The sequence below is a fragment of the Rhinopithecus bieti genome, unplaced genomic scaffold, assembly GCF_001698545.2.
Source record: "Rhinopithecus bieti isolate Rb0 unplaced genomic scaffold, ASM169854v2 scaffold_757, whole genome shotgun sequence".
Lineage (NCBI taxonomy): Eukaryota > Metazoa > Chordata > Mammalia > Primates > Cercopithecidae > Rhinopithecus > Rhinopithecus bieti.
Genome location: NW_016803289.1, coordinates 871423 through 989765, shown reverse-complemented (window position 1 = coordinate 989765; position 118343 = coordinate 871423). Strand labels below are relative to the sequence as shown.

General features: G+C 38.6%; 3 protein-coding genes across 3 annotated transcripts; 2 read left to right on the top strand and 1 right to left on the bottom strand.

Moving 5' to 3' along the window:
• Positions 1 to 24294: 24294 nt before the first annotated feature.
• Positions 24295 to 25555, top strand: GPR151 (G protein-coupled receptor 151). Its single transcript, XM_017872190.1, is given in 2 exon segments — positions 24295 to 24321; positions 24323 to 25555. Coding segments are annotated over 2 exon segments (1260 nt in total).
• A 3346-nt stretch (positions 25556 to 28901) lies between these two features.
• Positions 28902 to 93728, bottom strand: TCERG1 (transcription elongation regulator 1). Its single transcript, XM_017872275.1, is given in 23 exon segments — positions 28902 to 29968; positions 31136 to 31236; positions 32401 to 32484; positions 33154 to 33333; positions 36355 to 36537; positions 36824 to 36988; positions 41651 to 41801; positions 47664 to 47782; positions 57229 to 57275; positions 57278 to 57312; positions 58123 to 58263; positions 60772 to 60838; positions 60955 to 61011; positions 62830 to 62990; positions 69570 to 69658; positions 70399 to 70511; positions 71382 to 71582; positions 72710 to 72772; positions 77314 to 77556; positions 81747 to 82182; positions 83751 to 83903; positions 85807 to 86032; positions 93628 to 93728. Coding segments are annotated over 23 exon segments (3276 nt in total). The 5' UTR covers positions 93687 to 93728; the 3' UTR covers positions 28902 to 29766.
• Positions 93729 to 108851: 15123 nt separating this feature from the next.
• LOC108529763 (60S ribosomal protein L9) lies at positions 108852 to 109586 on the top strand. Its single transcript, XM_017872262.1, has one exon. The coding sequence runs from the start codon at positions 108890 to 108892 to the stop codon at positions 109466 to 109468; it is 579 nt and encodes a 192-aa protein (XP_017727751.1). The 5' UTR covers positions 108852 to 108889; the 3' UTR covers positions 109469 to 109586.
• The last annotated feature ends 8757 nt before the right edge of the window (positions 109587 to 118343 follow it).

Below are 118343 nucleotides of genomic sequence, written 5' to 3'. Positions count from 1 at the left end.
TGGCACTATTCACAATAGCAAAGACTTGGAATCAACCCAAATGTCCATCAGTGACAGACTGGATTAAGAAAATGTGGACCATGGAATACTATGCAGCCATAAAAAAGGATGAGTTCATGTCCTTTGTAGGGACATGGATGCAACTGGAAACCATCATTCTCAGTAAACTATCGCAAGAACAGAAAACCAAACACCGCATGTTCTCACTTATAGGTGGGAATTGAACAATGAGATCACTTGGACTCTGAAAGGGGAACATCACACACTGGGGCCTATTATGAGGAGGGGGGAGGGGGGAGGGATGGCATTGGGAGTTATACCTGATGTAAATGATGAGTTGATGGGTGCTGACGAGTTGATGGGTGCAGCACACCAACATGGCACAAGTATACATATGTAACAAACCTGCACATTGTGCACATGTACCCTAGAACTTAAAGTATAATAAAAAAAAATGAATAAATAAATAAATAAAACTTCATAGTAATGTAATTAAGTACAGGCAAAGTTAGTAAGACAGACCTGTCATACGCTGATGGGGAGAGGGAGGGTGTAAAATGCTATAGTCAATTGAGAGGGTTTGGTTTGTTTGTTTGTTTGTTTTTTGAGAAGGAGTCTCTGTCGCCCAGGCTGGAGTGCAGTAGTGCAATCTTGGCTCACTGCAACCTCCATCACCTGGGTTCAAGCAACTCTCCTGTCTCAGCCTCCCAAGTAGCTAGGATCACAGGTACACACCACCATGCCCGACTAATTTTTGTATTGTTAGTAGAGATGGGATTTCACCATATTGGTCAGGCTGGTCTCGAACTCCTGACCTCAGGTGATCTACCTGCCTCAGCCTCCCAAAGTGCTGGGATTACAGGCATGAGCCACCTCACCCAGCCAAGAGGCATTTTTAATACATCTTTTAAACGTGCATCAACTTCAATCTACCAATTTCACTTCTTTCTTTTTATTTTATTTCATTTATTTATTTATTTGAGATGGAGCCTCACTCTGTCACCCAGTCTGGAGTACAGTGGCACAATCTCAGCTCACTGCAACCTCCACCTCCAGGTTCAAACGATTCTCCTGCCTCAGCCTCCTGAGTAGTTGGGACTACAGGTGCCCGCCACCATACACAGCTAATTTTTTGTATTTTTAGTAGAGATGGGGTTTTATCATGTTGGCCAGGATGGTCTCAATCTCCTGACCTCATGATCCACCCACCTTGGCCTCCCAAAGTGCTGGGATTACAGGCGTGAGTCATCATGCCCAGCCCAATTTCACTTAATATCTGTTCTGGAATATGACACCCATGTGTGCACAAGAAATAATATTTAAGGGTGTTCATTACAGTACCGTTTTTCTAACAGGGAAAAGATGGAAATAAATGATTAGCTCATGAGGAAATAGCTAAACAAATTATATTTTCATAATCGAAATACTATGCAGCACTGAATGAAATGTAGAACTATGTGTATTAATAGTCCAAGATCTCTAAAACACATTGTACTGGAAAGAACAAGCTACCAAATTATATGTGTGGTGTAAAATTAATGCTATTACTTTTGTGCACACGTTTGCATGGCAGAGATTGCTAGTTGCCTTCTCTCTGCTATTTAATGATAGAATTACAATTTTATTTGTTGTAGCAATGAATTCAGCTGAAAGACAACAGCTCCCAGCATCTCTTGCAGCCACTGCAGCTGTATGACTGAACCCTGGTCAGTGAGATGTAATTAGAAGTGAATGCAAACAAGGCTCCCTCCCTTCTTCTACATCTGGCCTGGGATGCAGACAGAATGACTGGAGCTTTCATCACCATTTTGAACCAGGAGGCAACCTTGAGGGTGGAGATCGTGAACAAAAGGTGGCAGAGTGATGCCCAGATCGCTGGAAATATCGTGGAGTCACCATATCAGCCCTGGACTGCCTGTCTCCAGACTTTATCTGAGAAAAAAACTTCTAAGTGGCTTCAGCTAGTGTTATTAGAGAGTTTCCTGTCATATGCAGCTGAAGGTAATCCTAAATCATACAGTAGGCAAATCCAACAGTTTGTAAATACGTGCACTAAACTAACATCAGTTGTTACCTTTCGGGACAAGAGGAGAGCACTGCAATTATACGGAGCAGTCCAAGGAAAATCGAGCTCTAGCTCCATCTTCATGTTTAAATTTTTAGGAGAATTCATTCATGCATTTGCACAACTAAAAACTGATTTTAAAATAAAAGGGAAATATTCATTTAAATTAAAGAGACAGCTGGCAAAGCAGCCACTGAAGGGGCTCAGGACCTCAGGGACTCCAGTACCGCTCCTCACCACACCTTGTAGAAGCCACAAACGACTGGATGGGCCATTTTAGCCACCACCTCCCCAGGGGACTCTTACCCCGACTGTCAGCTGGGTACTCCCATCAGAGACGCTTCACCTGTGGACTGACCGCCAAAACCATCCCACAAGCAATAAACTTGGTTCCTTCCTGATATAAAAGAACCTCAGCAGAGCTATGTGCAGGGCTTTGTAGTCATCGAATCATGAGGCCCCAGAGGGCAAAGGTGAGGTTCAATCACTTTCCCATCAGAGAACTATTCTCTCTTTCATGATCAGTATTTCTAAGTTGGGAGGGAGAGGCACGGAAGTGACTGAGGTGAGTAGGATGCTTGGTGGCCCTGTGTGTCACGAGGGATGTGGTCCAATTCCATCTTATGTCATCCACGAGCCCAGGAAGAAAGCACACTTCACATTCCGCTGCTCGGGGTATTTCCTCAAATAACAGTGACATGGGAAGTGAATGGAGCAGTGGTAGAAGGATGTGGGGTGTGTCACTAAAATTTTAACTCCACATTCAACTCATGTTCACCAACTTCAGATCTGGAAGAAGCCTCGGCTATATCGACAGTGAGATAAAAATGAGGAGGAAATTTTCCCGCTCTCAATATGTCTGTCCTCATTCGTTCCCAGATTTGGCAAAACCCCAACCCTAAATAGTTCAACTGTCACCTTGCTTTATGCCCACACCTATAAAGCCACACCTTGCCAGACGCCCTACGTGAGCAGGCAGGCTAGTGTCATTTTAAGTCAGCATCCTCACTCTCAAATGCCATTCTGCTATTTCAGAGCAACCAGGTCTTAATCTGTCCCAATTCCTCAAATCTTCCACCCTCAACCCCCTTTTTAATTGAGGGCCTGCCACCATCCCCCCACATCCCTATTCCCCAACTCAATCAAGGAAACGGGAGCCAGACAGCAACTCCCACAGTCGCCACCTCCAAATGCAAAACCCTCCCCTACACCTACACCTTCTGCTGCCCTGCCTCTGCTTTCTCATGACGAGAGGACCACCCTCCCCATTGAAGTCTTTTTCCCACCCACACGATCTGGATCCCCCGCCCTCTGTACCTCCCGACTCCACTGGGGGGCCAAGACCCTAGCATACATATCTGTCTTTCCTTCTCCATTGCGTCATTCCCTCCAACATATGAATTTGCTCTAGTGAAGGAGATAGGCATGGTGCTGTTAATAAGAAATTTGATCTTTTGTGAAGTATCAGGGAAAGTTTTCCAGAGGCATCAATGCCTGAACAAAGATCTGCAGGATGAGGAGGAGTTACTCTGAGGAAGAATGGAAAGAATCATATTCCAGGCTGTGAGGCCTGCATGTAAACACACCCTGTGATGAAATAAGGTGCTTTGAAACTAATCTGTTACAGTCTCCCCTGTATTTTGACTTGCAAACATAGATTCCAAAGAAGGAAAGTCTTTCAGATTTTTTTTTTTTTTTTTTTTTTTGAGATGGAATCTTGCTCTGTTGCCCAAGCTGGAGTGCAGTGGCACGATCTTGGCTCACTGCAATCCTCCGCCTCCCAGGTTCCAGTGATTCTCATGCCTCAGCCTCCCGGAGTAGCTGGGACTACAGGCGTGCACGGCCATACCTGGCTAATTTTTGTATTTTTAGTAGAGACGGGGTTTCACTGGCCAGGCTGGTCTCAAACTCCTGACCTCAGGTGATTTGCCCTCCTTGGCCTCCCAAAGTGCTGGGATTAGGTGTGAGCCACCATGTCTGGCCTCAGATACTTTCTTAACAACCAGGCAATCTGTACCTGTACTATTCGATAGGGTAGCCAATAGCTTTAAAACAAAACTAAATAAAATTAAATATTCAGTTCCTCAGTTGCACTAGCCACACTTCAAATCAGACAGTGGAAATACAGGACACTTCCATCATCACAGAAAGTAATCTAGGACAGTGTTCACCTAAACCACTAGGAGCAGGAAGGTGCATATGAGATTCATGAAAAGTTGGGGTTTTGTTCCCATTTATTTTTAAATTTATTATTTGGGTTATTACAGAAAGAATCAGTAAGCTAATATGTAAGATCTGTGATTATTATCACAACTTTAGCAATTTCCTTCAACAAACATGTTAACAAATGATGTTTTTCTTGTATATTAGTAGTTTCAAAGTTGTAGGTTCACAATCCTTGGAAGGTAACTATCAAAACCAACCACTGAATATACAGGAAAGTTTTTTTACTCTTTTTAAGACAGCACTTAGAAATTTGACTTTAGGTTGGGCATGGTGGCTCATCTTTGTAATCCCAACACTTTGAGAGGCCGAGGCATGATGACTGCTTGAGCCCAAGTGTTTGAGACTAGCCTGGGCAACATAGGGAGACCTCCATCTCTACAAAATATTAAAAAATTAGTCAGGCGTGGTGGTACATGCCTGTACTACCAGCTACTCAGAAGGCTGAAGTGGGAGGTTCACTTGAGCCCAGGAAGTCAAGGCTTCTGTGAGCCATGATTGCACCACTGCACTCCAGCTTGGGCAACAGAGCAAGAGCCTGTCTCAAAAAAAAAAAAAAAAAAAAAAAAAATTCAACTTTACATTGATAAGATAATCAGCACAGATTTAACTCTAATTTTATAGTGCCTGGTTTGTCAATATTCTCTACCTTTTTCCTTTTCCTCATGGCTCTAAATAAATGATAAAGAATAATCTTAACTCTAGAAACACCTTGTCAAAGCATCATTTGCACTCATTTTCTTTGTCATGTACCATTCAAACTTTTTGCCTGTATAACATTAATCAAAGCAGCTATTGGGAGGAAGGATCAGTACCTAAAACTAGTTTCTGCCTCGGCAAAGCTCCCAGGTGGAAGAAAACATCGGTAATACAGAAGTCAAGGTGGCTGGAGGAAAGATGAAAAAAATCAGGAGAAAAGGCATGCCAAGCTCTGCAATCTTTTTTTTTTTTTTTTTTTTTTTTGAGACAGAGTCCAGCTCTGTCGCCCAAGCTGGGGTGCAGTGGTGCGATCTCGGCTTACTGCAACCTCTGCCTCCTGGGTTCAAATGATCCTCCTGCCTCAGCCTACCGAGTAGCTGGGATTACAGGCACCCGCCACTGCACCCAACTAATTTTTGTATTTTTAGTAGAGACAGGGTTTCATTGTGTTGGCCAGGCTTGTCTCAAACTCCTGACCTCGTGATCCATCCATACAGCCTCCCAGGTACCTTCTTTTTTTTTTTTTTTTTTTGAGACGGAGTCTTACTCTGGTACCAGGCTGAAGTGCGGTGGCACGATCTCGGCTCACTGCAACCTGCGCCTCCCGGGTTCAAGCAATTCTCCTGCCACAGCCTCCCAAGTAGCTGGGACTACAGGCATGCCACCATGCCTGGCTAATTTTTGTATTTTTAGTAGAGATGGGGTTTCACCATGAATGCCAGGCTGGTCTTGATCTCTTGACCTCATGATCCACCCACCTAAACCTCCCAAAGTGCTGGGATTACAGGCATGAGCCACCGCGCCCAGCCCAAGCTATGTATCTTTAACCTAATGTGTGATAGGAAGTCACTGAAGGATTTTAAGAGTAAAAGAGAAGAACACTGAAGTAGGAAAGACTTGATCCGATCTGAGTCTTGAAAAGATGACTGTGGATTCTGTGTGGTGAGAGAGGACAATCCTGAGGGAGACCAGCATCCAGGCAGATAGGCCTATTAAGAGGCAGCTGCAGCAGGAATTGAAAGCAAACCCTGGGTATAGCCAGAGGGTCACTACAGTACCCAAATCAAAAGTCAAGAAACCATACTGACAAGTGTGGAAGTGGTTACAGGGAAACATGACAGAATATTTAAAAGTCAACCAATCCCCCAAAACCTGGAGTGTGTGATCCTGCCCACAGCAGTAGGCAAAGTGATGGATTTGTAATAAATGCTCAAAAAGTAATTTATTGCATGGAGGAAAATTCTTGTCTAACAGGTCAACTTCTATTATACTTCAGGATCCCAAACCGCACATTTCTTAACACCTTGAAATTTTCCTCCCAATGGAGACTGCATGAATTTCCCCTGAAATGTTAAAGCAGCTCTACCTTTGTTTTCTATAGTATTCCCCTCTCCTCCCTTTTAAAGAAATGCTATGGAAATGTCCTTTTATACAAAGAGACAAATAAGTCTGGACCAACGATAACATTCCTAGGATACTATAGGGCTTGGCAGACCATAGGTCAAATTCAGCCCACTAACAGCTTCTGTTTTTCTTTTCCCCAAGCAATGCTTTAAAAGAAATTGAGCGACATTTTAAAAATAATCTATCTTCTTTAATGCATATATTTCTTTTTTTTTTTTTTTTTTTCATTTTAAGTTCTGGGATACATGTGCAGAATGTGCAGGTTTGTTACATAGGTATACATGTGCCATGGTTGTTTGTTGTACCTATCAACCCGTCATCTACATTTTAGTCCCTGCATGCATTAGGTATTTGTCCTAATGTTCTCCCTCCCTGAGCAACATTTTTAAATCAGAAAATTTCACTAAGAACTCTGAAATGTTTTCATCTCTTGAAAAATCATAAGCCCCAACCCTGCAACACTAGAGTTTTCTCTCCACAGGCAACTATCAGCTAGAACCAAGTGCAAGCCAGTCCTCTCAAGACCTGGATCCCCTCTCCAGTTCACTAAGGTCTCCACCACCCACACCAGCTAAGCACGAAGTCATGCAGGTTACACAGCATTTGTGCTCTCAAGTTACTGGACTCTGCCGCCCTCTCTTGGCCAAATCTGTGCAACTGTAGAAAACTACCAAATTATTCAGGCCTGTTATCACTTGCAAATAGATCAGCCACTAAAAACCAAAGTTCTCAGTACCCATATTCCTGACCTTCCAGCATCAGGTGATATGTATTCAAGAAACGTAAACTAGGCCGGGTACGGTGGCTCATGCCTGTAATCCTAGCACTTTGGGAGGCAGAGGCAGGCGGACCACTTGAGGTCAGGAGTTGGAGACCAGCCTGGCCAACATGGCAAAACCCCGTCTCTACTAAAAATACAAAAATTAGTCAGGCATAGTGGTGGATGCCTGTAATTCTAAGTCATCAGGAGGCTGAGGCAGGAATCACGTGAACCCGGGAAGCAGAGGATGCAGTGAGCTGGGATCATGTCACTGTACTCTAGCCTGGGTGACAGAGCGAGACTGTCAGACAGAAAGAAAGAGAGAGAGAGAGAAAGGGAGAGAAAGGGGGAGAGAGAGAGAGAAAGAGAAAGTGAAAGAGAGAGAGAAAGGGAGACAGAGAGAAAGAAAGAGAGAGAGAAAGAAAGAAAGAAAGAGAGAAGAGAAGAGAAAGAAGAGAAGAGAAGAGAAGAGAAGAAAAAAGAAAGAAGACAAGACAAGACAAAATTTGACCTTAACAGGATACCACTTAAAAGTGAATGGGGAGGTCGGGTGCGGTGGCTCATGCCTGTAATTCCAGCACTTTGGGAGGCCAAGGCGGGCAGATCACGAGGTTAGGAGTTCAAGACCAGTGGGGCCAACATAGTGAAACCCCATCTCTACTAAAAATACAAAAAAAAAAAAAATTAGCTGGGTGTGGTGGTAAGTGCCTGTAATCCCAGACACTTGGGAGGCTGAGGCAAGGAGAATCACTTGAACCTGGGAGGTGGCGGTTGCAGTGAGCCAAGATCACACCATTGCACTCCAGCCCAGGCAACAGTGTGAGACTCTGTCTCAAAAAAAAAGAAAAAGAAAAAAAGTGAATGGGGATACCAAACATCAAATAAAAATTTCTCTTTTATTACACTTTGGATTTTCTGAGGGGGTTGGGGCAGAGGGGTCTCAATCTCTGTTGCCCAGGCTGGAATTCAGTGGCATGATCATAGTTCACTGCAGCCTGAAATTTCTGGGCTCCAGCAATCCTTCCACCTAGGCCTCCCAAGTAGCTGGGACTACAAGTGTGCGCCATCACGCCAAGCTAATTTATATCTATCTATATATAATAGACATAAATTTATTTATATATATCTCTATATATAAAAATAACTTTTTAAGGTAGGGTCTCACTATATTGCCCAGGCTAGTCTCAAACTCCTGGCTTTAAATAATTTTCCTGCTTTGGCCTCCAGAGTATCTGAGATTACAGGCACAAACTACCACCCCCAGGTTATACTTTAAATTTACGAGGAGAATTCAGGATGGCTGTATTTACATAATAATGCTTTAATCTTTCCCAAAAATATTTTATGTATTAAATAATTTCCCAATACATATTTTCCAAATTAAAGCATATTAATTTGGTCCCAGAGTTTTCATGAGCTGCACTGCATTTAGCTGTCCTAAAGACTGTGGCTTTAAACTTCTTGTTGCAGCATGGTGCTCACAATAGTCATTGCAGGAGCCAAAACAAAACAGGAGGCTCTTTGTCACTGAGTTACAGCGAAGTACAACTCTCCAAGCAGGGAGAAATCACCACCTCAGAGGGCATTCCCAATCTGCATGCAAATATTTTATAGTCCACTCCACCTTAATACTCTTTGAAAGCTGTATTTTGAGAGACAAATACTCAATTAGAGAGATTTCTGGTCTATTTTTCACTACCATTGTCTTCTGTCTAGAAGATAAAACATGACATGAAAGTTAATCAATGCTTTGATCCTACCCTGCAAGCTAATCACCACATTCCCAACCAGCAGCAGGAGTAGCCAAAGAAACCAAAGAGTCAAGCAAATTTTCTGCAGCTGAACTGAAAATCGAAAGGCAATTGTCAAGTGCACCCTAATCAAAGACTCCTGTGGTGGCATGGTAAACCCCACAGTGGATAAGAACAATCTGAATTCACAAAAACTGAGAATTACGCTTCTTACAGAAATTCTGTTTCACTCAAATACAAGTTGGAATCCCAGCAGAGGTCTGTCCTATCAAGCATTTAATTAATGTAAAAGAATAGATTGTTTGTCTTCAACTACACATGTTTTCTTACAATGAGGGTGCTTTAATCTTTTAAACTCCTAGTTTTCTGGGATCCCCTGAGACCATTTCAGAAGACCACAAAATCAAAACCATTTTCTTTTCTTTTCTTTTCTTTTTTTTTTGAGGCAGAGTCTCACTCTGTCTCCCAGCCTGGAGTGCAGTGGCCCAATCTCAGCTCACTGCAACATCCGCCTCCCGGGCTCAAGCGATTCTCCTGCCTCAGCCTCCTAAGTAGCTGGGATTACAGACACACACCACCATGCCCGGCTAATTTTTATATTTTTTAGTAGAGATGGGGTTTCACCATGTTGGCCAGGCTCATCTCAAACTCCTGACCTCAGGTGATCTGCCTGCCTCAGCCTCCCAAAGTGCTGGGATTATAGGCATGAGCCACTGCTCCTGGCCAAAACCATTTTCTAATAATACTAAAATGTTATTTGCCTTTTGCATTCTCATGAGAGTACAGTAAAGTTTTCTAGAGGCTACATGATATGTGATATTGCAACAGATTGAATGCAAAAGCAGGTAGGAGAATCCAGCTCCATTCTATCAAGCCAGATGTTAACGAGATCCGCAAAAACATAAAACAATATCACTCTTCTTACTAAATGTTTTTGTTTTAGGACGTGTGGTTGTTTTAATGAAAACATTACCTATATTAACACATAATGGATTCATTACTATTGTTTTAAAATCAATTAATATTTTAAATTTTCTCAACTTTAGGTTCTAATAAGGTAAATATTAATAGATGCAACCCACATAAACAAAAGTTCTTCGGGATCCTCAATAATTTTTAAGAGTGTAAAGGGGTCCAAAGGCCAAAATATGTGAGAACCACAACTTTAAACAGTTTTCTTGTTCTTTACTAGATTAATCAAGCTGAAAAACTGATTTCATTAGAAAGCATCCTTTCTGCAATAATCAGTAATCCAAAGAGTGGGTCCAGGGTTCAGAATTCAGCCCTCAAAACTACTACTCCCAACAGGCCTCAACATCCCACCTCCACTTGCCAAAGCCACAGTCTTTAGTTCCTCAGTTGAGATAGTCCATTCCAATTTACTTGCTCAAAGACCATGCTTTATAGCGATTATAATAACCAAAAGTGAAACAGGGGAGCTCCCCGACCCCTCTCACAGGACGTGTGACAGGGGTGTGGCTTGTGGGCTCAAACCCCTTACAGGAGGGGAAGCACACAGATATGCAGGTGCAGGAGCCAGAGTGAGTGCCCCTGGGCTCTGGCCCCTTGGTAGCATCTAAGGGTGAGTGACTGCAACTCCCAAAGCCCAAGTGGGCCTGGCATTTGTTACAGTTTAGCCTCGCCATCCATGGACGGCTTCAGTGTTAAACAGCTCAGTGCTCTCTTGGTAGGCAGGTCTTTGTCTGGCACCCAGGAAGAATCAGGTCACACAGGGACTTGCAGGATGAATGTGGGGGTTTTACTGAATGGTGGAGGTGGCTCTCAGTGGGATGGATGGGGAACTAGAAGGGGTATGGAGTGGGAAGATGATCTTCCCCTGGAGTTTGGCCATCCAGCGGCTGATCTCCTCTCTGACCATCCCCAGCCAAACTCCTCTCAGTGTTCAGACATTCCTTCTCTTCTCTCTGCCACGGTGTTCTGCCATTCTCCTGTTCCTCTCCTCATCTGCTTGTGGAGCCTGGGGTTTGGGGTTTATATGGGTACAGGACGGGGTGGGTCTTGGCAGTTCAAAAGGCAACTTTTGGGCAAAAAAGCAGGAATGCCTGTTCCCATTAAGGCTGCAGGTTTCTAGGCTTGAGAGTGGGGCATTTTCCGGAGAACCGCCCTCTTCTACCCAGTATTTCCCTATGTCCTGTCTGTTTCGAAAACATCCGTTTTTAACATTTGATGAGCACGTACCATCTGACAGGTGTTTATCCTTCACAATCTCACTAATGAATTCATGAAAGGTGCTTCAACATTGCCTGAAATGTGGTAAACCCTCATTAAACATTAGCGATGATGGTGACGGTAGTGGTGGTGGTGACCTTACAAGAATCCCATGAGAAATGTATTAATATCATTCCTCACTTCTAGTTGAGGAAACTGAGGCCCAAAAATGTAACTTCCCAAATTCACACTCTAGTTAGTGGCAGAGCTGGGATTCCAACCCAGTAAGTCTAAGGTCCATGTGCCAAGCACTTCTGCTATGCTGTACACCAGGGAATCTCACACTTCACCATGGAGATGAATCATTTGAAGTTTAATTCAGATTCTGATTCAGTAGGTCTCTGGTGGGGCCTGGGATTCTGCATTTCTAACAAGTGCCCAAGCTGTGCTGACGCCACTGGTACTGAAACCACAATTTAGTAGAGGGTTGTACACCTCCTCTCTCACAGGCATCGTGAACCATTTTTTATCTATGTGTTCATTTTCCTCTGCCTATAACACTCAAATATGCTTATGCTAATTAAAAATATTTTTCAGTATCTCCTTCCATGTCCTATTCAACAATAGTCCCTAGCTTTCTCTCAACCTCTACTTTTATATGCTACTCACTGAGACCACAAACTGCCCTCCAAACACCAAACTCAGCTTTTCTCCATCGCTGAACAATCAGCATTTTCAGTTACCACAAGGGGGCAGTGCCCACTACAACAGTTCAGACTTGGCAGCAGTATCTCAGTAGAGTTGTGGAATTGTACAATTACATAAACATATTCTTTTAAATGAACAGAAACGAGGAAAATAAAAATAAGAATGCAAAGTTATACATACTGTATGAGCACTGACAAGGATTTCGGGTTGAATGGACCCCTGGTTTCATTCATGGTATTTTTGTCATATTCCTTGCAAATACACAAACACATTGGCAGTCATTAATCGTGCATGTGTCTGACACTTGCAAGTTTGCAGACATCTTCAACTACACTACCTCATACAATCGATGGCTTCCTTTTACCTGTATAGATTATGTACTCTTTGTGAGCCATACCTCAGACTTCCATTGCTTCCACTATGTTAATAATAGAAAAATCTAAAACCTTGATTTACCTGATTTATCAAATATCTTCCCTCTCTCCCTGCCTTGACTTGCCTTTTACGAGAAACAGGGACATCACTAAGTGACTCAGCTTCATTCTAAAACACAGTGTTATAGATCAAATTACATTCCCCTAAACATTCCTATGTTGAAGTCCTAACTCCCAATATCTCAGAATGTGACCTTATTTGAAGATACGGTGTTTACAGAGGTGATCAAGTTAAAATGAGGTCACTAGGTGGATCCTAGTCCCATATAATTGGTATTCTTATAAAAATGGGAAATTTGGAAACAGTGAGAATGCCATGTAAAGTAAAATCTTGCTTTCATGTAAAGATGAAAGTGGAGATTGGGGTGATGCATCTACAAGCCAGGGAGCACCAAAGATTGCTGGCAACACCCAGAAGCTAGATGAGAGGCATGGAGCAGGCACACCCCCACAGCTCTCCGAGAGAACCGAACTTATGACACCTTCATCTTGAACTTTAGCCTCCAGAACTGTGAGATGATGTGTTTGTTTCCTAGCCACCCAATTTGTGTCACTTTGTTATGGTAGCCATAGCTACTGTACGCAAGTTACACAACTACTACACACAAGTTACAGGCATGAACTGGCATCGAAGCTCCCCTGCATAACCTGTAAGGTGACCGTCATCTTCAGAATGATGACCCTACAGCAGGGGGTATTCAATAGGTTAAAGAAAGATAACTAAGTAAAGTGAACTAGAGCATTTTGAAAATATTTTTTTTAGATCAAAAGAAGAAGCAAAATGCTTTTCATACTGCCTTATCTCTTTACATCTTAATTAAATTCAGATTTTGCTGTAATTCCACTATAAACAGTTGAAGAACTAAATATATAAAAATTTTACAAGCTTGAAAACCAAATTTTTTCACTGAATCGCTTAAAAGTTGATTAAAATTGCTTCCTTGGTCCATTTATTCCAAGCAAGGAAGGGTGGAACTTAATGAAAAGAGGCAAGGCTGCTTGTAAAAACAAATTTACAATGAAATTTAGTAGATTCTCATTCAAAAATTATATATGTATTATATACATTCAAAATGTATTATATACATTCAAAAATGTATATAATAATGTATTTATAAGCATGCAGAAAGGTATCTAGGCCAGGTGTGGTAGCTCACACTTGTAATCTCAGCACTTAGGGAAGCCAAAGAGGACAGTTGAGCCCAGGAGTTCCAGACCAGCCTGGCTAACATGCCAAAACCCTGCCTCTACTAAAAATACGAAAATTAGCTGTGTGGTGGCACATGCCTGTTATTCCTGCTACTTGGAAGCTGAGGCATGAGAATCACTTGAACCCAGAAGGTGGAGATTGCAGTGAGCCAAGATCATGCCACTGCACTCCAGCCTGGGCAACAGAGTGAGACTACATCTCAAAAAAAGTTTTCTTAAAAAGAGATCTATGGAAGATTATTTACCAAACTACTATTTTTGTTTTGTTTTTTGTTTTTGAGAGAGAGTCTCGCTCTGTCGCCAGGCTGGAGTGCAGTGGTATAATCTTGGCTTAGTGCAACCTCCGACTCCCAGGTTCAAGTGATTCTCCTGCCTCAGGCTCCCGAGTAGCTGGGATTACAGGCACATGCCACCATGCCCGACTAATTTTTGTATTTTTAGTAGAGACGGGGTTTCACCATGTTGGCCAGGATGGTCTTTATCTCCTGATCTCATGATCCACCTGCCTTGGCCTCCCAAAGTGCTGGGATTACAGGCGTGAGCCACAGCACCTGGCCCCAAACTACTATTTTTACAGTAAATAAGGCTGCGGATGAGAGAAGACTCAAATGAGTTGTCTGGGTTTGAGTCGGTACAACCAGTGAAATAACCACTCTGTATGAGAAATGCAGACAGCATCCTCTTATATACATTTCTACCACTCAGCAGCAGCTGATCTCGTACCTCCCTTGGATAATTCATTCGGTAGTATTACACTTATCAGGAAGAAATCCTATTTTAGAGACAAGTTAGTGCTTTAAATGCCAAAACTAGACTGCCTGGGATTAAATTCCAGGCCTATCACTTGCAGGCCTCATGACTTAGAATCAGTTACTGCATTTACTTCTTTTCATCTGGAAGATGGACACAGTGAAAGTGTTTAAATCCTAGAGTTTGTGTGAATGGTATACAAAGGACCTGGTACTTAGTAAGCCCTCCTTAAGGGCAGGTTATTTATGATCACTATTTGAACTACATTAATAATAATTTTTAAATCGTTGCTTTTAGTTCTATGAAGGTGTAATTGACAAAAATTGTATCTACTCAAAGTGTACAAAGTAATGTTTTAATATACATCCATCCCTAAGTGTCTGCTGGGGACTGGTTCCAGGACCTCCCTCAGATACCAAAATCCGAGGATGCTCAAGTCCCTGATATAAAATGGTATATATTAGGTTGGTGCAAAAGTGCCAACATAATAGTATTTATATACAACTTATGCACATCCTCCCATATACTTTAAAGCATCTATAGATTACTTGTAATAACCAATGCAATGTAAATACTATGTAAATAGTTGTTATGCTGTATTATTTAGGGAATACTGACAAAAAGTCTGTACATGTTCAGTACAGACAAGTTTTCTTTTTTATATTTTCAACCCGTGGTTAGTTGAATCTACATACAAGAAACCCATGGATACAGAAACCGGACTATACATATATTATACATTGTGAGATGGTTACCACTATCAAACTAATTAACATATCCATTCACATACTTTTCTTTTTTTTTTTTTTGGTATTCTCAACACAAAGAAAAAAAAGCCAGCAACAATGATTTTAAGAGACTGCTGAAGATCTACTGACAGTTCCTTGCCCAAAAGTAGATGCTGTCATATTTATCATTTGCTCAAGACTGGGTAAGAAAAGAGCTTGAACTAGATTATGCAAATAAAGCCTGAACATGTTTCAACTCTCCATGTAGCTCCTGTGTCCACATACGTAGAAAATGCAAAAGCTATAGCAAGTTTTAAAGCGAGTTGAATGATCTCCAGTGTCATTTGGTGTTTACGTGCAAGGATAGTTCTTCTGAAAAAATAATTGCTGAGGCTGGTTCTGAGCAGACATGAGATCCTAAAGCACGCCCCTTCTTCCCCAGCCTATACTCTGTCCCTCATAAAAAAAAATTCTCAACAGCCATTTGAAAGATGTAGATCTATATTGATAACACAGAAAGTTATTTATGACATAAGAAGAAAATCAAATTTTCAATGGCATCTAATAGGATCTTTTCAAAATTATGTTATATATATAAAATGTATTTGAAAATATGCAGAGAGATATCTGGGAGGTATCACATCTCACCTTTCCCATGTAGCCTTCCCTGACCAATTGATAAACTCCTGCTTCTGAGCTTTTAAACCTCTTTCTAGACTCTATCAGTGATTCATATATGTTAATATTAATTCATTTCAGGGAGGTTCCTCAAGGGCCACAACAGTAAGTGAGGAAGCTTTGGAAAATGGGATCATGATTCCACTCCAATGCTTGCTTCAAACTATATAGCTCTCCTTTTATATATTGCAGACACTGGACTTTTGCCTGAGATGTGATCTGAAAATATTTTTTTCACAATTAAAGAAAGAACACCTCTGGCCCATGACATGAATTTGGTACTTGCTTTACAACATTTCTAATCATATCCTCCTGTGCAACACGACAGATGACAATTTCACCAAAGCCCATCCTCTCTCCCCAGAGTGGCTTTGAAGTCTTGACAGGACCTTAGTCCCACATCTTTGATTTTCCCATAACTTCTAGAATGGCTTCATAGATTCTTGTTGAATGATCGAAGAGTTCTTCAGTTTGGACATTTATCTTTAGAGGAGACTGTCAGACTAACCAACACTCCAGATATTTCTACCAAAGACTAAGACTCACTGGTCTACCAATTCTCATCGGCTCCTCATATGACACCTAAAAGCCTGTTTTACTATTACTCCCCTTCACAGAGATGCTCTCTTTTCAGAAGCATTTTTGCACTTAAGGCAGGCAAATTTGGGGGCCCAAGGAAGGCAATGGATCTCCTTTCTTAACATGCGGCCAAGCTATGAAATTAGAGTTGGAACTGGAATACTGCGCATTCCTTCCCCAGCTCATCTGGCCCTAGGATATCTGAAATATGTATGAAGATGCCATTCCACCTGCTGGATTCTGTAGTCATGGAAACCGCTCTCGTTGGTGCTGAAGAGAGCATCCATCACAAGCACACCGGCCCCTCAAGGTGGGCAAGGTATGAAAAGAGTAATATACCAAAAACCTTGAATTGTACACTTTAAATGGGTAAATTGTGTGGTATGTGAATTATATCACAATAAAGCTGTTTTTTTTTTTCAAAAAAAGAACATGACAAAATTCAATGTACAAGGTTGTCATGACAATGGAATTTTGATTTTTTTTTAACAACTACGTTTTTCCCTAAATAATAGAACCCATCATTTAGTGAGAACTTAAAGCAGGCAATACTCTACAAAAACAAAACACCTGTAGCCGGGGATGGGCTTATTATGTCTAAAGTAGATTTTAGCCAGCCTGGGCCCCTATCTTAGTGCTTTACTTGCTGAAAAGTCTCTGTTCTTTTAAAACAATGTACTCCTTTTTAGGGAACCATGTCATCTTCATGGTGGAGGAAATCAATCCCCACTAGCTCTCTAGGGTCTTTTGGCTGACTAGGGCCCCTCATTGCATTGTAACAAAATCATAACTGCAATTATTATTTTATTACAACAACTTTAAAACTCTTGGGATGAAAAGGGGAGCTAAAAGAAAGCAGTGCATCAAAATATCAACCACAGTTGTGTTTGGATATGACTATGAAGGGTTTTTTCAAGAAAATAAAGTTCTACCTAAGCTGACACAATACAGTCATCTCCTTATGTTCTTACCATCCTTTTGCTTTCCAAAGAGCCATCTCATCTATGTCCAAATTTTGTTCTCCATAAAGTTTAAATGAGCAGTTATTAACATAGACTCCCCCCGTCCCCCCCCCCCAAAAAAAAAAACAAAACAAAACACCTGGCAGAAAAAAGTGCAAGACAGGGTAGAGAGGAAGATACATCCACCTGGCAGCTGAGATTCCTGGACACCAGCTTGTGCCTTGCTGACATAGGACAAGTTACTCTCACGTTCAGAGCATCTGTCTCCACATGTGGAATATAAAAGTTTGACCCAGATCATTCAAAAGAGACTCTTTCTGATTTAACAGTCTCATTGCTTGGAAATAGGGTTCAGATCTCCCAACTCCAAGTACCTGGCTCTCACAAACCCAGTTCTGTGGAATTTAGAATATACAGGGTAACCATCAAGTCTGAAAACATAAGCAAATCAATAATACACAGCTTATCAATTAAATAACATGATAAAATTATAATCTACATCTCCAGACTTGACCACCGTGTAACTAACAGCACAATCAATCTTCTTCCATCATCTTTGCTACAGCAGGGCTTCAGGGCTACGTAACCAACAGCAAAAGTAGGAAGGGGGTCTCTTGTAGGAGTAGCCACTCAGACCCAGCCATACCTATGCAGACACTTACCTTAGAGATGAATATCACTTGGCTTGCACCTGTATTCTGAAACAGCACTCCAGGACACCAGACACTAAATCCTGGACATGTCACTCAGGAAGGTCCCACAGCCAAAGATACTCCACAAAAACAAAGTAACTGTAGTCCGAAAAGGAGCACAACCTGGGGACTAGAGAAAGGAAGCCTCAGCAAAGCAAAGCAGTCTGAAAAGAAAGAAACACTAACTGTATATTATGGCCTTTTCAACATTGCGTGTAGGAGTAAAACTGGTGCAGAACTGCAAAGTTGAGGGCTCACTCGTGCAGCATCCACAGAGGGAACTGAGGTACGCTCTTCAAACACTTAGGCCTGCTAGCCAACTGCAGCTGGTTGGTAAAGCCCAGCTGAATCCACTCTATTTCACCAGGAGCTTCACCTGCCATGTTCAGAGCCTGAAAACTTATGGGTAGAAAAAGATGTTAACTCTCAAAGCCCTGAAATAAACAACACTAACTTCTCTGATAAGCAATAGCTGTTTTCTGGTGCGTCTAATACAGAGGTACTGAGTACACAACAATAAGCTTCAACAGGCTCTCGCAGAGATGAGTAAGTGGGTGCCTGACTAAGGTCTCAGCTTAGGTATCTTTTCTAACAGGGAGCCCTTGCCTGACCCCTCCACCAGACCCAGCTCCTGGTTTAGACCAGGCATCCCTCTTCCAGGCATCCACAGCAGCCAGTACTCTTCAATGACAATTCAACTGTCATTGAAATGTCTTATTTGTTTATTCATCTCTCCCACTAGATTGTAGCTCCTCAAATAAAGGGACCCTTTATGATTCTGGGCTCCCAGAGTCTGGCATCATGCCTGGCACAGAGAAAATAGCTCAGGAAGCATTCACATTAAGAAAGGAGATACATGTACTTTATATTCTCAGTGTCAAAGGCTCAATAAATGCTTGTTGAACTAAACTATACTAAATTGAGAACTGCACTCCTTAAAGAACAGTACTTCCCACAGCTGCTTTGGTGTGGCAGGATCATGGAAGAGATCACACAGGTAGTAAATGACAGAGTTGGGATGGAAACCCCTGGGAGAACAGCTCTGGGGTCAGACTTCCGGAAGTTTCCATCCCAACTCTATCATCTACTACCTGTGTGATCTACAGACCCACAGGCAAGATACTGCATTTCTCTATGCTTCCATGTCATCATCTGTAAATAAGGGTCGTCGTACCCATCTCCAGGAGTTGTCATGAAGGTCCAAGTGCCTGGAATGCTCAGCTCAGAAGGTGGAGCTTATGACTCACTCAGTAAATGACTGCCATCGTTATTACCCCTTCTCTGGAAATAAGCTACAGGGTAAACTTTGCCCAGCCCTAGTAAGAGGTCAGTCTTAGCCCTGTTTTGACCAGAAGCCACTTAAAAGTCTGGCCACAAACTTGCTTTTTCTGGGTTCTTTTGAAGATCAAGCTGGCTGAGGTCCCCTGTAACTTGCATATAAAGCAGAATTGTGTGTGTGTGTGTGTGTGTGTGTGTGTGTGTGTGTGTGTGTGTATGCCTACAGCTCAGATGTTCAGTTGTTTGATGACTGCTTCTCAATGTCCAGAGCCTACCTCCTGGCAACATCACTGAGTGGTATGTGTGTCAGGAAAGGGACACAGCTGGGGCATTTGGGGTTGGCAGCTGCTTTGTGGCTACAGCCTTAGCTTAAGTGTGGAATTAGAGAAGGCTCGTCTGAAAGACCATTTCAAGCCAGAGACACTAGGCATCAGAGGGACCCAGCAAATTTTATGTCTCAACGTTCTGAGTCTCCCTTTCTCCTGCTCCCCTTGTACCCTTTCTCACCCAGCACTGTCCTTTCACTTGGTCCCTCTAGACTACAGTCTCTTTCTTCATAAACTATTTTTTTCCATCAGTCAGAATAGGCTGCTGTGGCTCATGCCTGTAATCCCAGCACTTTGGGAGGCTGAGGTGGGCGGATTGCTTTTGGCCAGAGTTTGAGACCAGCCTGGTCAACATGGTGAAACCCCATCTCTGTTAAAAATACAAAAAAAAAATTAGCCAGGCATGGTGGTGGGCACCTGTAGACCCAGCTACTCAACAGGCTGAGGTTGCAGTGAGCTGAGATCGTGCCACTGCCCTCCAGCCTGGGCGACAGAGCCCTCAGAAAAAATAAAAATAAAAATAAATTAAAAAGTCTCAGAAAAGAATATCCATTCAGCTGGAGGCTACTCAGCATTTCAAGAGCAGAGAAATCTGCTCTTTACCTTTTCTCCATCCCAAATAACTCCTTTCTTGAAAATAGCTTTATTGAGGTATAATTTGCATACCATAAAATGCAATCACACATTTTCATCACCCCAAACATATCCTCTGTTCCAATTTGCAGTCACTCCCCTTTCCAACCTCGGGACCCAGGGAACCACTATTCTACTTCCTGTTTCTATAGATTTGCCTTTTATGGACATTTCCTGTTAATGGAATCTTACCGTATTTTTTTGTTTGTTTGTTTTTTGTTTTTTTGTTGTTGTTGTTGTTTTTGTCTGGGTGTTTTTATTTAGCATAGTGCTTTTGTTAATCCATATTGTAGAATTTATCATTCCTTTTTGTTGCTGAATAACATTCCATGGTATGAAGGTAGCCACTTGTTTATCCATTCACCAGCTGATAAACATTTGGGTTGTTTCCAGCATTTTGGGGGGATGAGGTTGTTTCCAGTTTCCATTTCAAATAACTCTCAATTGTTTTTAATTGTTCTGCTCTATCCACCCCATCCATATCATTTCTCCTCAGAATCCCTTCTGTCCAACAGGAGAGGTTTAGATACTAAGCCCTTCCCCAAAATAAATAAAAATAAGAAAACCTGACAAATGTTCACCACACCTACAACTGAATTCTATATTTTAAGTGAATATGCTATAAACAAAGATTCAAATAACTTCCACTTATAATGCAAATAAAGACTTCTTTTATGTTTGCTAATTACATTTATCCTTTATATGGAAATAATTTTAAAATGAAGAAAATGTAGATACAAGCCACATATAACATCCATCAGATACTCAGATGTACAAGTGCTAATATTCAGAGTAAAATGTGCAACTTGGATAGTATGGTCTGAATCTTTATGTGCCCTCCAAAATCACATGTTGAAATTTTCAGCCAAAGGGTGATGGTATCAGGAAGTGGGACCCTTGGTGGGTAATTAAGTCATAAGGACAGAGCCCTCATTAATTGGGACTAGTGCTCTTATAAAAGAAACGCAAGAGAACACCCCTCCACCCCTTCTACCCTGTAAAGACACAAGGAAAACATGGCAATCTATGAACCAGGAAGTAGCAGACAACAAATCTGCCAGTGCCTTGATCTTGGACTTCCCAGGCTCCAGAACTGTGAGAAATAAGCTTCTGTTGTTTAAGCCACCAGTTTATAGGATTTTGTTATAGCACCCTGCATGGACAAAGACAAGTGGAGTAATGCGGATTGTTGAGGGTGAGAATTCCTTTTTGCTACAAGCACATAATCTCACTTTGATTATTATGGTTAATCATAATCTAGGAAGAAAACGTATTTGTAATTCTCAAATCATTCAGAAAATTGTAATACATATTTATATATGTGTGTATGTACATTTATATGTGTATATACAAAGAGAGAGGGGAAAAAAAGCAAATGTGGCAAAATATTAATAATTGGTGAACCTGGGCTGGTGCAGTGGCTCATGCCTGTAATCCCAGCACTTTGGTAGTCTGAGGCAGGCAGATCACTTGAGGTCGGGAATTTGAGACCAGCCTGGCCAACATGATGAAACCCTGTCTCTACTAAAAATACAAAAAAAAAAAAAAAATAGCCAGGCATGGTGTGTTGCACACTTCTAGTCCCAGCTACTAAGGGGGCTGAGGCGGAGGATCGCTTGAACCCATGAGGCAAAGGCTGCAGTGAGCCAAGATGGCGTTACTGCACTCTAGCCTGGGCGACAAAGTAAGACTCTGTCTCAATAAATAATTAATCGGTGAACTCAGATGAAGTATATAGGGCAATTCTTTGTGCTCTTCTTGCATTTTTTTTCTATACATTTGCAATTATTATTTTTCTATTTTTTGAGACAGAGTCTCTGTCACCCAGGCTGGAATGCAATGGGACCATCTTGGCTCACTGGAACCTCCGCCTCCCAGGTTCAAGTGATTCTCCCACCTCAGCCTCCCAAGTAGCTGAGACTACAGGCATGTGCGCCACCACACCTGGCTAATTTTTGTACTTTTTAGTAGAGACGAGGTTTCACTATGTTGGCCAGGCTGGTCTCGAACTCCTGACCTCAGGTGATCCACCTGCCTTGGCCTCCCAAAGTGCTTGGATTACACGTGTGAGCCACCATGCCCAGCAGCAATTATTTTTAAATAAAAAGTTAAAATAAATTTCCCCCAAAAGAGTGGAGAAAGTTCATTCTCATTCAGTCTAAACAGTTTGTCTCTAGCTGGAGCACCAGGAGATGCTTCCCCGAGTCAGTACCAATAGATTTGGGAAGTACCACATGACAGTCTTTAGTTTCCCTCAATTGTCTATTAAAAATCAAATTTCCATGGTATTAAAGGTGGCTTGAACTCATTTAGCTTTGTGTCTTATATAGCTTCGGGAGCCTTGAATATTATCACCTTGAATATATAAGCCACAATGTGAAGTAGTATATTTGTTTCTTGGTTCTGAATGAATCTCTTCCACATACATCAAGTGGAACTACCTTCCTCATAGTCTTTAATCTGCAAAACGTTACTCTGCTCCCTCCCCCATTTTCTTCCCTGTGAGACAGTGTGGGCCTCTTCACACCCAAAAGTGATGCTTGTTGAGACTTAAGGACATTTCATCCTTAAGTAGTTATTGGGAGTTACTGTGCCTTGCTGGAATAAGGTGTTGCCCCAATTTACTGTTCTATAGGAACAACTACTTCCCAGAGATAAAAGGAAGGAAAGCAAAAGGAAATAGAAATTTAAAGAAAGAAATCCAGCACCACTGACCACTGTCCCAATAGCTATACTGATCAGCACTTATTTATTGAGTTCTAGGACACTGAAGAATTTTAAAACGTCAGACCCTTCCTTAGTTGGGAAAAACTGGTGATAGCACAGTACCAGAATCCAGAGGTCTGAATGCAGCAGCATACTCTCCTGTATACCATGCTTTAGCTTTTCTGACTAGCCACATCAATGTAGCATGTATCTTCATATCAACCCCCAAACACCGTTCTCTGAACATTTTGAGCTTCTCTAATCCCCCCCGAGTATCCATTGCTTATTTTAAATTTTCAGGGCTAGTTCTACCAAATCATCTTATCTGAGAATTTTTTATTTCTAGAGACAGAAGATTACTCTGTCTCTAGACAGAGTGTGTACGCCATCATGCCTGGCTTATTTGTTTGTTTGTTTGAGGTGGGGCGGGGGGGGGGGGTCTCACTTTGTTGCCCAGGCTGGTCTCGAACTTCTGGCCTTAAGCAATCCTCCCGCCTCCACCTCCCCAAAATCTGGGATTACAGGCATGAGCCAGTGTGCCCAGCCCAAAATTGTTTTTACCAACTTTAAAATATAATTTTTAAAAAATCTTAAATGCCTTCCACATAGATATTGTTGATTTTTCTTTCATTTCTCTTGTCATGGTAAATCCTCTAGGAATGCTCTCTGAAAAGCAGCCTAATTCATCATGCAGTTGCCTTCATCACCATCACTTGTTGAAAAGTCTTATTAGTATGTAAAGCAGTTCTAATTTGGAGCTCTAAAATTACCTCTAAAAAACTCATAAACTGAGAGTCATCCATAATTAGATTTTTTTTTAATAGGACTTCTAACTTGTTTTCATTCTCCAGCTGTGTTTGATCTCAGCCAGCTGTTGATGGGACTGAGGTGGTTGTAAGGGTTGGGGAAAAGAAGAGGAAGCGCATCTCTGCAGAGTGGGTGGGGGAAGCTTTAGTTCTCAGTTTAAAACAGTGGTTCTCAAAGTGTGGTCTCCCACCCTGCAGCATCAGAGTCTCATGGGAACTTGTTAGAAATGATTTCGTGGGTCCTACTCCAGACCCACTGGATCAGGCCATCAGGTGAAGTTCAAAGAACTTGGTTCAGATGTAGTGTTCACTAAATTACAGACTGTAGTCAAGATTTTAGGAACAGCTGGTTGAAAATAATTGCCTTGACTGGCTCTAGTGACCCCCAAGGAACATACACCACTTACATGTATGTTCTCTTCATTCATCATTTATGGGTATATTTGTATTACTCCACAGGGCTGACGATTTGGTATTAGACTTGCTAATAAGCAGCAGCCATGTGGTCCTGCTATCTGACAGTCAGTACAGTCACAAGTATATTGTATGCAGCAGAGAAGAGCTTAACAGCCAGCCTCCTTCCACATTCTGCTCTCAGGAAATAAGCAAGGGGAGGATCCAGAGGTGTCATTTGACACTGACGACGCAGTACTTATTTCCTATGCAAAAGAGCCCAGGCAGGAAGACAAACCTAAATAAGAAGCTAACTTCCGTAAGAAGCTGTAAAAAGAGTGATGCTGGCAGCTGCCTTTGCAGACTCTTAACTCCAGCAGCATGAATGTATCCTTTGCTCATCTCCACTTTGCTGGAGGGTACATGCCCTCTGATTCCCAGGACTGGAGAACCATCATCCCGGCTCTCTTGGTGGCTGTCTGTCTGGTGGGCTTCGTGGGAAACCTGTGTGTGATTGGCATCCTCCTTCACAATGCTTGGAAAGGAAAGCCATCCATGATCCACTCCCTGATTCTGAATCTCAGCCTGGCTGATCTCTCTCTCCTGCTGTTTTCTGCACCTGTCCGAGCTACAGCATACTCCAAAAGTGTTTGGGATCTAGGCTGGTTTGTCTGCAAGTCCTCTGACTGGTTTATCCACACATGCATGGCAGCCAAGAGCCTGACAATCGTTGTGGTGGCCAAAATATGCTTCATGTATGCAAGTGACCCGGCCAAGCAAGTGAGTATCCACAACTACACCATCTGGTCAGTGCTGGTGGCCATCTGGACTGTGGCCAGCCTGTTACCCCTGCCAGAATGGTTCTTTAGCACCATCAGGCATCACGAAGGTGTGGAAATGTGCCTCGTGGATGTACCAGCTGTGGCTGAAGAGTTTATGTCGATGTTTGGTAAGCTGTACCCACTCCTGGCATTTGGCCTTCCATTACTTTTTGCAAGCTTTTATTTCTGGAGAGCTTATGACCAATGTAAAAAACGAGGAACTAAGACTCAAAATCTTAGAAACCAGATACGCTCAAAGCAAGTCACAGTGATGCTGCTGAGCATCGCCATCACCTCTGCTCTCCTGTGGCTCCCCGAGTGGGTAGCTTGGCTGTGGGTATGGCATCTGAAGGCTGCAGGCCCGGCCCCACCACAAGGTTTCATAGCCCTGTCTCAAGTCCTGATGTTTTCCATCTCTTCAGCAAATCCTCTTATTTTTCTTGTGATGTCAGAGGAGTTCAGGGAAGGCTTGAAAGGTGTATGGAAATGGATGATAACCAAAAAACCTCCAACTATCTCAGAGTCTCAGGACACACCAGCTGGCAACTCAGAGGGTCTTCCTGACAAGGTTCCATCTCCAGAATCCCCAGCATCCATACCAGAAAAAGAGAAACCCAGCTCTCCCTCCTCTGGCAAAGGGAAAACTGAGAAGGCAGAGATTCCCATCCTTCCTGATGTAGAGCAGTTTTGGCATGAGAGGGACACAGTCCCTTCTGTACAGGACAATGACCCTATCCCCTGGGAACATGAAGATCAAGAGACAGGGGAAGGTGTTAAATAGATTTAGTTTCAAAGCAAAACAAATTGTGATTATTGTATTTACTTGTACTGCTGCTTATCAATATTGCTGACTTTACAAACTGTAATACAATTATTACCATTAGGAATTACAAAAATATTTCACAATCTACACTCTCCAAATGTGCAATGTGGTAAGTAGAGAACCATGTTAGAAGTAATAATTATGTTTCAGAATTAGAACCTGGCTTCCCAAACAATTTAAGTGTTGTGTAAAGACATTGCTGTCAGTGATTAGATAGCCCAGCTATTCTGTCATTTGTTCACAATGGTTTCACTGGGTACCCCCTAGGACTAGCCCTGTAGTGGACCGGCTGGAGCCTGGAGCAGAGGTTCTGTCAAAGTTGAGCCCCTCTACCTTCAGTTTCATCCTGGACCTGCTAGTCCTAATTTTACCTACCAAATTGTATTTCACATAACCAAAGCTCAAAATCTACTTTCACTTGAGATTTTTAACACATTAATGATAAATTTTAATGAGTTATCTTCATTTACTTAATAAATGTTAATTTACTTGATGAAAAGTCCGTATCATAATGTTCATGACTGAAGGTCAAAGAAAAAGAAACAGCACCTTATTCCAATTCTGGACTAATTTCAACCCATGGCTGGTTCTAGCTAAGTTTAAATAAATTCCAACTTATACTAAAGCCTGCTTCAGTGAACTTTTTAAAGCTACCTGAATGAGTCTTCAGTTTCTGAGAATTTTAGCAGCTTTCCAATGACTTTCAATAGTCTGATATGGGGAAAAAAGTACTTTAAAATGCCCTCTCTTCACTTCCAAAATGTGGGACAGTTATTTTTCTATAAGCAGAAATGTGTTCCTCTTAATATCTCCTTTCTCCCAAGATAAACCATGGTTAATGATATAGGTATAGATTACTCCTCAAATATAAATAGAAGATGGAGATGGTGATCTTTCTTGTTAATGGTACTAAACTTACCCTCACCCATAACGTTGAACTTCAACCCTACTCAACTTTTAAAATACTATAGGATTTCTAAGTTATAAAATAATCGAGCAACCTGAGAAAGAGATTGATGTCAAAAAGGGAAAATCCAACAAACACAAGACAGAATTTGGTTAAGAATACAAAATAAAAAGCATAAGGGCAATGCAGAAAGAAAAGCAGTAAAACTGTGTACCCAGACATATGGTAAAATTTGAGTCATAGGCAATAACCATTCATTTTATAGCAAGGTAAAACATACCCAGCAAAACATGGTTATGATACATTTCTTCCCCTTTTAAGTATAATGACATTTGTCCATGATGTTTGATTACTTTGTTATGGAACTCGGGTATTTTCACTGAAAGGCTCCCTCAGAACAGAAAAAATGCCTTTAGGGCAAACCAAGCAATGCAGAATCTGAAATATAAAGAATATGTTATGGAAAAAAAAAAGATGTTGTTTTTTATGTTGTGTATGGGTTTCCGGATTCTTTGCTTTTCATAAGTGGTCATAGTTTGCTTTTAACACAGGAGGTAGGGCTATATTCTTTTTACTTCCTTCAATACAAATTTCATGTAAAGCTCATGTATTCAAATATGGTAAAATTTAACCCAAGAATCCAAAATATTGTTTTGTGATATGGTAGTTACAGAAAGGATTATCATTGCCTGTGATTATTTGAATTAATAGTTTTTATGTTCATTATATGGAGGAAATTTAGGATGTAAGCTTCTAGGGTTTGACACTTTAAACTTGCAAAGAAATAAAAATAATTACGTTTTACTTCAGATAGTTTCTGGAGATTTAAAGCTGTCTTTGTCTTGAATTATCATTCCAAAATCATTATTAGGAACAATGGAGCTTTATGGAGCTGTTTGACCTTAACACTGGAACATGTCTCAGAATGAACTTATTTTCAGAGTTTGCAAACAAGCACCAAATCAAGATGCAGACACTGGAACAAAGAGTAATCACAACAAACCTTTCATTAAGAACCTGATACACAATTAAGTCCTGACTTGATCCCTTAAAAAATCTGCTTAGAGAAGTTTGATTTGTGTCTTATCTGCTCAAACCCGGATACTTTTAAGACAAAAGTAGGAAATTAGAAGAGATATCACCAAACTGTTTCCTTCTCACTTCTCTACTATGAGAAACAATGTAGTAAGTGGACAAACAATACTATGTGGAATTCAGAATAACAAAATAAGGCATTCTGGAAACTTTACCCTTGTGAGACAGTCATATTTCTACATACTGCATTACAGTTGTGCTCCTCTTGGCAAGCACTTCAGTTTCATTCCTCAGAGTACTTAAAAATCACTCAATGAACTTATAAAATGAACTTCAAAGAAAGAGAAAAAAGGAAACAAAAGAAGGCCAGGTGTGGTGGTTGATGCCTGTAATCCTAGCACTTTGGATGGCTGAGGTGGGAGAATGGCTTGAGGCCGGGAGTTTGAGACCAGCCTGGGCAACACAGTGAAACCATTTCTTTAAAAAAAAAAAAAAAAAAAAAAGCCAGACATGGTAATGCGGTAATGCATTCCTGCAGTCTCAGCTACTCAGAAAGATCACTGAAACCAGGAGTTCAAAGTTACAGTGAGCTATGATGGCACCACTGCACTCCAGCCTAGGAGAGAGTAAGATCCTTTGTACTAATTAAAAGAAAAAACATATCCTGTTTATCAACTTTATAGCTGAAGACCTTAGTCTGATCAATGCTAGGTTCCTACACACAGAGTTCACAAAATTTCTATGACACTTAATAGATTTAAGCTAAGAACTATATAACATGAATGTGAATGTGTGTGTCTGTGACTATACACACAACATACAAACACAGATCTGTTGGTATTCCTTCTTTCCAGGATTTGTTACAATCATAGTGGGTATGAGATAATGGAAAATAAATTATTCTATTAACATATATATTTTCTTAAACATTTTATTTATGTGGCACTCTGAAGTGAGCAATCTATGAGGGGATAAAATAAAAAGATTTGTTTTCAACTCGGGAGGTAAAACTAGATATATCAATTTGGAACCGATTCATGGTGTGATGCACACAACATGTTGAAAGAATGCCAAAAAGGCGCAAACCATCATACAGTACAAAGGACCAAAAACAAAAAAAACCCAGCATCTTCTTGCTGTGAGGCAATAAGGCACTGCTAAAAGACTTGAGCACCAAAATGATTCTCTACAAATTCTTTCCTTTTATACTGCAATACTGATTATATTCAAACCTTTAAAACTAGGCAATACTTAAGATTTAGAGTCAACTTACTTTGTGCGAAATTCTATTTGCTGCTTTTTTAAAATCAGGTTAAAATAAGCTCTTAAAAATTAAGTAACAATAATCATATACAATACAGATATATAAAAAGGGTTGGTTTATTGTAGTTCAAATACATAAACTGAACATTCAAACATCTTAAAATTAAACTTTAGCAACAAAGTTTAACATTCAAACAGGAGTATAGTTTACAAGAAACACCCAGAAAGGTAATTTGTTGTCTAATCCAGAATATTGATAAAGATCACTTAATGGTGAATAAAATATGTTTAACCAGTGGTTCTATTCTGGCCAACATGTTAGTTATGACCGTGGTTCCATACCTGAGAAGAAATTACTACATAAATCTTCTCTTAGGCTAAACAACAAGACTTGGTCTATAATTCAGAGGGGATAATCAAAGCACATAAGTGAACAAATAAAACTAATCTGATCTTTAGAGACAAAGGTAAAAGTATTGTCCATTATAATAATCGTAGCCTCTGGAAGATAAGAATTCAATTTTCAGTGTCTTCTCTTTTACCCGCTTTAAAAAAAAAAATCAAAACAAAACAAACCCCAACTCAGGTTTTCTTGGAGTCTGTGGTATTTGCATCTGGCAAGTTCAAGCCACAAATGCTCTTACTTCTTGCATGTATTAACACTGCTAGGAAGAACGTCACCAAGTCACTGACTTCCACACCTCATAAAAGGATGAATTTTAGCTTCAAGATTTTAAGATTTACTAGAGACAGCCTATATTTGAGTATGTATGTCAGTCATGCCACACAAAGAAAAGCATAAATATTTCCAAAGTGTTCTGTTCAGAAACTGTTCACAAATGCTTCTCCTTCTGTTTGTCAGATGGTTTTGCAATAGGTTGACTAATGCACATATATGTAAAAACCTGAAAATTGGCTCATGCAAGCATTTTGAATAGATACCCCTGTGGAAGAGTATTTAGAATTATTTTGTTGATCGTCTTGTGGGCTCTGATGCTGTGGGTGGTGGGGGTGGACCCCGGCGATCCAGGTCATCAACATATGCCACAATCAGTTTACGCCTCTCCTCTGGCACACAGTCCAGTACTAAATACCGTTTGTCATTCTGTAAAATTTTTTCTACATCTTTCAGGTGCTGATCAGATTCTTGGATTAATTTTTTGGATCTGAAATAAGAAAAAGAAGTCCAAGAATTACTGACTGCTGTTCACAGGTCTTTCAGAAATGAGCTGGAAATGTCCATCTAGTTCCTAATTGTGTTTCCACTTTTTTTTTTTAAGAAAAATTTCACTGCAGTGGTCACCTTTGTAAGTCGCCTCAGCAAAGACTCCAAGGAGTGAAAGGGCCTCAGAAGCTGAATTACCCTCCCACCCCTAGTGGTGGTCCCTCCAGATCAGGGCTGAGGGTGGGTGGGTAAATCTTGCCCGTGCTGTACCTGTTCTGTGGATGAACAGAGGACTTCAGTCTGCGGGGCTGCCAATCCCAGCATCTTTCACAAGCTTTCACTTTCACATCTTTCACTAAATTAACTATAAAAATGTAGAAAGAAGTCTTACTTCACATCTAATTTAAAAGCCCAAGCTGATGCAAAACATTAAGGATCCTGACCAAAAAATCCAAATGACAAAATATCTAAAAACCACACCCTCAGCACTATCTAGCCTCCCGTGCACATACCCTTTATTAAGATGTTTCAAATTTCTCTCTTAAAGAAGAAAAGCTGGAGCATGAAACAAAAATGGTTTCCTGCATACTGACTGGTAAGCAATGCAAAATTGTTTTCCTGATGATAAATTGTTAGGGGTGAAGAACTGTTGGGTTTGCTACAGAGAAATCTTGTTTATAGGCTCTAATTTCATAATTTACAATTTGTATTTAAATGTACCCAGCAAAATGCTTTCCTTTGAGGGGGGAAAAAAAGTTTATGCTGAGCTTACATAGATGATTTCATGCTTTAACCACACTGAATAGTCTTCAGAGGAGGCAAAGATAACTGATAGTGAAAGATTATTTTAAAAGACTTTTCATGAAATACAATTCTTACATAGTTGAGGGTATTCCTTAAAAAAGCAGTGAAGTAAAAAAAAAAAAAGGTATGTATTAAAACTGGATGGGTGGGTAACACAAAATAAGAATTGACATCTGGGCCCTTTCTTTAAAAAAAAAAAAAAAAAGTATGGTAGATATGGGCTGTATTTGACTTTGGACAGAAGTTGGCATCTTCTTATCCCTAAAAATTAATAATGTGTGTGAATGCAAAGAATGCTCTGACCATTAGAGTAAAGACTAGTAAAGAGAATGACTGCCAATATGAAACATTTCATTGCACACACCTATATGTTATAAATTTGGTCTCTTTCAAAAGTGTCCTGAAGTCAGCTTTGGCTGTGATATATTTGTCTCTGATATATTCTTCAAATTCTCTTTGCTTTTTCTGTTAAAAAAAAAAAAAAAAAGTTAAGATTATGGAAATAAAGCCCACTAATTCCAAAATAAACATCAATTATTTATTAAACAGTAATGTTTAAGTCACATAATAAAATTCAAATCTCAAAAGAAAAAGGCAACAGGGTACATTTTGTTCATATATAAATTTCATTAAAGCACATAATCTGCAATGCTCATTTTTGTGTCATACAGAAAGAATGAGGAATCATAAATTAGTAGTGGCTGAAACTTGAGCACTTCCTATGCGCTACACTGCTGAGCATTTTATGAGGATCATCTACTTCAATCTTCCTAACAACCTCATGAGGTGGACACTTAAAAATAAGGATATTAAGGATTAAGTGTTCACTTCCTGCACACTGTATTTTTAACTTCAAGAACAAAAACAGTAATTTGTGGATACAGCAACTGTAGGTTAACACTCAAAACTTAACTTACACAGTACTGAGCATTTAGCTTTCCAGCAAGCCAAAAGTTATAAGATGAATCAACTCTTTGGACTTAAAAAAGACTTTATTATCAATTCTAAACAGTCAGAAAAGTTGGAAACTGAGACTGGGTCTACCCCTCTTTCCCAGTCATGCATATTTTATGGTCCAAACATCTACAATCCAATAGACTTTGAGGGGGAAGAATATTAGATTTATGAGTTTTTATAAAAGATGCCCAGACCTAGAGAAACCTATCAGGAAAGGGGAATGATGTAAAAGAAAACAAATAAAAGGCCTAGGGATAAAATGAACTGTAGTAAACAACACTTTTCTTAACATCATTCACTGTTTCAGACCTTGAAGCATATGAGAACTAGCGATCTCGTCACAGGGTTCTATTAGTCAGGCTTAAGAGTCAAGTGCTTTGATAGTTTGGTACCAATTGCCAGCCTAAATATGTCTGTCTAGTGGTACCTGACTAAAATAAAACTGTAGCTTCATTAAACCTCTAAGATCCTAAAATACAGGCTTCACCCCAAGCATTAAAATGTTAAACTTTCTATTGTGCTCTCTTGCTAATTTATCATGCAAGAAACAAAACATGAACTTAAAAATCAGATTCACTTCTCATACACTTAAAAGTAATTCACTTAAAACAATCAACTTCATATTTAAGTATTTATAAATTGATAGTAAATCTTGACACAAAATCCCCTTACCCTGTCACTGGAGGAGAACTTAATACACCGAGGATCTTCCTTAATGATTTTTTTTACTTCTTTCCACGTGGATGTTAAGGTAATCTTTGAAAAGACATGTGAATAAAAAATATAAATACAACTCACTTTTACTTAGGGGGTCAAACTGCAGCACATATGGTACATAATATTACACACTGACCTGCGATCTCTTGTAATGCCCAAGCGTAACTGGACTAGTTAGGGACAGGGAAGCAGCGTTAATGCAATTTCTTTTTGTTGGCTTGCCACAAGAGTTATTTTCATGGCCATACTTTCAAGGTGGCCTAAGACAATCACCTGCAAACCCTGTATTTACATGGGCAAACATCGTAACTTCTGAAGAAACCATCACCAAAAAGAGAGCAGATAAAAAGGAACAAAACCTGGATAACAAAGCGTACAAACTGCCGAACAAGAGGCCACAGTACCAAATTGAAAATGGATCAAAAGAAGAAATTTGCTAAATCTATTATCAGGAGGGATCACTGACCATACAGCTAAGGACATTTTGAATTACTATAGGAGCAGTTATGAATGTGAAAACTAGAAAGAATAGGAATTTCTAAATAATTAAGAATACCATAATTTTTTTAAATCAGAGAATTGTCATATAATGAATTCCAGTAATGAATCTAAAGACCATGACACTAAAAATAATATCAATGCTTTGCTTTAAGAAATTACTAACAAAGATTCATCCAGATTAAAATGAGAAAAATAAGAGACTCTTACCGCAGAAGTTTCATCCAGAAGTTGCCTAAAGTGCTCCCTCTTTTTTTTGGTAAGTGCTTCAATGTGTTCATTAAAAAGTTTCTCTTTCTCCTCTCTTTCCAATAAGGATCCAGATTCCCAGCGGTGATCTTTTCGGAGGGTCCTACGAGTATCAGACCATGACACATCTGAAGAACGTACCTGAAGAAAAAAAATTATATATATATCACCAAAGAGACTTATCTGAATGTCTATTTGCACTCCATGTCCACTGCAGCATTATTCACAATAGCCAAGATATGGAATCAACCTAAGTGTCTATCAACAGATAAATGGATAAAGAAAATGTAATAAATATACACAATGGAGTACTACTCAGCCTTAAAAAAGAGGAAAATTCTATTCATTTGTGGCATGGATAAACCTAGAGGACAATATAAGTGAAATAAGCCAAGCACAGAAACACAAATACTGCATAGTCTCACATTTGTGGAATCCGAAAAAGTTGAACTCATAGAAATAGAGGGTAGATAGATGGTCACCAAAGTCTAGGGGGTAGGAGACAGGACAAGGGAGAGAATGAGGAGTTACTTGTGAAGTTTCAGAGAGACAGCAGGAATAAGTTTTGAGATCTACTGTACACCAGGGTTAACTAAAGTCAATAATGTATTCTATATTCAAATAACTGACAGCAAATTCCAAATGTTTCACCACAAAAAATTACAAGCAAACAAAGTGATGAATATGTTAAACAGCTTTGGTTTAATCATTCCACATTATCTACCTATATCAAAACAGCAACTGTACCCCATAAGTATATACAATTATGATTTCTCAAAACAATTTTTAAAAAGAAGACAGCATAATAGAAGGCATAACAGGTCAGGCTGGCTCACCAACCAGCAAAAAGATATGCTTCATTGGTGGTAATGGCATTAAAAGTTAAGCCACACTACTGCCAATGTGAAGAAACACAGACTAAAATGATAGGTAAGAAAAGAAAAATATAAAAACATTTATTTAACCAACACTTACCAAGCATCTAAATACAAGTCAGATAAATACCGTGCTTCACAGTAAGATTACAAAATAAGTAAGACGCTATCCCTTCCTTCAAAGAGTTCACTTAAAAAAGAAGAAAAAAAAGGATAAAAAGTGCAGGCGCGGTGACTCACGCCTGTAATCCCAGCACTTTGGGAGGCGGGTGGATCACCTGAGGTCAGGAGTTTGAGACCAGCCTGGCCAACATGGCTAAACCCCATTTCTACTAAAAATACAAAAATTAGCTGGGTGTGGTGGCACGTGCCTGTAGTCCCAGCTACTCAGGAGACTGTGGCAGGAGAATCACTTGAACCCAGGAGGCAGACGTTGCAGTGAGCCAAGATCATGCCACTGCACTCCAGCTAGGTGACAGAGACTCCATCTCAAAAAACAAACAAACAAAAAAACCAAAAAGGATAAACATGTAAGCAAATAACTGCAAGTACAGGTAGTAAGTGCTGCAGAGTCATATGCTGAGCACAAGGATGGTCTGAGGAACAGTGAGATCGAATCTGCCTAGATGGGTCAGGAGTAGCCTCACAGGAGAGATACTTGAGTGTACCCCTGAAGAACGAGAAAGTCTGTCACTGCAACAGGAACACTTCCAAATCATTTCAGGTAGAGGGACTGCCATGAGCAATGGAAGGATGGTATGGTTCATTAAGCATGTTCAGCAAGGTTACAGTTCAAGGAGCAAATGAAGGAAGCAAAGGTGTTTAGGAAATATGAAGGTGGGAGGTAAGAAATGAACCATCTTTTATATTATGCTAAGGAGGCTGAATGTGACCTGCAGGAAACTGCTGGGAGTACAGAGAACCTTCATCCCCTGCAAGTAACCAGGAGAGTGACAAAATTAGATTCGTTTTTTATGAAGATTTCTGTGACTGCAATAGAAGAGACAAATTTGAGGGAATGTTAGAGGTAGGGAGAGAAATTAGGAAACTACTGTAATTGTCCAGGGTGTAGGACAAGGTTGTCCAACCCGTGGCCCACAGGCCACATGCAGCCCAGGATGGCTCTGAATGTGCCCCAACACAAATATATAAACTTTCTTAAAACATTATGAGATGTTTTTGTCTTTTTTTTTTTTTTTTTTTTTTTAGCTCATCAGCTATCATTAGTGTTAATGTACATTTTTCTTTTTGAGACGGAGTCTCACTCTGTCACCAGGCTGGAGTACAGTCGCACAATCTCGGCTCACTGCAGCCTCCGCCTCCCAGGTTCAAGTGATGCTCCTGCCTCAGCCTCCCACGTAGCTGGGACTACAGGCACACACCACCACACCGGGCTAATTTTTGTATTTTTACTAGAGACGGGGTTTCACCATGTTGGCCAGCCTAGTCTTGAACTCCTGACCCCAAGTGATCTGCCCGCCTTAGCCTCCCAAAGTGCTGGGATTACAGGCGTGAGCCACCATGCTCAGCCATGTTAGTGAACTTTATGTGTGGCCCAAGACAATTCTCCTTCTTCCAATGTGGCCCAAGGAAGCCAAAAGATTGGATACCACTGGGTAGAGTAAGAAACAGATGCAAGAGAAGAAATCAGAAGTGACAAGAGTAAAAAGTTCCACTGAAAAAGAGAAAAGAAATAGCATAGGAGAGATGTGACAAAGAGAAGCCACCCCCAACACCAAAAAATATTAGCAAGTAGGACAGTAGTCTGGGGGCATTCACTGTAGGGACAAAAAAACCCTACATACCTCAACAACCATGAGGGGTAAGGGAGAAAGATTTACAACGAAGTTTCAGGGTATCTCCTGGGGTCAGTTACACTTCCAGTCCTCAATCTCATACCATCTACAAGTATAACTGATCATCACAATGATGGCCCTAAATCATCAACAAGAAAGTTAAATTGTGTTCAGCACATTTTATTTCTCACTATGGCAGGTAAGTGTGTGGTATGTCGACTTTCATCAAGAATGATAAATAACAAAGTTGTGAGACTAAATGATTATGACTTTCCATATATGCAAAATGCCTAACTTCTGAATTTGTTAAATAACTAGAGTTTTTTCCTATAGTAACAGTACCAATACCAAGTATTCAATTTTTAAATGCTTTATAATTTAGCAAATTATCTCCCTCAGAATTGAATAACATTAAAATATTCATAACAGTAATATAATAAATTTCCAATATCCAGTACGTTAGAGAAAAAAAGTAAAATATTAACATATACCATATCAGACAGAAGAGCTTTGAAATTCTGGATAGCTTCTTCTCGTTTGTGCTGCTCTCTCTCTCGATCTATTTCTTTTGTTTGTTCTGAACGAGCCTTTTGAACCTCCCTTTCTCGTTCTCGAAGGCTTGCCTCAATGCGGGCTTGCCTTTCAAGCTCCTTTTCTTTTTCTGAGTCTAAATTCTGTAAAAGTAAAATTACATTATCCTTCTTACCAACTCCATCAAAATATGTTTTACAGAATAATCAGCTTGCCAAATAAAAAATTCCAAATCTAGTTTTTGCCCAGAATATACCTAAACACTGTGTATCTCTCATCTCCAAATCAACTAGACTCTCATGTTAAGAATACTAACAAGCAAAATTCCAAACCCCCAATAGAAAAATCCCCAACAACAACATATACCCTTAAACACAAGTTAGAATTGTATTATTCAATGAAAGTAATACAAGTAAACACAACAGTTACCTTGGCTATTTTTTCAATGTACTGTTTGAAAAGATCTTCTCTCATTGATGAACTATCTACTGCTTTGTAACGTGGATCACTTTCTACTTTGTCTTTTACTTTGCTCCATCGAGACTGACTGTCCAAGTGATGATTAGATAACAGTTCAAAGAAATCCGATTTAATCTGTATTTTGAAACAGGTAGTGGGATGGGAGGGAAAATAATGTACTATGAGAAATTCATCATATCTTAAATATTTACAACTAGAAAAAAAATTCACTTACCTTAAATATGCGAATAACTTTTAAAATACAGGCATTTAGAGTAGAATGAATTACAGTAAAAGAAAAGATCAGAAGTGTTCTTTTACTAGAAATGTAAACATCAACAAGCATATAGGCTTTCATCTAAAATTTGCCAAATTCAAGATAAATAATACTTTATAAAGAAATTATTCAAATATAGAAAAGGCTTTTTCAGATTATTGATAACTTCAGATCTCAGAACTGCCACCTATTCTTAGGGAATATAAATTTACATCAAGCTGCATTTATTTTTAGCTAAGAGTCAGGCTTATGAGCTGACAATACTTTAATATCAACATGGTAAAATGATTTATTTAAAAAACTATATGGATAAAATTTTGGCCATTGAAATTAATAAGACATTTAAAAATCACTGCAAGTCATTACAAACTTATACTGTCAAATGTCTAAAATCAAAATGGGGTAAAAATTTGTATTTTGGTGAAAAAAAGGCAGTTGTACACCTTGATATGTGAGAAAGTAATAGAATTTCTATGTTCATAATTAACCATTACTAAAAAATGGTATTCGTATCTTCTATACTTTTTAGCATTAAACATGTATGCCTATACCATTACAAACTCAGAATGTAAGTGTTTATCCAGTATTATACTCAACTGAAATACCAAGTTAATAACATTATACCAAAGGTATTAAACATTAATCCTTCAGTATCAACATATACAACTACTTAAAACCCCTCTCCAAAACTGTATTTCTTATTTATTTAAATAGGTGAGGAAAGGAGTAAATGAGATAGTTATTTTTATGTATGCCTGAGGGCCTAATTGTTTTAAAATTTAATCCCACGTATACTACTTTGTACTTCTACCACAGAAGATACCCAAGATAACCAAGGTCATTTCAACAAAGGATTCTGACCATATTAAGAACCCCTTCCTTCCAGTAGGAACTGAATATGGACCTTCCCACCTGATCAGGGGAATCAGGATTTAAAATGTGTGTGCACAAAAATATATGAATCATTCCTTCTGCCTAGCCTAACACTATCATTTCCCCTTACAACTTCATTTCTCCTACTGGAGGATTAAAAGTGAGACTGAGGCCAGGCACAGTGGCTCATGCCTATAATCCCAGCACTTTGGGAGGGTGAGGTGGGTGGATCACCTGAGGTCACAAGTTGGAGACCAGCCTGAAAAACATGGTGAAACCCCATCTCTACTAAAATTACAAAAAGTTAGCTGGGTGTGGTGGCAGGTGCCTGTAATCACAGCTACTCGGGAGGCTGAGGCAGGAGAATCGTCTGAACCCGGGAGGCAGAGGTTGCAGTGAGCCGAGACTACACCACTGCACTCCAGCCTGGGCAACAAAAGCGAAACTTCATCTCAAAAAAAAAAAAAAAAGTGAGGTTGATGTCCTTTCTGGAAAATACTTTTAAGGTTATAAGAAACAGAATATCTGCATCTGAAATGTTTGTAAAGACAAGAGCTAATCAGCTGTGGATTTCTCCACTACTAAAGTTGGCCTTTCACTTTGAACTAGTAAGAAACACTCATAAACCCAGTATTTCCAGACAGTGATTAAGAAACCACCTGATGTAGTGATGTAACTTAAATTTTTCTGTTCATCTTGCCTACTTTTTATCTGACATGATGAACACCAAATTCCTAGATGTGTTTGACAACTGGAAGGCAAAATTTACAAAATTTATGTTAAATAAAACATGCAAGTTATATCAAATAGGAATCTTTCTAAGCCACAGGAATTTGTATTAGCTTAAAACAATTATCATATGTTAGACATGAAACCTATAAAGTAAGGATTATCATATAGGTTTTTAAATGTGTGATGTATAAACAAGTGAACTTTAAATAAAATTAAACTTTAACTTCCTTTCATTGTGGACATTACCATGACAGGTTATAAATGGCTTACTAAGGCTATCAGTATGAGAACAATTGCCTGACAGCTGCATAAATGTCAAAAAATGTCATTTACCATTAGCTGCAATTCAAGGCCTTATTATTCTCCCCATTCCTTACTATAATGAAAATAATTTATTCACAGGAAATTTAAAAGAGAGGGAAGAGAAAAATATGTCAATTTCGTAACAGTGGATTAACTCCAACTACGTACAACCTCAAATGTGCTGTACAAAAGGTAAAGTATTTGAACCATAATTTTATAAAAATTGGTTATAATATTACAATAAAATAGCTTAAGAATAGCTACTTTGGCAAACAAAATAAGTAGACTTTTTTTTTTTTTAAATCCCATTCTGTTGTCCAGGCTGGAGTGCAGTGGAACCATCAAAAGTCACTGCAGCCTTGACCGTTTGGGCTCAAGCGACTCCCCCACTTCAGATTCCAGAGTAACTGGAACTACAGAAGCACATCACTACAACCAGCTATTTTTTTGTTTTGTTGTAGAGATGGGGGTCTTGCTATATTGTCTAGGCTGGTCTCAAGCAATCCTCCTGCCTCAGCCTCCCAGAGTGCTGGGATTATAGGCATGAACCACCGCGCCTGGCTGATAAGTAGACTTTTAAAGGCATTTTTTAATAAAATGGAAAACTAGTAGTAAAAACTACATGAAAATGATGCTCTTACTGTGAGAATGACTCTACCTTGAAAATGTTACTTAAGAAAAACAAGAATTTCACCAGAAGTCAATGTTCTTCACAGGTTTTCAAAATTAGTTTTAAAATTAGTTTTAAACCTTTAGTATTCACAGCTATTGATTCAACTATCACAATGCTACAAAGACCAGCTGGAGAATCACAAGAACAAGGAAATAAATTCTAGTACCATGCTACTGGTACTGCTCTTGCTATCTAATTACACAGTTCCAATGTGATTTTTTTTTAAGTATACACAATATACTTAAGAACAGTATAAATAATACAGTGGAAGTCATGAAAGAAAAATGATAAAACCCCATAAACCAAATGTGCTCAAAATGTGAATATAAAATCCACTATATTTAAACCCTTACTTTAAAGATTTCTGCTTTGATGGCCTAGTTAGTCATTGATTTTGCATTCTGTAAATTGGCTGAGAAAGCTTCACTTTAGCAATTTCCTGCCTTTTTTTCTTTAATCTAGTAATGGTATAAAGCCAAACCTGTAATTTAGAGAATTAAGATTTTTATAGTCAAAATAAAATAAAGCTGAATATATTAAATATTAGATTTATTTAATTTAGATGTCATATCTATTTAATTTCTTTTTTTAAATTAACACATTCTGGGCACAATTCTCATCACTTCATAAGGAAAAAAGACTAAAAAAATGTAAAGTACCGGAACTGCGGGAGGCTAAAGTCACCACACAGAGATACCAATTCTTTCCTCACTAGGGAATCCCATAACACTTTGCGTGTCAGTGATTGACAGCTGTCACTGAACTGATTGACAGGCCGCACAGCACAAAACTGTAAAGTCTATCCACTTGTTATAAAACAGAATACATAAAATAGTTATAAAAAAAAGTGTTTAGAAAAAGAAAATCAGTTACAAATGCAAAGATAAACACATTTAATTTGTATAAAAGCAATCATACAAAATCAAACAATCACTTATTTACTTGATTTTCTTAAATAGGTTATTCTAAAAGTCAAAAGTAGCAAATAATTCATTAACATGATTCTAACTCAACATATAAAATTATGTAGTAGAATTTGATTTTACACATTTCCTCTGAGAAGCATAATCATTTTTTAAGTAAACAGTGAAACAATTCTGGAAAACTCACTTGGAAGCCAAATAAGTCGGATAATTAGGAAGTTTCAGACATTTCTGATAAAAGCTGTTTTAGCTAATACTGTTACTATTTTGAATGAAAGAGACTTCTTCCCAGGAGTAGCATTACTTTCAAACAACATTCCTTAATAGAACTTGTAATATTATAACTTTCTAGAATAAGAGGTAATTGTAAATGTCAAGAATATTAGGCTCCAGAGGTTATTTTTCTGCATTCACAAAGCATACCGGGACACTAAGGAGAGTGGCTGCATGTTTTGATGGTTCACACACCACTGGGGTCATCTCCCTACTATTTTGCCTCCCCAGTGGTAAGCTCCTCTCCACTCCTGACACTGCTATCAAATGACATTTGGAATTCATTCATCTTTAATAGCTGACCTTTAATTCTGATAAGCAGTAATTTATATGTAAGATATGTTTACTGAAAGATTAGAAAGTCACTAAAATGCTGTCTTTTAGAGGGCAAAAAAGATAAAGAAGCTCTTTGAAATTCAAATATTACCACCTATAAAGAATCCTGAAATCTTAGAAGGCACCACCGAGCAGGCAGTCCTAACAACCCGTTCTGAGTTTACCAGGCATCTTAATAATATAATTTAAAGCAAAAGTATATAGTTTAGTGAAGCTACTAAAATAAGCATTACTTAAGTAAAGTGATAGAATACATACATACATAAATAATTATAAAAGCTAAAGAACAGTCCATGTAGGTCCTATTATTTTACGCTGATGGATAAGGTTAGAAACATTAACACCAGCACAGTCCTTTCCCATTCACACTCCCATCAATCACACCACTGGAACTAAAACCATCTTACCTTCTCACCTCTGGTCTTCGAATCTTCTTTCTCTTTCTTCCTAGCAGCGGCCACAAACTCATTAAACAAGGCTTCTCGGTCTTTCATCTTTTCAATTGCTTTGAATCTTGAATCTTTAGCATGCTTGGCTGCAAATTCACTAAAAGTTGCTCTGTAACAAAATTACAAGTGTGCTAACTTTGGCAGTTACTTCTGCTTGTATAAAGGCATAGCAGAAGATACCATTTTTCCAACAACAGTATATGACAAAGAGACACGGGGACTCAACATCTACCTAACAGTGAACAGTAAGTTTCAGAAAGGAGTAAAAAGAGGTAATGAGCAAAAATGTGGTTAAGGGATTTGTATGCTATCAGCATAGAATTAGAATATTTATTATAAAAAAAAAAAGAGAGATCACAGAGTAAAGAATTTGTATGCCTCAAGAGACAAGAGCTCATCAATTTCTACTCTAAGATGAAGCTGAGTCCTGCCTTCAACCATAATAGAAAAATTCTTATTGGATTAGCTGTCTTTCCACACACGACTATAAAACTGGACAGAAGCATATGAGACAACTGATTTCAAGGAGTAGACAACAGAAAGAGTAAGACTGAAATGCCTGAAAGAAGGGAAATTTATGAGGTGCAGAGAGAGCTCAAGTCCAAATAGAGTACCGTAGGCTTAATGAACTGGAGGAAGCAAAGATTAGAGCTTGGGTGAAGAGGAATCTATAAAGAGAGGGTACCCAAGAAAAATCCGACTTAGCGATTACTCATGAGTCCACAGCTAGGCCAAGCTGTACAACAGCAGGGAAAGATCACTCTCTACATCAGGCTACTACAGGATTAAGAGCATAGAAGAGATAATAGACAGAGAATCAGTAGTATTAAAGGGAGGATAGGATCAGGCCAAAAAGGCCACAAAAGATCCACAAGGAAAATAGAGCTGGAAAGCTAAAAGAAACATACTACACTTTCAGAGATTCACACTAACAAAACATAAAGTCAAGCCTAAAGGTGGCAACCAGTAAATGCACTGCCTACTAAAACAAAAAATTTTTTTTTTCACTTTTCAATGAAAGGTAACAGACTCCAGGGTCTCTACACATTAGCCACAAAGTCCAATATTCAATCAAAAATCACTAAATATAAAAGAAACGTGATCCACAGAAAAATTTTTTTGGAGTCAATAGAAACTGAACCCAAGATGTCCAGATGTTGTTCTAAGTAGACAATAACTTTAAAACAACTATTACTGGCCAGGTGCAGTGGCTCATGCTTGCAATCCCAGCACTTCAGCGGGGGCAAGGTAGGAGGATCATTTGAGGCCAGGAGTTTCAGACAAGCCTAGGCAACACAGTGAGACTCCGGCCGGGCACGGTGGCTCATGCCTGTAATCCTGGCTACGTGAGAAGCTGAGGCAAAACAATCTTTTGAACCTGGCAGTCAAAGGCTGCAGTGAGCCGAGATCGTGGCACTGCACTCCAGCCTGGATGACACAGCAAGGCCTTTTATCAAAAAAACAAAAACAAAAAAACATAGCGTGGCCAGGCATGGTGGCTCATGGCTGTAATCTCATCACTTTGGGAGGCCAAGGCAGGTGGATCACTTGAGGTCAGGAGTCCCAATACCAGCATGGCCAACAAGGTGAAACCCTGTCTCTACCAAAAATACAAAAAAAATTAGCTGGGAGTAGTGGTGGGCGCCTGTAATCCCAGCTACTCAGGAGGCTGAAGCAGGAGAAAAACCTCGGAGGCAGAGGTTGCAGTGAGCTGAGATCACGGCACTACACTCCAGCCTGGGTGACAGAGCAAGACTCTGTCTCAAACAAAACAAAACAAAACAAAACAAAAAAACGCCATAGTGAGGCTCTGTCCCTACAAAAAATTTAAAAATTGGTTGGGCATGGTGGCACACGCATATAGTCTCAGCTACTCAGGATGACTGCTTAAGCCCAGGAGTCTGAGGCTACAGTGAGCTGTGACTGACGCACTGCACACCAGCCTGAACAACAGAGCAAGACTCTGCCTCTTAAAAAAAATAACTAAATAAACAAAACTGTTATTATTACACTGAAAGAATCAAAGAAAAACAGGTTCCCAAAGAACTGAAAACATGATCTAAAAAATGAATGAACAAATAAGGAGTTTTGGCAGAGACGCAGAAAATAATAAAAAGAACCTAAAACTAATGAAAAAAAATTAACTGGATAGGATTAACATGAGAGTTGACAATAGAATAAAGAGTCAATTATATGAAGTTAGATCACTAACAATCATCTAATCCAAAGAGGAGACAGAAAAAAGACTGAGGTAGAGGAAACAGTCTCAGGGACATGTGAGATAATATCAAACACTAATATATGTGTGATTATAATCCCAAAAGAGAAAAGAATGAAGGAGGGAAGAAAAAATACTAGCCAAAAACTTCCCAAATTTGATGGAAAACATCAATTTATAAATTCAAAAAGCTCAGCAAACTCCAAATAGGTTAAATGAAAGGATGAGGCTTATGAGGGCTAATGAGCCTACGTTTTAAAAAAGAAGTTTCTCCATAAATAAAAGGCATTATAAAGCTTTCATATATTTGGTATATATTTTAAATATTTGAAGCTTTCACCAGTGGTGCGATCTTGGCTCACTGCAACCTCTGCCTCCAGGTTCAAGCAATTCTTCTGCCTCAGCCCCCCAAGTAGCTGGGACTACAGGCACCCACCACCACGCCTGGCTAATTTTTGTATTTTTAGTAGAGATGGGGTTTCACCATACTGGCCAGGCTGGTCTCAAACTCCTGACCTTGTGATCCGCCCACCTCGGACTCCCAAAGTGCTGGGATTACAGGCATGAGCCACTGCGCCCAGTCAACAATTTACTCTTATAATTAACAAGCCTATACTTAGCATGGTTTTAGAAGAAAAAAATAAAGATTAGCCCATTCAAAAACTATTTAGCTATTTAAATGCAAAAATAAAACATTCTCTTATGTGTTACAACACAGATTATATTTTTAATTATAAACAAAAAACTGGCCAGTTAATCTCAATTTTGAACTTAAAACATCAACTGAAGGTTAAACGTATCACTCACAGCTAACATTTATTATTATTATTATTATTATTATTATATATTTTTTGAGTTTGAGATGGAGTCTAGCTCTGTCCCTCAGGCTGGAGTGCAGTGGCGTGATCTTGGCTCACTGCAAGCTCCGCCTCCCAGGTTCACGTCATTCTCCTGCCTCAGCCTCCTGAGTAGCTGGGACTACAGGCGCCACCATAGCCGGCTAATTTTTTTGTATTTTTTGTAGAGATTGGGTTTCACCATCTTAGTCAAGGTGGTCTCCATCTCCCGACCCCATGATCCACCCACCCTGGCCTCCCAAAGTGCTGGGATTACAGGCGTGAGCCACCATACCCAGCCAACATTTATTATTTTTAAGCTTTGCTGACCAAGGCTAGATTCTAATAATCTTTTGTATGTAACCAATACTAATCATAATATCTAACGTTAATTCAACATTTTTAACAAAGAATATACTGCATATCTGGTTTGAACAATAGATACATACCAATAATAAAATGGCATAGTAAAATAAAAATGTATATTCCAGAAAAGGGATCATATGTAGTCCATTAAATGTTTTATTTTCATGATAAATTAAGCACTTCACTTTATAATTTTAAGATAGAAAAAGCAAGTATAGGTTGGGCATCCCAAATTTGAAATCCAAATGCTCCGAAATCCAAAACTTACTTAGTGCCAACAAGACATTCAATTCAGATTTCTGAATTTGGGATGCTCAGCCAGTAAGCATAATACAAATATTCCAAAGTTTAAAAAAAAATAAAAAAAAAACTGAAATCCAAAAGACTTCTGGTCTCAAGCATTTGGGATAAGGGATAATCAACCTGCGTTGCTATGATTAAACAATAAATTATGATTAAAGAGAAAACCTTTCAAAAAGTGGAAAATCAATATGTAAAGTGATAACTGAATTATTTTAGACTTACTTCTATTACTTACAGGTAACAGGTAAAATATCTGACAGTTTTTATGAGAAAAGACTAAAGTGAACCTTTAGCATTAGATTCCCATGGAGATGTTTTCTTATGACTTGTTTCTTAACTGTGAAAAACTACTTTAAAACAAACAGGATAAAAAATATTTTGGAGGGAAGTGGGTAATGGTTAGTGGTGGGTGACAGGGAGATGGTAGTGACAAGAGACCGACCATGGGAGGTATGACTTAAATTTTCATTAAAAGAAAAAAGACATACAAGACACAGGCACAGTTCAGTAATTTCCCCCTTTCTTTCCCGCTGGAACAAACTCTGGTGCTCTATATTTACTAGCTCTACTAAAAAGTTCTGCAATATTTCTCCCACTTAAAAAAAAATTAGGCCAACAGACAATATTTTCTCATTTTAAAGTTTTTCCTCCTTGCATTCTTCTAGGACTAAAAATGGTCTTAATTTCTATGCCCGAGTTGGATGTATCAATATAACAATACAGGACAATGCCCTTAGTGCCTGATCATTTCATTTTATGAAGTAACCTGCACAGTACAGATCACTTCAACAATTCTGCCTGCCTGAAAAGAACACCAGTAGAGTACTATGATATGGTAAGACTTAGTCAGATCTACTAAAGGGAAACCTCTTTGGAGTTTCAATTATTCATAGACCCATATGGAGTTTTAATAAATATATTCTGCTGAATGATTTGGAAATAAGCGGCAGACATCTTAAGACTTCACTCAGAAATATTTCAACATGCAACTCCTGAGAGTAAAGTCTTTTTCCTCCATAATCACAATACCCAAGAACATTACTATTTCTCTAATAACATCTAATATCCCATTCTTACCAAGTGTCCTCAATTGCTGCCCTCCCCCGCCCCGCTGCCAAAAGTCTTTCATAACACAGACTCAACTATTTTGACCCATGATTTCACTCATTCTTTTGACTCAGAAATAACTCAGGACTCCCTGGAAAGTCTGAACCTCTATTACCCCTGAAGAATATTACATTCTTCGTATCACAAACACTCTATTAGCTTTATTTTCTAAAACTTAAATACCATATTTCAAATATAAAATTATAATACTAAACATACCTTCTTAAACAACATCACTCTTTCCTACCTCCACAGACAACATTAACTATTTATATAAGATGAACCTTTATAATAAGTGCCATTTAACCAGAGACTCCATGATTCTACCCGACAGTTTTAGAATACTGAAGTATTCACAGTAACTCTTACATCTAAGTCATAAATAAGAGTAATTCCCCCTGCCTATACAATTCTGTGCAACACTGAAATCTAGTTGAAATCCCAGCTTCACTTGGGCAAGCTACCTAATTTGCTTATCACATGTAAAAGAGGTATCACATAAGTACCTAAATCAAACTACCTGTGCTGACTGAATATCTGTATGCATATATAAAAAATTGTATGCTTTCAGTCATGTTTACATGTATGTATAAATGCAGACATATATGTTTTAAAGTGCAAATAAGCACATAAGATACCCAGTAAATATTATTATAAAGTTAGGCAAATAAATTTAAAATGTCTCACTGTCTTCAGCCCATTATATGTATTTAATACATATTATCAATCAACTGAAAATGTCAGACACAACCATTTCTAGACACTCAGAAAATTTTGAAACTGAAGTGGTAAAAGGTCCTTTACCACTTCAATTTAATCAAAATAATGTTCCTGCTCTGCAACTTATTATGTATAAATCTTTACAAAGATGGGGCACAGATTTTCTATCATATACTAGTTTCTAAAGAACTTATTCCCACAGGGAAGCACTGAAATCAAAGGTATCTTTCTTAGAGCATTTAGGATTCCTCTAAAGAAAACAAGTAAAAAATAAAGATTAGAAATTTTGGAAAAACTGATAATCAAATAAGGAGCTTTTAGTGCCCAAAGAGCCAAAAAACATATATTTTTTTAATTTTTAAAAACTGATCTTAGGAGAAAATAAATACACTTTGATATTTAAGAGAAACAAACCACATACCTTGGATTAAATTTTGCTTCTTCCATCATTTTTTTGAAATCTTCCTTGGCTTGCATTATTTTATTTTTCTTTTCCCTGCGTTCTTCCTCTGCCCTGGTCTTTACATACTGATCAAACACCTATTACAAAAATCAACAAATTTGACAAGTCAATCTTTCATATAGGTAATTTAACTACCAAATTATTGGACAATGTCTTTGTCCAAACTACACCAGGAAAAACATATTAAATGTAGATAATTATACACAGATAATCTATACCAAGTTTCACTTTAAAGCTTCATTGAAATATTACACAAGCATACAGCTCTCTACTTAAAGGGCTTCAAGAACAAAATAAAACAGCAAAACCCTCTTTAATATTTTCCAGATTATAAATTAAATACATGATTATTATAAACATTTCAAGAAATTCAGAAATGCGTAAGAGAAATCACAGTCTTCTCAAATCCCTTTTAGAAAGAAGTATCAATGGTATAGAATCTGTAGTATATTTTATTTCTGTGCTTCTCTTAAGACCTAAGTATTTTCACTACAATGTAATCATGCTTTTCCTCTATTCTATATTTCCCCCACTTAAAATAGTCAAGATAATGAAATGATCATCTATTTACCGCCTACTTCACACCCTATAAAATGACAGAAGAACTTCTTTTTTAAGTCATAAACCAACAATAAGGAATTGAGAAAGACAGAACCAGCAACTTGCAAAGCTGATGGGACAAGTGGAAAACGATGTGACAGATATGAGAGCACTCAACATAACCTAGCAGTCAAGAAAAACAAAAAGGCAACTCAAGTTTTTTTTTCTGAAACCAGAATCTCCTCAAACAACTCAAGAATAGATAGCATCAAATACCTATGGAGGTGAGGATGGGGCATAGCTAAAATAAGGAGTATTTTAAGGATGAAAAGCTATTTAATAAGTTGTTAAATTGCTAGATTCCCTCACCAACTTAATGTTTCTGGGCACTACCACTTCTGAATGTAAAAGGCAAGTGACTATTCTAAAGCAAACAATTAGCAAACTATGGCCTACGGGTTGTTTTTACACAGCTCAAGAATGGTTTTTACATTTTTTAAAGGGTTGAGGGGAAAAATAGAAAGTCTCATAACACATGAAAACTAAATAAAATTCAAACGACAGTATCCTGTAAATAAAGCTTTAACTGAACAGCCATTCTTAGACCCTTACATATGTCTACAGGTCCTTGACACTTAAACAGCAGTTACAAAGTTACAATAGAGACCATATGGCCCACAAAGCCTAAAATACAAATTATCTGACTCTTAAAAATTTGCTGACCACCTGCTCTAGAAAGTAAAAGAGAGTGTATTTGAACTGGGGGAACCTGAATTGGGAGCGAATAAGGCAAACCAAACCAAAAACATGGAGATTAACCAAACACATACCAAATACTAAGACACACATTTCTCAGATCCAAAGCAGAGAGATCTGTGCCCTCCAGCCAGGAGAGTAGGTCTTTATTGGGAATCTGACCAGCCTAAAACAATGGACTCCAGGGGTTCTCAACAAACCAGCCTAACTCACCCTACAGCATGTTTCTCAACCTTGGCACACTGATGTTTTCAGCAAGATGTATACCAGCATCCCTGGCCTCTAGCCACTAGATCCCAGCAACACTCCCTTCAATTGTGCCAAAAATGTCTCCTGGGGGCAAAACTGCTTGTGGTTGAGAACCACCACTCTGCAGTATAGCCCCAAAGCACGAGGGCCCACCTAGACGCTAAGAACACCCAAACAGGCCGGGCGGTGGCTCACACCTGTAAGTCCCAGCACTCTGGGAGGCCAAGGCAGGAGGATCGTTCATGCTCAGGAGTTCAAGACCAGCCTGGGCAACATGGCAAAATCCCATCTAAAGAGAACAAACTTAGTGGAATCAGAAACTATACAGAAAAATAAAAACTTTAAAGAAAAAAATGTTCCTAAACAACCTCACAGAGCTAAGATAATGCACCCATAAGGTAAGAAAAACCTCAAAAAACATAAAAGAACTCCTAGAAATTAAAAGACACAATAAATTTTAAAAATCTAAATAGTTGGTTGATAAAGGCGAGGAAATTATTTTAAAAGTTAAATAGGCCGGGCGCGGTGGCTCAAGCCTGTAATCCCAGCACTTTGGGAGGCCGAGACGGGCGGATCACGAAGTCAGGAGATCGAGACCATCCTGGCTAACACGATGAAACCCCGTCTCTACTAAAAATACAAAAACTAGCCGGGCGAGGTGGCGGGCGCCTGTAGTCCCAGCTACTCGGGAGGCTGAGGCAGGAGAATGGCGTAAACCCGGGAGGCGGAGCTTGCAGTGAGCTGAGATCCGGCCACTGCACTCCAGTCCGGGCGACAGATCGAGACTCCGCCTCAAAAAAAAAAAAAAAAAAAAAAAAAAAAAAAAAAAAAAAAAAAAAAAGAAAAAAAAAAAAAAAAAAAAAAAAAAAGTTAAATAAAAAGACAAAGGTAATTAACAGGAAAGAGAAAACACTTGAAGGACCAATCCACAGAGGCAAATTCAAATTCTGTCCCAGAATGAAAAGAGAAAAATTAACACGAGAATTTCCCGTAACTAAAAGAGTTGAGTTTCCCATTGAAAAGGTCAGCCAAGTGCCCAGCACAATAGACCCTTCCTCTAGGAAAAACACCACTATGACACTTCAGAATACTAAGGACTAAAAGAGCTACATACTTAGAGGAAAAAAAAAAAGAACAGATTCACATATAAAGGAACACGAATGGCTTCAAAAACAACGAACACTAGAAGCAGAGCAATGCCTTTAGCTGGCCAAACAATTCCAAATAAGGGTACAATAAAGGTTTTTCCAAGTACGTTAGGCCTCAAATGAATTTTCCTTGCACATTCTCTCAAGAAGCTACAAGAAGGAAGACAACGTAGGGAACAGGTCTATGAACATCTTCATAACAAGTACAACAAAATGTTCCAAAATACCTTCGACATCTTCCCAAGTCAATCCATGTATGTCTACCAATCTTCACCTACTGGGGGTCTTGGAACACATCCTCCACAGATGAGGGACTTGGAACATATCCTCCACAGATCACTGTATCTATGATTACCTGACCAGTCCCCTGCTAGATATGTAAGCCATCTTCAATTTCCTCTAAGTTTAGCATTGCAGAAAACCTTTTGAAAGTACTTGCATGCTGAAGAGAGGGAGAAAGTTGTTTCCAACTCTTTTCTCAGTATATACTTACTTTTAAATAAAAGTATTAAATGACACAAAAAATTCAAGGGAATTTGTATTAGAGAATCTAGAAAGAACTTCATATTCCCTCTGCTGGGCTACCTCAGACCAAGGTTAGGAATCACTCTCTAAGATAAATATCTCATAAAAAATTAGGGGTTGTGTTATGCTTCCAAGTTGCTCCTAATTATTTGTGTCATGCTTCCCAATACACTTGGCCTTATGTTTCCTATGTTAAGTGGTTATTTTCTCATAACCTCAACTCATGAACAAAATTTCATAATACAATGAAAATGAGTAAATTTTAAAAATAATTCTGTTAAGTTCACTTTTATAGGCATGAACAAAAATGTATATTAAAGGGCTATACCCTTTAAGCCTTCAAGGCAGCTCTGGAGCTCTGGAGTGCTTGCAATGTTCCATTTTTTTGAACAAGATATATTCATTTTGTGAAATTTCACTTATGATTTTATCTTTTCTATATGTTTCAAAATGCATTTACTAAAAATGTCTCCATTATTTGATTCTCGTATTTTTAATTTCACAATGATTCAATGACAAATTATTCAGTAACAGTGGCCTATATGGTTGACAATTCTGAGTAATCGTGTTGGTAACACATTACCATACTGTAATACTGTCAATATTAAAAAGCTCCGAATAACAAACGAGATATCAAAAAGTTTATTTTGGTGTTTTCTCTTGGAGTTCAAGGGCAGGGCTTTATTTTTTTTAACTGACAATAATTGTACATATTCATGGGGTTACTGTGTTTCAATACATGTGCAATCAAAACGTGTTTAAATACATATCATGTAGAGTGATGAGATCAAGATAATTAGCATATCCATCTCAAACATTTATCATTTGTGTTGGAAAAACATTCAATATCCTCCTTCTGGCTCTTCAAAACTACTTATTACTGTTAACCAGTCATCCTACAGTACTACAGAACTCCAGGACTTATTCTTCCTATCTAGTTTTAATTATATATGCTTTAACAAATCTCTTCCTATCCTCCCAGTTCTCCCTACCCTTCCCAGCCTCCAGTAGCCTCTGTTCTACTTTTTACTTCTACTACATCAACTTTCTTTTGCTTCCACATGAGTGAAAACATAGGATGTTTATTTTCCTGTTTTTGGCTTATTTCATTTAACATGACTTCCAGTTCCATCTATGTTGCTGCAAATGACAGGATTTCATTCTTTTTTGTGGCTGAAACCCCATTTTCTCTTTCCAGTCATCTGTTATTGGACACCCAGGTTGACTCTGTATCTTGGCTACTGTGAACAGTGCTGCAATAAACATGAGGGTACTGATATCTCTTCAATACAATGATTTCTTTTCCTTTCAATACATACCTGGTAGGGGGATTGCTGGATCATATCATTGTTCTGTTTGTAGTTTTTCGAGGAACCTCCAAACTGTTTTCCATAATGGATATACTAGTTTAAATTCTAACCAACAGTATATAAAGAGTTCCCTTTTCTGAGTATCCCTGCCAGTATTTGTTATTTTTTCCTCTTTTATATAAGCCTTCCTAACTGGAGTGAGACACCTCACTGCTGTTTTGATTTGCATTTCCCCGATGATTAGTGATGTTGAGCATTTTTCCATATATTTATTGGCCATTTGCATGTTTTGAGAAATGTCTGTTCAGATCATCTGCCCATTTGTTAAGATTTTTTTTTTCTGTTGAGATGACTGAGTTCCTTGTACATTTTGGACATTTAATTCCCTGTCAGATAAGTAGTTAGCAAATATTTTCTCCCATTCTGTAGGATGTCTTCACTGTTGTTTCCCTTGCTATGGAGAATTGTTTTGATATAACCCCATTTGATTATTCTTGCTTGTGCTTTTAAGGTCTTATTTGTAAAATCTTTTCCCAACCAATGTCTGGAATCATTTCCTCGATGGTTTTTTCTAGTAGTTTTATCATTTCAGTTCATATAATTAGGTCTTTGATCTATTTTGAGTTGATCTTTAAATACGGTAAGAGGTGGGGTTCTAATTTCATTTCTTCTGCATATAGATTTCCAGTTTTCCCAATATCACTTATTGAAGAGACGGTTTTTTCCACAGTGAGTGTTCTTGGCACCTTTGTCAAAATAAGTTGGTTATAAATATATGGATTAATTTCTGAGTTCTCTATTCTGTTCCTTTGGTCTGTGTGTTTTCATGACAGTACCATACTGTTTTAGTTACTACAGCTTTCTAGCACATTTTGAAGTCTGGTACTACGATACCTCCAGCTTTGTTCTTTTTGCTTGGGGTTGCTTTGGCTATTTTAAGTCTTTTTTGGTTTCACAAAAATTTTAGGATTTTTTTTTTTTTTGGAAACAGGGTCTCTCATTCTGTTGCCCTCACTGGAGTGCAGTAGCAGTCATAGCTCACTGTAACCTCAAATTCCTGGATCAAGTGATCCTCACACCTTAGCCTCCCAAGCAGCTTGGACTACAGGTGCACAATACCACACCCGGCTACTGCTTGTATTTTTTTGTAGAGAAATCTCGCTATGACAGTCTCAAACTCCTGGCCTCAAGTGATCTCCTGCCTTGGTTTTCTAAAGTGGTAGGATTACAGGCGTGAGCCACCTTGCCTAGCCAGATTTTTTTCTTCCGGTGACATTGTTTAGAAAGTCACTCGTATTTTGATAGAGACTGCACTGAATCTGTAGATTGCTTTGGGGAGTACTGCCACTTTAACAATATTAATTACTCTGATCCATGAGCTTGGGATGTCTTTCCCTTTGTATCCTGTTCAGTTACTTTCATCAGGGTCTTATAGTTTTCCTTATGGGGGTCTTTCACCTGTTTGGTTAAATTTATTCTTAGTTATCTTATTTATTTGGTACTACTGTAAATGGGATTGCTTTCCTGATTTCTTTTTTGGCTAGTTCACTGTGTACAGAAACACTATTGTATTGGATATTTAGTATCCTGTGATTTTATTGAATCCAGTTTAGCAATTTTTTTTGTTTTTTTTTTTTTTTTTGAGACTGTCTTGCTGTCACCCAGGGTGGAGTGCAATGGCACAATCTCGGTTCACTGCAACCTCCATTTCCTGAATTCAAGCTATTCTTGTGCCTCAGCCACCTAAGTAGCTGGGATGAAAGGCATGCGCCACCATGCCTGGCTAATTTTCTATTTTAGTATAGATATTTTAGTAGAGATGAGGTTTTGCCATGTTGGCCAGGCTGGTCTTGAACTCCTGACCTCAAGTGATCCACCTGCCTTGGCCTCCTAAAGTGCTGAGATTACATGAGCCTCCACGCCCAGACTGAATTTATCAGTTCTAAGAGATTTTTGGTAGCATCTTTAGGTTTTTCTATATGTAAGATCCTGTCATCTGCAAAAAGAAACAAGTTGACTTCTTCCTTTCCAATTTAGATACCCTCCATTTCTTTATCTTACCTAACTGCTCTAGCTAAGACTTCCAGTACTATGTTGAGTAAGAGTGGTGAGAGGGGGTATCCTGTCTTGTCTTCTTCCAGTTCTTAGAGGAAAAGCTTTTAAAATGTTTATTTTGAAATAAGAGAGAACTTATTTTAAAGTGTTATTAGCATAACTACTATCTATGTCAGAACCTAGTAGCACCTATATGGCAATGGTCTAGTTTTGTGGAAAATGTTTTCAATTAAAATTTGTCATAACAAATAAAAACATTTCAGACCCCTTAAGTGACCTTTCTTTATCAAAGGAAAATTCTAAGTTAAAATTTATGGTTACAATTATATAAAATACATCTTTTATAATGATATAGAACGTGCATAAATCTACAAATAGCTAGAAAAGGACAACTGAAATATAATTTTATATTACGAGGCATTTCCAGTGAAGTTACTAGTGTTTTCTAAATCAAAGCACAAACTGCAAACATGAAATTACAAAGTGCAAATGTGTAATGTGTAACTTAGCACCTTTCTGGTTGTTCACTTTATACTCTTATGCAAATAATAAAACCAAGTATTCAAAAAACGTGTTTATTTTTAAATGCCGAATGTTAACTACTACTACTTCTCAGTTCTTACATTCTGATTATTGAAAGAAGAATTCTATTTAAAAGGCATGTGAGCCCAGGCAGGTGGATTACTTGAGGTCAGGTGTTCGAGACCAGCCTGGCCAACATGGTGAAATTCTGTCTCTACTAAAGATACAAAAATTAGCCAGCCATGGTGGTGCACGCTTGTAATCCCAGCTACTTGGGAGGCTAAAGTGGGAGGATCACTTGAACCCCAAGAGGCAGAGGTTGCAGTAAGATGAGATGGCGCCACTGCACTCCAGTCTGGGCAACAGAGCAAGACTCCACCTCTAAATAAATAAATACATAAAATAAATAAACAAATAAATAAATGGCATGAGAACTTTTAACTACAGATTTTATTGAAAACAGAACACTAGAAGAATATTTTCTCTTCTCAAATGTACTTCTATTAAGGAGATAGCACCATCAGCTCATAGAATGCTTCAAAAATTGGGAAGAACTATAGCTCTCAATATGTTACTTATAATTTCACTATAACACTCAGTACCAGGAGGAATATGTCATAAAAGTTTTAAAGTCTTCAGAGATATTTAGATTAGGCATTGTTCCAGGCACCACAAATAAAGCAATGAAGACAAAGTTTCTATCCTCATACAATTTATATTTTGCAGGAGGAGACAGATAATAAAAACACAATTTTATATAATTAGAGCCATGAGCACAATAAAGAAATTAGAAAAAGCAAAAAGATAATACTTAGATTGATTAGAAGGCACTTGGACAAGTACCTTAATGAAATGAAGCTGGCTATGCTAACACCTGGAGGAAAAACATTTCAGGCAGAAGGAATAGCAAATACCAGAATGACTGGCTTGTTCAAGTAGTATCAGGGCCAGTGTGGCTATAATCAACAAACACTAAAAAAGACCTTCGAGAGGTATACAGGGATAAGTATATGTAGAATATTAGAGACCATGAAAAGAGCTTCAATTTTATCCTCAATGAAATGGAAAGCACTAGACAGTTTTAAGCAAGGGAGCAGTGACTTAATTTAATATCACTTAAACTTTAAAATTAGTACGGCTGCTGTGTGGAAAAAGAACTTGACTAAAGAGGAACAAGAACAGATGGAATGAAGGAGATCAACAATAGGCTACACAGATGATAAGAGCTGTTTATGGTGGCTTGGATTAGGGTGTTAATGGGGGAAATGATTAACAAAAGGTGAGATTTTGAAAATTTTTTGAAGGTAGATTATAGATTTGCTGATAAGACTGTAAAAGGGCAGTGGGAAAAGTAAGGAATCAAGGCTAATTATAAATTTTGATAGGGCCATAAACTGAAATGAGAATAAAAAACGCACAGAGTTTTTTTGTTTTTTAAAAAAGACACAAAGCTTAAAATGCAGATGCAAATACATTAAGGAAGTTATGTCTTTCTATTCCAAGTACTAAAATACTTATCTGGCACATTGTAAATTTTCTCCCTTCAATCAAGTCCACGATTAGACTTACATGCATAATGGCACACGCCGTGTGAAGAATTATTCCAATTGTTACAGTAAAAATATCAAAGATGGGCACTACTGTTACCAAATGAAATCTTACAGCTTAACAGCACTACAGCAAATGGTTCCACATACTCACCATTTTATGGAGATCAGTGTCAGGATAGTTCAGGTAATTCAGAAATTAAGTAAGTTGGAAGTGTGCAATGCTTTAGAAGAGGCAACCATGAAATGATATGTCACTGAATCATCATGGGAATAAAAAGCAACACTAATTCAACAGGGACCCTGTTTTTCTGAGTTTATGATGAAAACAGGTATTTTAACAGATGCTACTTAGATGTGGACTTTGTATGTGTAGTTGTGTATGAGACATAAACTTATGTTCAAGTACTATCTACAGGACACACACACACACACACACACATATATGTAAATCTGACACATAATGGTCAAGAAGGCTGTTCGGTATTCAATAAACCAGTGTTCAATGGTAGTCATATCTATTGGATGGGATTACAGTGGCATTTTTTCTCCTTTATATTCATCTGTATTTTGCTATTTTTCTACTCTAAATTTGCATCATTGGCCCAAAAAAGCAAATTAGTAAATGCATTTGAAATCAATTTTAAAACCATACTACACATAACCTCAGTGTTTGAGGCATAAGGACAAAAATGCCCAAGAATTTTCAGGTAGAAATGTCCACACATAGACACACAGTATGTTCTAAGATGCAAGACTATGTTTTTGAATGCTGTATCAGAAAAAAAAGGGATGGTACTTTATTCCTCATAATTTAAAAACTATGTTGGCAAGAGATATACATTCTTAGTTAATGCCATTTTCCTTTTACCTGTTTTCTCTCTTTAGGATTGAGAAGTAAGTACCGGGGATCAAAACTATCTTGTGCAACTCCTTCTCCCATGTTGAAAAGCAGACACCTTTAAAATAAAATGTATTGCCTCATAATTAAGTTTGCTCTATAAATATAAAGGTCATAATTTTGCTTGAAATCTACAGGATATCTGTTTATAAAGGAGACATAAAACCATACTGAAGTTTCCATCACTAATAAATGACAAGCAGTGGGAGGCTAGCAATAGCAAATTTCTACACTAATTGGCTCTGAACATTCCTATATTATATAGAAATAACACACACTTAATTGCTCATTAAAATAACCACTACTGTGTGACATTTTAAAAATCAGTACATCAGAAAAAGCCTTGAAGATTTGTATTTTGATTTCTCATGCTTGCTCCAATCTTGTGAACAATGTTCTGATTTAAAATTGAACAATTTTACTTATTCAAATGAATCTGTGAATATAATCAAATAGTTGAAATCCCTTCTCAATTAAATTGCAGATAATAATATCACAAAGTATCAGTTCTCCTTTAACAAAAGCCATTCTGAAGATATTAAAGGAAGAATAATCATATATACCTTACCTATCCCAAGCAGTCCGCCATTCTGTAATGTTAATACTCGTCTTATATTACTCACCACAATTTAATGACCCAAAAAATGTTAAGTGTTATTTGTACTTAAAAGGACAGTAAAATGGCATTTAGTTAAATATGATAAGATTAGCCAAGAAAAAGGCTGTTGCAAAAAATGTACAGTAATTTTAAAAATCCCCTTATCCCCCCCCATAACATGAGCACTAACCTTAGGTTTGACCTTTTAGCAAGACATATTTATATTACTTATACAAAACAGAAATATCTCCCCCAAAGATTGTTTTCTGACCCCTCTCTCTAGCAGCATGTCCTTGAACTGCTTCATTCGAGCCTCCAGAGGGACAATGGCCCTTTCTCGGGCAGCTTTAATTTCAGCTTCCATGGCCGCTTCTTTCTCTGAGTCAATGTCTTTATTATCATCTCTCCTATAAAAAATAAAATATAAGACATCAACTGACAAAATATTAATTCTCAGATCTTATTAGAAATCTTAAAATCAAAGGAATTTTCAAGACTCACTACTGAGCAGCATATTTTTGGCAAAAACAAATTATGTTGAAGATTTCAAATGAACTCTAAGGGATAAACAACTTTCATAACAAAATTAAAATGGGCTTCTAATGATTTACAACGGCTACATTATTAGGAAAAAAAATACACCTTTAATGTGCTGTCTCTCCCTGACACTGGTTAACAACATAAAAAGGGAACAACCTTACTTAAAAAAAAAAAAAAAAAAAAAAAAAATTTAACCCCGCAGCAAACCTCCATGTGTCAGAATCAAACAGCACAGAATATAATTTTTTTAGTTCTTGAAATATAGAAAAAACAGTATTTTCCAAAATGTTTTACATTATAAATACATATTTTGTAAAATCTAATAAAAATTGGTATTAAGTGGTATTATGTTTTAGTAATCTCAAACATTTATTTTAAAAATAAAACTAAAATATCTGCAATCTTGGCCAAGTGAATATGTAAGATATATACCTTACCTACCTGACTTTTTATTACTCACTTTCTGGGTGATAAGTTGAGATTTAAGTTGAAGGACAGGTCCCAGAGAGCAACATGGGCCCAGGAGTAGTTAGGTGGAATTAGAACTGTTCATCAATGACTAAACTACTTCTTGTTCCTCCAAAAATGCACCTCAGGGGTAAGGGCAACCTTGTTTCTGTGTGGTACTCAAGGGAAATTGTAAACATGGAATCATGGCACCTCTCAAACATATGCACTATGAAAAAGGCCCATTCATGTAAATAATCCAAAAAAGTATGTAATTCAATAATATCTGGGTGTATATTTCAGCAGATCTTCCTTCTTAAATATGATCTGCTAAGCATATTTTTAAAATTGGCTCTTATTCCCTATACAAACTTAATGGAATCAGGACAACAGAACATGTGGAAATTCAAAAGCATGCTATACAGGGAACTGTAGGTAGCCCCGGAGACTTAAATGGAATTAAGGCTAACCCACAAATGCAAGTGAGAGGTACTTAGCAACTTAGGGAATGAATCAAAAGAAATAGAAGACATAGTCCGTGACCTGCAGGAACTTAGCGAGATAGTCTGTGACCTAAGATATGCACAAAACAAACAGGTAAAAGCAATTTGCCAAACAATATACCCTCTTATAATAATAATTTTAAAACTATTTAAATAGTTAAAGAGTTAAAAGACATCCAAGAAATATAATAACTAATGAAAACAAATAACCTTTATAGAACTATACTAAATGAAAATGTCACAATACAAACTATCACTATCTATCTCAATAAAGGAAATAAAAGAAAAACTAAGCCAGGAAAAATAGGCTTTTAGCTTTGTACCTAAATAGAGAAGCTCGGGCAATCCACATAAAGGACTTCTTTGACATTCTCCTGATAAAAGCAGTTAAAAACCTTACAGAGTTGTCTATAAGAACAAACAATTAAAAACAACCTAAAAGTTTAACATCGTAGGAACATCCAAAATAATGGTACATAAACAGAATGAATACAGTCATTTATAATAATTAACCAAACAGATGTCTTATTCTAGGTATTTTTTGTTTTAAAAAAGCACAAAATCAGTTAATTACAACTAATAAAAATTACATTTGGTCAAGAACTAAAAGTCAATTGCAAAATCAGAATAGCTCTATGTTACGCTGATAAATTATGAGTGATTCTTTCATATCTTTTATGTTGTTTCCAATAAAGAAATGTTTTTAAAAAGAACTACCCTTTATAGGGTTGTCTTACTGATTTATTTGCCATAATTTGGCTGCATTCAATCTGTCCTTTTCAGATAAGGACTACGATTAACCAGTTCCTGTTAATGTCTTCAAACTTTCCTTTTTGCTGCTAAATAATGGTCCCATTCCCCATACATGCATACCCTCTACCCCATCCTTCCCCCCGCCATAACATTTACATTTTACCCAACTCTAGAGCACTGGCCAAGCTAATGCCTCTACTTCTTAGCAGTCTCTTTCTCGCAGAGCACTTCCTAAGCTTATGGGTTCACTCCTCACCAAGTAGTAATGACCCAGACTCAAGAACTAGGTAAGTCACAAGATAACCATATACAGAGGGAGAATTCTGTGTCTGTCTTTATGAGATCTCTGGAATGGTATCTACTGGGGTCTAAATGAGGGAGGAAACTAACTTTTTATAAAATTGAGAACTAATAAATTTCCAAAAGGATTAATTCCAAAACTATCATTTGGCTTCATAATACATATATGAATACCCAAATCTTTTACAAATCTAGCAAAAAAAGGGACACATTTTCTACAAGGAAAAACAAAGCTATTTACTATCAGGCCTGAGAGAGCAATCATGTCTCCTAACAACATTCACATTACCTGTCCCTTCCAATCACAAATTATTACCAAATCAACTTTTAAAAGATATAATCTACCTCAATCAAATTGTATGTATTACTTACTTCCGTTTTTTTGCTTTAACAGGCTCATCTTCATTAATTTCTTCCATTAATTCTTGTTCCTCTTTAACTATAAGACAAAATTTAATTAAAATATTTAGGCATGGATCCTTCTGCTAATCACTACCAGAACACTTGCTTTAATAGTATTAAAAAGAAGCTGCAATTTATAGTTAGTTCACTCACTTGCACTCATAGAGAATTGCCACTTTTGGATCGACAGCATTGTTGGAGTTGGGTGCCCTGGCAGAAATATTTCAAATATTGTTACAAAGTCATATGCATATATTCCACAAACTTTTCTTTTTAAAAATTACTGTTTATATAACACCTCTTAATCACCTCTTAATATTCATCCCTTTATAAACCATTAAAGCATAATTCTATACTTCCTCTATCCTCCCTTTACATTAAATTCAATTCATTTTGAAATGCTTCTTGCCTAAACCTTAAATTTACAAATATATAAAATAAAGCTTTCTTGATTCAGGATTTATAGTACCTTTTAACAATGCATGTTAATGTATTTATCAAATGAATGAATCAAATATTTAAAAACAAATTCATGAAAAACAAAAGCAAATCACATATTGTTCCAACATGATTCAATACCATAGCTATAAAGTATTATTATCATAGCTATAAAACAAGTATTGCTGAGGGTGAGCCTACTACCTTCAGCACTAGACAGGCAAAGTTGTACTGATTCAGAAATTACTTATAATTCAGCATACATATAATGCATGAAAATGTCTCAATGACTATAAAGGATACACATTAGGATTTATTTCATTAGAAGTAGTAAATAATTCATTTATCTTGCTTCTATACCACTTGGGGCCACAGTTCTATAAAACACAATCATATCAATACAAGGGCAAATTACCAATAAGAAATATACAACAAAAATTACGTACAAATAGTTGTACTCAATATATTGGAATGCCCTCTGAATATGAGGTAGATTAAAAGATAATCTCTGCCGGGCGCGGTGGCTCACGCCTGTAATCCCAGCACTTTGGGAGGCCGAGACGGGCAGATTACGAGGTCAGGAGATCAAGACCATCCTGGCTCACACTGTGAAACCCCATCTCTACTAAAAATACAAAAAATTAGCTGGGCGCGGTGGCGGGCGCCTGTAGTCCCAGCTACACAGGAGGCTGAGGCAGGAGAATGGCGTGAACCTGGGGGGTGGAGCTTGCAGTGAGTGGAGATCACGTCACTGCACTCCAGCCGGGCCGACAGAGCGAGACTCCGTCTCAAATAAAAAAAAAAAAAAAAATAAAATAAATAAAAAAATAAAATAAAATCAGCAGTAACACATTTCCTCACCTGTGCAGATCTATTTCATGCTAGCTGGCCTGATGGGCAATTTACTAGTCTGCTGAACCTGAGTCTTGGCTTTATTTCACATATTATTATGCTTTCTGTATACACTGTCTTTTTAATATTTCTTATAATGCAGCACCTTGATCCTTTTACTCTGTGTCTCCAAATCTTTCTCTGTGGCACAAAGAGAGATGTCCACTGTCGTTTACTTTCTGATCACACATGCNAAAAAAAAAAAAAAAAAAAAAAAAAAAAAAAAAAATAAAGATACTCTCTCAGTAAGGTTTAGGTGTCTAGTCTCAGGAATATAAGGGGCTTACCATCTAATTCAAAAGACTGAGATTTTGTATTTTTTTAAAATTTGTACTGTATTATTTCAAGAAATATATTACTAGTCACAAAAGGTGCTAAAAGGTCCACTGAGGAGCATTTTAGTAGTACTGATAAGCACTAAGCAAGCAGCAACACTACCAACCATATCTTGGACTAACTGAAAATCTTGAGTAGGACAATAAATTAAAGACACACATATTTTACAAAGCACAGTCTTATCCAAATTCTCTCCATATTTTTAATCTCTATTATTTCACTCAAACTAGGATAGCAGTCTATTTTTTCTAACACTCCTTATATTCTTTGAAAAATAAAGGGTTTCTAAATGACCTCCACATTTTCTATCAAAATATAAAAGAATGTTAAAATCAGTGGATAAATTCCTAATTTAAAACTTACTTAGTTTCTTCAATTCTTCCATTCCTTTTTTATGAGGGGGCTCCTGAATAATTTTGTCAACATCTGCTCTGCCAATCAGATCATCAGGCCGGTCCCACATAGAAAGACGAGTGGTGGGATTATAAAAGAAGACCCGCTCATCACCGGTCCAAACAACACACCTAAGAATTGATTCAAAATATCATTCTCTTATGTTACAGAACATATTTTATAGCTAGGACTTCTACTTTCAGCCTGTTACAAGTGGGGAGATGAGGGTACTGAAGAACGACATGTTCTTATTACCAATAGTTATTTACAGAGAACCAAACGTGGTTTTTACAAGATAACTGAACGACTCAAGTAAAAATAACAGATCAACATATTAAATGAGAAAATCAAGAAATGCAAAGCAATTTGTGATCAGGGATTAGAATGCTTAGGAATTTGGTTTTGCACACTCAATTTGAGAGTACTAAATTTTAAACTATCAAAAAGAATGAGTTTAATAGCAACAATAATACTATTAAGCAGTTCTAAAGCTAAAGAACAGACATAGCAGCCTACCTACTATAGTTCTTAATATTTCTTAACAAACCAAAACTACAAACTCAAATGCAACATTCTATGAAGACTTTAAGATCTAATTATATCTAAAATAAAAAGTAAAGGGAAGGCCCAGCACGGTGGCTCAGGCCTGTAATTCTAACACTTTGGGAGGCCAAAGCAGGAGGATCACTTGAGCTCGGGAGTTTGAGACCAGCCTAGGCAACATAGTGAAACCACATCTCTACAAAAAATATTAATTAAAAAAATTAGCTGGATGTGATTGCATGAGCTTGGATGTGGTTGCACCAGCTACTTAGGGCTGAGGAGGGAGGATCACCTGAGCCCGGGAGGTCAAGGCTGCAGTGAGCTGTGATCACACCACTGTGCTCCAGCCTGAGCAACAAAGTGAGACCCAGTTTCAGACAAAAAAAAAAAAAAAAAAAAAAAAAAGGAGTAAAGTACCAATTGCACTAGGGCATCGTACACTACAACCCACTACAACCCACTGGTCCTGTTAATTACAATTAGAAAACTCAAAGAAAAAAAGGAAAAAAAACAAAACACAACTACATTCAGACTCTGTATAGTCTTAATGAATAAACATAAAGCAATAGGGAGGACAGTCAAAATTTAGAGAAACAACTGCAAGGGAGTAAATCTCCCATTTCACGCACCTCGTAGCTCTGCCCTGAGCATAATCCCTGGTTGCAGAGTGGCATGGTTGCAGTAGCATGGCAGCTAAAACTCCAATAGAAACTAAGTCTATATGACCTGATTATCAAGTTATTCAACAATTGTCAAGTCCAAGGTGACTTACAAGTTGAAATGATCAGACTAAGCCTCCTATGTTAAGATAGTCAAAAACTCTAAAGCAACAATAACCAGACCTCCCTGAGATAAAGAAAAACACACTTAAAATAAATGAAAAGAGTTCAGTAATGAAACATAAACTACAAAAAAACAACCAAAAGGAAAATTTAGAAATTAAAAATAACTGAAATTAAATTTCACTGGATTGGCTCAAGAGCAGAATGGAGACATCAGGAAACAATCAGTGAATTACAAGATGGATCAGTTGGGCAAAGTGGCTCACGCCCATACTCCTTGCACCTGCACTTTGAGATGCTGAAGTGGGAGGATCACTTGAGGCCAGCAGTTTGAAACCTGCCTGGGTAACAAAGTGAGATCCTCCATCTCTACAAAAAATAAAAAATTTTAAATTATCCAGGTGTGATGGTGTGCACCTATAGTCCCACCTATTCAGGAGGCAGGAGGCTGAGGCAGTGAGCTATGATCGTGCCACTGTACTCCAGCCTGGGTGACAGAGCAAGACCCTGTCACTTAAAAAATAAAAATAAAAAATCAATAACTAACTATCTCATCTGAAGAACAGAGGAGGTGGGAACAGACCCCAAGTCTGAAAATTGGTGAGGACCACGAAGCTCCAAATTGAGGGTGTTTGGAGTTGGTTACCAGCTTTTCATGTACAATACTCAGAGAAACCACAACCCAGGAATATATTCTTGGAATACAGACTGTTTTCATAACTTCGAAACCAGGTAAATATTTTCCATAATTTTTTTTTAATGAGCCTGTGTAACAGTCAGTGGAATAATTATATAGAAATTATACAGAAAACAATTATTCCAAGTGCCTTTAAAACACAGTAATTTGATTATGCATTCCTACAGCGATATGCCCTAAACATAACAACAACAAAAACTATCTTCAGTAATCATATTGTTAGTGATAGTTTTGGTATTGTTACTCAGTGACATGTGTGAGAAAAGCAAACGAGTAATTAGGTCACTATCACTGAGAAACAGTATTTTCAGCAAGAAATGAGATACTGAAGATAGATGATGAGGTTCAATAAAAATCTTGAGGTAGATCTAAATGGGAAGTAATGCTATGAACTCATGCTGTATCTTTGAATGTGTGTACCTTCCAGCTGTGTCTACCAAAGAAGTCTAAAAATAATGACTAATTCAGTTGCAAACTATCCACTTCCCACAAAAATGCCAAGGGCCCCCTGGAGAAATGGCTGAATCTAGGTCTGAGATAGGAAATATACAAGATAAGCCTAGAATGTCTTGTCATAGCAGAAAGCAGGGAAGCTATAGAGGATTGTAACAAAAAAAACCTAAAGAGTCAGCTGCAAGAGGCTTCTCCTGACCAAAGAGGAGACAATTTTAAACATCAATAAGGATAAAAACTGTAATAGATTAAAAACATAGAAAATATATTTAAATCTATGAATTAATAACACTCAAACCAACTCATTATTCTGAAAACTACTAAGCCCTTCCCTTCCTGTACAATTTGTACCTCTAAGTGACCAACAGTGATAAGGGGAAGTACCTCTCTATACGCATCCCAGTTAATAAATGAAAAGGGAATAAAAGAAATACATTACCGTTACTTTCAACTCTTCATGCGGTTATGCCTAGTGTCCCATTATTGGAATGCTAAGCTTGTGGGATTTATATCCTACTGCTTTTTCACACAAAAAATTTGCACAACCTTCAGCATAAATGGGTTACTGATTTAACTGATCTTGGCCAGAGTTTTCAATCTCACACTGCTGACATATTGGGCTAGAGAAGTAATTCTTGTTGGGAGCAGTCCTGTGCATACAGGATGTTTAGAGCATCCCTGGCATCTATCTGCTAGATGTTACTAACACCCTCCAAGTCTTGACAACCAAAAATGTCTCCAGGCATTGCCAAATATCCACTAGGGGCAAAATTACTCCTAGTTGAAAACCTCTGATCTATGCAATAATCATCACTTATGAACTAGGCTTGCCAAAAAGATTAAATCCGAATCTGATCACACTTCTAGACCTGCTTGCCTGTCTGTAGGAAATTTAGGAATGGAGGATCCTGTATTAAACAGTACCATGGAGGACCCTATTAGACAGCACCATGGGGACAAATCTACATTTGAGAACGCTATAGGAAAAACATTTATTTCTTCAATAACAAAAACAAGGAAAAGAAGTTAGAAGGGAACCTATACATTACAAGACTTCTGAAACAAGCCAAATCATTGCAAAGTGTGGATTGCATATAGATTAAATAAGTTTGGAACAGGAACAGGAAAGGAAGCACTGATGTGGCAAAAGAAAGAAAAGGGAAAAATAAGGTAAGAGGAAAATAAGAAGTAGACAGGCATACCTCGGATATTGTGGGTCCGGCTCCAGACCACCGAAATACAGCAAATATTGCAATAAAGTAAATCTCAAAATTTGTGTATTTCACCATATACAAAAGTTATATTTACATCATGCTGTAGTCTACTTAGTGTGCAATAACATTATGTCCAAAAGAACCAATGTACATAATTTAAAAATATTGCTAAAAAAATGCTAACTAACAATCATCTGAGCTTTCAGCGCATCATAATGTTTTTGCTGGTGGAGGGTCTTGCCTCAATCTCTTGATGGCTGATGACTCATGAGGCTGGTGGTTGCTGGTGACTGGGGTAGCTGTGGCAATTTCTTAAAGTAAGACAAATATGAAGCTTTCTACATCAATTGACTCCCCCTTTCACAAAAGATTTCTCTGTAGCATGCAATGCTGTTTGATAGCATTTTACCCACAGTAGAGCTTCCTTCAAGTTTGGCATTAATCAGAATGGAAGCCCTGTTGTTGCTTTATCCACCAAGTTTATGTAATATTCTAAATCCCTTATTATTTTGACAATATTCGTGGCATCTTCACCAGTAGATTCTATCTCAAGAATCCACTTTCTTTGCTCATACATAAGAAGCAACTCCTGACCCATTACAGTTCTCTCATAAAGTTGTAGCAATTCTGGCTCATCTTCAGGCTCATTTCTAATACTAGTTCTCTTGCTATTTCTACCGTATCTGCAGTGACTTCCTTCACTGAAGTCTTCACTTCCTCAAAATCATCCATGAGAGTTGGTACCAACTTCTTCCAAACTCCTGTCAATGTTAATATCTGGACCTCCTCCCATGAATCACCAGTGTTATTAATGGCATCTACAATGGTGAATTGTTTCCAGAAGGTGTTCTATTGACTTTGCTGAGATCCACCACAGGAATCACAATCTATGGCAGCTATAGCCTAATGAAATGTATTTCTTCAGTAATAAGACTTGAAAGTCAAAATGACTCCTTGGTCCATGGGCTGCAAATTGGATGTTGTTAGCAGGCATGAAAACACCATTCATCTCCTTGTACATTTCCATCACAGCTCTTGGGTGAAGAGGTGCTTTGTCAATGAACAGTAATACTTTGAGGAAAAAAAAACAAAAAAAACAAACTTCTTTCTGAGCATTAAGTCTCAACAGTGGGCTTAACTCAGTAAACCACACTATAAACAGATATGCTGTTATCCAGGCTTTGCTGTTCCATTTATAAAGCACAAGCAGAGTAGATTTAGCATCATTCTTAAGGGCCCTAGGATTTTCAAAATGGTAAACGAGCAGTGGCTTCAACTTAAAGTCACCAGAGAGATGGTGAGAGTCAGTCCATCCTTTGAAGCCAGGGGGTGACTTCTCTCTAGCTATCAAAGTCCTAGGATGGCATGTTCTCCCAATAGAAGGCTGTTTCATCTACACTGAAAATCTGTTGTTTAGTGTAACTGCCGTCATCAATAACCTTAACTTGATCTTCTGGATAACTTGCTATAGCTTCTACACCAGCACGTGCTGCTTCCTCTTGCACTTTCATGTTACGGAGATGGCTTCTTACTTAAATCACATGAACCAACCTCTGCTAGCTTCCAACTCTTCTGCAGCTTTCTCACTCTCAGCCTTCATAGAATTGATGACAGATAGGGCATCTCTTGTGGATTAGGCTTTGGCTTAATGAAATGTTGTAGCTGGTTTGATAATCTATCCAGACCACTCAAACTTTCTCCATTATCAGGAATAAGGCTTTCTTATCAGTCTTATGTTCACTGGAACAGCATTTTTCATTTCCTTCTTTTGCATTCACAACTTGGCTATTTAGCCCAAGAGGCCTAGCTTTCAGGCTATCTTGGCTTTTGACATGCCTTCCTCACTAAGCTTAATCATGTTTAGTTTTTGATTTAAAGTGAGAGGTATGTGGCTGGGCATGGTGGCTCATGCCTGTAATCCCAGCACTTTGGGAGGCCGAGGCGGGCGGATCACGAGGTCAGGAGATCTAGACCATCCTGGCTAACACGGTGAAATCTCATCTCTACTAAAAATACAAAAAATTAGCTGGGCGTGGTGGCACATACCTAAAATCCCAGTTACTTGGGAAGCTGAGACAGGAGAATTGCTTGAACCCAGGAGGCAGAAGTTGCAGTGAGCTAAGATCACACCACTGCACTCCAGCCTGGGCAACAGAGCAACACTCGGTCTTTAAAAAAAAAAAAAGACACACACACACACACACACACACACACACACACACACACACACAAAGTGAGAGGTATGTGACTCTTCCTTTCACTTGAACACTTTGGGGGCATTACAGGGCTACTAATTCGTCTTATTTCAATATTGTTGTGTCTCGGGGAAAATGGACACCTGAGGAGAGTAAGAGAGATGGGGACCTGGTCGGTGGAACAGTTAGATCACACACATTTATCAACTAGGTTCACCATCTTACATGGGTGTGGTTTGTGGCACTCCAAAACAATTACAACAGTAACATAAAAGATCACTGATCACAGATCACTGTAACAGATATAATAATAATGAAAAAGTTTGAAATATCCCAAGAATTACCAAAATGTAACACCGAGACACAAAATGAGCATGTGGTGTTGAAAAAATGATGGAGTTGCCGCAAAACTTTAGATTTTTAAAAACACAGTATCTATGAAGCACAAGATAGTGGAGTACTATAAAATGAGGGATGCCATACTTAGATTGAAAGACATAATTTTACACAGTTCTATAAATGTAATTACATAGTGAGTAAACATGCAAAAACAAATTTAAAATATTTTAAACAAAAAGCAGATTCAGGATCTCACAGTGGTCATGTCTATAATTATGAAGAATACACATTAATGGATAGTACTAGGAAGACACTTGTAGTGATTAAACTTCAGTTTTGAATAACTCAAATACAACAAAGGCCGAAATATTCAGTAGATAAAAACATATTTGACATACACTTTTAAAGTACTTTTCCTTTCTACAAAAGAAACCATGTAACAATCAAGTATGATTTTTAAAAATTACTACTTGAGCCAAATACATACCACGGAGTACCAGGAATAGGAGCAGTAGCAACTGGCTTTGCCTTCTGGGCAGCCTTTTCTTCTTCAGTCATCTCCTCTTCTTTGGGCTCCTACAAGAAATGATATTACTCTAATTAGTATCACATTAACTATACCTGAATGTTCCACAAAAGTATGAAGGCAAACAGCTCAAAGTGCAATCAACACAAAATCTGCTGCTAGAATGAGGAAAGGAGACTCTGAGTAGGAATTTCTAAGAAAGTTCTAAATCTTCATCCCACAGAAAGAGCTGAATTTCACAATAGCAGAACCCAGCAGCAGCAGCTGGTTCTATCTTATAGACTCACTAACCATGTGCTTAGGAGCAGATATGGAGTACAGACCTCTTCATTTAAGGTTGTTTCTTATTTCTGCTAACTTTCCTACTACTAAAACCTGACTACCACTGGTCCTTCACTGAAGAAAAAACTCCTTTAGTGCTATACATGGATCTGGCTATGCAAGAACACAGAGCAGAAAGGACAGATAAAATATATCTAACATTCCCCAAATAAGAAGCTACACTTATAATTTTAACAAATACCAGTCAGTTTATAAGTCAGAAGGTTAGAGATCAGGTCCAAGCTCTGGTCCAAGGCCCTGTCTTTCTATGGGTCTCAGTTCAGTACAAGAAGTAATTTAATGACACTTTCAAAGAAAAAACTGAATTAAGAACTTGCAAGAATCCTAAAATTTCAGAGATCAAATTTATAACAATTATTTTTAAATCTATCAAATAGATACTCACATACAAGTAAGCTGTAGGAAACAATTAATGTGGCTCCCAGGTTAATGGGTCATGGCCCTTTACCTCCTTTATCTCCTTTATAGGCTCTTCTTTAGGATCCTCCTCCTCCGTCTCCATTGGCAGAGGCTCTTCAGAGGGTTCTTTAATTGGCTCTTTAATCTTCTCTTCTAACTTTTCTATTAAAAAATTAAGATAATGTCAAAGGTTTTGATGTAATTTTCTAAGAACTTTCAGAGAATAAGCAATTAAAATATTCCATTCCCAAGTATTAACCATAAACATAAAATGTCCTTCATTATAATATCTTTGATTTGAATCTTATGTAATGCTCAACTTCAAATACCTTGCTATACCAATCAGGTTAACTCTCTGATTTGAAGACGACCTACTGATTTCGAAGGGACATTAAATCTTTCAGGTCATTCATATATCATTTGTAGCAATCATTTATTTTGCTAAAAGGGATAAGATACTAAGATACTTAGGAATACAAAAAGGGGTTTGATGAGCTGGGCACACTGACACGTACCTATAATCCTCAGCTACCTGGGAAGCTGAGGCAGAAGGAATGCTTATGCCCAGGAGTTCAAGACCAGCCTGGGCAACACAGTGAGGCTCTGTCCCAAATTTTAAAAACAACAGTAATAACAGGAGCTTGTGATATAAAAAATTATGAATCTTCTACATCTAAGATTCTAAGGGCCTAAATTTTTTTCTTCAGAACACATAAAAAAACACATTCCTTCCTGATCTGTATTATCAATCTCAATGACTACAATAATTATGCAATATAATTAGAAAATTCCTAACAGTAAAAATATGTACATACATATGTGTAACAATTTCTCCAGATGGAAAAAATGATGACAAACATGTAAGTAGAACTAGTTTTAAAATAAATATTTATCAATTCAGTAAAATAATCCAACAACTGTGTAATTAGCAAATCCCTCAAATATGTTAAAAGAAATTAAGTCAGAATTTCAAATACCATTCTACTTATTGCAGTTTATACTATTTCCCAAGTCATTAAAACCACTATATACCTTTTTCCTTTAGTTCTTGGGGTTTTTCCCAGGTTGATTCTAATGTTCTATTATTATAATAATATGTCTTCCCATCTGCTGTTTTATATTCAGTCCATTCAGAAACTGCTGTTGCTCCAGCTAAGGTAGCAGGTGAAGCTGCAATAGCAACCTGGGGATGTATCATGGGTACGATAGGAGGGGCCATTCCTGGCAATACACCTAAAAAAAGAATAATAAAAAATTAGATCCAAGTATCAAACTGCAATACAAAATAAAACTCTAAAATATGAGCTAAATCTTTCTATTAAATATTAATAAATGAATGGACCAGTTGGAACAAAACAAAATCATATAAAAGGTGACATAAATAGCACTTAATTCTTATTTCCCTGGATTTTTAGTTCTAATGCCTAAATTCAATTAGACACAGAAATTCAACCCTTAAAAACTGTCAGAAATTTGGGTCTCGCCTATGAAAAAATCTTAACATAATAAGTATTTAAAACATGGTATATTCTCTACTTATGAATAGAAATATATTTTATAAAGATAACTTATCAAATTCTAATGAAGACAACAAACGTATTTACTACAGATATTTCCTGAGGCAAAATTATTTTTAATTTTAAGATAACTAAAAGGGTATGAATATTCTCAGTTTTATAGCAAATGACTGAGTTTATCAACTCTAAATGATTAACTCAAATATCCTTATACCCTTTGTTTACTCTTTTCCTAAAAGAAAGCACAGCTCGTCTCCTTTTAGAAGACAAGCCAAGATTTATATTTTTTACAAGACAGCTAAATAAGTTGGTAATATATAAGTAAAATACTATTAAAATAAGGGTATGTGAATCAAAACTGGAAAAAAAAAAAGTCCTCAAATCCTATACTAAAATTTAAGTTTCAGGTAGTTATCTTACTTCAGTAACTTTAAAACGTATACTATACACATGTATTCACACACATATACTCACTAGCATGCAAGCATAATCACATCACTTTACACATGGAAATGATTTTTTTATATTTAACTTAAAACACACATCAAAATAAAATTAAATGTTATGAATATGAGAATGAAGTTGTTTACACTTATTACATAAATTAAGATACAAAGTGATCTGACCTTATTTGTTTTTGTGAACCAAAGAAGCTAATACTACAGGCAATTGGGAAAATTAAGTGTTGGCCAAATATGACAACTGCATTTATACTGCTCATTAAAAAGAAAAATATAAAAAAATCCACTTACTTGGGCAAAAAATAAATAAAAGGATAAACAACAACATTCACTACCATGCCAACTTACAGACAAAACAAACTAAGATGGTTTTAAAAATTACCGGTCTTGGTGGTAGCGACTGTCTTTACATACGGGCAGCTGACTATTTGCATCATTGCTACACCTGTAAAATGGATAAGCAAGCATACGTTGGAAAGCTGCCATTGTATGTCGGCTACCACTGGGATTCAGGGAAATAATTTACCACTACAATTTAGAATGCTATTTCCAATGAAAAAGACCAAGAATGGAGTAAAATTTCTTTTTGTTTGACATTTTGTGAGAAGTGCTGCCAAATCCAATGACACTAATTCTAAATGATAGCATCAATTACCTTTTTTATCAAACCAGCTCTGAACATACTGAAGGAGTCTCGAGTTTAAATTCAACAAAAGAAAGCCCCTTCATTACACATACATAACAAATTCTCATGTGGGTCATTTTCCCACAGGACATTACCATGCTGCCATTGCTTAGACACCAGTAAAAGGCAGATGCAGCACGACACCGACAAGACACTTTCTCTATGCTACTGCTAAGTTGAAACTACATGCAGGAGCTGAGGCATGGAGTACAACCATGCAGAAGTAGAAAAGGAATAAGCTAGGGGTGGTGAGGAGAGGAAGAAAGTAAGGTATGAGATGGATCCAAATATTCCACTGCAAATAATACTTTAAATAAAAGAAAGGCAAAGATGAAGAGGAAGGTAGCATTTCACTAATGCCAAAATATCCATGTTTAGTGCCTGCTCTAAGGAACACCATGGGCTTGGAACACTGTGGAAGAAGGCTAAAACATTAAGAAACATTCAGCCCCTTTAATACCACTAATGACTATATGGGCTGATAGCTGCAAAAACTTCTATCATTTAAGCTGACTAAAGTAGTAGTAATTGTATTAAATAATGAAAATTATGTACAGTTCTTAGAAGAATGAAGACTCATCATGATGCATTACAATGATGACTTTTAAAAAAGGGAATGAAAAGAAAAGCTGGAAAACTAAGACTGATTAACTGAGGAAATTAAAAACTTTTAGAGGAAAAGGCCAAAGTCTGAAGAAAAGTATAGGGTCAATAATTGTTACTTTTTTATTTTTTTCTGCTGAAAAAACTAAGCCTAGTTTGGCACCCCGTAAAAATTAAAAACAGTAACAATAAACTATTTTCCCCACTAAAGGACAGGAAAAAAATTTTCCTACCTCTGAGACTAAAAGTAAAATTAAACTCCTGGGTTTGTATACAATTTAACTATGTTCACACACGCAAACAAAAATAGTGTCAATTATTGAAAAGTACCTTTGTTTCTTAATTACTATTTTATATAAAGAATATTTAAACTTTCTATTAACTTTTAAACTAAAATAAAAACACTGGATGATGAAAGCATGCTGAATAAAGTTATATGTATAATTTTATTTTCCCTAATCTTGAAAGAAAGCAATGGAAAATTCATTTGGTTAACGAAGTTACAGCATGTATTAAGTTTAATTAGTATAAATACTGCCATCTGCAGGAGCATTGAACCTACTAAACTCAGCACAGGAAATTCAATTCTTATGAATATACGAACTTTACTCTCAAAGGCTGTTTTCCAAAACCATCTTCCAATAAATAATTTTAACTATACAACTTATGCAGAAGGAAATCAAATCTATTCATACATAGGCTTAACCACTATTATTGAGAAAACCAGTTGGGCTAGCAGAACTCTTCTATTTGACTATCAACATACAGACCATATAGAAAGGTCCTGTGTTTCTTCTCATGCTAAAAAGATACACTGAAGTTTCTCTCAAGGTGATTACATGCAGATTGTGAATACTCACAAAATAAAATCTAAATTTTAATCTTTTTTTTAAAGGGAGCATTTGTTCAATTTTCCTACAACTCTGTCCTCAAATTAACATCTAAGAAATGAGAAAATTCCATTCAGCATTCTGGATGATTCCAATGTCACTGACAGTTAAGTTTCTTAAAATTCCAAATAAAATTTTATAGTTTTAGAAGTAGAACTCCTATAATCCTAGACCTATTTATGTCCAAACTCCACCCTCTACTCTTGTATTTTACCTAATTCTTCCACTCCTTCCCTTCATCTTGTTTGACTATCCCTTCCTCAATCATCCTGATTAGACCCAGACAATGCTATTTCAAAAAGAAATTAAGCCTCCAACACAAATTACATACAAATCCTTCCCGTTCACCTTACTGCTGAATTGAATTAAAAGGGAAAAACCAGGAGACACAGATCTCATTGTATAACCAAAGATTTGGGGAAGGGAAAAACAAGTCTTCCTTGTCCTTGTTTTTTCCTAAACACCTTGTAGGACTGAATTAAAAGGGAAAATGAGAAAAGTGAACAAATATTAATACCAAAAAGTCTTAATAAACAAACTAATATTTGATACTAATATATCACTTTTTTTTTTTTTTTTTTGCGATGGAGTTTCGCTTTTGTTGCCCAGGCTGGAGTGTAATGGCGTGATCTTGGTTCACAGCAACCTCTGCCTCCCAGGTTCAAGCAATTCTCTTGCCTCGGCCTCCCAAGTAGCTGGGATTACAGGCATGCACCACCACGCCCAGCTGATTTTGTATTTTTAGTAGAGACAGGGTTTCTCCATGTTGAGGCTGGTCTCGAACTCCTGACCTCAGGTGATCTGCCCGCCTCGGGCTCCCAAAGTCCTGGGATTACAGGCGTGAGCCACTGTGCCTGGCCTAATATATCACTTTATATGACACTCACTCTCTCCAAAGAAATATTAAGACTATCCAATTCAAGTTCTCTTCCAACCGACCCCCAAAATGTCACTAATGGCTGCTGTTTATTGAATGCCTTCTACTGCCAAACTTCACAGGTATTGCTTCATTAGGTGACTCAAATGGTCAGCACCACCTGTCCAAATTTTTTTAATGATGGAGCAAGCATCAGGGGAAAATATGACATCAAAATGAAGCTAGAGCCAGACGGATTTTATTATGACAAACTTCTACTTTCTATAGTAATAAATTTTGCTGTTGTGTACCTTTCATCCATTAGTCCTAATTAAGAACCTCTAAAGAAAAGCAAAAGTTGTTCAAATGACAGGCTTTCAGAATACTTAAACAACATTATCATGCTACCTCTCAATCTTCTCTCTACAAAATTAGCAACCCCAACTCCTTCAGATCACTCAGAATCCACGATCTGGTCTTAATACTGTCCTTAACCCTAAAGCAGACCAAAATTACAAAAAGAGGTTGTGACAAATATCAAGCTATTCTCCATCTATCATTTAGTTTTCCCAGAAAAATTACATATAGAGAAAAGTATCCAGCTGCTTGTCTTAAATTTAATCTAGAAAAGGGACAATCCCTAATAGTAGAAAAAACATCTTTTGTTTTCTTCTTTGTAAATGATTTGAATTTCTTAAACACCACATAATGGGCATTTAATTATCTAACACTACATCAACAATGTGTAAAAGGTTTTCCAAATCAAAAAAATACCTGAAATTTTTGGTTTGTTTCTTGACAAGGTATATCTGAAGGTGTCCTTTTCAGAGTGGTCACAAAGAAAAAGACAACCAGTGCAATAGTGATAATTAAGATGTTTGCAAATCTAAGAAATAGATGTATCACAACTCTATTCTTACACAGAAACAAGTATAAAAAAGTAGCAATAAGTGGGTGGAATGTGAACTTGAGAGACAAGGCGCCTAAGTTCTATTCGCCTTTGCCACAAACTAGCCCTGTGAACCTGACCTCTCTAAGGTACCAAAACTTTCAACTATAACACAAGGAGAATGAACCATGGATCAAGGATTAAATGTGTTTGACAAAAACTAATGCATTCAAATTTGGAATGCCCAACACTATCCTTTTTAAACCCTGTGGCAAGAGTTCCACTCCACAATATTTCTTAATTATTTCTCTAGTTTTAATGACTTCTCTTAAGACAATATAACACATCAATTCACCATAACAATTTAAACTTTTAAATTATGCACATTATGCTTTACTTCATAACTGTTACAAGGGAACCTTCTAGTTCCTGTTTTATATGAATTGTTTTATAGTTAAGTCACTCACATTTTCTTAAATTCTTAAAATTTCTTAGCTTTTTCTCAATAACTAAGCATAGTTATTAAGAGCTTACTCTCTGGATGTGGAGGGCACAGGCTCAAATCTCAGCATCATCACTTATTAGCCATGTGATGCTGGGCAAGTAATTTAACCTGTCTGTGTACCTATCTCATAAGATGGTTGTGAAAATTAAAGCAGTTAATGCATGTAACGTGCTTACAACAGTGCACTGTACATAAATCATCCAACTTATGTAAGCTACTGTGACATGATTTCTCAACTTCATAGACTCAACCCTTCAAAAATATTGCATTTAGAACGTTATTTACATGAAAAGATGATCATTTTTAACTCGTTGAGGGCATTATTCAAAATAAGTGTAGCTTTAAATGTGGCTCTAATTTTAGGACATGTAAACAACAACAAAAAAAGGACATTTACCAAAACTTAAGAGAAAATATTGCAGTTAGCCATGAATCTTTCAAAAACGTTTCAAACAGGTGAGATTCAAGGCAAATTTCAAACGCAACAGACACATGAGAACAAACTAACTGACAATATGAAAACATAGCTGGAAAGACCATTATAATCCGTTGGTTTACCTGGAAGTGGAATTGGCATGCCAGGAAGGGGAACACGAAACGGAGGTACCATTACTGGTGGAAAAGCAGGTATTGCTGTTGTTGGCTGAGGTACTGAATGAGGAACAGCAGGAGGTAACGTCTGAGGGTGCGGCTGGGGAACAGTTTGCACAGGTGTGGCTGTAGGAGCAGGAGTTGAAACACTAACTGTAGGCGTGGCAACTGAAACAGCAGAACTTGGGGTCTGATCTTGTGTTGTGGGTGCTGATAAAAGATAAAACAAAAACATGTATCACTCCTTCATAAATCATTTTACTATATTCATTCATTCACGCATTCAGTAATTTAAGTATTTAAGGGACCATTCTATGCACTGCAACAAATCTGTCAAAAGGTCTCATCTTCAAGAAGCTTGAAAATAGTTAAATGAAATATAAAAATACCAAGTAAAATGTGATAAACATATAGCAGTATAAATCAAGACCCAAAGAACATTTCTAACTGTGAGAGGGTATAGAAATTATATTGGGATGCTGAGCCTTGAAAAATTAAGATTTCAACAAGGAAAATAGCAGGAGGGGGGAAGAAGAAAAAAATAAACTAGTGAGAAAAGTATGAATAAAGGCAAAGAATAAAGAACAAAAAGGAATTGTTTAGAAAATTGAAGGCAACCAGTTAATGAGTGAAACAGTAGGCATACCAACAAAACCATATGTGGCTGGAAAGGTGGGCCAGAAACAGAAATTAGAAAGCCTTGAACAAAAGGCTAAGGTGTATGTCCTTAACTGGGTAGGAAAAGGGCAGAACTTAGGTAATATAGAGAAAATGATCTAGGAGAATACAAACCAAAATACATTAACAGTAGTTACCTTCTGTGTATGCCTCTTTCACATTTTACTATTAATATATATGCTTTGTTAGACTTTGAACTTTTTATAAGAATGCATTCACATTATTTGTGTGACTTCGTGAAGGTAAATGGGGTACATAGCAAACTAAAGGTTCCCGTATGGAAGAGTAATAAACAGGTTTCATTTGATGAATTAACCTCACAGATGCATAGGAAGAAAAGAATAGAAAAAGATAAGCAAATAACTAATGACTAACTGGATATGAATGAATGGAATCAAAAACAACTCAGGTTTCTCTCATTATTTTAAAAAAATGAAAATTTTTTAAACTGAGGTTTCCATTGTGAGAGACCAGGAAAATGTGAAATTCCAGATCATTTGGGTTCTGCTAACACATTATTTTAAATATCGAAAAATAAAACACTCCATCCCTAGCAATTGCATTTAAAATCAAACTAAAAACTAAAATCCTTATTTTATACTTTTCAAAAAGTTTCAACTCTCACATGTTACAAAACAATTTTGTTATTTATTCATAACCCGTCTAGTTCCAAAATAAAATTCATTTTAGTAATTCATTGGTAACAAATACTTCATCTTTTTTCAATGTAAAGAAAAAAATGTCTACCTGTATTGGACTAAGAATGAATTTGTCAAATGAAATAAAATGAAAACAGTGCTTTCCCAATCTTTACGCCAATTTTGTTCTAAACAAAAGCACACTGTTTAATACAAACCACCCAATAATCCAACTGACAACAAAATCTGTCAGTATCTTTTTCTAGCTTCTAATAATGAAAAACTCACTTAGGCTGGGAAGATGTGAGCAATTTCATACTTGTTAATGAGGGACTCACCTTGGCTAAATAGACAGCAGGGCCAAACAAGTATCTTCAGGGGCCCAGGAATGAATTGTTGGTCTAGCATAGACCTAGCCTTAGGGTACAGTATCATATTAATATAATTTTATAACAGTGTAAAAAATACAAAGTACATGCAACATTTGCCCAGTCCCATACATATACCATTCAGCATTTGTAATCTACTATAATGGCTGAAAACGTATCTAGTCATTGTTCCCAACTTCCCTGAGAAGTAGGATTTCTTCATCATTTTTCACAAATTTGCACAAACTGAGTTTATGCTCAACTGGGATTAAAATATATTCTTAATTTTTAGTCCCATTTACCCCATAGATCTATATTGTAGTTCAGAAAATTAAAATTTAAATATTATTATAGTATTCAGATAATTGCTAAAATTGTGTTCCAAACTACTGTAGTCAGCAAAATAAAGAAGGGCATCAAATTTCAAGTGGAAAAGAACACAAATGGAGATGACAAAAAATATTTCCTCAACCCATTCCTCTTACTTTCCAGCACAGCATTTTCTGAATTTGATTAGTAGCCATGAGTCATGACAGGAAAAGAACAAAAGCAATAAAATAATGGGAAACTGGGAGAATGTTATCTAAGACTTCAGTGGGTAAATTCCTACTAACTTCATTTGCTAAAGCAACTAGTGAAGCACTGGGCCTCAAAATATACTAACCCAGTCTCAGATCTTAACTAAAAAAGACAAGTGACTATATATAATAAATGGAGAAATATTAAGACTGCAGTATGACAACGCTTTATGATACTGAATCAAGTAAAATAAAAACAGACACTGGAATACGTAGACAACATCAAAACTGATGTTTAAAAGCAGTAAAAAGAATATTATTTTGCTATTTTATATTTCTGGGAATAAAGTCCTCCAATCACTGAAGAATAAAGCAAAACTGACAAACAGGACACAAGACAGCTATGGGCTTACTGACACACCACTCTGAAAACAGAAATGGACTACATATAGTATGGTTAAATTATCTAGCTAATCACCTTTCTTAAAACAAAATGAAGTACTACTATTTCTCCTTTCTAAGAACGCAGGAAAGACAATTTAAGCAACACAGACCCTCCACATAAAACTACATTGCTTTTATTAATCCCCTTCTCCCATTACTGCCACAGGTCCCCCATAAAAACTGGTAGTCTCCTGCCGTGCCAGAGGTTTGGGAAGCACTAAGCCTGTAAAAAGGTAAACACCCTTAACAAACTAGCTACTTTGACTGTTATACTTTCACATCAAAATTCACCTTAGCTACAAAAGCAAACAGACTTGTAAAACACTATTCACATTTTCCTGTTCAGTACATTTCCCCCACAAACTATCTAAAAACCATTGACAGGATCTTTAAAGGCTATCCCCTTATTATATGTACCTTACTTAACTTCTTCAGTTGTTTTTTATCAATAACATAAATTCAAATTTGAAGCCAATGTCAATTAATTTCTCTCTTATATGTATTTCTTACACACTAATAATTCCCAAGTCCCTGAAGTAATCAGAAAAAAACCCACATTTTTTTTCTTTATTCTTATCAATTATCCGGGTAGTAAAATAATACAAATTATAATCACACTGTAGGAACAGCTGTGTATCTTCAGACAAGTGCCATAACAAATATCGAATTTTAAAAAAATCATTATTTAAGTACTTTTGGACTTAGTCTCAACCTGCAGAGTAAGGAGCAACATCCGTATATTAATACGAAAAGAAAAAAAGAAAGAAACCTCCCAAAAAGAAAGCAATATTTTCATATTAATGACAATCTTTTAAGCCAATTAACAGCTGTGTCCCTCTCTTCATCCCTGAAATCTGCTACTAATCGACTCTCACCTTTTCAGAAAAGATCTATTCTTTGAGCCTCTGTGAGTTTATACCTGAAAATTCTCCTGCCTTTCTGACTGCTGCCTTCTATGGCAACTCCTCAATTTACCTACTCGCATCCCAGTCTAGAAACTACTCTAAAAGAGATTACTGAGAAGTTCCTAATAAACCTCCCTGATTTCATCACCACCCAAAAAACCAACACCAAAAAAACTTGCAAAATACTGCGTTTATACAGACCCCCAGTGCCTGTCTCACCTACTTGCCTAGTTCTTAAGACCCTTCAAAATAAAACCCTCTCACCTCAGAAGCTTCCTAAAAACCCCATAAACTACACTTATCATTTTCCTAACCTTTATTCATGTTGCTTCTCCTATCTGAAAATCCTTTCCTTACCTGTGAACCTACTTAAACCCTACTCTGTTTCCTTCATGATAAATACCCATATAGTCCACCCACTTGTTTCTCCACTTCCCAAATTCTTACATCTTTTTCACTGTATAGTTTTGCACACCAATATCTAACTGTTTCACATGTGTTATTCTTGCCTCCTTCATTAGGAACACTGGAAACTCTGTAAGGTAGGGACCAAGACTTACACTTATTTTGCAAGCCCACAATGCCCGGCATTACTATTGGCCAAACGGAACAGCTAACTCTGCACTTTCTCAATTTAGCTTCATGAACTGCAACTGGGCAAATACTTTCTCCTATTAATATAAATTCCTGCTTTTCTCTAACCCAAAAGTTTTAGTGCCAAAAATGTATTTTAAATAATTCTAGTATTAAAGGATAACACCAGAAACACTGGGATCAATATGAAATGTAGTCCTCTACTTGTTCACCTCTCTAGCCCCTATATAAAAACACATGCTGGGTGGTACTCACTTGATACTGTCTGCGCAACTGAAGTAGCAGTTGTTGTGGTAGAAGTGGTAGAGGAAGGGGTGGATGATGACGTTGAAGTGGATACTGCAGGTGCTGGGCTACTGGTCGTAGGGGTGGAAGCTCCAACTGCTTGTGCTTGTACTTGTGCCTGGACCTGGGCCTGGACCTGAGCCTGGGCCTGGGCCTGAGCTTGTGCCTGAGCCTGAGCTTGTGCCTGGGCCTGGGCCTGGGCCTGCGCCTGGGCCTGGGCCTGTGCCTGGGCCTGAGCTTGCGCCTGGGCCTGGGCCTGCGCCTGGGCCTGGGCCTGCGCCTGGGCCTGAGCCTGAACCTGTGCCTGGGCTGCAAGCATAGGTGTCAGTTCTGATTGCTGAATAACCTTAACTCCATCTGGCTTGGTCCATGCAGATTCACGTGTCCGAGCATTATAATAATAAACCTGCAGCGGAAGCAAAAAATCAATGGTTATCATAAAATCTGTCAATTATTATTAAAAACAATAATGGAACCATATTTTATCTTTAAAGCTATTTAAAATAACATAGGGTCAGGCGTGGTGGCTCATGCCTGTAATCCCAGCACTTTGGGAGGCAGAGGCAGGTGGAGCACTTGAGGTCAGGAGTTTGAGACCAGCCTGGCCAACATAGTGAAACCCTGTCTCTACTAAAAATATTAAAAAATTAGCCAGGTGTGGTGGCAAGCACCTGTAATCCCAGCTACTCGGGAGGCTGAGGCAAAAGAATCACTTGAACCCAGGAGGTGGAGGTTGCCATGCGCCGAGATCGCACCACTGCACTCCAGCCTAGGCGACAGAGACTCCATCTCAAAAATAAAAAATAGCCAGGTGCAGTGGCTCACGTCTGCAATCCCAGCACTTTGGGAGGCTGAAGCAAGCAGATTACCTGAGGTCAGGAGCTCGAGACCAACCTGGCCAACATAGTAAAATCCCGTCTCTACTAAAAATACAAAAATTTAGTTAGATGTGATGGTGGGCACCTATAATCCCAGCTACTCGGGAGGCTGAGGAAGGAGAATTGCTTGAACCCAAGAGGCAGAGGTTGCAGTGAGCCAAGATCGCACCACTGCACTCCAGGCTGGGTAACAGCACGAGAAGCCATCTCAAAAATAAAAAAATAAAAAATAAAATAACTTAGGGCCAGGTACAGTTGCTCACGCCTGTAATCCCAGCAGCACTCTGGGAGGCCAAGGTGGGTGGGATCACCTGAGGTCAAGAGTTTCAGACCAGCCTGGCCAACATGGTGAAACCCTGTCTCTATCAAAATTACAAAAATTAGCCAGGCATGATGGCAGGTGCCTGTAACCCCAGGTACTCAGGAGGCTGAGGCAGGAGAATTGCTTGAACCCAGGAGGTAGAGGCTGCAGTGAGCCAACATCGCGCTACTGCACTCTAGCCTGGGCGACAGAGTAAAACTTCATCTCAAAAAAACAAAAACAAAACAAAACAAAAAAAATAAGTAATTCCACCCCACAGCCCAATTTTCTACAATGAGCACATTGTATTTTTAACACCCAAAGGGAAACCCATGTTATATGCAGAAATTTAACGTAACAGACCTGAGACAGCTATCTGTAGAAAGCCCTGCTGGCCCTTATCTGTAGTCTGAGAACTTGGATTTCAGGAGGGTTGATATTCCCTTACCGATAAGAATGGCTTGATGTGCCTAAACCAGTTATGCAAACAATGCAGTATATGCTGAACACCTGCTTTCCTTCTAGGAGCCTGAAATTTGGTATGTGCTACGCAGATGGTACCAAAGTGACCATAAGCTTCCAGAATCACAGGTAAATGTGTGTTAGCACTCCAGGCAACCTTATACCTGCTGCACAAAAATCGAATCCAGTCAGCTTCTCCTGGAGTCTTATCCCATTTCCCTGCTTACCCAAGGCTCATTCTTAACTGACAATATCACTGATCTCAATCTGCCAGAACTCTTTTTTACTCCTCTGTCAAAAAAATGACAACTTAAATTATATTTTATAATTTACCTTTCCATCTGGAGTTTTATTTTCAACCCATATCTCCTCCGTAGGAGGTAGTGCTGGAGTACCAGGAGCAGTCACAGGAGGCATTCCTGGTGGAAACATCATACCCGGAGGAGGAGGCATGGAACTCATGGGTGGAGGCATGAAAGGTGGTCTCTGTTAATTCACAAGAACAGTAAGTCACTTTAATTACTTTTCCTCCAAATTATTACTGAATTTTACTCAAAAGTAAAACACTGTAAGAGAAACTAGTTTTATAGTCTATTCAAATACATTCACCTGTCGTAGAAGCAAAATGTCTGCAACAAAAATTACCGAACTAGAAAGAAACACATCAAACTACTAATAGTGGTCAACTGTGGGTTATAACACTGTCACTGAATTTTGCTCTTCCCTTTCTATATGTTCTGCTTTTCACACACACGGCGCTGGATTACTTTTTTTAAAAAAATTGATTTTTATATACTGTTTTAATACCAGGCACATCACTGTCTCCACAGCTTCTTGAAGAATCCTTCAAGAAAAAGTTTTCACTGCACATAAAAAAGAGTTTCAAAATTAAAAAACTGACACTATGACATTATAAAAACATTTGGAGCAGGGATTTAAAAGATTTCCTCTATAATCTATAAGTAACACTAAAATTCAATTATCAAAAGCACCTTAATCTGGATAATGGAACTCAAACTATGCTAATAATGTGAAGCTGTACTTTACTTTCCTAAAAATTTCTTTCCCATACTCCAATCTTTGTTGGATTCAGTTGAGTATCTTTCAGGCGTCAGCACACCAGATCTAAGTTATACAAAATATCTATCCCAAATGTTTCATGAGCCTTTGGCTGAAAATCACTTGGACTTAATAAAAAGTAAAGCCACACAATTATTCAAGACCGAGAAAGGCATGACAACATTAGAAAGTATCTCAGCACAACATTTGATATATTTCAATGAGAGGGTTATATTAGTTCATTACATTTTATAATACTCCACAAGTAGGTTTAACTCTTAAAGACACAAATTAGAACAAATTCACATGTTAAAGATTATACCAGAATAACTTAAAAAGCTATTTCTTATTCTAACCTTGAAGCAAATATAAAATCATTTAACAATGTGTTTAAAGGAAGGAGAGGCTATTCGTTATTTGGAAGGCCATAAAATTATTGAGCAAAGTATTAAAACCTGTCTCTTTCATAACCACAACCCTATCTAAACAGAGTTAACATCACTTAAATGGCACATCATTGCCTTCTTCTATTTTTAATATAATTCATTCTTCACTGTCTAAGCTAACAGAAGGCAGATGATACCACTATATTTATTTGGTTTCAGAATTATACAGGCTAAACTAAGAAAACATAGATACATACTCAAATAAAAAAATACAATCCCAAAATGAGACATTTGAGAGCTGATACCTTCATGACCTCACTTCAGACAGCAAGTCTGGATACAATGGAGAGGGATATATGCCACAGGTTAAAATACCACAAGTGTTTTTACTTAAAGAAATCCCCTAATAAATCTTTCTCAAAAATAGTAAGATAACCCTACTTTTCCCCCCAGGGCAGAAAAAACATTCAACTGTGCTTATAAAATGTGTTTGCTGTCACTTTCCAGATTCTATCCTAGGCACCATTTCTGGGGACAATAACTACTCAGGAATATATATACATGTATTTTTAGACTTGCTGGCAACATATATCATTGAAAACAAATTTTCTCCACTCAAAAATATCTTAAGATTTCAAACTTCATTTCCCACAAAGAAGATGCATTACTAAAGCCAATTCACAGAGCTAAAGGTAAGTAAAAACTATTGAATCCTGGTTTTATACATATACTTCTCTATCACCATTTAGAGTTCTATTCTGAATTTCCTTAGTAATTACTACTACCACTAATTTAGAAGAAACATATTAATATATAGATCTTCTCTTTAGCTCCCATTTTCCTATAAACTGAAACTATTTAAGAATATAAGTTTTTAAGTCAAAACCCATATATAATATTGATAATGATGCCAACAAAGAAATGGCAACCTCTACATTCTTTACCTGGAGGTGTGGAGGGCCCATAGGTGGAGGTATCCCTCCTGGAGGAGGCATGGGCGGCATATTAGGATCAAAAGGAGGACGTCCAAAGGGGGGCCGTGGTGGTGGTGGAGGGCCTCGCATCATACCAAAAGGTGGAGGAGGTCGCATCAGAGGTGGTGGGCCTCGCATCACTGCATTTGGTGGGGGAGCCGGACCTCGGAACCTCAAGGCCTGCTGTTGGGCCATCCTGCATGGGAGAGCAAGGAATAAATTTTTCTTTCTTAAAATTACAAAAATGTAGCTACTGATCTCTAATTACATCAAATTTAAAAGGTTCTTAAGTCTAACTGGAGTTGGAAAGTCATCATTTTGCAACCATCACGATAAAAACTACATCAATGGGCCGGGTGCGGTGGCTCACACCTGTAATCCAGCACTTTGGGAGGCCGAGGGAGTGTGGGTCACCTGAGGTCAGGAGTTCAAGACCAACCTGGCCAACATGGTGAATCCCCATCTCTACTAAAAACACAAAAAGTAGCCGGGTATGGAGGCGCACGCCTGTACTTCCTGCTATTGGGGAGGCTGAGGCAGGAGAATCACTTGAACCCATGAGGTGGAGGTTGCAATGAGCCAAGATCATGCCACTGCACTCCAGCCTGGGCGACAGAGCAAGGCCCCATCTCAGGAAAAAAAAAAAAAAAAAAAAACTTACATCAATGGATGATCTAGTCTGGATGAATGATCAAGGGATGCCGAGTCTAGGCAAAAATTTAGACAAGAGGGTTATCTGGATGGTCTTAAAGTATTTACCCACATGCTGCTTAAAGTTGCAAGAAAGGATGAAAAAAACAAAACACTCTAGGTAATAAGGAAATTGGGTAATACCTTGACCCAGTGATCAAAACTAATTATCATCTAAGAAGGACAGATAATGTGTGCCTGAGAGGGATACAACATCACCTATTCCAGCCAAAAATGTATAACCTCAATCTAATAATGGGGAAAACATCAAACAAACTCAGAATAAGAATAAGGAAGGAATGTTCTTTCTTTTCTTTTCTTTTTTTTTCGAGACCAAGTCTCACTCTGTTGCCAGGCTAGAGTGCAGTGGCACAATCTGGGCTCGCTGCAACCTCCGCTCCGGGTTCAAGCTATTCTTCTTCCACTAGATGGACCTACAGGCGTGCACACCATGCCCGGTTTAATTTTTTTTTTTTTTTTTTTTTTTTTTTTGCATTTTAGTAGAGACAGGGTTTCACCATGTTGGCAATGGTCTTGATCTCCTGATCTCATGATCTGCCCTCCTTCGCCTCCCAAAGTGCTGGGATTACAGGCATGAGCCACAGCGCCCGGCCAGAAGGAATGTTCGTTCTATTAAAAGGGGGATGTGTATTCTTCAGAAGTGTCAGTGTTATCCTTAAAAGACAAAGAAATGCGTGGAAATGCTCCAAAGAAGTTTAAAGAGACACAATAACACAATTTTTTTTTTTTTTTAAGACAGAGTTTCACCATGTTGGCAAGGCTGGTCTCGAACTCCTGACCTCAGACGATCTGCACACCTCGGCCTCCCAAAGTACTGAGATTGCATGCATGATCCACCATGCTCGGCCAATAACAACACAATTTTAACTCTAGATTGAATTCTGTAATAACAGGAGGAAACGCCATACAGGGCATTACCAGATCAACTGACAACACTGGAATATGCACAACAGATTAAAGTATTATTACAAATTTATGAAGTTGATAATTAGGCTGTAGTTAAGTAAAATACTATCTCTATTCTTAGAAAATACTAAAGTATTGAGGGGTAAAAAGCCATAGGTATACCTTACCCTTGCAGTTCAGAATAACAAAGAGGAGGCATGTGTGCATGCAAATAGTAAAGCAGAAAAGGTAAAATATTAACATTGAAGACACTCTAGCTTTATTTTTGCGACATTTTGTAAGTTTGAAATTACCTCCAAAGTTTTAAAGGGGCAGGGGTAACTTAGGAGATGATTAGTAGTCTCTATCTAAAGGGAAAGCCTTTCCCTGTAGGGCACACTACCCCACCACCTCTCACTCTCAACTCCCTAAGTATTTTCTCCACAGCATTTAAGCAAATAAGTAATGTCACATGAGATAGTATTATCTATCTCTTCCCCCAAGCGCTTTTGTAAGAGAATTATTAACTCTTAAAAGTGCTTACTATGAGCAAGGCAGTGCTTACTCTAAGTTCTTTTCAAATATTACGTCTTTTAATCATCAAAACAACCCGATGAGATGGATACCATTAATCTCAGTTTACAGATAAAGAACTAAAGCAAAGAAGTCACTTGTCCAAGGCCAAACAATCGGTTCAGTATTAAAGCCAGGATTCAGGTGGCCCACGGTGGCTTGTGCCTGTGATCCCAGCACTTTGGTGGCCAAGGCAGGCAGATCATTCGAAGTCAGGAACTCGAGATCAACCTGGCCAACATGGTGAAACCCTATCTCTACTAAAAAACACAAAAAAATTAGCTGGGCATGGTGGTGCACGCCTGTAATCTAAGCTACTTGGGAGGCTGAGGCAGGAGAATCGCTTGAGCCCAAGAGGTGGAGGTCACAGTGAGCTGAGATCATGCCAATGCACTCCAGTCTGGGCAACAGAGCAAGGGTTTGTCTCAAAAATAAATAAATAAACAAAACAGAGGATTCAAACACAGGCAAATGCCCCTTTCAGAGTAGGAATTCTGTTCACTCTTGTATCCCTAGCACAAAGATCTGTACATAACAGGGCTGAACAAATATTAATATCAGTATTTGTTGCCTGAACCACTGAATACCTAGGTGACACTGTACCCAAACTACCTTACAAGTAGGGTATGTAGGATCTTAAAAAAATTTTTACAATTTCACCCATTTACTGACTACCTATCATGGTATTCCCAGTAGCTATTATACATCTACATTATAAATAAAAAATCTACATTTCTGTCCTCAAGAGAGGAATTAACAAATATATAAAGAATTATATTCTTTATATATTTGAAAAAAATCATTCTTATAGTCTTTCCTTACCAGGCTCTTTCAACTCTCTGACATTTTTCAACCCTCTGCTTATAGATTACCCTTTGAACTTTCTCTAAATTTACCACATCATAGTTCAATTCTGAGACACACCAAAAAAATCCTAATAAAGAACCAATTTAGGCCAGGAGCAGTGGCTCATGCCTGTAATCTCAGCACTTTGGGAGGCAGAGGTGGGTAGATCACCTGAAGCCAGGAGTTCGAGACCAGCCTGGCCAACATGGCAAAACCCTGCCTCTATTAAAAATACAAAAATTCACTAAGCATGGTGGTGCACGCCTGCAGCCCCAGCTACTTGAGAGGTTGAGGCATGAAAATTACTCAAACCCGGGAGGCAGAGGTTGCAGTGAGCCAAGATTGCACCACCGCATTTCGGCGTGGGCAACAGAGCAAGAATCAAGTCTCAAAAAAATTTAAAAATTAAAAAAAAAAAAAAAACTAATTTGCCTTCTGGACTTGTTTACAATCCTGGCATAACAAGGATTACACCAGGATTGTAAACAAGTCTAGAACTACTACACCAAGTATATTGAATCAAATTTGCAAATGATCCTACAATCCAAAGGTTAGAAAATATGAGTTAAAAAGGAATGTGGGCCGGATGCCACCCGGTGGCTCACGCCTGTAATCCTAGCACTTTGGGAGGCCAAGGTGGGTGGATCACCGGAGGTCAGGAGTTTGAGACCATCCTGGCCAACATGGTGAAACCCTCTCTACTGAAAATACAAAAATTAGCCCGATGTGGTGGCACCTGCCTGTAATCCCAGCTACTCAGGAGGCTGAGACAGGAGAACAGCAGGAATCTGAGAGGTGGTGGTTGCAACGAGCCAAGATCACACTACTGCACTTCAGCCTGGGAGACAGAGCAAGACATTGTCTAAAAAAAAAAAGAAAGAATATGGATTGCATCAAAATAGTCAAAAGGTATTTTTCAAATTATATGCATCCCCAAAAGACAGAGGCCACTGTTACTGAAGGAACGTCCAACCTTTCAGGGCAAAAAACAAAGTTGACCACCAAGGAAAGACACTCTGTTTCAGGCTTGAAAGTTAATAATGTACCCTACTCTTAGATTTTTTTTCCATCTGACTCTCCTTTTTTTCAAAAAGTCTACAGTATTCATTTCTGTACAATTTCATACTTCCTGGTTACAGCCTGAAGTTAAGTATTTAAGACCCAGAACCATAAAAAAGCTCTGTTAGGACTCTGTCTTTTGTTGTCAGGCTAGTTACGTAATTTCTGAGTCTTGAGTTTCCTCAGATGTGAATGAGTGAGGAACAGAAAAGGTATCTGATACCTCTGTTCAATGAGATAATCCTAGTGAAACATTTAGGGTGGTACCTGGTACATAGTAAACTACTTCAGCTATCATTACTTTCATTCCCCCACAAAACCTAGCAGTGTTTATCTGTAAAAGGCATTTCACTATTAATTTGGGATGCTTTTCAAAAGTCTGCCACTAAAATGGTGACAAAATTCACATAATTTCCTTTTTTGAATAGCCTAAAGTTGCCATTTTCTGATGTTAATTACGCACAGAACATGGGCTGGGCTCTTCATATCATACTGCTTCATCACAACCACCTCACCAAACCTGCAGTGAGGATTAAATGAGCTAATAAAGTACTTGGAATAGGGCTTAGCACTTAGTGCTATCTAAGTTATTAGCTATTATTACTGTTTCTGTAACATTAGTACAGTAATAGTACTGGGAAGTGTTAAATAGTATTAATATTAGTAATGTTAGTTATTATTACTATAATTATTATTATCAGGCCCTGTATTACTTGGCCCACATTAAACCTTTCCACAAATTCTAGTCTTTTCCTTTAAATATTTCAAGTTTATTACTTTGAAGCCTCTATACCTGTTCTCTTTGCCTGGCATGTTCTTCCCCGGATTTTCACATAACTAGCTCCTTCTCATTATTCAGCCTTCAAGTTTAAATGTCAGCTCAAACTGCTTTCCCACTTCTAGCCTCTCCAGGCCCTCTCAGGCTCATTATTCTCAATTTGAGTTTTCAATTATGATAAATGCTATAAAGAAATCTCCCATTTACTTCTGAATTATCTTTAGCCACTAGTATATAGTTCCCTTTAGTATACTGTTGCAACACATTAAAACACATTATTGTTTTAATAATGATAGTAAAGTTACTATATACCAGTATGGTTATACAGACATTATCCGTATTAACTCTTAATCCTCACTACAGCCTAATAAGGTAAGTTTGGCACCATTTTTACAGAGGAAACGATAGCACACAAAAATAATTTTCTTAAGGCAGCTAGTCAGTGACAACACCAGAATATTCTTATTCTCATTTTATAGATAACAAAATTTAGATTGCAAGTATCTTAAGTACTGATAGGTAAACAAAGGCCCTAGGGAAAGGATCTATACAAATGACTCTGGAAGTTACTTTAATGGCATTTGGAATGTCTATAAATTTTCCATCTATTGTGGTTTATATTCCTACCACTTACAACCTTTCTGAATAACAAAAGCCTACTTGCATGAATAAAAATAACAAAAATATTTCACAAGATCATGGAAATACAAACATAAGGTATTTTTCTATAACAGAAGTACTCTATCCAGATATGCAATCTCCCCAATGCTAAAGACAATACTTTAATTGGAGGGGCAAGAAATAAAAAGATGCTACTGATATATGAGGAGCGAATTCTATAAACTGTGATTGAGGAGACCTGAGGTTTAGTCCAGACCCTGCCAACCAACCAGCGACCTCGTGTAAGTCACTTCACACTTACAGGCAAATTTAATCATCTGATGTGGTTGATTTCATTTACAATTTAGATAGCTCTTACAAGCTGGAAGCTCCTGCAGGACAAACGTCTTTTTTTGGTCTGGTTCAGGGAACTACTGCCAGCAACTGTCACGTAGTACACAATAAATGTTGGCCCAGTAAGTGAAGTATCTTTAAATCTCCTATCTTCATTTATTTACAACATAACTACAGAATATCTCATTTGCCAGGAGGTTATGACAGACACACCATGAAGTACATTCAGGATACAAATACAATGCAAAAATAAAGCCCCAACTTCTGCCATCAAAGAGGCCACATACACACCTAATTTCATGACAAATGCTAAAATAAAGATCTGTACAGTATGCTCTGCAAACAAGTTCCAATCCAAGAGGGTACGGTATAAAACATTTGCAACAGGGCACATTCATTTGCAAATTAAAGCCCTATTCAAATCAGTTGTGCAACATTAATAAAGTCTAAACGGCTTTATTAATAAGGATATTTTTAAAAGCTTTAGAAAGATACTTTCTAAAATGCAAAAGAATGTTCCCTAATAAATCCATCTGAAACTAGCTAAGTAAGCTCCCTTTAAGACCGAAATCAGGAATAAGCTTGGCATAGCTAATATTGAAAGATCCTGACAATTCACCTTGATCACTCATTAATACTGTATACATCAGGAGTTTAAAGGATTTCAGATGTGTCTCTGAAATAAGACAAAATTTCGTTTCTGCCAAAGTAGGGATTTGTGTTTGTGGCCATGCAGAATCTGAAAGGCATTTTCCTCTTCTAAAACCTTGAATACCGATACCCATTTCCTTACACAATTTCATCTTAGGCTCTAGACAGTATCAAGGGTCCTCATAATCTACACTGCTCTTTCTCATTTTCAAATGTTGACAACAGCCCAGTTCAGAATAGGAGCTGAACATCCGAAATGCCATTTCTCCCATAAAGAAAAAAAAAAAGTACCATATACACATAAAGCATAATACCTCTTTTCCTCAAAAACCACTGACCAAAAGATTTCTCCAGGTCACTCTTATTTTACCAAATTTTAATTACAAATTCATAGGCATTGAGGTTCCAGGGGAAAAAAGGTCACTGCATTGGTCAGGGAAATGGCACGAGTAGTAGGCGAATAGAATGCCAATCGGGATTGCAGGCTCTGAAACCTGCCTGAGTTCGAGCCACTTCCTGGAGCCACAAATCCGCCTATGCAATCTTATTCTACTGACTCAACCTCCACAAGGCTGTTACCTCACCTGTAAGATGGGCGAGTAACAACTGAAGATGCCTCTGGTCTGTGGCCTGCAAAATGTTAACAGCAACTACTCCAAACGGTGGTCGTGAGGATTAAATGAGACAAACCTAAGTCAAGGGTTTACTGGCACACGGTAAGTGCCTAATAAGCGGTTGCTACTGTTGTTGTTACTCACTACTACAGAATAATAAGGAATAAAGGGATGAAAAAAGGAAGAAAAACCACTGAAGTTAAGAAAGGCAAGCGATAAGGGGGATAAAATGAAAGGGCAAACGTGGGGAGCCCAAATAGCTGGGGAGGGCGTGGAGAAGGCTTAGCCAGAAGTGGCGAGCGGTACAAGGGAAGTAACTGCGAAGTGCAGGGACGTCGATGAGGAAAACCAGGCCCGCAGCGGAACGCGGCCGGGGGAAAGACTCTGGTCGGCCGAGATGGAGGCGACACGCGGCTGAGGCGGGGCGCAAAGGCGGGAGCACCGGGCCCGGCCAGCGGGCCGCAGGCCGCGAGGGGCGGCGGAGCCCCAAGAAGGCACTAAGAAGCAGCCGAAGAACCCGCCGGAGGCCCTGGCCCAGCCCGGGCCCGGCTCTCATTCAAGCCACCTTCCCCTTCCCCTTCCCCCTTCTTAAGCCCCATGCGGTCCTGGCCCAGGGCGGCCGCGGCTCCGCTACCCCCGTCCGCCCCGGATCTCCACATGGCAGGTCTAGCACCTAGGGCTCTCGTGAGCAGAGATGTGAGGGAGGGCAGCGTCCCTTACCTGAGCTCCCCCGGGTTGAATCGCTCACCGTCGCCCCCGTCCCCGCCACGCTCCGCCATTACAGAGGGCCGCGTTCATCCACCCGCCGACCCGGCGTCCCTTATTGGCTAGAAAAATCGTCAATCCCCAACAAGAGAGGAGGAGATAGCAGAGGTCTGAGATGTGGTTGGTCAATCTTTCCATCAATCTTCGAGATGGGGGCGGTATCTTCCTTGCTATTGGAAAAGGGGCCCGCCGACTTTGAAAGCGGTATGAAGACAGCCAGTTGATTGGTGGCTCGGGGGCTTTATGGGAAATGTGATTTTAGCAGTGAGGAACCGCCGGCGCCCTCTCGCGGTAGGCAGAACTAAGTCCTCCCACGTTCGGCTCAGCCTGAGGTAGCCACGTGTCTGTCGGCTTCCGGGACAGCCAATTGTGGAGCCATATTGGCCAGTAGTAGCTGAGGCGGAGAGCATTTCCACTGGGCAAGCCAATCAAAATCGACCTGGGCCTCGCCTAAACCAATTGCACAGTTGCTGTGAAAAGCCGCTATTCCCTAGCTTTACAGTAGCAGGAGTCAAGTCACCACTCAGCTCTATATACATGTTATTAAATAATATATTATTAATTACAAGAATACCTCCCAATTTATACTAAATAGTTGCAAACGAATAGGTGTTATAAGTTGCTGCATTAGGAAAGGTAAATTGGTGAAGGCAAGCCTCTTTTCAATTTACAGCTTTACCATCTCTCCCTCAATCTCAAAATGTGCTTGTCTGAAATTAGCACACCCAGAATACCAGACGATTCTGAATATTTATTTCGTTTTTCTAATTAACAACAAAAAAAGTTTAGGATTTGGGGTTTCAAAGGTACAATGAAGATGAGCCCTTTTATTAAAGTCCTAAAATATTAAAATAATACTAATAGATAAATTTTACTTGGACCATGTAAGCATGTCCATGTAGCATGCTTACCATGTTTGCTAACCATGTAGCAAACCCGGATCTAAGTACGTCCCGTACGTTAACTCCTTTAAGATTCAAAAATCACTAAGAGGTGGATAACATAGTCACTGTTTGTAGATGAGCTTGAGGAGCAGAGAAGTTAAGTAGCTTGCCCAAGGTCACACATCTACTAAATAGCAGAGCCTGGTCTTAACCCCAGTCAGCGTAGTAGCAAAACACCACTACGAAATACTGTGAGCCTAAATAATTGGATCCACATAAAAACGTGTGCACAAATGTTCACAGCAGCAATATTCATGATAGCCAAAAAGTATTGTAATAACCCAATGACCATCAGCTGATGAATGGTTAAGAAACATGGTATAACTGTACAATGAAACATTGTTCGGACATAAAAAGCCACATCCAAAAAGGCCACCTGTTTTATGATTCCATTTACATGAAATGTGATGAAATTACATTGCATTTCAGGCAAATCCATAGAGACAGAAAGTAGAATAGTGGTTTCCAGGAGGTAGAGGGGAATGAGGAATTGGAAGTGACTGCTAATGGATATGGAATTTATTTTTGGATGATAAAAATGTTCTGGAGCTAGCACTAATGGTTGCACAACTTTGTTAATATACTAAAACCCATTGAATTCTATACTATTTATTTACTTATTTTGAGAGGGAGTGTCACTCTGTCACCCAGGCTGGAGTGCAATGGCATGATATCAGCTCACTGCAACCTCCGCCTCCCAGGCTCAAGCTATCCTCCCACTTCAGCCTCCCAAGGAGCTGGGACCACAGGCCTCCGCCACCATATCCAGCTGATTTTTTATATTTTTGGTAAAGACGGGGTTTTGCCATATTGGCCAGACTGGTCTTGCATTCCTGAGCTCAAGTGATCTGCCCATTTTGGCCTCCCAAAGTGCTGGGATTACAGGTGTGAACCACTGCACACAGCCAAATTGTATACTTTAAAAGGTGAATTTTACTGTATGTGAATTATATTTTAATTAAAAAACACCATCTACACTGAATTCCAGTTAAATATTCAAAATCAATTAAATATGATAAATTGTGATAAAGGCTTCACACAATTCTGAGCATGAGTAATTGGAGAAGGAGAAAATGGTGAAAATTTTGTTAAAGATGTGGTATTTGAGGTTGGGTGCAGTGCCTCAGGGCTGTAATCCCAGCACTTTGGGAGGCCAAGGGGGGAGGACTGCTTGAGTTCAGGAGTTTGAAACCAACCTGAGCAAAATGGGGAGACCTCATCACTACAAAAATCAAAAATATTAGCCAGGCATTGTGGTGCATGACTGTGGTCCCAGCTGCTTGACAGGCAGAGGTGGGAGGGCCACTTGAGCCCGGCAGGTGGAGGCTACTGTGAGCTATAATTGCAGCACTGCACTCCAGCCTGTGATACAGAATGAGACACCATCTTAAAAAAGAAAAAAAAAAAAAAGATATGACATTTGAATAAACTATAGTTTGACCAGAAGTTGGGGGTTGGATCCCTTTTTCAACATTAGCTTGTATCCCCAAGTTCTGGTCAATTATTCTGAAAATAATACTGGTATAGATGGCTCATTACAAACTAATCCCTACCAAAAAAAAAAATTCAAAATGGATACCTTATAGAAAGTAAGTCACTAGCATATATAAGAGATGAAAACAGGTTGGGTGCAGTGGCTCACGCCTGTAATCCCAGCACTTTGGGAAGCTGAGGCAGGTGGATCACCTGAGGATTTCGAGACCAGCCTGGCCAACATAGCAAAACCCCGTCTCTACTAAAAAAATACAAAAATTAGCCAGGCGTGGTGACGCACACCTGTAGTCCCAGCTACTTGGGAAGCTGAGGCAGAATCGCTTAAACCTAGGAGGCAGAGGTTGCAGTGAGCCGAGATCTCACCATTGCACTCCAGCCTGGGTGACAGAATGATACTTCATCTCAAATTTAAAAAAAAAAAAAAAAAGAAAACAAACTCAGTCTGAAGTCAGTCTGAAGAAACTCCTTGCAGGTATTAAAATTGTATTATCTGATAGTTTTTATTATGTTATTTAAATCTACTTTAAGATATTTATATTATAGTATAATCTTTTAAATAAAGTATATACATAGGTATATCTATCACATGTATATGATAATCATATGTGTATATATATTTCATTATTTCATTGCTATAGTGTATCCCCATAAATATGTCCTTGAAATTCAGGTAGTTTGAGCTCAATGGTTATATACAACATGTTGCAAATATCTGACTTGAACTATGTCTATACTGCTTTTCTAGAGTGAACCATTTTATTGAATCAAAATGAAAAAGGAATTGAGATTCAGTGCATCTTTTAAGAGACCAAAGGGACTTTCCTGTGGTCAAAGCTTGATAACTATTAGGATACTGACAATGTACACAACTACACAGAACAGAATAGCAAATACCATCCTTGCTCAATTGATAACCATTGAATTATAGACCCCCCAAAATTAGCATATCAAGATGAAATGAAGAGACAATGTTGGCTTCAGACAAATTATTTCATCAGGGCTTAGGTCCTGCTGTGAAGACACTCATCAGAATTGGCTCTTGAGAACTGGTTCCAATGCGGCATCAGGCTTTAAGAAAACAACTGCCATTTTTGAGTACCTATCTTAAATCCATAGGAGGTACATTATATACACTATTTCTAATCCCTTCAGCAGCCCTGCAAGGTGGATGTATTGTTCCCAATTTACAAATGGGGAAACTGAGGCTCAGATAGATGATAGGACTGATGCAAGGTGACATTCAGATAGCTGAAAAGAGGGGAAGCCAGAATTCAACCAACCACATGTGTGTCTAACACCAAAGCCAGTTAGAGACCACTAAATCCTGCATCTCACCCAAATCACAATGTATAATTTCTAGACTGTAAATGCTTTAAAAAGACTGTTTTCCTGGCTGAAGCCCCAGCTCCTAATAACACGCTTATTAACCCATAAACTGTGCAGCTATGTTATTCCTGACTGGAAATATTGGTCTTTGAAATATTTAAAGAGATCTCAGAAATAGAGAATTCCAGGCTGGATGCATCTGCTAGCTCCCTCACAGGCAGTAGGGATAGCAGTTGCTAATGAGCTTTGGGGTAAATTAAATCAGGATTCTAGTCCTGGCTCTATCAACTACTGGCCGTATAATCTTGGGCAAGTCACTTCTCATAGCTTTGACCTTTTTATTTGGAAAACAAAGAGTTGCCCTGAGATTTCATAAGTAAACTATTTACCATGGCATAGGCAGCAACTAAAAATCATCAATAAGTAATATTTGTTTCCATAGTTTCTATAGGGCTGCTATGGTCTGGATATTTATGTCCTCCCCAAATTCCTATGTTGAAATTTTTACCCACAAGGTGACTGTATTAGGATGCGAGGCCTTTGGGAGGTGACTAGGTCATGGGGGCAGAACCCTATGAATGTGGCTAGAGTGCTTGTAAAAGAGGCCCAGGAGGGACCTCTCGCCCTCTTCTGCCACATGAGGTTAGAGTGAGCAGGTCGTCTGAGGAAGCTAGTTCTCACCTGACACCAAATCTACTGGCACCTTGGCCTTGGACTCCCCAGTCTCTAGAATGTGACAAATAAATCTCTATTGTTTATGAACCACCCAGTCTATGGTATTTTGTTACAGCAGCCAGAATGGATTACAAAAGGGCATTTTGCTAGCTAGTGCTTTACCGAGAAGCTCAAAATCAAGGTAGGGTCCACCTTTTTGCATATATGTAAGTGAAGACAATGAGATAGCCAAGAAACTAGGACTAAATAAACAATATTACTCCATGAATAGGAAGTGTCATACTAAATCAACATACAGGATTATAGCAGAAAATAATAATAGTAGCTTACATTTCCTGAGCTTGTAGTATGCTGAGCATGTTACATAAGCATCTCACTTAATAAGTAATATTTATCAATCATTTCCTACATGCAAGGCACTGTTTTAAGCACTTTAAATGTACTAACACATTTGAAACTTTACAAAAACTCTATGAGGTAAGCATTGCTATTATTTCTATTTTACAGATAACAAAGGCACAGAGAGATTAAGTAATGCATCCTGAGTCACACAGCTAGTGAATGACACAATTAGAATTCAAACTTAGGCCTCCAGGCTACAGAGTCCGCATTCATAACCAATCTGCTCTACTCCCAATCAGCAATTAGACCATAAAGTCTCCCCAGGCTTCTGTCATTCTGTATGGATGTCTGTGGGCAGCAGGTAATACTTCTCCAGATGACATCTGCATTGCATCTACCTTCAAACTGTCACTTGATCAACCTATAACTTATTTATGGAATTCAGAACAAGTTCTAACCTCTCATCCCCTATTGTCCATTGGATCTAGGATGTAAGAAAACTCAGAAAATGTTGTTATATGTTCAGCTATTAAGTAGTGTCAGCATATAGGCTGCTTGGATGGGGCTGAGAATTCCTGAACTGAAGTAAATAATTGCATCTTTGTGAGTATATTGATTCAGTAATATGCAAGTGTTAATATCATTCTATTCACCCTCCCAATCCATACCTTTTTTTTTTTTTTAATCTATAGAGGTCAAATGATCTACTCAACCATGGGGCAGAAATCTATTCTAGTCATGACAATGTTTTGGTTGTAAGGAAAAGAAGCCAAATTAGCATAAGTGAAATTAGTATTGGTGAGAAAACAAAACTAATCAATTCTGTGGACAAGAGGTCTAGTTGCTGTGACCTTTATAGGGGCTGGAAAGCTTTGAGGACCTACAGCGTTTCCCACTCTCTTCCTTTCCTTCTCAGGGGCCACATGCCCTCTGCTCTCTGGTTATCTTTGCCTGTTTGCTCTAGTCTCCTCTTTCTGTAAACTCACTTTCTCCTCTCACTCATCCTATTCAACGCGGATGTAAAGGCAGCATCTGACTCACCTCCCAGTCTAGTGTCCACACATCACTGCCAAATCTCTGGATATCTATAGGTAAGAAGTCTTCCAAGAAGAAATCTAACTGGTCATTGGGTAGCCAGTGTATTAACTGGTGTTGATTTGTATGGCCATCCTTGTGCCAATTTTGTGTCATCAGAGTAAGGCCCAGAGCAGTGCTGACCTTTTCAGAGTCTGAGTTGAGAAAGGCGATGCCATCTGTTTTCCATACCCAGCCCAGATGATTCAGCGCTTCTCCCAGATTAGCTTCCACCCTTGCTCCCTCTATTCTCTTCTCTGCAAAACATCCAATTAAGCTTCTAAAACAGCCTCTGCTTAAATCCTTTCCATGGCTTCTTATTCCCAATAGGAAAAGAACAGTCTTTGTAGCCCTATATCATGCCCGTCACTACAGCTTCACCTTTCCTCATTGCCTTCTAAGTTCTAGTCAAATTTGGTTTCTTTCCATTTTTGAAAGACACTCATGCTTCTTACCTTAAATACTTGTCTCACGGGTTTTTCTCTCTGCCTATAATGTTCTTCTTGCCCTCTTGCACCCAAATAACTCTTTCCTATCTGTATTAGTTACCCAAATAACAAATTATTTTAAAACTTAGCAGTTTAAAGCAACAAAACATTACTTCACAGCTTCCACAGGTCAGGAATCCAAGCACAGTCTAAGTGCCTCTGGCTCAAGACCTCTCATGAGGTTGCAGTCAGACTGCCAGCCGAGATCGAAGACTCACCTGATGTTGAAGGATCTTCTTCCAAGTTCACTCACCTGGTTTTTAATGCATGGCATTCCTCATAGGTTGCTAGACAGAAGACATGCCACACATGGGCCTGTCCATAGAACAGATCACAACATGACAGTGTCCTTCTCCCGGCACGAGCAATCTACGAAAGACAGAGAATGCTCAGGATGGAAGCCACAGACTTGTAACCTTTTGTAACCTCTAATATTTCAATAATATTGAGAGTGAATTTCCATCACTTCTGCTCATATCTGTTCACTAGAAGCAAGGTGAGGCCGGGTGCGGTGGCTCACGCCTGTAATCCCAGCACTTTGGGAGGCCGAGGCGGGTGGATCACCTGAAGTAGGAACAAGACCAGCCTGGCCGACATGGTGAAAACCCATCTCTACTAAAAATACAAAAATTAGCCAGGCATGGTGGTGCATGCCTGCAGTCCCAGCAGAGAGCCGGGATTGCACCACTGCGCTCCAGAGTGAGATTCTGTCTCAATAAAAAAAAAAAAAAAAAAAAAAAAGGGAGGGGGGGAAGAAGAAACAAGTTGAAAAGTGTAGACCACACTCAAGGAGGGGCTGAGTATCAGGAGGTGGGATCACTGGGGGCTGCCTTATCTATGATACTGTCTTTCAGGTGTAAGTTTATGAAATGTTTTGTATCTTTTATCTTTTATCTTATTGCTTTTCCTGCCAACTCCCTTTATTATAGTTAATGCTGAAGGGGTTTTTATTTTATTTTATTTTATTTCATGCTTTTTTGTGTGTGTGGTTTTTTTTTTTTTCAGTTTAGTTTCATGTTTTGTTTTGTTTTGTTTTGTTTTAGAGCCTGCGTTTTGCGTTGTTGCCCAGGCTGGTCCCAAACTCCTGGGCTCAAGAGATCCTCCCACCTTGGCCTCACAAAATGTTGGGATTACAAGCATGATCCTCCACACCCAGCCCTGAAGTATTTTAAAGTAAATTACAGACATCATAATATTCCACCCCTAATATTTGGAATGCATCTGTTTTTTTTTAACGCCCAGTTTTCTACATAGCAAAAATTATATTTTCACACCTAACATAATTAACCATAATAGCAAATACATATTCAAATTTCCTCACCTGTCCCCAAGATGTCCTTCCAGCTGGTTTGGCCAAATACGTATCGAATTCAGAACCAAGCAGTATATCTGGTTGCTATGCCTCTTAAGACACTTTTAACCTAAAACAGTTCCTTTTATCATGATATGGACTTGCTGAAGACCAGGCCTGTTTCCCCTCTGGATCTGTCTGATTGCTTCCTCTAATCCTTGTGTTTCCTATAAGCAGGAAGATAGATCTGAATATTTGACCAGATTTAAATTGAACATTTTTATCAAGGGAACTTCATAGGTAATGCTGTATATTCCAGTTTCAATCACAACAGGAGACACATCTGGTTGTCCCATCCTAAGTGATGGTAAGATTAACACTGAGTTAAAGGTGATGACAGCTCAATTCTATTATGATCAGAATATTATCTGCATGATATTTACTTTGGCTTCATACGTATGTTGGTACCCTGTCAACAGGGTGAGCCTATCACTTATAATCCAAACTGCCACATTTGACATTAAAAGGGGCACTATTAATAATTACACTTGGACAATAGTCATAAACTAGGACCATCTCTGGCAAAATGAGATGAATGGTCAACGTACCTGTCAACCATTAACCTAACGATTTAATGATTTTATCCTTTCCTGAATCAATACTTTCCTTACGGGTGGCAAACTAATGATTTTTCCAATTATATATTACCTTCCACATTTGCTCACTGACAGTCTTCTGTAAATTAGAGATTTCCTTCAACAACAGAGGCTATTTAGTTACCTGAAAATAGTTTCTGTTTTAAAAGTGAATAAATGCTTAACTCTTTTTCTTTACTTACCAACTTTCAAAATAAAAAGATTGAGGCCAAGGCAGGTGGATCACCTGAGGTTGGGAGTTCAAGACCAGCCTGGCACACATAGTGAAACCCTGTCTCTACTAAAATTAAAACTAAAAAAGAAATTAGTATCATCAGTGATAGTGTACGCCCCTGACATGATGTGGTGAGAAGGCCACTTCACCTCTATGGTATTCTTCTCCAAGATCCACAACCTCAGTCTAAAAGTTGTGGAGATATTAAACAAATCTGAATTGAGGGACATTCTACACAACACCTGATCAATACTCTTCAAAAGTGTCAAGATCATGAAAGACAGACAAAGAGTGAGTAACAGTCACAGTTTGAGGCAACAAAGGAGGCATGATGACTAAAATGTACTGTGGTGTCCTAGATTGCATCCTGGAACAGAAACGGGGCACTGGTGGGGAAAACTGAGGAAATCCAAATAAAGTTTGTTGTTTAGTTAATATTGTAAGGGTCAGGCTCACACCGGTAATCACAGCACTTTGGGAGTCTGAGGTGGGAGGATTGCCTGAGCCCAGGAGTTCAAGACTAGCCTGGGCAACACAGCGAGACCCTAACTCTATTATAATATAATATAATATAATATAATATAATATAATATAAATGTATATATACACAAAACCTTTGTGGTTTGATCAATGAACCATGATTATATAATATGTTAATGTTGCACGGTGGTTCATGCCTGCCCAGCACTTTGGGAAGCCAAGACAGGTGGATCACTCAAGGTCAGGAGTTCAAGACCAGCCTGACCGACACGGTGAAGCCTCATCTCTACTAAAAAAGTACAAAATTAGCCAGGCGTGGTGGTGCACACCTGTAATCCCAGCTACTTGGGAGGCTGAGGCAAGAGAAGCGCTTGAACCCAGGAGGCGGAGGTTGCAGTGAGCTGAGATTGTGCCATTGCACTCCAGCCAACAAGAGTGAAACTGTTTCAAAAAATAAAAATGAAAAGAAATATGTGAATGTTAAGGGAAGCTGAATGTGGACTATATCTATACTAACTTTGCAACTCTTCTATAAATCCAAAAATATTTCAAAATAAAAGGTTTTTTTTTTTTTTTTTGATTTTTGATTTTTTGAGACAGGGTCATGCTTTGTTGCCCAGGCTGAAGTGCAGTGGTGCAATCAAGGCTCATGGCAGCCTCAACCTCCTGGGCCCAAGCCAATCTTCCTCCTCAGCCTCCTGAGTAGCTGGGACCATAGGTGTGCACCACCACACCCAGCTGTTTTTTTTATTTCTTGTACAGACAGGGTCTCACTATGTTGCCTAGGCTGGTCTCCAACTCCTGGGCTCAGGCGGTCTTCTCTCCTTGGCCTCCCGAAAGTGCTGGGATTACAGGCATGAACCACTGTGCCCAGCCCAAAAGAAAAAGTTTTCTAAAATCTGTTTTAAGTGTTCAGATAGCTAGTTCTCAAAGGTGCTAAGTACCTTTGAGAAAGGTGAAAACCACAGGTATACTATCATGTATGCCTCAGTTTGCCAATCTACAAAATGAGAGGATCAGACAAGATGCTTATCTAGTGGTAAGCACAAGCAGTACCCAATGAGGTGTCCCCAGAAAAGACTCAGCTAGCTGTGTGAGTGCCAAGATAGCTCACAAGGTACGCTTGACCTCGAGAAACACATGCGGTTAAGGATTGCACTCCTAGCTTTCCAATCCCCCTGAATAGATTTTTTTTTTTTTTTTTTTTTTAAGCAAAATGAGCCTGGAAACAAAGTCAATAACACACACATTAAACTGAACACTCAGCAGGGCATGGTGGCTCATGCCTGTAATCCTAGCACTTTGGGAGGCCAAGGCAGGAGGATCCCTTGAGCCCAGGAGTTCAAGACCAGCCTGGACAACATAAGGAGACCCGGTCTCAAAAAAAAAAAAAAAAAATTATAAACTGAACACTTAAAAAAATTATCTTCATAAACCAGAATACCAATGTATTAATCTATGAAAGAAATTACAACTGTCAGGTGGACCAGCTGCTCCTGTCCTCCCTGTGGGCAAACATACATGGCAAGCAAAATAATCAGAAAGCAGTTCAACAAGATTAGAAGCAGAACAAGGGCAGAATGTTATTTAATTTGAATTTTTAATAGCTTTGGGCCATGATAGCCTGATAATTCATATTCCAAATAAAGATACATCTTCTACTTGAACCAACTGTGCCTACCCTTGCATTGGGAAATTCTCTGTCCTATCCAAGAACCTCTTCCTTATATAGATAGCTAAGCCTACTTCTCCAGTGAGGAGGATTAAAAAAAAAAAAAAAAAAAAAAAAAGGAGAGGTGTGTTCTTTTCTGTTGTGCTTTATAGGAAACAAAACAAAGAGAGGGAATTGTTTTGATTATTAACACCATTGACTGGTTAAGCCAACAGACAGAAAATGGTTAGTAAACTCATACATTTGCAGATCCTTAAAGCAATTTCACGAACCACCTGGAATCTGTGAGCCATAGATTAGAGTACCCTGCTTTGGGTTGACTATCTATGTTTGTTTCCACAATTTTTTCCCTATAAAATACCACATGATTATTTAAGTTTCCACTTATTAAACAATGATCATATTCACTAACATTACCCTAGTTTGTGTTTTTCATAGAATAATTAACCATACATTTGCAATCTCTTCATTTACTAACATAGATACTATATCTAAGTACATTGTGTATGCATTTTACTAGTTTCACTCTCAGAAACTTTGAATTTGTCCCATAATAATTAATGATACATTTATAGTCTCCTTGCTTATTAACATAAACAGTTAATCATATCCACTGTATAAAGCCAATGCTAGTTCTTTCACTGAACATGGCCAGGTCGGGGGCAGTAAGTGGGGATTCTCTCTTATCCTCTTGTATCAACAACAATTATCTCTTTTATGGTTCATTCCAATTATGAATTCCTACCATTAAAATTTTTTGTTTCTCAAAGTTAAAACAACAACAATAACAACAAAATCTCAGGAACATTACATAGCAGCAGTAGTTAAGACTATTATAATGCAATTATTTCATATACTTTCATATACAATTTCCCCAAATTGAAAGTGTAACTTCTCACCCTGAGAAGTTACAAAAGCAGTTGATTGACAAAGTGAAAGGATCCTCAAGTTCATCTTGTCCATCATTGTTTGTCTACAGATGAGGAAATTAAGACTGAGAGTTTAATTTTTAACTTTTTCATGGTCACATCTCCTGTTAGTGGCAGAGACAGGACCAGAACCCAGATCTTTACAATATTGTGCTTCCTCAATTAAATTTGACTGAAAATGTTGTTTGCCTCTTACAATGTTCTAAACTCAACACCTTCAGTGTGTCATTAACCACACCAATCTCAGGACAAGGGGTAGGGTAATAATTTTTTCATTGCTATAGCAATAACTCACTATTTTAGAAGTTATTCAAACTCTTCTCCATTACTCAAACATGTGAGATCAAGTGTTCCCATTTGGGGTGTAGAAGATAATCCTCCATCCATTCATTTGTCCATTTGGCAAACATTTAAGGAATACTTATATTGTGCCCGTTACTATCATAGTTGCTAAAGACACAAGAATCTTTATCCTTGAAGCACACAGTCTAGCAGAAGAAAACAAAGAAACTAAATATTAGCCAAGACAAATGGCTAGTAATTACTAAGTGATTAGCACACGCAAGCCTGGAATTTCTCATTTAATTCCTCATTACAGTCTACATACCACAGCTACTAACTAGCCCCATTTCACAGATGAGGTAATTGAGGCGTAGAAAGCTTAAGCGAGTTGCCTAAACTCATACAACTTAGGTGGGGTAGTCTGGCAAGCCCATACTACTGCATTTGCTTTGAATCTTTATGTCATACTCTTTGTAGTTAGGCAGAAACACAGAATCAGGGACTGTGTTTGGAGGGAGACTTCATTGTGAAGGTGGAAACTGAGGAAGTAAACAAGAACCAAGAAAGGATGCATCAGGGACAGCATTTTTAAAGTAATTTTAGGAACTTAAAAGGGCGTCATCAAGACCAATGCACTAGTGTACAGGGGAGCAGCAGGAAACGGACCTAGAAAGGAGGATGGGGATTATATTTTATTCTGCAGATGATATGAAGTTATTATTTAAGGGTTTCAAGTATGGGAGTGATAATTAGATTTGCTTCTTACAGAGATCACTCTGACTATAGTGAGAATAATGAATCAGAGCAAGCTTGCAGCTGGGGAGACAGTAGAACGTTGTTGCGATTAACCATGATGAGACCTTGACCTAAGGCAATGACAACGAAGATGGAGAAAAGGAGACAGATTCAGGAACTATTTAAAAGGTAGAATCAACAAAACTGGGTGATGGATTGGATTTGAGTAGGGAAGCTTTAGGCAATCTTAAGATTTCTGACTTCAGCAGCCTGGGTTAATACATTAGGATAACTTACCTACTTCATAGATCAAGTCTGTAGTTATTAATGGCGAAAACCATAATTACTTTTGCACTAGTCAGGACATATTCTATATAGATTTATCCTGATTTTAGATTTTGGATTATGCAGTATCATATCCAAACACCCTTGCTGGTGAACTCTGTTATCACCAGATACTATGGGATTGTCAGAACAAAATAGAAAGTGGACGAACATAGGAATCAAGTGATTTATGCATAACCCAGTCACTTGCATCAGAACATCAAAATTTCAAGAGCTTTGAATAAGTTCCCAGAACTGTCGTGAAAGATCACAAGTTCTTTAATGCGGGAGAACATGTTAAGCCAAAACAGTCATACTTAACAGTAAATAATAAAGCAAGTAACTATTAGTAGAATCCCTTATTAGTGAAATTGCACATTTGTTTATTCAAAATTATTATTCAATAATTTTCACCTGATCTTAGCCAAAAGGCCAAGAAGCATTTATTCAATAATTTTCATAACTCTTCTCATTTGTACCAGTCCTATAGTAAGAAATTGAAACACTGGCAATAAAAGCCAGCTCCTCTTCTTAAGAATCTCAGGCCGGTAAAAAGTAGAGGTTCCTCTTCAAAGACCTTCCTCCCCATCTAATTAGAAATAAATAGTAACTTCTTTTAAAAGCAAAATGTATTCAAAACCTGTGCTAACATTCTTAAATATCTGCTAGCCGTAATAAAAAAAATCAATGTACTTTATGTTCTTAGCTCTCATAATTTAGCCTAAATATTTGCCCTGGCATGCTTATACTGGTCCAAGCAAGCATTAGGCCATAGCCTGTTCTTCTTCCTTATTTAAAGGTATTTTTACCTTTCTCAGCATTCCACAAGTTACTTCCTCCTTCCTTTGTTCTCCTCGGCCTTTGCCACTTTTAAAAAGTTCTAAGTTGCTAGCCATTCGGGACAATTACAGAATGTGAGGTCCTGTTCCAGCCGGTGGAAACCGGACACAGCAGTACGGCAGATGCGTCAGGTTGTAAATGATCCTGTCTCCTTTGTTCAGTGTACTCTCGTGGCAAAACTGCTGGCGAGTGTACCCTTTCTGCAGAAAGTATAAAAATGGCCTTGCTAAAAAAATTAAATGTATGTTCAAGTGCTATTTCTTTAAGGCACGGGAAAACAAGCATTTCAAACAGGCGCTAATGAGAAAGCCTAAGAAGCAAAGTGAATTGCGGCACAGATGATAAGCATTCCAACAGCGATTAGCTCAGATGCTGGGAGTCCCAGTAGAGGGTCAGGAGACCCAGCTTTGTGGGCAATGGTCCCCTCCTTCTCAAGGTCAGTCTGACTCCCCTAAGGAAGCATATAATGATGTTAGGCACAGAAGGTGTAGGAGGGCATTTCAGGTGGCAGAAAAGCATAGAATGAAAGAACATTTTGACTCACCCCAACGTTTTTTTCCAGGGGACGTTTGGATGCTGCAGTACCAAGAAGTAAGCAATCAATATACAAACACAGCTGCATATTCTCAGTCACAGGCTATCTGGGTGTGAATCCCCAATCTGCCTCTTACTAGCTGTATAATTTGAGGCAATTTATTTCCAGTCTTTGTGCCTCAGTTTCCCCATCTTAAAATAGAAATGATAATTACATCTCTGCAAAGAGTTGTTGTGCAAATTTACAACAACAACAAAACAACAACAAACACAAAAGTGGGCAAAGAACATGAACACTTTTTTTTTTTAGACAGAGTTTTGCTCTTGTTGCCCAGGCTGGAGTGCAATGGTGCCACCTCTGCTCACTGCAGCCTTCACCTCCTGAGTTCAAACGGTTTTCCTGCCTCAGCCTCCTGAGTAGCTGGGATTACAGGCATGCACCACCATGCCCAGCTAATTTTGTATTTTTTTTAGTAGAGACGGGGCTTCTCCACATTGGTCAGCCTGGTCTCGAACTCCCAACCTCAGGTGATCCGCCTGCCTCAGCCTCCCAAAATGCTGGGATTACAGGCATGAGCCACCATGCCCGGCCTATGAACAGACACTTTTTGAAAGAAGACATGTATGCGGCCAACAATCACATGAAGAAAAGCTCAACATCACTGATCATTAAAGAAATGCAAATCAAAACCACTATAAGATACCATCTAACACCAGTCAGAATCGCTATTACTAAAAGGTAAAACAAACAAAAAACAAAAACAGATGCTGGCAAGGTTGTAGAGAAAAAGGAATGCTTACACACTGTTGATGGGAGTGTAAATTAGTTCAGCCATTGTGGAAGACAGTGTGGCGACTCCTCAAAGACCTAGAGACAGAAATAATATTCAACTTTCTTTGCTGCGTCTACTGCAAGAATGAAGACCATTCTCAGCAATCAGACTGTCGACATTCCAGAAAATGTCGACATTACTCTGAAGGGACGCACAGTTATCGTGAAGGGCCCCAGAGGAACCCTGCGGAGGGACTTCAATCACATCAATGTAGAACTCAGTCTTCTTGGAAAGAAAAAAAAGAGGCTTCGGGTTGACAAATGGTGGGGTAACAGAAAGGAACTGGCTACCGTTCGGACTATTTGTAGTCATGTACAGAACATGATCAAGGGTGTTACGCTGGGCTTCCGTTACAAGATGAGGTCTGTGTATGCTCACTTCCCCATCAACGTCGTTATCCAGGAGAATGGGTCTCTTGTTGAAATCCGAAATTTCTTGGGTGAAAAATACATCCGCAGGGTTCGGATGAGACCAGGTGTTGCTTGTTCAGTATCTCAAGCCCAGAAAGATGAATTAATCCTTGAAGGAAATGACATTGAACTTGTTTCAAATTCAGCGGCTTTGATTCAGCAAGCCACAACAGTTAAAAACAAGGATATCAGGAAATTTTTGGATGGTATCTATGTCTCTGAAAAAGGAACTGTTCAGCAGGCTGATGAATAAGATCTAAGAGTTATCCAGCTACAGAAAGAAGATGCCAGATGACTCCTAAGACCTACTTGTGATATTTAAATGATGCAATAAAAGACCTGTTGATTTGGAAAAAAAAAAAAAAAAAAAAGAAATAATATTCAACTGATCAATCTCATTGTTGAGTATATACCCAAAGGAATATAAATCATTCTGTTATAAAGATACATGCACACGTATGTTCACTGAAGTACTATTCACAATAGCAAAGAAATGGAATCCACCTAAATGCCCATTGATGATAGACTGGATAAAGAAAATGTGGTACCTATACACCATGGAATACTATGCAGCCATAAAAAAAGAAGAAGATGATGTCCTTTGCAGGGACATGGACAGAGCTGGAGGCCATATCCTTAGCAGACTAACACAGGAATAGAAAACCAAATACTGCATGTTCTCACTTACAAGTGGGAGCTAAATGATGAGAATACATGGACACATAGAGGGGAACAACACACACTGGGGCCGTTCAGAGGGTAGAGGGTGGGAAGACGGAGAGGATCAGGAAAAATAATTAATGGGTACTAGGCTTAATATATGAGTGATGAAATAACCTGAACAACAAACCCCCCATGACACAAGTTTGCCTATGTAATAAATCTGCACTTGTACCCTGAACTCAAAATTGAAGTTAAAAAGAGTTGTTGTGAAGATTAAATGAATATAAGCCCATTGCAGGTGTTTAGAACAGGGCTCATAAGAAGTACACAATAAATATTAGCTATTACCATTACCATAAATATAATTTTTACTCTTAAAATTTGATTTCCTCTTGCTATCTTTATCTGAGTCTTTGTCTCTGTTTTGCCTAGCTCTCTCTGTTGCCTAATGTTGTTCAATTTTCTCATCCCATTGAATAAGAAATGAATAAATAAACCATTAATCTGCTGTTCAATTTATAATGGATATTTCTGACAAAAATAACCAACACAAATTAAAACTGAAAATGGCTATGACTGATTGTGGTAAAAATGTGATATTGACTAAAAACGGAGCAAATCTTGAAATGCAGACCTGCAAAATTTGACCCAGGAAAATTGGATCTGGTAGAAATAAGTCACTGAAGAAACCTCACACAAATAATACCTAAAACTGGTACAATTTGATGCAGACAGAACTCTTGATGATTAAATTTTAACTCTAAAATTTAAATAAAGAACTGTCAGACATAACTTTAGGGCAAGCACAGAGTGGTTCACGCCTGTAATCCCAGCACTTTGGGAGGCCGAGGTGGGTGAATCACTTGAGCCCAGGAGTTTCAGACCAGCCAGGACAACATGGTGAAACCCCATCTCTACAAAAAATACAAAAATTAGCCTGGCATGTGGCACATGCCTGGGGTCCCAGCTACTTGGGAGGCTGAGTTGGGAGGATCAATTGAGCCTAGGAGGTTGAGGCTGCAGTGAGTCGTGATCATGCCACCGCACTACAGCCTGGGCGACAAGAGTGAGACCCTGTTTCAAAAAAAAAGAAAGAAAGAAATCACTTTAGGAAACCAAAAATAATTAATCCCCAAAATTAAAACAATGTTAAGTAATATAAAAATTGATTCAAAAATGTATTGGTGTTTATTATTTATCAAGGCTGATTATTATGTTGAGTTTATTGGAATTTATTGGGGTTATTGGTGTTTGTTTCTGAAAATGCTCTCTCAATGAGCAGGCAATAATTTTGCATAATTTTTATTCAATGTCAAAATGTCATTAGGGTCCAAAGGATAGGGGTCAGGATGGGATTATGGATCAAGATGTGTGTGTGCACATGTATGTGTGGTGTGTGTGGAAGAAAAGTTAAGAGTAATCAAAAGGCAGAGTGTCCCCAGAAGTGGAGCAGCATGCAGGATACGCCCATGCTATTAGGAGCCTCGGTTTATCCTGGTTGATGTGCCAGAGCAGAGCAGCATACAAGCTTCAGGATTGTGCCAACGTGAATTTAAAAAGGTCACAGGCTATGTCGCCCTGTAAAGGTCCCCACCTCCCCAGCCTCAGCCTCTTGATCTCAACATGAGAATCGTAGTAGTACTCACCTCAACAGGTTATCAGGAGGACCACAAGAGCTAATGCCCTTGGCAGGCACCTGGTATGCAGTCAGCCTTCAATATTGATATTAGCCACAATTATTTACTATTGTTTTACTTTTAAGTGTGGATGTGCTCCCAGAAGAAGTTATTCACCTTGCTGCCTGTCAGCTAGATGTGTAACTTCTTCTGGATGGGGTCTTCATATCATGTTTCTTTGCCCCCAGCCTGGTTTCCAGCATCCCAGCACAATGTCATGCTTATTATAGGATACCAGTGATTTTTAGCTGAATGTTGACTGGACATGAAAGAGAGAGAGAACTAAAGGGAGAAAAAGAAAGAGGTTGGGGGTCAGAGCTGTGGGACATATGGGGTGCATCAAAGGATTACTAGACAGATGGTAAGCAGGGGAGCAGCTCAAGGCAGAGAGAACACGTGGGTTATGTACTAATTAGCTGACAGGTGAGTCAAGGATCGGAAAAAGTAGGAAACAGTATGTTGTTTATTCCCCGGAATCAGAGGCTGCCTGAGGCCAGGTTCACTAATGCCCCTACTCCTCCTGGCTAAGTTCTGCAAGTTCAGAATGCACTCCACTTCACCTTGAAGAAGCCCTGGGCCAGGGGACGGAAGCTTTGCTGACAGATTTGATAACTGGGCCTTTCACTTAAGGTTCTGAGCCACTTTGGCCTCAGCCAGCACTCCACTTCCTCCAGTCATGCCTTCCCCGAAACTGAAATACAGCTTGGAAAGACAGTCCGGTGCCCTCACCGTCGCTGTGGCTTCCTCAAGCCATGACACGCTCTCTCTTTTATGAGCCTGCGGGGCTGTAATTCTCATCACCTGACATTTATGGGCGGCTTCGTATTAGCAAACAGCTTTATGGCCATTTTTATGAGGGATGCCTCTCTGAGCCCTGTCAGGTGTAATCACCCAGACTGAGCAGGAGGAGAGAGCACAGTGGACAGGCAAATAGCCCTGACCCACTGGCCAGCAAGGAGCCGGGGATGGAGCCTACAGGTGCCACTGCTCTTCAAACGTGTGTCATAGCTGATTTTCTTGTCCTCACAGCCCTGGCATCTCTCCCCATGTCACTGTCCTCCACATCCAACCCACCAGAGGTTCCTGAAGGTGAGACCACCAAAGCCACCTCATATCCATTCATTTCTGTCCATCTTCCCAGCTTGACTCCCGCACAGCACCACCTGGCTCTGTCTCCTCCTCTTGCCCTGCTGCCCTACTGTCCATCATACACACAGAAGACAGAATAATTCTCTAGATAATTTTTGTTTTGTTTAGTTTTGAGATGGAGTCTCGCTCTGTCAGTCAGGTTGGAGTGCAGTGGCGCGATCTTGGCGCACTGCAACCTCCGCCTCCCAGGTGCAAGCAATCCTCGAGTCTCAGCCACCCGATCAGCTGGGCCTACAGGTGTGTAGCACCACGCTCAGCTAGTTTTTGTATTTTTAGTAGAGACAGGGTTTCACCATGTTGGCCGGGCTGGTCTTGAACTTCTGACCCCAAGTGATCCACCCACCTCAGCCTCCCAAAGTACTGGGATTTCAGGCATGAGCCACTGTGTCCGGCCTCTCTAGATGCTAATAAAGTTATTTAATGTATGTACTTTTTAAACTTTCTGATATTTCTGCAAAAAAAATCTTTATTGATACTCTGTAGCAAGTATGTACTATTAAAAGGAATAGTCCTTGAAAGACAAAAATAGCAAATGCTCAATAGCTTCCTCTTCTGAATAAAATTTATGCCAAACAAAATCCAAGCTCCTGGGCAAAATACTGGGACCCTCTGTGAACTGGGCCCTGCCCACCTCTCTGGCCTCTCCTCCACACAGCCCTCTGCTCTTGCACTGAGTTCAAGGGCCCAGGGAGCACTTTTCTGCCTCTGGAGTTTACACCCACTTCTCACTCTGCCTGAAAAGCTTTTGGCCTCTCTCAGCACATCTGGCTTTGTCACAACCTTCCATTCTTAGCTCACAGGTCAATCTCAAATTGCCTGCCCACACCCACCCCCCCACCACGCGTGCACACACACACACACACACACACACCCCTCCACATTACCCTGTTAATTACTTTCAGAGCACTTTCAACAACCTTACGATGTTTCCTGTTTGTTGACATACAAAATTGGTCTCTTTTGGCAGATTGTGAGTTTCACGAGAAGAAATACCTGATCTGTATTTTTTGCTACCCTACTTAATGCTTTGCACATCACCTGCACGAAGTATAAGCTGAGTAAATACTTGTTGGGAAAGTAAATGAAGAAATGGAATGGTAATTGAAAAACCTCTCTCCTCTCAAACCACATGTTAGTCTTCATTTTAATCAGTAGAGGGCAGCAAAGACTTTGCACAATCTAACTTTTCTGGCGTTTCTACCAGAAAACTTATTCTCCTTTGCCCAGTAGTAGACTCTGGTTGTCAGGAATTTTAGGAAAATACTCAGCCTTACAAACTCTTCCTTCTCCTTATTTCTGGAGTTGTCTTCACTCTAAATTATTTACAGGTATTTTTGTTTTTTTAAGATTTCAGGCTGACAATGCTCCTTAAGAAATGAAAGCATGTGTATCTACTAAACCAAAAAAGGAAACCCCAGTGGCCTGGAGCCTGTACCTGCCTGCCTGATGAATTACTGGGGAAAAGAGATGCTTATATCATATCCCACAGCTGTTCAGGACTTAAGGCTTGACAGCTCTCCCTTATGGTGTGTGGGAGGGGTAGGTACCAGAGAAGCAGCTGCTACGTGTGTTATGAGTACTTGCAAGAGCAAGTTGTGCGTGGGTTTATGGTTCTGTCTTCTGTTTGCATCTGTTTCTGCTTATTCCATCTTCTCTTTTACACACCCCTACCTTCCACTCCCCAGGGCAAGCATTTCACCATCCCCTGCCTTTGTGAGCTCCCATGGTGGCTTCCCCCAGAGTACACCCTGAACCCAGGTAATCAGCAGTAGAATCAGTGTCCACCCTGTTTTAGAATGGTATTTTCACTCATCCTCTGTCCAATAGATATTTAAGAGTCCTCCTACATATTAGGCACTGGTTTGTGCTCTGTGAATACCGATGCTCCATTTGGTGGGAAGGCCCGTTACAGAATCAAAAGGGGAGCATGATTTCTCAACCTCAGTACTATTGACATTTTGGGCAAAGTAATTTTCTGTCATGGGAGCATTCTAGGATGTTTAGCAACACCCCTTGCCTCTACCCATTAGATGCAAGTAGCATCCACCCCCCAAGCTGTAATAACCAAAAATGCCTCCAGACATTGCCAAAAGTGGGGGTGGGGAGGAATTCCTACCCCCAACCTTGAGAACCAGTACTTTAAGGGGATCGCAGTGGATGCCATTGGGATATCTTTCCAGCCTCACGTCAATGACCGCTTTCTCCTAATACTCCTCCTCCTTACCCCCTACTTATCTGTTGTGACCTGAAGCCCATGGACTTGATGGATGGGACATCTGACCCAACTTAGGCCTCTCAGCTTCTCTCCTCTGGGAATTTGAAAGTAGGACTGAGAGACTGTCTACTACATGGGCTCTTAGCAGCGTCAAAACTTTTATGAGAATTCAGGAGATGTGAGTGGATGTATAATAACGTTGGAGACCAGATGCAAAGATATCCGCTTATCTACTGCAGAGATAAGAATAAAATGCTCAGTAGAGAAACACAGAGACAAGAGTCAAAGAGAAGCCAACTGGTGCTAGCACTTTCTAAGGCCTGGCTACACTTCCTACAATTCTTGCCTTGGATAGTAAGACATTCCTGAACATTTATAACTAATTCCTCTTTGGTGCCAGGGCAGTATTTTGTTCTGTTACTGGCCAATAAAGAGTTCTCACTAGTTCATTCTAGGTGGCCCAGAACTGAAATCTTAACCAGAAGCCAATAGGAATCCAGGCAGTTGGGGGAGCCTAAGGGCAGCTTCACTGACTCAGACCATGCGCTGTATTCCACTTTCCCTACCAAATGGCTTCCTCACCCTCTATCACTACAGGGATAGAGATGGTGTTCTCTCTTGTCTTAACCTTGGCTTGTACATGGCTCATGTCCTCAACTTCTTGTCCATTCCCCATCAGCTGGACTACTTACAGCACACACAATTTGGGTTTCTAGGCTCCGTTTCCTGAGCGAGGGAGTCTGGATGGCTCATGTGGCCAACACCGCTGGCTGCCCACTCAGCAACCACCCTCCTTATCAGGTTTGTTCAGGTGAACAACCTCAGGTGGTGAATATATCATAGGTTTGTAAGAGCACTGAGAGGTAAGGGAATTTTGCAGGGAGGGGGGGCGGATTGTGGGAAAGAGTGTTGTCCCTGATACAAGAGGGCGAGACCTGATGGGGAGCCGGCCCATCAGCTTGCTGCCTGCTTTGGATATGTCACATGAAGACATGATGCATGACACCGTTGTACCTATTGTACACCCATGAGGCAAAGCCAAGAGAATGACAGAGAAACTGACAGAAGAGGGCGTCAACATCCTTGAGCTGACAAACTGACCAGCCCTCGAGCCATTTACCTTCAGACTTCTTATTATATGAGGTATCCTGAAGGTTTAAGCTACTTTGACTCGGGTGTCCTGTTACTTGAAGCCAAGAGGATCCTGGCCGATATAGAATAGCTCATCTTTTCAGGCCATGTGGCTTAGGTCCTAGGTCTCTAGTTGTGAATCTGTAGGTTGACTGCCTTGGGGCCAGGCATCCACTGGCCGTCTACATGTTTATGCCTCCCTAACTCCCAACCTTTTATTTGGAAAATATTGAAACCTACAGAAAAGTTTAAAAAGAAAATACAATGAACTCTCAAATATCCTTCACCTACAATCACGCACTGTTAACATTTCACTACACTTGTTCATTGTACATAACTCCATATACATATATGGGTGTTTTTCATAGATAGATAGATAGATAGATAGATAGATAGATAGATAGATAGATAGGGGTGTTTTTTGGCTGAAAATTGGAAAGTACATTAAAACTTTATGAAGCTTCACTCCAAAGTACTTCAGCATTTACTTCCGAAGAAACAAGGACATTCTTCTATATAATCAAATTGTCAATATAATAGACTCAACATTGATATATTATCTAATGTTTTAAAAGTCTTATTAAATATATGCAGCTTTTCCCCCAGTAATGCCCTTTGGAGCTTTACTTGTTTTGTTTTGTCTTAGTTTTGTCTTTGTTTTCGTTTTTATCTGGGATTCATCAAGAATCACATGCTGTTTTAGCTGTCACATCTCTACAGTCTATTTTGTTTTAAAACAGTTCTCTTGCCATTTGTGGGGGAATTGGGAGAGGGCCTTCAGGTCAGTTCTTTTTATAGAATGTTCCACAATTTGGATTATCTGGTTATTTCTTCAGAATTAGATTTAAAGACTTTTAGCAAAAACTTCTACAGAAGCAATGTTTGATGCCTCTCAGTGTTCATAGCAAGAGGCATATGATACCACTATGCCCTATTATAGGTGATGCTAAATATAATCCTCTGATTACGGTGTTGTCTGCTAGAATTCTTCACTAGAAATAAAGAATATACCTAGAATAAAGGTATATTTCCCACTTTATAATTAATAAGTAATCTCTGGGATGCTACGTGGAGGATATGAAAATATCTTGTTCCCCCACAACTTTTAACCATGTTCTAGCATCCATTAATAAATTTTGACTTAATCAATTATAATGTTGGTGATTGCAAAATCACAGTTTTCTAATCCTATCATTTCTTCCACCTTTACAAGCTGGCATTCTGTTGTTTAAGAAAATGCTCTCTCTTCTCTCATACTCACGTTTTAATGTTCTTGAGTATCACTGTCAACTAAGAACAATCATTACCATCAGTTTTCTTTTCAGTTCTCAATTTGTCCCAAATTAGGCCAATGGGAGCCCCTTCCAGTTGGTCTCTGTGTCCTTCTGACCTATGCCCATTGGTTTTCAGTACTTCTTTACTACTTTCACGATTCTGTAGCAGAGGAGGTCCCAGGCTCATCTTGCGTTTTCTTTGCTACAGACATTGAATCAGCCATTTCTCCAAGGAGATTCAGTTTCTTTTAGTGGAAACCTTCAGTTCTTAGGAAAAAAATGGGTAGGAAGAGTGCTCTTACTATTGGAGCCTCATTGCCTCTAGGCCCTTTTAGTAGACAGAGCCAGAAAGTATATTTTATTTAAAATCATTAATTTATCTGAATCCCCCAACTCCAGTCCAATACCAGTAGTTCTTCCTCTTGTCCTCCAGTCCATATTTTTATCTTTTTCATTTTTTTGAGACAAGGTCTTGCTCTGTTGCTCGGGTTGGAGTCCCATGGCAAGTTCACAACTCACCGCAGTCTCAACCTCTCAGACTCCAGTAATCCTCCTGCCTCAGCCTCCCAAGTTGCTGGGACTTCAGGTACATACCACCTCACCGAGCTTTTTTTTTTTTTTTTTTTTTTTATAGATGGGGTCTTGCTTTGTTGCCCAGGCTGGTTTCGAACTCCTGGACTTAAGTGATCCCACCTTGACCTCCCAAAGGGCTGGGGTTACAGGTGTGAGCCACTGTGCCCAGCCCATATTTTTATCTCTCTTTTCTCACAGGAAGAATGCTGGTTTTCATGAACATCACTATATTTACTCTTTTGCTCTCTTCTATAATACTCAATAACACTAGACTTACTACATCAACACCACTACCAACAACAAACCTAACAAAGTTCAAGATTACAGTTTTTAAAAATTCCTTAGAATGTAGCCCACTTAAAAGTAGAGGTCTGTTTAAAAGCCTTTAAACCTTGAAAAGGTTCATTTGTTTCTTTTAAATTCAACATTAACGTTTTCCTATCCTTA

Bases quoted from the DNA above. Each gene is read 5' to 3' on its own strand.
- LOC108529763 (XM_017872262.1), top strand. From the start codon at position 108,890: ATGAAGACCATTCTCAGCAATCAGACTGTCGACATTCCAGAAAATGTC.